We start from the raw sequence: 141981 nt of genomic DNA, 5'->3' as shown, positions 1-141981 counted from the left end.
AGCCCATGGCCCAGCCCAGCCTACCTGAGAACCCAGCCACAGTGGAAAAGTCTGAGCACACGACCCTCCTCCTGAAAACCTCTCACCAACCCCCTCAGGGCACAGCCCAAACTCCTCTGCAGCTCCCCAGGCGGGGAGTGACTGGTACCAGGTGGCAGCCGTCCTGCTGCCCCCTCCCCACCCTCTCTCTGCCTCACTTCTCTTGTCACGGGGAGGGCTGCACGTGCTGTTCCCTTTGCCTGGAACACTGTTCCCCAGCTCGTCATCTTTCTGGGTGCTTCTGGTTTCAGTTTAGACATCACCTCCTCCAAGAAGTCTTCCTGGGATTAGCCTTCTCTGGGCACCCACAGCCCCTGAGGATGCAACTTCCAGCCACTTGGTGCCCTGTGCATGCTCATTGCCTGTCCTCTGTTCTCTCTGCCTGAGCTCATGAGCAACATAAAGGCTGATGCTGTGTCTCACCTGCCCTGTGTCCCCAGCACAGGGCCTGGCACACGAGCACCTGGTGACCCTGTGTTGAAGGAATGAAAGACGGAACAAGTGAACGAAGGCTAAGAGCACCCCAAGCCTGAGAGGATCTCAACCCTGAGACAGCACAACCCCCCCAGGCCAGACCCTCCTATCTACGCCTACTCCAGCCAGAGCCTGGCCCACCTTGGGAGCTCCTTGGCTGCCCCAGCCAGCCCTGGCCCAGCCTGGCCCATTCAGCCCAGACCAGCACATTCTCGATTCTCTGCGCTTCCCTAGAACTCTAGCACCTGCCTCTCTCGCCGTGGCCTTGGCAAACACTCAGAGCCTGATCTGTCCCAGCTCTGTGTGCCAAGGAGCTGTGCCCACAGCTTCCAAGCAAGTCCCAGTGCCAGGAACTCCAATATGGGACAGAGACATCCCGGAAGTCACAACTGAGGCCATGCACTGGCCACCAAGGAATTTGGACTCCACATCTGCAGCAAGTGAATGATCACCCCTCTCCCCCCATTTACTAAGCAATCACTATGGGCCCAACCCTGTGCTAACAGGCCTGATTTCACTGAATCCTTGCAGCAACCCAAGGAGGGGAGTCGTACAGTCAGCCTCACTTTACAGATGGGAAACTGAGAGAAACTGAGGCTCCACGGCATGACCAAGGCATATAGGTGGGGACAGAGACGAGACTGGAATTCTCATCCCGAGCTGAACCAAACTGTCTGCGGTGGGCCTCCAAGCTGGTCCCAGAGATCCCCGCCTCCTGGTGTTCACACCCATGGGTAGCCCCCGCCTCCTGGTTTCACACCCATGGGTAGCCCCCGCCTCCTGGTGTTCACACCCATGGGTAGCCCCCGCCTCCTGGTGTTCACACCCATGGGTAGCCCCCGCCTCCTGGTGTTCACATCCCAGGGTAGCCCCTCCCACACACACTGCACCAGGGTTGCTCTGTGGGACCAAAAGAATAGGGCAGAAGCGATGGCTTGTTACTTCCAAGACTGTGGCTTCCCTCTGAGATTGTCTCTCTCTCTCTTTCTCTGGGAGCCTCCTGCCAACAGCCCCATGAGTGAGCCTAGAGTGGATCCCCTAGGCCCAGGCAAACCTTGAGATGACTGCGGCCCTAGCCAAGATATTGATTTCAATCTCAAGATGGACCCTGAGCCAGAATCACCCGGCCAAGCCACTTTCAGATTCTTGATCCTCAGACTGTGAAATAAATACTTATTGTTTAAGCCACACAATTTGGGGGCTATTTGTTACCCAGCAAGAGCTGATGCATGCACCGCCTCCCCTGGACTTCCCCTGTCCCCACATGCTCAGGATCCACATGATGCCATCTACACTGGCCACTTGTGTGGGAGAGCTTCCCCTCCCTACTCAGAAGCAGGCAGAGGGCTGGGAAAGGGGAATGGGCAGGGGAGGGGGAGACAAGGTATACACTCACGTCCAACCGCCAGCTGGATTTCTGCAGAGGCGTCACCCAACTCATTGACAGCCCGGCAGGTGTAGGTGCCAGCATCTCTCTCCTGAGCCACCGGGATCCGCAGCTTCCCAGAGCTGGAGCCCTCAGGGGCCAGGATCATTTCAAGACCCCCTGGACCAAAGAGGAAGAAGCATCAGGCCGGTGTCCCTGGTACCATGGAGGCCAGGGTGGGAGGTGGGAGCCTGACCCTTGGCTCCTGCGGCTGCACAAGGTTGGGGCCTGGGAGACGGTGGGTGGAGGCAGGTTTAAGCCCCAAGGTCAGGACCCCTGGGTCCAGTCCTGCAGGGGGCTTGGGCCTTCCCTCTGTTGAACAGGGTTGGGGCTAAACCAGGCCCTGCATGACAAGGCTCATCATCCAAGAACTCCATGTCTGGACCTCCCCGCTGGTGTCCACTCCTCCACCCCAGGTCCAGGCTGAGATCTGGGTCAGCTCTGGGAGGGCTCTGGGGAGCCCTGAGCCCGCCATCATTTTTCTTTTTCTTTTTTTTTTTTTTTTGAGACAGAGTCTTCCTCTGTTGCCTAGGCTGGAGTGCTGTGGCATGATCTTGGCTCACTGCAACCTCTACCTCCCAGGTTCATGCGATTATCCTACTTCAGCCTACCAAGTATCTGGGATTATAGGCACACACCACCACACTCAGCTAATTTTTTATATTTTTGGTAGAGACAGGGTTTCACCATGTTGGCCAGGCTGGTCTCGAACTCCTGACCTCAGGTGATCCGCCCACCTCGGGCTCCCAAAGTGTTGGGATTACAGGCATGAGTCACCACGCCTGGCCCCCCCGCCATTTTTCTTGCCTGACTTCTCCCCACCCCTGAGGCCTGATGGACACACCTGATTCTAACCGCCCTTTTAAATTTAATTTAATTTTTATTTTATTTATTGCAGTTAAATATGCATAACATAAGATTGACGATCTGAACCATTTTTAGGTGTGCAGCCAGCTCAGTGGCATCCAGTGCATTCACACTGTTGTGTGGCCATCACTGGCCTCCACAGAACTGTTTGCATCTCCCCAAACAGAAACTCCATACCTATTCAACACTAACTCCTGGTGTTCTCCTCTCCCCAGTCCCTGGCGAACACCACTCCATCTTTTCATCTCTATGAATTTGACGTCTCTAGGTAACTCACATAAGTGGAATCAGAGAGTATTTGTCTTTTTGTGTCTGGCTGATTTCACCTAGAATAGCGTCCACCTAGCAGGACATCCATGTAGCACGTGTCAGAATCTCCTTCCTTCTGAAGATGGAAGAATATTTCATGGTAAGGCCACTTTTTAAAGTGGGGCTCTAGGGCTGGGTTGACGGGGTTCTTGGCCAGAATATGCAGTGAGGAAGGAGTCCAGAAGCCTGTGCCACCCACTTGCTGGTGACCCTAAAAAAAACGCTCAACTCTGAGCTAATATCACCTGCCCTGCCTTTCTCAGAGTCAGGGTGAGGCTCTGACGAGGTCCCAGGCAGCTGCTGCAAGGAATGGGAGGGGACAGTATTGCTGACCCCAGTTGACCCTCAAGAGGGAGCCCAGCGTACTGCTCCCAGAAAGACCTAGTGCGACCCCAGCACCCGTCCGTCAAACTCCAGCCTGGCAGCAGGCACCGTGAAAACGCTCTGCCCATGACCTCAGGGCCTCAGGACAACCCTGTCATTATTGCTGTCATTTTCAGATAATCACATTATCGTCGGCACTATCACTAAGAATGCCAAGCACAGCACATGTGCCAGGCTTGTTCTAAAACCTTTGCACATATGGCCAGGCACAGTGGCTCACGCCTGCCATCCCAGCACTTTGGGAAGCCGAGGTGAGTGGGTCACCTGAGGTCAGGAGTTCCAGACTAGCCTGTCCAACATGGTAAAACCCCATCTCTACTAAAAATACAAAAATGAGCCAGGCCTGGTGGTACACGCCTATAATTCCAGCTACTCCAGAGGCTGAGGCACGAGAATCCCTTGAACCCAGGAGGTGGAGGCTGCAGTGAGCCGAGATTACACCACTGCACACCAGCCTGGGTGACAAAGTGAGACTCTTGTCTCAAAAAAATCAAACAATAAATAAAACAAAAACATAAAAAATAAAACCATATGTGCATATGAACTCATTTAATCTTCACGCAACCAACCTATCTTTGATTTTCCAGATAAGGAAACTGAGGCTCAGAGATGCCAAGTCACGTGCCCAGGGTCACCCAGGGAAGCCGGAATTCAAATCTGGGCCTGGCTCAGTGCTGCTCTGAATACCTACAAGAGCTGTGTCAACACAGGCTGGGGGTGAGGGTGGGGGAGCTGGAACCCACCAGCTCTGACAATGGCTGGGGGTCAGGGCGGCGGGGAGCAGAACCTGCCAGCTCTCCCCAGACTCCACATTCAGGACACCCCCACCTCCCCTCAACACCCTGCTTTCTGGAAAGCTGTTCCTTCAGGGCCCCTCCCCACCAACACACCTCGATACCAGATGACTCGGGGCAGGGGAACCCCAGATGCCTCACACACCAACACAGCCTCCTCCCCAACGGCCACCAGCACCACGGCATTTACAGCAGAGACTGACGGTGGGTCTGTGTGGGGAAGAGATGCAGAATTTGGGACCAACCTTCAAAGGTCATAAAGAAAGTCTTCCACGGCTTCAGGGAGCCCCCTCCCTCATCCCAACTCACCACACCGGCCTCCTTGCTGCCCCTGGAGCACCCCAGGTTCAATGCCCCCTCCCGGTCCCTCCACCTGTGACCCTATTCCCATAGTGACCCTAAGGCAAGGGTCACTGCCTCACAGAGGTCATGACCGAGTCCTGGGCATGACAGCCGCTTCTCCCTCGCCCCCAGCACACGTCCCTCCCTCGCACCAGGAGGCTCCCAGTTCTTTGCAGCACCTTCAGCATCGGGAAGCATCCCATTGGCCTGTGTGTGCCTTCTCCTTAGAATATAAGCTCCACCCAGACAGGGACCATGTGTTCATTGCCGTGTCCCCGGTGCGTGACAGGTAAATGCTCCATAAATACTGATGGATGGGAGGGAGGGAGGAGGGAGGGAAGGAGGCCCTTCTCCTGTAAGGTGATGCTTGTGGCCTGGGTACCTGTGTAGTAGAGGGTGACCGTCTCCTGGTCAGTGCCAACCTCATTAGTCGCCTGGCAGCTGTAATTCCCAGCATCCTCTGGGGCTACCCCCTGAATAATCAGGGTTCCTTGTGCGTCCACATGGATTCTAGAATCATGCCATAGAAACACATCAGGTCACAAAAGGGGTTGCTCCACAATCATCATTAATAACAAATTCACTATCAATGCCACTAGCGATGACCATTCTGTACCGTTGGCTTGCTCTAGGCCTGTGCTAAGCACTTTATGTAAATTTAATTCTCGAGGCTCAGAAAGGTAAGATGACTTGCCCAAGGTCACACAGCCTGAATGGTGGGGGGTGGGATTTGGGGGCGGGATTTGGGCGTAGGTCGGCACAGCCTGAATGGTGGGGACGGGATTCAGGCACAGGTCCACACAGCCTGAATGGTGGGGGCGGGATTTGGGCGCAGGTCCATACAGCCTGAATGGTGGGGCGGGATTTGGGCGCAGGTCTGCACAACCTGAGCTCCTGAGCGCTGATCCCACACTGTGGCATTCTTATGTTTCCAAAGTGATCTCACTCTGGAGTCTCAAATGATCCCAGGAGCAAGAAAGGCAAATTCTGTTCCCCATTTACAGGTAGGAAGGCCAAGGCCCAGAGAGGTCCCCTGGGAGTCCTGTCCACCTGCTGTGAGTCCCTGAGATTTGTGTCCTGGGCCCCTCACCTGCTGTCCTCTTGTAGGGCTTGGCTCTCACGGCTCCAGGAGATGTGGGGTGTGGGATACCCAGAGGCTGAGCAGCTGACCTTCACCTCCACACCTTGGGAGAAGTGCTGGGAGCTGGTGTGGATGCTGACCTGTGGGGCCTCTGTGACCCAAAAAGTGGATAGGCGAGGATGAGCCCATCAGAGCAGCCGTGCCATCCCAGGCACCCCGCCCCGGGCTCTTCCCCTCCCATAGTCACAGATGGGCAAGACAGAGAAAGCAAAGACCCCAGAGGGCTTCAATCCCCCGGGTGTGGCTTCTCTGGGAATTGGGTAGACCAGGCGGCCCCTGAGCACATCCCCAGGCCACATGGAGGCTGATTTTCCAACAATCCCGGCCCGGAGCCCTGTGCTCCTAGAACGTCCACTCCAGGCTGAGCGCTCTGGGGAGCCTTAGGGAGATGTCAGGCAGCTGCCAGGGCTGGGGATGGCTCCTGTCTTCAGTGATCTTGAGGTTGACCCCAAGGCCTGCCCTACTATTGGCCACAAGCTTAGATTCTAACCTGGCCATTTGGAAACTAAGAACAACAGGCTGGTCAGACTCAAAAGAGCTCACAGGCCCGCACATCCAGAAACAGCAACCACAGCCCTCCCACACTGGAGGCAGACACAGCTGGTGGATTCCCTCCTTCCTGCAGAGCCTAGACACAGCCTCAGAATCCTGCCCAACACACTCTGGCAGCCACTCAAGAGCCGCTGGCACAAGAGAGAATGCTTGTTCAACATGCTTGTTTTTACACTTGGGGAGGAGGCTCTGTCCAGATTCTGGGTTCTTAAAACTCCCAGATGGGTGCTCTTGGCACTGCCTCCTCCACCCCCATCTAGTCAGTGCTGCCCGATCTCTGCCAAATACACCTGACCTCTGAGCTTCCCCAAGGTTCCAGTATTCAGTCCCCGCCCTACCTATTGGGCAGGGTGCAGTGGGGAGTGGGGAACAATGGAGGGGCTCGATGGCACGGAAAAAGGACAAGACACAATTGAAATTGGCTTGGTGTACAGCAGTAGAAATTTAAGTTAGATATTAGGAGGAACTTCCCAGCAGTGAGAGCCATTAGACTTTGGCTAGGAGGCTACAGTATTCTCTCTCCCTGAAAGTTCAAAAAACATTGAAAAGGCTGCTATTGCCTGCCAGAGACAATGTCTGAGCAGAGGGAAGGACTCACGGCTTCTGGGGTAAACACCAGGTCACATGTTGAACTAGGGGAACAGCAGCAGCAGGATGAGCCTCACCTCGCACCAGGAGCCAGACGGATGCCTTTGTGACCCCATTGGCGTTGCTGGCCACACACTGGTACCTCCCGCCGTCTGTGGGGATGATGCCACTGATCTCCAGGGACAGGTCAGCCAGCTGGGCAACTCGGCCCGTCGAGGCCGGCAGGACTCGCCAGTCCCGGACCCACGTCAGGTTGTAGGGGGCCTCGCCTAGGACCCGGCAGGATAGGACGGCAGTCTCCCCTGGGGACACGGTCACGTTGGGAGCAGGGACTAGCTGCGGCAGGGGGTCTGCAGGGACATGAGCACAGGAGGAACCAAGGAGCTGAGGCAAGGGAGGGGGTCATCGTGCAAGCCCTGGTGCTGCCCAGAACCCCACCCTGAGGTGCAGGCCCACCCGAACCAGATCATTCAGGACACGTCAGCTAGCAGCATAGGGTGACCAGCATCTGCTCACCATCCGGCATCACCCCCGTGGGAGGTCACTTCTCCCACCACCATTATACACCTGCCAGGGGCTGCACGGTACACGCCTGCTCTCCAAAATACAGCCAGTGCAATGTGCAACAAGCTGGACACCCATCTTCATGCCTCCGAGCTGAAGATGCCACGCTGAGGAATAAAGCCTTGGAAGCCTCCAGCCAGAGGAAGAGAGTAATGTGTTCAAAACGATTCTCTGTACCAACAGCAGGGCTATTTATAGCAGCCAAATATGCCCCCAAGGAGGAAAGCGCTAAGCAAACTGCTATCTGGATAGCAAAAAGCCACAAGAAGTGGCAAGATCAGAGACTGCTGAACATAGAAAAAAACCTAAAAGGGAGTAAATCAAATGGCAGAATGGAGGGATTACAAGTTATTTTGATCTTCTCTTGGGTTGTTTATATTTTTCCAGCTTTCCTACAAAGAGCATGTGTAGTTTCTGGCTGTCTATGTAGAGTGGCTGATCTTTCCACGCTTACGGGTTCCTTTTTTTCTCTACAAAGCAGCTTGCGTTCGTAATTTTTCAAATAAAGCCAATTTCATTTGGAGACAGTCTGTGGTGTATCCAACCTCCCCAGCTCGATGGCGCCATCCTGGCCGGGACTTGGAGGCACGAAGGTTGTCCCGACCACGAGATGGATGGCGGCCCCTGAAAGCCGAGCCCCGAGAAGTCAGAGTTGGGATCAAAGCTGGGCAGGGCAGGAAGACCCAAGCCGGGTCCTCAGCCTTCCTCCAGCGGAGACCCACAGGCCGTTTCTGGGTGAGACAGCCCCACATGAGGGGCAGCAGGCAGGTGGCAGCCTGGGCAGCCAGACCCGGGATGACGAATTGTCCCAGCAGCTGGCTGGAGACTCGCCTGGAGGAAATCCTAGGGGGAAGAACCCAAGGAGAGGGTAAGGAAGGGGTACATGGAGGGGCCCCAAGGGACAGACCTGTGACAACAATCTGGGCCTTTGCTCGCCCGGTCCCAGCCCTGCTGACGGCTGTGCACTCGTACGTGCCCTCCTCGGCCTTGGAGGCCCGCAGGATCTCCCAGCTGCTGTTTCCCGACTCCCTGCAAACAGGGAACAGTGGGAGACGCACAATCACACTGACCCCCACTCAGGGTCCCCCCCGACTTCAGTCCCCTGAATCCTGCCCAAACGGGAGACCCCAATTCCTCTGTGAGATGCGGTAAGAAGACGCACACAGCCAAGCACATGGAAATTCCATGACATGTTGTGTGACTTGGAGTCAGGCCCTTCCTCTCTCTGAGTCCTGGGCTCCCATCCTTCCTGCCCTGACGCATGGGTTGAGTTTTCCAGGAGCTGAGGAAGGCCCCCGGCTCCTTCACCAGCTGATGGCCCAGCAGTGGTGGGAGTCTCGGAAAAACTCTTCTCCATCCCTGGCTGCACTGGAAGTCCCAGGCTGGGCTGCCCAGGAGGATAATGACAGAGACCAAGGTCTCTCTCCTGCCACCCACTCCCCTGAGATCCCTCCAGGGCCTCAGCAGCCAGGAGCCCTGTGGCTGGGGACAATCAGCTGCCGTGGGCCACTCACTGAAAGTGCCTCTCTTCGCCCAGCCTGGCTTCACCTCGCCGCAGCTGCAGCCGGAAGGGAAGGGCGCTGTGCACCGAGCAGGAGACCAGCAGGGGCTGGTGCAGGTAGCCATGGATCCTGGGGGCCATGCTGACGAGGGGAGCGCCTGTAGGCGGGGACCAGGACTCAGAATGTCTCCACACCGCCCCTTTGCCACACCCAGTGACACAGAGACCTGTAGGGATGCACCAGCAGCCAGGAGGCCAGGATTCAACCCCTGGCTCCCCTGGTCACCACTCTAAGCTCAGTTTTCACCTCTGCAAAATGGGGTGATCATGGTAGCATCCTCGTCCTGTTGTCCTGAGGAGCTGGTGAGAAGTGGTACGTGGGGAACTCATGGCACAATGCGTGTGGCATCACCAGCTCCCCTAGGCACAGCTCCTGGGGCTTTTGTGGTTTATTAGACTATTCAATTCAAGGTTGGCCAGCCTGGACCAGGCCCTTCCACTACACTGTCTCAACTGTATGAAATCTGATGAAATGCTACCAACTAGGATTAGGCTCCCCAGGGGTATGGGTGGGTTTGTGCAATTGCTTCTCCGCCTAGAACATCAGTTTTATCGAAATTTGTTAGAAAGAAGCCTTTTCATTTAAAAATGAGCCCACCAGTCCAGGCGCGATGGCTCACACCTGTAATCCCAGCATTTTGGGAGGCGGAGGTGGGCAGATCATGAGGTCAGGAGTTCAAGACCAGCCTGGCCAACATGGTGAAACCCTGTCTCTACTAAAAATACAAAACTTAGCTGGGCGTGGTGTCGCGTTCCTGTAATCCCAGCTACTCAGGAGGCTGAGGCAGGAGAATTGCTTGAACTGGGATCCAGGAGGCGGAGACTGCAGTGAGCCAAGATCACACCACTACACTCCAGCCTGGGCTACAGAGCGAGACTCCATCTCAAAAAAAAAAAAAAAAAAACACAGCTAGAGGATGGGTATAAATGCAAAATTCACACACATTTTTGAGATAAAACCAGAGACTTCAGTAAAATCTCATAGCTTGTAATGAGCCCCATGGGACCCCTCCCTGGCCCGAGCCTGGTCTTGGAGTGACACAGTCTCTTCCCTTGGCTATTGGAATTACTTCAATGGAGAAGTCTGAGAAACTGCCCCGCTGGGTCAGCCATGGCCCATCAGAGCTGGGTGCCCCCTGGCAAGGGCTCAACCTTTGTGTCACCGTCTCCCCATCCCCGCCAGCAGAGGAGCCCAGCAGAGATGCTCCGGGAATGAGACAATGCACTAGACCTCCTCGGAGCCCAGGCTGGGGATGGGAAGGCGGCGGTGACATCATGCTCCAGGCTCCCTGCCACATCTGTCCCGGGGGGGAGGGGTGTCTGACCATCCAGCCACGTCCTCGGCTGTGTGCAAAGCAGTCGCCACTCACCCACGCACCCTGGGAGCCTCTGCCAAGCCAGTCTGGGCTCCCCATTTCCATGAGCTAAATGGGACCGCAGGCCCACCCTCATCTCTCCAAACCCAGAGCCACCTGCTACAAGGCGAAATTCCAGCCTCCCAGACCTGGAGGGCGGGGAAGGAAGCAAAAATCCAAACCAAATCCCTTCCCCAACTTTAATCTAGAGCTGAGATAGAGAACAAAAGCCAGAGCTAAACTCCAAACTCTTGGATCCATCTGAAAGAACAGGGGAAAGAAAATAGAGGCTGTTATTCCCTCTGCTGAAATTCCTTCCTGAAAGTTCCTTCTCAAGGCTGCAAAGGCCAAGGGAAGAGAGGCCCCGGAACCACAGTAGGGGAGTGGAAGCTGGGAGGCTGGAAAGAAGAGGTCTCCAGTTCTCCTGCCCAGCCCTGCCTTGCCCCACCCAGGTCCTCAAAGTCCTCCACCAACCATGGGCACTGTAGGCACGATGGGCACCGTGGCCAGCCTCAAGAGCTGGCCCTTCTTCCCCTCCCTGCATCCTTATTTGAAGTGGACAGAGGAGGATGCCTCTCATTGAGATCCCCCACAAAGAAGTACTAGAATGTTAATGACATCCACCTTTGTAAGCTCCCCTCGGGCCACCTCCAGGTGAGGGAGACAGTGGGCAGGAGAAAGGCAATGAAGCCAGCAAGGAAGCCAGATGGCCAGTGGCCGTAGACATCCCTGTTAGGACCAGGGGCAGACCTGAAAGGCCAAAGATCCACCCTTCTCCCTGGGAGCTTCCAGCCTGAACGGTGAGACCTCAGGGACACACAGGAAACCAGCAAAAAGCCACACATACGGGAACCAACAGACCATGGCCAAAGATTGGAGGACAAAGTGACCTGTTCCTGCAATGATGTAACGGTAACAGCAGCTGCCACACTGGAGGGCCCTTGCCCACAAATGGATACATTCTGAGTGCAGCCTCTGAGGACCCCAATGCTGTCTTGTTGTGTGCATTAGCTTGGGCACCCCCAGGGCAGCCCTGTGAGCTGGGTGGGCTCAGTTTCCTTATCTATGAAGTGGGGACACACCTCTAAAAAGCTGTAAGCATCAGTGAGCTAGCACATGGCAGGAGCTTGGCCCAGGACTGCCCCATGGAAAGTGTCCAAATGGTGACTCGGATGATTGTGATTATGACAGTGATTGTGATTATGGAAGAGCAAAAGTCCATGTCTGCCCTGCCCACTGCTGTGTCTACAGTGCCTAGCACCATGACTGGTACATAGCAGATACTCAAAATGAATGCTGAATAGATGGATGGGTGGGTGGACAGGTGGGTGGACGAATGGGTGGATAGATGGATAAATAGATGGATAGATAGGTGAATTAATAGTGAATGGGTGGGTAGATGGATGGGTGAGTGGATGAATGAATGGATAGATGGATGGGTGGGTGGATGCATGAATGGGTAGATGGATGGGTAAGCAAATGGGTGATGAGTGCATGGGTGAATGGACAGATGGGTAGGTGGGTGGATGCATGAATGGGTGAGTGGATGGATGCATGAATGGGTAAGTGGATGGATGCATGAATGGGTAGATGGATGGGTGAGTGAGCGGGTGGGTGGATGGATGAATAGGTGAGTCAATGGATGCATGATTGGGTGGGTGGATGAGTGCATGAATGGGTGGGTAGATGGATGGGTGAGTGAATGGGTGGGTGGATGGATGAATAGGTGAGTCAATGCATGCATGAATGGATGGGTGGATGAGTGGATGAATGGGTGGGTAGATGGATAGGTGAGTGAATGGGTGGGTGGATGGGTGAGTGAATGGGTGGGTGGATGGATGAATAGGTGAGTCAATGGATGCATGAATGGGTGGGTGGATGAGTGGATGAATGAGTGGGTAGATGGATGGGTGAGTGGATGGGTGGGTGCATGAGTATGAGTGGATGAATGGGTGGGTGGATGGGTGGGTGAGTGAATGGGTCAGTGGATGAATGAATGGGTGGATGGATGGATGAATGGGTAGATGGATGAATGGATAGTTGACTTGATGACTTTGTTCTAAATCCTTGAGCTGAGAGCCACATCTGAGCATCTTAGTATTTAACATAATGCCTTATAGGGAATAGCTGTCCATAGAAGCTTAATGAACAAACACTTTCTAATCTAATTTAATCTAATCCAGTCAGGGAAGGCTCCAGGATGAAATGGGACTCTGAATGAGCCAGGGGCCTGGGAGACAAAAGAGCCAACCACTCACCTGGGGCCACCCCACTGTAGGACACTCCAGAGACACGAAGGAGGGGGTTTCCCTCATGGTCCTTGCCCTTCACCTTGAGGTAAAAGCGCTCCTTGGGGGTGTGGAAGGGCGGCCCGCCCCACAGCTGATGGGTGGAGCCATTGGAGAGGGGCTTCGTGGGCAGAGTCAGGAGGGGCTTCCCTGAGCTTTGTGCCAGCTCCACCGAGTCTAGGCGGCCGGGTGCCTTCAGGCCCGTGGAATTGATCACCAGGGAGATGGGGACTCCTGCAGAGAGAAGGTGAAGAACAAAGTGCTGGCGTCAGTGTCTGCCTCTGTGATCCCCCTCAAGTAGGGGCCCTCGAACCACACCCCAGGGGTCCTGCTTGCCTGGCCCTTCCTGGTCCCTCCTTCCCTACCTACCCTGGTGCTGACCAACGCTGGGGGTGGGATAGGTAGATAGGGACCTTGCTACTGTCCGTGGTGCTGAAACACCACAGTCGTCCAACCACGGCTTCCCAATGGCTGCATCCCCTCTGACTGCACTGAGTTGGAGTCCCATGGAGTAGAACTGTCCCCCACCCCATTAACTCTGGTGTGGGCCATAATCAGACAGGCTTCAGGGAATGGCCTCAGATAAAGCAAACACCAAGTTTGGGGACTCCAACTTCTGACCAGACTCTCCCCGTGTTCAGGTTTTCTTTGGTTTTCTTTACTGTCTTGACGGAAATGTGGTACTTTTCACACTATCCCAGAAGAGGAAGAACTGGACTCCAATTTCATAATGTCTTTTTAAATTTTCTGTCATCCAGGCTGGAGTGCAGTAGTGCAATCACAGCTCACTGCAGCCTCAAACTCTTGGGCTCAAGCAATACTCCCACCTCAGCCTCCCAAGTAGCTGAGACTACAGGTATGCACCACTATACGTGGCTAATTTTTTAAATTTTGTAGAGATGGGGTCTTGCTGTGTTGCCCAGGCTGGTCTTGAACTCCTGGCCTCAAGCAATCCTCCTACCTTGGCCTCCCAAATGTTTCTCTTCAAAAAAAATTATCTTGGCCTGGCATGGTGGCTCATGACTGTAATCCCAGCACTTTGGGAGGCTGAGGCAGGCAGATCACCTGAGGTCAGGAGTTCAAGACCAAACTGGCCAACATGGCAAAACCCTGTCTCTACTAAAAATACAAAAATTAGCCAGGTGTGTAGCGCGCACCTATAATCCCAGCTGCTCGGGAGGCTGAAGCAAGAGAATTGCTTGAATCCAGGAGGCAGAGGTTACAGTGAGCAGAGATCGCACCACTGCACTCCAGCTTGGGTGACAAAGTGAGACTCCATCTCAAAAAAAAATTGTCTTGGATATACATCTTTATCAAGAGCAGAAACCCAACAGGGTCACCTGTGGCCTCCTGCACCCACTTCCACTGGGGACAGGCCAGTTTTCAGTCCCCGCGCCATCACTACACATAGGATATCTTAGCTCTCCTGGCTTAACAGTAGAATCAAAGTTTCCCTGCTTCTTCCCTTTCTGCTATCGGCAAAACAAACAAACTGAGCAAGCAGCCCCTTTTCACTTTCAAGATGTGACTCCTGGTCCTGGCAGGAAAACCGGCAAGGGCTGACAAGAATAACAAACATTAGAGCAGACAGACTCGAAAGAAAGCACTAAAGGTCTGGCTTGCACCATTTTTGGTCACTGTTCAGGGTCCAGAGTCAGCCTGACCTGATCCAGGCTTCTCCCAGGAGGAGCTGAGCTGAGCTGGTCCCTGCAAAAGTCTCCAAATGGCCCCATGGCAGGGACTATATTTTCCCAACTATAAATTGAGACCTTTGATCTGGCCACCAGATGGTATTTTCTGGCGTGGAGCTCAGGCAGCCCGCACCAGAAACCTGCCTCGGTGCCCAGGCTTCTCCCAGCGGAACCATAGCGGGCATGCAGGCATCCTCGGACCCTGGTGGGTGGCTTCGAATTAGATGCCTGTGCCTGCACCCTCAATATCCCCCCCAGGCTCCTCCAACCTTCCTCAGTCTTGGGACACCCAAATGTCCCCCAGGACATTCCTTCCTTTGGAGTAAGGCACTGCTCTCCTTTTTGGTAAGCCATCAACTCACTGGCATGTGTTCTTTCATTGAACTAGCCTGCTGTTCACTGGAAAACTGAAGAAGTAGGACTCTAGGCAGATATGTTTTGACAAAAAGAAAGAAGAAGGTGTGAACTCAATAATAAAGGGCACAGTGTAAGTGTCCTCCAGGACACTGACTTTGGAGGCAGGGAGGATGTTCTAAAGGTAAATGTCACAATGTCACTTGGGCCGGGGCTAGTGGAAAGAATGCTGGCCTGGAAGCTCAGTTTACATCGCTGTGGTCTAGGAGCACAGTCCCACTTGGCCTCCTGCAGGGTCCCTTTCACAGTCACGCACAGCCAAGCATTCCCCCCACACCTCCCCCCTACTTCCCAAAGCCAAACCCCAGGTCTTCAGAGGCAGCTCAGCACTGTCTGTAGGGTCGGGGTACTGTACCTTGCAACGGCCACTCGAGGGTGTGGTTGAGGTCCAGCAAGGGCTGAGTGGAGAAGCCGGCTCGGAAGTCAATGTTGCTGACGCCTGTGATCCTCACTGAATGGCGGCCGCTGCTATAGACCTAGCGCAGGCCCAGGTCTCACATCACCAGAGGATGGGACCCCAGCACTCCAGCTTAGGACAGGAGGTGACCAACCTGACCCAGCCCTGCATCAGCAGCTGGAATCCTCCTGCTTTTGTAGACACATGGGCAACTTACCTGCTCCCAAGGGGCCCAGCACGATGCTCCCCAAATGAAGGAGCTGAAGCCCCAGCTTACAACCCAAACCTGAGCAGCCCTCTTGAGGCTGTGTTGCCCCTCAGCTCGCCTCAGCCCCTGCAGGCCCTGTCTGTTCCCCTGAATGTCTAACTCCCTGCCTTGCCCTCCCCATTGGCATTACAGCTCTTGGCTCAGAGGTGCTCAGAGTTTGAAAGGCAGGAGGTGGTACTGCCACTTTACCTGCAGCACCTAGCACAGTGCCTGCAGAAGGTGCTCAATAAATGTTTGCCTGGTCAGCAGGAGCCCCCACTCTTCCAGGGCAGCAGCCTGCCCATCCCAGGATGCTCTGTTGGGAGCCAAACTGGCCCGCAGTCCTTGGCTCCCAGCACCTTGTAGATTATAGCAGGGCCCTCCTCTTCCTGCCAGCCCTGCCCCACTGAGCCCTCCCACCAAAGTTGCTGTTGCTTCTTTTACACATTCTTCACAGCTTGGTTATGCACCTCTGAACCCTGAAGTCATTTCTCCAAGTCCTTCTTAAATGTTCCCAAACTAACCCCAAACCACTCTATTTCTTCCTACTGGTACAAGGCAAAATGCCCTTTCTCTGTCCTTGATCCTTTACTTCTATTGATACGACCACATCACCACCCACACTCTAGCCATCAGCTTCCCGAGGCCACAGGCTCCCCAGGGCAAGCAGGAGGAAGATGGTTCCAGCCCAGTAAAGCTAGTCGACCTTTCTCCTGCAACCCAGTGCCCCTACCTTGATGGACCACAGCCCCGGATGCTCAGGCTTAAAGGCTACGACCTTGGCCGAGTCAGGGATGTTGAGAAGCACGTTGAGGCCCTCGTCCTCCTGCAGGATCCTCCCTGTGGAAGCCCCAAGGGCTGCTCAGTCCCTAACCCTTTCCTGGGGGTGGCAGGAGCCCCGCATGTCTCCAGCAATCCACAGTACACCAAACACTAGCCTCAGTCTTCCCGGAACTGACAAGGGGTCTTGGTGGTCCTCAGCCACTGCCTCACTCCACGCTCCACCCTCAGGGATCCTCAGGGGCAGACTGTGTGCCCGGCCTCTAGACCTGGGTGCTCATGACATCCTCAGAACACCATGGGGTCAGGTGACCATGTCTGAATCACACTGCCCCTGACTCTGTTGACCTTGATGAGCACTCAGCACCTGGAACCCCAGCTTCCCATCTGTACGATATGCTACAAGTTCTCACCACCATGAGAATCCACTGGGGTACCATGGAAAAGACTTCGGGAGAGCCTCACGACACAGGGACCGCCATTACTTTAATTCCCATCACCGGTTGCTATGGCCCTCCTGCTTCCTCGCACACCATGGGCGCCCTCTCTCCACTTCGTGTCCCCCCCACCCCATATTTCCCTATTCCTGGAGCCTCATGTCTGAAGCCCTGTCACCCTTGGTCTCTTTCTTTGTCCCATCCTGGGCTTCCACCTCAGTCTTGGGGCCAAAGAGGAGGCCAACCCCGGGGTGGTCCATACCCAGCGGATCTTGGACTTCAATCTCAGGCCCTGGCCCACTCAATGAGATGGTGACCTCCTTCAGGCTGGGGTCAAAGGGGAGTCTCCATGTGTGCTCCCCCTCCTCCTCGTGGTCTGTGGACAGCAGGTGCACCTTGGAGGCCTGGATCGCTGACTCCACCCACTTCAGCACCTGGAGGCAAGTATGAGGAGCTGATGCCGGCAGGTGCCCACAATGTCTTCCCCCTCCCATGGATTTTAGGCAGCATACAAACTTTCCAGGTCGCCCAAGGCCACCCCACTCCTCCATGTCCAACACCAGGCCCAATTCACACATTGTGACCCTCCTGGCTTCCATAGGCTCCAAGCTGTGAAGCCTGAATTGAGGCATTCGGAGGACTCAGCACAGAGGGAAGGAGCAAGGGTGTGTCCCTCTACTGGGAAGACTCTTCCCCACTTCTCCACCTGGCCTCCTTCCACAGCACCCACACTTCCTCCAGGAAGCCCTCTTGGTGCCTCTTACACACAATGAACCCTGGAGATCTGGAAACTCCCCCAGACCCATGTAGTTCATGACTGATTATCCCAGGGGCCTCCAACTGTGCTCCCACCAGGGCACCACGTTCCCTAAGCAGGACTGAGAGGCACTGCTGCAAAGACTTCAGGTCTCTTTCCCAGTCCACAGAAGTGAGGAATTGCTGGATGGATTTTTGCAATATTGAGGAAACCTAAATCCTTGGTTTCTATAATTGATTATTCATTCTAAAGTCTTACATCTTTTGGACAAGTGCCACTGAGAATCAGATAAAAGGTAAGGACCCTTTGCCTGGGATATCATCCTATCCCTTAGGTACACATTTAGGGTATGACTTTAGGAGGTTCCCAAACTCCCTCAGAGATACTCCCCCTACCACAAACTGAGCACAAACTTATTTAGTTTCTCCAAATCCTGACCATGGCCTTCAAGACCCTAGGTTCTATGGTCCTAGGCACCTATGCCAACCCAAGGTCACTGTGCCACTGCCTCCCCCTGCCTGCTACACTGGACCCCACCCCTCCCGCAGGCAGCCCCCACCCATACATGCCGTGCTCTTTGCAGGAATGCCCTGCCTCCTCATCGACCATCTCCTTGCTATACTTCAGCTCACTGCTTGAAGAGCCCTCTCTAATCCTGAAAAGGCTCTGTTCCCTGATACATACTATTTTGCAGCAATCTGCACTCCAGTCATTCACATTTATTGGATTTGGGCTTCTCATCCTTACTGGCCTGGGATCTCTGTGGGGGCAGAGACCCTCTGCTGTGCCCATGTGTGTCTCAGCCCTGAGCTCACTGCCAGGCACAGAGTGAGTGCTCAGGAGGCACCTGCTGGCTGTGTGAGTTCAGTAGGACATGCATCTCCTGGGCAGAGCTATCAGGCTGACCTCAAGTCCACCTCTCAGGCACCTCACTCCATACCCCTCCTCTCCCCAGCTCACACCTCCTCCTTTGCAATAGCCAAGTCACCTAGATTCCAGCAAGGAAACCAAGACAGAGGGAGAGGAAGGGAGCCCCTTCAAGTCTGGACCTTCTCTTTCCAGGCCAAGTTATCTCAAAGAGCGGCCATCCTGTGCAAACCCTAAAACTGAAAGACAGTGAGCTCAACCATAAAATCGGTACCACAACCACAGAGAGAAAAGAATATCTCCAAGTGAATTCCGAACCCGGCGGTTCAACTATCCTTTCTCAGTAGGAGGACAACAAGAACTGCAAAAAAAAAAAAAAAAAAAACTTTAGTGAGTGGATTTTATTTGGAAGAACTATCAGCATTGTGATTTTGAACCCATTTTATATATCTTGTTGGATAAAGCAAATAAGTAAAGATGTCAATATTTTCAGAATCAAGATTTTTTTCTTATAAACAAATGTAAGAGACAGCTGCAAGTATCAAATCAAATGAGCTAAGTAAAAGATCTACAAAGTGAAATTTGAATTGGAAATATCAGTATAAGTTCTCCAGATAGAGATAGATGATAAATTGATAGGTAGGTAGATAGGCAGGTAGGTAGGTAGGTAGGTAGGTAGGTAGGTAGGTAGATAGATAGATAGATAGATAGATAGATAGATAGATAGAGCAATTGATCCAGAAGCAATGATGGCCCAAAGTTTCAATATCAATGATCACCACCAGTACCTAGATCTTGGTTTCTAAATACCATTCCCCACGAGGGTTCCTTGGAGAAGTGGCTAATTCCAGGTCTGGGGCAGGCAATTTATAAGGTGAGCCTGGGATGATGGGTTATTCCATAAAACAAAGAAGTTCCCAAAGACAAATAGGGACATATCAAAAGGACATAGGAACCAGCTTGAAGGAGCTCCCACTGACTAAATTTGGGACAACTTGAGCCCAAAAGAGAATAATAACTGTGCTCAATTGAAACACATTGAATAATATAATCCATGTGCACATAATGCTACTCAAAAAAGAGAAAGCAAAATTCAAAACAGTAAAGCCTCCCCTGCCACCACTGAAGTGACTCCTTAATCGAAGAGAAAGAACTAAGTGTGATTCCGTGCCTTTTCGACAGAAATTGTACTTCAGAGAAACCAAATCATCCGTCACTTTTGATGCATAAAAGTTCTTCTTCTTGGAAGAATGCCCACTCATAAATGTGGGAGGAATGATGCAGTTAGGTAATCATCATTTTGCAACCCCTAATGAAATATCATTTCAGGCAAGAGTCCTCAGTGGATGCTAAAACTGTTAGATGGAAGGTTGATGGGAACTAGATGTCCGCACAGAGCGAGAACATTACCCACTTGAGTCATAAAGGCAAAAACGCGGCCCAACCATATAGAGAGCTGGCTGTCGCCGCCCTCACCCAGTCATCAAACTTATCATTGGTAATAGTAGGATGCTCAGACCCTATTTGCCTCCCGGTGTGATACAACAGAAGACACACTCAGCACCAACTAGGAAATACTCCTGCCAAAAAGTTCAGCCTTCATCAAATCACACCTTTGGACTTATGCAGTTTGGGGGAAACATAGGGGATAAAAAAAAAAAAAAGTGAATGCCACCACGAGGAAATAATCAGAAGAATCCAGAACATGGGACAGGGTACAAATCCATGCCTCTTGAACAGCTTAGTGTCATAAAAAAAGAGCTGATGGCTTCAGACCAAAGAGGACTTAATAGACATAACAACCAAAGGAAATGCACAGCCCTTGATGAAATCCTGATTTGACGAAAACTGTGATCAAAGACAGTTTGAAGACAGTTAGGGAAACCTGAACATGGGCTATGTATAGAATGATACTAGGAAACTCATTAATTTTATTAGACGATACTGCGGGTTATGTTGAAGACTATGTTTTTTCAGAAATCCACGCTGAATTATTTATAGATAAGGTGTCATGATTCAGCAAAAAGTATAAAGAGATAGATAAAGCAAGTCGAGCAGAAATGTTAACAATTGTTGAATCTAGTTGGTAGGTGTGTTCTTTTTACTTTTCTGCATCTTGGAAATTCTTCATAGTAATTTTTTATTAAAGTAAAGTCATTTAAAAATAACAAGTATGCGACCGGGCACTGTGGCTCATGCCTATAATCCCAGCACTTTGGGAGGCCGAGGCAGGCGGATCACCTTAGGTCACAAGTTTGAGACTAGCCTGGCCAACACAGTGAAACTCCATCTCTACTAAAAATACAAAAATTAGCCGGGTGTGGTGGCAGGCGCCCGTAATCCCAGCTACTCGGGAGGCTGAGGCAGGGGAATTGCTTGAACCCAGGAGGCAGGGTTTGCAGTGAGCTGAGATCATGCCACTGCATTCCAGCCTGGGTGACAAGAGCGAAACTCCATCACAAACAAACAAACAAACAAAAATCAAGTATGCAAGTATGCTGTGACTTTAATATACACCTGAACAATCACAGTGGTATACTGTTGCTTGCCAACTCCAAGCTAATGGAAACGCTTCCTGGAAAGCTGAAGAAGAAAGGCAAAGCCACATTCAGCCCCAAGTAGAAAAAGTTCTGTGATTGATTAGCAATGTCTGCCATGAATATGGGTTTTGAAAGTGGTGTCTTGCATGCTATTTATTGGTCATTCTTGCTCTAAATCATAGTCCTTCAGCTCTGCTTACCATGTGATCTTCTACAAAAAGGGAAAGGAATCCAAAGAATTGGAAAATGAGGTTTTTTGTTTTTTTTTTTTCAGACTGAGCTAGAAGATATGTGCCTAGAAGTTTATGGCTAGATTTCAACTATCACTTGACAAGAATTCTGTATTCTGAAAATGCATCTGTTTTTATAATTGGAGCTACTTCATTGTTGCGTCTTGCCTAGCTTTCTAAGTAATGTGTCTCTTGAAAAGGTCCCACCTGTCTTAGCCAAGGAATGAGGACAAGGTTCTTCGTCCATGTGGGGGTGGACAGAAGGGAGCAGTGGCTGAGGACTCCCAGCTGGAGAGGCCCACAGAAGCCCGCCGAACATGTGAGGCAACTCCTCCAACAGCAAAGAAGCAGGTCCGTTACCACCGTCCCCTTCCCCCGGGCCAGGCCTTGTCAGGGGTCAGGAGGGAAGCATCACTGAGCAAAGCACCAGTCGACAATTACCCAGAGGAGTGACACCCGCTACTGTGTTGTAACTGCTGTTACAAGCTTGTTCTAGGATGTTCTGATGGAGGGAAGATCCTCGGCAATTCAGACTACTGAACCACAGAGAGGGCTGGGACACAAGGCAGAAAGCCAGTGACCCACACACAGGATGGCCTGCCCTGTAAGCATATCCCCACTTGGGAGTTGGGGGGCTGACCCTCTTGCCCACAGCAGGGCCAGACCCCCCTGTAGGGCCAGGCCTGGGGACATTGCCTTCTAGACCTGTGGTGCCCCCAGGGCTCCAGTGCAGAGAGCCTTCATTAAGCCAGCTCAATGTTTATCTGGTGAAGGCAATGGCTTCCAGATGTTAGAGGGGCTGGGGGACCAGCGAGCCTGCGATGCACTGGGGCTCATCTCTGTCACCGATGGGGAAGGAACGAAAAATCTGGCACTGCTCCCCCAGCCAGATGGCTGCTGCTCGACCCTTCGCAGCAGATAAATCATCCCTGAGGATCCTCCCAGAACACTTGACAGCCAGGGCGGCTGAGGAAGCAGGGAAGGAAAGCCAGGGGGCGAATGGGCCCCCGAGGCACAGATGAGAAAACAGAGGATGGGGCTGTGGGTCCTGGGCCCTATGCCAGGAGGCTCACCGTGAAGTGACAGAGAGAGAACCCTAGTCAGGGGGTTTTGCCCCTTGCCAGCTGGGCACCCTGGGCACTCGCCCTAGCAGAGAATCTTTTTCAGAGAGAGTTCCTAGTCTTCAGGGGGCGTTGATGGAACTGAGGGACATATCCTGGGCTCCACATTGAAGCACAGGGGGGTGGGATGGCATTTAGCCATCATGAACTCTTACCAAGGGCTTCCTCTCACCCTGGCTACCATCTCACCGGGTAGGGGCTCTCGTTAACCCAACTGCACACAAGAAGAAAGTGTGGCCCAGAGAGGTTGAGGACTGTGCTGGCAGTCACCCTGCAGGTAAGTGGCAGGGCTGTGAGGTCTGAAGCCAGGCCTCTTGCCCCGGAGTCCAAACCCTAACCACCTCCCCCTGGGAGGGGTCCAGGATGAGGTCATCTCTGGGCCCCTGCTGATGAATTTAATCAGAGCCACCTGGTCAGACGCTCCCCCAGCAGCTCCCCCTCACCCCCCCAACTTCCGCCCACCCTTACTGTCTTAGAAGGACACCTTTCTCCTAGCAGATGCACAGAACATGGGGAATTCACCCTTTGTGCCTGCTGGTGCTGAACATGGGAAGGCTCCCAGCCCCCAGAACCGGCCGTGCTGGAACGTGTGAGTTGTGGGGTGGGGGATGCAGAGGAGAGCAAGAGGCCCAGTGCTCTCCCAGGAAAAAAAGACAGAGGGGCTTTCCCAGGCACGGGGGAGCTGCAGGACAGGCAAGTTTGCCCAGCTCTGCTGGTCCCACCCCCACCACTGTCGGGGCTAGTGACAGTGCGTTGAGCTGTGTCTGCCGGGGAACTTGGGGTAGGCTGCTCTGGCACAGCAGGTGCTTGGACTTATCTAAGTCTTAATCAAAAATGCACACCTTTGGGGCAGGTTCAAGGGGCCACGTTGCCTGCCCTGACATGATCCCCTGTCTGTTTAAGGATTGTAAAAGCTCCAAATTTCCCCTACCAGGGAGAGATCCTCACCTTCCTTTAGTTACCCTGCAACCCCAAGGGGTGATCCAGGTACTAGTGAGGCCAACTTCACAATTGAAAAAAAGTGAAATGCTCCAAAGCAGTAAGCCCTAGCTGTGACTGATGTCCAACTCTGCACCAGCACTCAGAGCTGCACTTGGCCCGGGGCAGGAGCTCGGCAAACAAGGGGAAGAGAATGCATGACGCCTCTTGGGCTGCACTGGATGCACTCTGAAGAGGTAAAAGGATTAATGACACACGCATAGTTTGGAGCCTTTTGCAACTTCTGGGGAGTTCTCCCAGCTGGAGGCCCCTTGGCTAGGGTGAAGGCACCGTTCATCTCTCCTGGGAGGGCGACCGCAGCCCTGGCTGCCCAGCCACCTTCCCAGGCTTGTCAAATGTCTGGGAACATCTGGAAGAGGCTATGTCCAAGGCATTAAGCTAAAGAACAACAGAGCTCCATGCCCAGGAAAGAGAGGATTCCAGGCCCCTACTTAGAGGTAGCCAATTCTGGCCACTGGTGGTCCTACTGAGTCAGACACATGCTGCCCGGCCAGACTCTCGCAGCAGAAAGCTGGCACCACAGCTGGGAGTAGTGGACTTGCGCAGGTTCCCAGCCTCAAGGAAGAGGCTTAGGACAGCCCAGCCTCACACCTGGGCGAGTGGCCCCCATCAACCTGCCCAGCTGCCCTGTGTCTGATTTGCCCCTGGCAGGAACCAAGTTCCCATGCAATTGGCCAGATAGTTCTCCCCAAAAGCAAGAACCAACCCATCCTTCCACTGTGAAATGCCTCCCACCCTTGCTTGGGTGACTCGGTGTGAGGGTAGGCTGACATGCCAAAAAATGAAGCCTAAAGTGTCGCAGAGAACCATAAACGCCATCTGTCAACAGGGAGTTAAGGCACGCTAATCTAAACGCACTCCTGGAGATAGCTCTCTGCAGCTCGTAAATATACACATACAAAACCCTCTCCCAGAGGCAACAAAGCAGGACTGGCTCAAGGCCATGGCCAGCCTCAGACACCCTGCATCTCTCTCCTTCCTCTTACCAGGGACTTGAGCACGAGGGACCCTGTCCATTCACCAGCTATTTAGCCAGCACCTGCTCTGAGCTGGGAAATGTAAAGTGCTGGGAAGGCTGCGGCCATCGGGACTCACGGCCCAGCCCCTGGAAACTTCACGGCCTAGTGACATTTAATAATCGCACAGTTATAAAGTTATGATTATGCAAAGTAGCACAGGGAGCTGGGAGGGGCACACAAGGAGACCTAACCTTTTTTTTTAAGACAGAGTTTCGCTCTTGTTGCCCAGGCTGGAGTGCAATGGCGCGATCTTGGCTCACCACAACCTCCGCCTCCCAGGTTCAAGCAATAGGAGACTTAATATTGAAAGGAAATCAAGGAGGGTCTCCATGAGGAGGTGCGCTTAAGCCAAGACTAGGAAGGTGAGAAGGAGCCAGGAGAGGAGGAGCTCGAAGAACGGGCCGCACCAGCAAAGGCCCCTGGCGAGGAGGAGCGTAGGACATTGGAGAGATAGCAGAGAAGCCAGCAGGGCAGCAAGTTTGGGCAAGGGGATACCAGGGGGACCATAAAGGCAGAGGGGTCAGATAAGGGGCTGGACATTCTCCAGGGGACAAGCGGGAGGGACCTGGTGGTGAGATGTGCCTGTGCGGGATCCAGTGGTGTGTGGGAGCCACTTGTGTAGGCTCCGGAAAGCTGAGTGTCAGCGTCACTTCCCAACTCTGACTTGGAATCAGCCGAGGTGGGAGAGCATTTACACCACGGAAATGGGTGTGTTTGTCCTTTCCGGAGAGAGCGCTGTTAATCATTTCCCAGCTGGCCCCTGAAAGGACCCTGTGCTCCTTGGAGGGGATGGGAGTGTGGGGTGGAGGGAAAGCAGGGACAGCCCTGAACAGGATGATACCATGGAGCCCTGAGAGGAGGAAGGACAGAGCCCTGACCAGGAGCAAAGCTGGGTGGCAGATGCCTGCGGAGCACTGGGCTCTGAGAGAACGCAGATCCCGGCACTGTAGGCCGCACAGCAAGCCAGGCCCTCCCTGCCCAGTGCCCAGCACCACTGCCTGAACCTGAGAGCTCCTGTGTTCCTCCACCCACCGCAGGTTCCCTGACTCTGGGGAGACACTCAGAAGATGCCCCATACCCACATTTCTGCCATAGTCTCTGGGGCCACCTTGTCAGCCTGGACCAACTGCTGAACCCAGGCCATCCAAGGGGCTGCGTCAAGCCTCAGCCTCTTTACCTGCACAATTTTGCCTGGAAACACGGAAGCACCTGCCTTTGGGACAGGTGGAAGGGTTTGGCGAGATGAGATGATGTGGTGGCGCCTGAGCACAGCACGTCCTGTGCCTGCCACAGGTGTGCACCCAGTGCTGCTCAGCTATATAGATGTCCCTGCATCTCTGGATGATTGACTGTCATTCAACCACCTGGAGCCACAGGGATGGCCAATGTTCTCACCGTGCCCGAGTGATGGGCTCCGGGATGGTGCCCCCTCCCGGTGCTCACCTCTGTCACTTGCTGCTTGTCCAGGTGGAACACCTGCCCAGAGCTGGTGGCAGCGATCTCCTCATAAGCCAGGTAGCCAGGATGGGTGCGGTCACCACAGTCCCCCGTCAGCACAAAGACCACCTGGAAGATGGACGTGCAGCCTGCTCTCGACTTCCCTGGCCGGCTGCTTCAGGGGTGAGCAGCAGGACCTCGACCAGGGTGGAGTGACCTGGAGTGGGCCCTCTCCTCTGTCTGTCACATGTATAGAATGACATATGACACATGAATAGAAGGGAAAACAGAAGTGCCCATCTCATGGGGATCAGGAGCTGATGCAGGACAAGTGCTCAGCACAGGGCCAGGAAAACAGTAGGTGCTCCATATCGGGAACTGCTATTAAATCAACAATAAAGACGAGCGTGGAAGTCGACTCATCTCAGAGTGGCCCCTGGAGGCTGCAGACTTAGAAGAACCTTGAAGAACCCAAGCAAGTTCTAGACATGGTGGCAGAGAAGCAGTCCCGGCCCTGTGGATCTTGCCCAAGGATGCCAAAGAGCAGGCTCTTCTCCCTCCCTCGATCAGGTCCCCTCTCCCAGCCCTCACTGCAAAAGCCAGAAGCAAGGGATCCGACAGGTTTTCCAAACCCTGAGACAATGGCAAAGGGGACATGAACGGCAGAGAACAGGAGCAGAGGCGATGCCAGGAGGAAGATGGGTTGCCTAGACTTTGATGGGGGTGAAAGGAGTAGGTGGTGTGGTCTCCAACAGAAACAAGCTGCGCCAGGGAAGTGTGAGCCCTGGCCCGGGCCTACAGCATGAGAGCACACTCACACTTCCTGGGCCAACTTGGTTCCGAGGCTCTGGCCACGCATGGCAGAGGCTGGACCCAAGGCTGTGGAAGAGAAGTGCCCAGCTCTGCTCTCCAGGAGGTGGCTCCGGTGGTGAGAGAGACCCCAGCTTCCTCGGGACCCCCGGAGGACCCCAACTGGGCCCCCACAGCCGGCTCACCCACCTGTGATTGTTTGACCTGCAGGAGCCGCAGCAGCTCTTCCTTCTTGTGATAGTCTTTGGCGCGGGCATCCGAAAAGACGTAGATGAAGGATCCGGGGTTGGCAACCTCCACGGCAGCCTTAATGGCCCCCACACTCATCTCCGGGCAGTCACCACCTCCCTGGAGGGCAGAAGCATGTCAGCAGCTGCCACCTGCCTCCTCCAGATGGGACCCACCCAGGGATATCTCCAAAACCACTGGGCATGGGGAGTCACCTTGAACTGTCACCTCCTGCCCACCCAGTCACTTTCTTCCCGGAGACATGATATAACATCCAACCTGCTTTAACTGTAGATAAGCAGCATCATTCATCCATTCATTCATTCATCCATGCAAGAGTGACAGGGCTCACCCCCACGGAATCTGGCATGGAGGGCAGTCACTACACCAATAAGCCCAGCACCGTGACGAGTACTTCGAGTGGGCAAGGATGCAGGGGGCAATGGGAGCAGCTAACAGATGGCCTAAGGAAGCCACACATTCGCCCAGGAGGAGGGAGAGGTGGAGGCTGGGCAAGAGGGAATCACTCGAAGCTATCTCCCCAAACCCTCTTGTGGGACACAGACTGGGAAGAGTGGGACAGAGGGTCAGGGGCTGCCCACCTGCACGTAGAGTTCTCTCAGCTCCCTCTGAAACACTGTGGGGTCCGCCGTGAGGGTCACTGGGCCAATATCTGTGGAGAAGAGAGAGGGACGCCCAGATGGGCTGGGACTCCTAGACACACAGCCCGGTGGGGTGGTTTGTCGGCGACACGAGGATGGATGTTCAGAGGAGCTGAGGCTGGCACACAAGACGGGGAGAGATCAGGGAGCAGCTCCCGGAGCTGCAGGATCAGACCAGAAAACAAGGTCACACCACTCTGCCCCATGCCCAGCACCAAAGCAGGACCCGAGCTCCAGGGAAGCAGAGGTGAGGCAGAGGGCAAGCCCCAGCTCCTCCCTCCGGACAACAGCTCCCAACCTTTGGTGACCAAGACTCTCCTAAGAACCCCCACCTCCAACATCCCACCGGCTGCCAGTCAGTGGAGAAAGAATTCTGGGAAGACAAAGAAACAAGAAGCAAACAAACAATCCATTCCGGGACACACAGCAACTCTCCAACACCAGCTGCTCAACAAAAGAAAAACCTTCCAGAAACCCCATCTATGTATGAGCTCATTTTAAAAAGAACAGCAATAAAAATGACAAAGATTGACTGCACTCAAGGTTGGCAAGGATATGGAGCAACTGGAACTTTCATTCATTGCTGGTGGGAACACAAAATGGTTTAACCACTTTGGGCGACAATGGAAGTTTCTAAAACGTTACACGTGCACCTACCATGGGGTCCAGCCATTCCACACCTAGGTATGTCCCCAAGAGAAATGAAAACATATGTTCACACAAAGGCTTGTACTCAAAGGTTCATAGCAGCTGTATTCACAATAGTCCAACACTGGACACAAGCCAGATGTCCATCATCTGGTGGAGAGATAAACAAACTGGTAAATTCACAGAACCAGGTTGTCCTCAGCAATAAGACAGGACAACTACTGATATAGGCAACAACAGGGGCACCTCCCACACGAGAGAAGCCAGACACAAAACAGCACACACAGTATGGTTCCATTTATAGTAAGTTCTGGAACAGTCAAAATTAATCTAAGGTGAAGAAAAACAGAACAGAGGTTGCCTGAGGAGCTTGACTTGGAAGGAACTGTCTGAGACAGAAACATTCTATATTGTGATAGGAATGTGGGATCCTCAGTGTATCATTTGTCAAAAGTGTGCAGCTAAGATCGGAGCATTTCAATGTATGTAAATTTACCCCATAAGCAAAGCACTAGAACAAATGATCGTCACTGAGTGGGGGTTGGGGGTGGGAGGAGGTACAGACGAGACGAGAATGACGGGGCTGTTTAATATTTGGCAATGCTGGGTGATGGGTACATGGAGATTCATTATTATCTTCTACTTATGTTGTATATGTTTGAAATGTTCACTAACAAAGAGTTTTTTTAAAAAAAAAAATAGCAGTAATGGAGATCCACGCCAACATAAGACAACACTACCAGTGCTGGACAGCAGGGCTGGCATTCCGGGGAGCCTTGAGGATAAGCACATAGTGGGGATTGTGTAAGGTTGTGTGGACATCAGGTTTCTTAGGAAAATATTTGAGTCCTCAGTGCACTCTATGTATTTTATTTTACTTATTTATTTATTGAGAAAGAGTCTCGCTCTGTCTCCCAGGCTGGAGTGCAGTGGCATGATCTCGGCTCACTGCAACCTCCACCTCCCAGGTTCAAGCGATTCTCTTGCCTCAGCCCCCTGAGTAGCTGGGACCATAGTCATGTGCCACCACACCCAGCAAATTTTTGTATTTTTAGTAGAGACGGGGTTTCGCCATGTTGGCCAGGCTGGTCTTGAATTCCTGACCTCAAGTGATCCACCCACCTCAGCCTCCCAAAGTGCTGGGATTACAGGTGAGAGCCACTGTGCCCAGCCTCAGTGAACTCTAATAACAGACTATTTTTAGTTCAGGAATTCTAAATTCCAGTTGCTGTAAACAAACTTTCATTCTCAGTAACCAGTTGGCAGAGCTCAGTCTTTCTTAGAAAGGAAAGCCTGTAGAATTATCCAGCATGCCTCACAATGATCGAGGATGAGCTGACACCAGCTTCCCCCGTGGCCCCGGCCCCTCTGCTCTGTGTTTATCCGTCTCGTCCCACCCTGTCCTCCCTCACCTGCCCTGGCCATCCCCACCACGTCCTTTCCTCTGAACTACACAGTAACGAATTCAGCCCAACTGCAGCAGCTCAGTCCTCAGCCTTGGAGCTCAGCCAGATCTGATTGGAACCCTTCCTTTCTCCTTTTTGGGCTATGGGGACTCTCAGACAGAGCTCACTTCACTGCCCCAAGCCTCAGTTTCTTCATCTGTAGAACGAGACATGTAACAACGCCATTTCTCCTGACCAAGAACCATCACTGTGAGAATTCAGTGAAGCCAGGTAGCTAAACCCCTGGCACGGAGCTTAGCACGCAGCTTGGCATGGAGCAAAGGCTCAGCAAATGGGAAGAGGCACTGCTAACGTGAGCGTGCCCTTGGCCAGGCTCCAGCAGGTGTTCTCACACAGTGCAGTCAAAGACAGTGTTGCTTCAATATGAGGTCCTCAAATTCTACTTTGACTAAGAGGAGCAATCATTTCACCCAGTGCTGGTTATTTCATTGTTAGGTAATCACCCATATTCATTGTGAAAAGAAATTAACATGACATGAATGATAATGACAGTTACTAAATACCTTGTAAGTGCCAGGCTATGTCCTGAGATGCTTCCTGTGTATCAGCTCACTGAATTCCTTCTAGCACCTGGTAGGTCCAAGTCTTTTTTTTTTTTTTTTTTTTGAGATGGAATCTTGCTCTGTCACCCAGGCTGGAGCACAGTGGTGCAATCTCGGCTCACTGCAGCCTCCGCCTCCTGGGTTCAGGTGATTCTCCTGCCCCAGCCTAGTAGCTGGGATTACAGGTGCCTGCCACCACACCCGGCTAATTTTTGTATTTTTAGTAGAGACGGGGTTTTGCCATGTTGGCCAGGCCAGTCTCAAACTCCTGACCTCAGGTGATCCGCCCGCCTCAGCCTCCCAAAGTGCTGCGATTACAGCAGGCATGAGCCACTGCGCCAGGCCTTTTTTTTTTGAGACGGAGTCTCACTCCATCACCCAGGCTGGAGTGCAGTGGCACGATCCTGGCTCACTGCAACCTCCAGTTCCCAGGCTCAAGTAATTCTTGTGCCTCAGTCTTCCAAGTAGCTGGGATTACAGAGGTGTACCGCCATGCCGGGCTAATGTTTTTGTATTTCTAGTAGAGACAGGGTTTCACCATGTTGGCCAGACTGGTCTCAAACTCTTGGCCTCATGTGATCCACTTGCCTCGGCCTCCCAAAGTGCTGGCGTCCAAGTCTTACCCACATTTTTACAGAGGAGAACGTGGAAGCCCAGAGATGTAACTTGTCCAATGACACACAGCCAATAAGTGGCAGTGCTGGGATATGAGCCCAGGTCCGGACGACCTCAAGAACAGAGCTCTTCTTAACTCCTGCTCTCAGGGAACTAGACATAGAAATTCCTGACAGGCAAAACAAAGCAAAACAAAAAAGGGAAGGGGCACAACTGCCTGTATTTTTTTTTTTTTTTTTGAGACAGAGTCTTGCTCTGTCACCCAGGTTGGAGTACAGTGGCACAATCTCTGCTCACTGCAACCTCTGCCTCCCGAGTTCAAGCCATTCTCCTGCCTCAGCCTCCTGAGTAGCTGGGATTACAGGCGCCTATCACCATGCCCGGCTAATTTTGTATTTTTAGTAGAAACAGAGTTTCACCATGTTGGCCAGGATGGTTTCGATCTCCTGACCTCGTGATCTGCCTGCCTTGGGCTCCCAAAGTGCTGGGATTACAGGCATGAGCCACCGCGCCTGGCCAACTGCCTGTATTTCTACCAACCAGAGATAATAATTTTCATTTTTGTATATAACCTTTAATTTTTATATTCATATATTTAAATGTATAAATACATCTTACAAAAATACATACTATTTTAAGCAGAATTTTTATTGAAGTATAAATAACATACTATTTCTAACCTGATTCTTTTCACTGAACAAGTAAGCATGAGCAAATTTTCAGAAAGTTACTCAGTCAAACATCATTTTAATAGGAAGGATCTCCTGGACCAGAGAGCCCTGGAAAGGATTTTAAGGTTGGCCTCTGTCTCAGTTTCCTATTGCTTCTGTGACAAATTACTAGAAACTTCATGCCTTAAAACAACACACAGGCCGGGCGCAGTGGCTCACGCCTGTAATCCCAGCACTTTGGGAGGCCGAGGCAGGAGGATCACAAGGTCAGGAGATCGAGACCATCCTGGCTAACATGGTGAAACCCTGTCTCTACTAAAAATACAAAAAAATTAGCCGGGCATGGTGGTGGGCGCCTGTAGTCCCAGCTACTCGGGAGGCTGAGGCAGGAGAATGGCGTGAACCCGGGAGGGAGAGCTTGCAGTGAGCCGAGATCGCGCACCACTGCACCCAGCCTGGGTGACAGAGCGAGACTCCGTCTCAAAAAAAAAAACCAAAAAAAAAAAAAACACACACACACACAGCTATGGAAGTCAGCAGTCCTAAATCCAAGTGTCAGCAGGGCTGCATTCCTCCTGGGGGTTTTAGGGGAGGATCAGTTTCCCTGCCTTTTCCAGCTGCTAGAGGCCTTAGATCATGGCTCCTTCCTCCATCTTCAAAGCAGCAGTAGGGCGTCTGTCTCTCTCCTGTGCTGCTGTCGTCACAGCTCCCTCTCTGACTCCAAGCTTCCTGCCTCCCTCTTATGAGGACCCTTGTGATTATAAAGGGCTCACCTGGATATTCCAGGACAATCTCCCTTCTCAAGAGCCATGACTTTGTCACACCTGCAAAGTCCCTTTCACCATGGCAGGTCACACATTTGCAGGTTCTGTGCATTAGGACAGGCACATCTTTGGGAAGATATCATTCTACCCTACCACGGCTTTCACCATTTGGTCTTCAGCAAGAATCAACTTCAGAAAACTCAATTTGACCACAACCTATGTGCCAAACATAACAATGTTGAGGGCCGGGCGCGGTGGCTCACGCCTGTAATATCAGCACTCTGGGAGGCCCAGGCAGGCGGATGAATTGAGGTCAGGAGTTTGAGACCAGCCTGGCCAACATGGTGAAACCTCGTCTCTACTAAAAACACAAAACTTAGCTGGGCGTGGTGGCACATGCTTGTAATCCCAGCTACTCAAAAGGCTGAGGCAGGAGAGTTGCTTGAACCTGGGAGGCAGAGGTTGCAGGAAACCGAGATTGTGACACCGCACTCCAGCCTGGGTGATAGAGCGAGACTCCATCTCAAAAAAAACAAAACAACAATGTTGAGGAGGAAGAGATCTGAAGACCCCCACCTTTTTAAAGATGTGGAAACTGAGGCCCCAAGAGAAGACAGCCCCTCCATGTCAGTGGGGAAGATCTGGGGCAAGAGTTGACTGGATACATCATGCATGCAGTGACCCTGTCTCTGTCCTTCACCACGGCAGGTGGCTCATGCCTGTAATCCCAGCACTTTGGGAGGCCGAGGTGGGTGGATCACAAGGTCAGGAGTTCGAGACCATCAGCCTGACCAACATGGTGAAACCCTGTCTCTACTAAAAATACAAAAATTAGCTGGGCCTGGTGACGCATGCCTGTAATCCCAGCTACTCGGGAGGCTGAGACAGGAGAATCACTTGAACCCAGGAGGTGGAGGTTGCAGGAGCCAGGATCACGCCATTGCACTCCAGCCTCAGCCTGAGCAACAGAGTGAGACTCCGTCTCAAAAGAAAATAGGGTCTCAGGCTGGGTGAGGTGTGGCTCACGCCTGTAATCCCAGCACTTTGGGAAGCCGAGGCGGGTGGATCACCTGAGGTTGGGAGCTCAAGACCAGCCTGACCAACATGGAGAAACCCCGTCTCTACTAAAATACAAAATTAGCCGGGTGTGGTGGTGCATGCCTGTAATCCCAGCTACTTGGGAGGCTGAGTCAGAAGAATCGCTTGAACCCAGGAGGCAGAGGTTGCAGTGAGCCGAGATCGTGCCATTGTACTCCAACCTGGGCAACAAAAGTGAAACTCCGTCCAAAAAAAAAAAAAAGAAAAGAAAATAGGGTCTCATTCTGCAGTCCCAGGAAGGACATGAATTTTGGAAGAATACTTTTCAACGTTGTACAATGTCCAGATCCACAAACGTTTCATTCCAATGCCTGTTCCCTTTGCCACTGACTATACTGCCTCCAAAAACAATGATGGCGGCCGGGCGCAGTGGCTCATGCCTGTAATCCCAGCACTTTGGGAGGCCGAGACGGGCAGATCACGAGGTCAGGAGATCAAGACCAACCTGGCTAACACGGTGAAACCCCGTCTCTACTACAAATACAAAAAATTAGCCGGGCGTGGTGGCGGGCGCCTGTACTCCCAGCTACTCGGGAGGCTGAGGCAGGAGAATGGCGTGAACCTGGGAGGCGGAGCTTGCAGTGAGCTGAGATCGCGCCACTGCACTCCACCCTGAGTGACAGAGCGAGACTCCGTCTCAAAAAAACAAACAAACAAACAAACAAAAATGATGATAGTGGTGGTGGTGATGATGATGATGGTGGTGGTGGTGGTGGTGATGATGATGGTAGTGGTGGTGATGTTGGTGATGGTGGTGGTGGTGATGATGATGGTGGTGGTGATGATGATGATGATGGTGGTGGTGATGATGATGATGGTGGTGGTGGTGGTGGTGATGATGGTGATGGTGGTGGTGATGATGATGATGATGGTGGTGGTGATGATGATGGTGGTGGTGATGATGATGGTGGTGGTGGTGGTGGTGATGATGATGGTGGTGGTGGTGGTGGTGATGATAATGATGGTGGTGGTGGTGGTGATGATGATGGTGGTGGTGGTGGTGGTGGTGGTGATGATGGTGATGGTGGTGGTGATAATGATGGTGGTGGTGGTGGTGGTGATGATGATGATGGTGATGGTGGTGGTGATGATGATGGTGGTGGTGGTGGTGGTGATGATGATGATGATCGTGGTGGTGGTGGTGGTGGTGATGATGATGGTGGTGGTGATGATGATGGTGGTGGTGGTGGTGGTGGTGATGATGGTGATGGTGGTGGTGGTGGTGGTGATGATGGTGGTGATGATGATGGTGGTGGTGATGTTGATGGTGGTAATGGTGATGTTACCATTGTTTTGATGTTTACTAAGCACCAAGTTTTGTTCTAAGCATTTGACATGCATTTGCTCATAAAAGCCTTACAACAACCTATGAGGTCTACTATTATCCTCATTTTATAGATGAGAAAATGGAGGCTCAGGGAAGTAAAGTGAGCTGCCCAAGGAATTACAACCAGGAAGCAGTAGAAATGAGAGTCCAGTCTAGGTCAGTCTGACCCCATTTGCAAGCTGTCAACCACCCATGAAGCTGTAGACACTCAGAACTCATTCCCCAGACCCTTGTCCTGTGCCTGCAGAGGGAGGGAGGTTCATGACTGAGGGTGGGCACTTGCCAAACAGCTGGGCAGATGTGGCGTGCAGTCCCTCCGAGTAGGCCCGCTGGCTGCAGGGATGATTAAACCCATGACCTTGGCTCCACTCAAGCCCTCTTCCAGCATGTGAACCCCAGAAGCCTGGCCTGGAACCACCAAGCCACAGGCGGGGTTTTTTCCACTGGGCAAGAGGAGGGTGTGGGGCCAGCCCCATGAACTGTCTCAGACATGTGAGGAGCACGCATGGGTGGAACGGCCTAACCCCTCACCCACGTGGTGCCCCACCTCCTCGCCCAGCTTCATGTGTCCCGGTGGACACGGTCAAGGCTGCAGTCAGGCACTCAGAACCCAGTCTCAGAAATATCTCAGGCCGAGGCCTCTTCCTGGGGCCTGTCTTGCCCCTGCTTCTCTCTCCAAGTGGGGCTGGAATTTTGGAGCCAGCCCTGGATCCACATATCCCCCTCCTCCAGCTGCAGTGACCCCAGGTAGGTCCCGCGCTCAGCCACCACCATCGTCAAACCACCTCCCCTCCCCAAGACTCAGCTATCCCATCTCTAAAGGGCAGGGGTTGGAGAAAGTGATGTCAAGCCTGCTAGAATTCAGACAGCCCCTGAGCCCGTCTGGGCAAACGTGATTCCCTCAAAGACACCCTCAAGGGACAGACACAATGGCACAAGAGCCAACTGGGTGGGTGGTTCTGCCCAAAGAGCCAAATGGCTCCAGAACCTTTATCTGCCTCCTCTTCAGTGTCCAGGAGTCCAGCAAGCAACTCTCCTCGGGGCCTCCTCCCCAGGGCCTCTCCCTGAACACCCAGTGATGGAGCCCAGCTCCACCCTGAGTGTCCCTGTCAACTCCACCTGCTAATGTTCAATCAAGGAGATATTTCTGCCAACCTCACAGCCATTGTTTCTGCTGTTCCCTCTGCCTGGAGTGCTGTTCCCCGTCCTGCTCTGACCCTCCCCCACCCACCCAGCTTCTCTCCACCTCAGCTTCAATGTCACTCCCTCAGGAATGTCATTGTGGGCAGCCACAGCTGTGATGAGATGCCTAGGAACTTGGCTATTCACCATGGGCCTTTCTGGCTGGACTGCAGGTGCCAAGGCAAGCCAGCACCCTGCCTGGCCCCCAGGGGCCCCTTGAGAATTGAAGATGGAGTAAGTGATTAATGGGTGCAGGGGGATCCCCAGGAACCAGACCAGGTCAGGCTGTACAGGCTGACCTGACACACCCAGCCACCCACCCCTGCCCCTCCAGGGACCTCCTGCCCTCAGACCCATGGCTTCCTCACCTTTCTGGTCCTCCCCCTGCAGGCACCCTGGGCCATCTCTTTCTAGCACCCCTCCCCTGCACAGTTCCTCACCTGGAAAGCCCTTTGATGAGGTGTTATTTGGCCCAGCCAGGCCACTCCCCGCCAACCCGTCAGGCACCCTGGGAATGACAGGACATGCCTAGTCCAGCTCACACCTCACAGGCCGCTCAGACCTCCAGGCCTCCAGGCCTCCAAGGAGGGACGTGCCCAGGGCCAGGTTAAGAGAGTGAATTTTCCCCTCAGAAGAAGGACTGATGGTTTCTATTTCATGAGGCAAGGCTGGTTAATAGCAATGTCACGGCCGGGCGTGGTGGCTCACGCCTGTAATCCCAGCACTTTGGGAAGCCGAGGCAGGGGGATCACTTGAGGTCAGGAGTTCGTGACCAGTCTGGCCAACATAGTGAAACTCCATCTCTACTAAAAACACAAAAATTAGCCAGGCATGGTGGCAAGCACCTGTAATCCCAGCTACTAAGGAGGCTGAGGCAGGAGAATCGCTTGAACCCAGGAAGCAGGGGTTGCAATGAGACAATATCGTGCCACTGCACTCCAGCCTAGGTGACAGAGCAAGACTCCATCTCAAAAATAAATTAAAAAATAAAAATAGCAATGTCACTCAGGGTGACAATAAAAATCACAGGTACACACACACAACCCGGAACATGCAACCAGAGTCCCAGCCGTTCCAGCTCCCAGGCAAGTGTGTGGCCCAAACACATCTGCTCTGCCCACCTGCATCCTCACCTCTGACCGGCGAAAGCCACTTCCTCCCTTGGGAAAGATGATGGAGCCGCAGGAGCCCCAGAGACACCCAGGGAGAAACTCCAGAAGACTGGAAGGCCACCAATGATCAACGAATGCTGATTAAGGCAGGACACCATCTCCCACCTAGGAAACTAGCAAAAAAAACAAGGAAAAAATGGCAGAATGATGTCCCGGATGCTGGCGGGGGTGTGGGGAAACACAGTCTCATCTTCCGTGGGTCCAGGTGCAAGATGGCTCAGTGCGTTTGAGGGCAGTTGGATGGTGTCTTTCCAAATGGAAAATGCTCCTATACTTTAACAAAGCAATTTTATCTCTGGGAATCTATTCTGTAGATATGTTTGCAAATATGTGTGTGTTTATTTTGAAGAAACTGAAAGCAGCCTATTTTCCACAGTAGGGGGATGGGTGGGTAAATTAGGCTAATTCCTCCAATGGCATCTTATAGAGTCATTAAAAACAATGGGGAGGATCTCTGTTTCCTGACAGGAAGAGATATTCATGCCATATTATGTGGGGGGAAGAAAGCAAGTTGTAAAATGCTTTACATACTATAATTTTTTAACGTTGGTGTGTCTAACACGAGTGAATGTATACACATACATGCACACAAGATCTGGAAGGACACCAGAGTGTTAAAAGTGTTTTCACCTCTTGAGAGTAGTAGTAGAATATTTTACAAGCATGTATTAATTTTGCGATTCTTGAAGGGAATGGATTATTAACTGAAAAAGCTAAACCCTGATGGTAAAACTTGACAAAAAATACAAAGGAAAAACACCACTTACTGATTGCACACATGAAATGGAAAAAGGCAAAACCTCTAAGCAAAATGCTGGAAACTATCATCCAGCTGTATATTAAAGAATAATCCACCGTGACCAAACAGGACTTATGCAAGAAATGCAAAAATAGTTGAAAATTAACGCATTGGCCAGGCGCGGTGGCTCACACCTGCAATCCCAGTACTTTGGGAGGCTGAGGCGGGCAGATCACCTGAGGTCAGGAGTTCGAGACCAGCCTAGCCAACATATAGTGAAACCCTGTCTCTACTAAAAGATACAAAAATTAGCTGGGCATGGTGGTGCACACCTGTAGTCCCAGCTACTTGGGAAGCTGAGACAGAAGAATTGCTTGAACCAGGGAGGTGGAAGCTGCAGTGAGTCAAGATCACACCACTGCACTCCGGCCTGGGCGACAGAGTGAGACTCCGTCTCTCAAAAAAAAAAAAAAAAAAAAAAAAAAAAAAAAAAATTAATGTATCACATTAATAGGTCAACAGGAGAAGGATCTTATAAACATTGCAACAAAGCAGAAAATCACTTGCTAAAATTCAACACCCATCCCTGTTTGGATTTTTTGTTTTGTTTTTGCTTCTTCTTGTTTTTTGAGTTTATTTTTTTTTTAGTAAAATTAGGAATGAATGCATCTTCTTTCACTTGATGACAAAAACTCAAACCAAGAATCAACATCATACAATGAATGAGTGGTGCAAAATCAAAAGCAAGACAAGATGGCCGGGCGCGGAGGCGCACGCCTGTAATCCCAGCACTTTGGGAGGCCGAGGCAGGCGAATCACCTGAGGTCAGGAGTTTGGGACCAGCCTGGCCAACATGGTGCAACCCTGTCTCTACTAAAAATACGAAAATTAGCTGGGCGTGGTGGTGCATGCCTATAATACCAGCTACTCAGGAGGCTGAGGTGAGAGAATCGCTTGAGCCTGGGGGATGGAGGTTGCAGTGAGCTGAGACTGCATCACTGCACTCCAGCCTGGGCAAGAGAGTGAGACTCAGTCTCAAAAAAAAAAAAAAAAAGCAAGACAAGATAACTGCAGCCATCACCATTATGTGGTATTGTTCTGACAGTTTTCGCTGATAAATAATACAAAACACTTAAAACGTGAAATATTTGATTGGAAAAGAAGCGACAGTATTATAATTTGGACAAGCTGTGGCTCTCAACCTAGAAAACTGAAGACATTAACAAAAAATTAGAAGTAGTTAAAAAAAACTTTAGTAAAAGAAGCTGGAAAGAAAATTAATATATGAAATGAATTCCTTTCCAACATACTAGCAATACTCATTTGTAAAAAATGTAATGGAAAAAAATCCTGGGCAAAATAGTAACAAAACCCAAACTATCTTAAGATAATCTTTAAAAAAAAAAAAAGGGTGGAACCTATGAGAAAAAAAACCTGAATCTTTACAAAAAAAAAAAAAAACTATGAATCTTTACTAAAAGAGATAAATGTGAACAGAACAAGAGGCATGTCTGATGGATGAGAACAATAGAGTTTTTTGAAAATGATAACTCTTTCCCAAAATCAAGATTTAACACAATTCCAAGAAAAATCACAGTAGAAAAAAATTTTTGGAAGTTGACAAGTTTTTCTACATGTCATCTAAAAGATAAAATTCTCAAGAAGCTTTTGCAAATGAAGAATATGAATAAAAAGAAGATGCTCGGCCAGGCGCAGTGGTTCAGGCCTGTAATCCCAGCACTTTGGGAGGCCAAGGTGGGTGGACCGCTTGAGCCCAGGAGTTCAAGACCAACCTGGGCAATATGGCAAGACCCTGTCTCTACCAAATATGTATACACACACAAAAATTAGCCAGGCGTGGTGGCATGTGCCTGTGGTCCCAGCTACTCTGGGGGTGAAGTGGGAGGATCACCTGAGCTTGGGGAGATGGAGGCTGCAGTGAGCCATGATCGAGCCACTGCCATCCAGCCTGGGCAACAGAATGAGACCCTCTCTCAAAGTTTAAAAGAAGAAGAAGAAGAGGCCAGGCATGGTGACTCACACCTGTAATCCCAGGACTTTGGGAGGCCAAGGCAGGAGGATCCTTTGAGGTCAGGAGTTCAAGACCAGCCTGGCCAACATAGTGAAACCCCATCTCTACTAAAAATACAAAAATTAGCTAGGCGTGGTGGCACACATCTGTAATCCCAGCTACTAAGAAGGCTGAGGCAGGAGAATTCCTTAAACCCAGGAGGTGGAGGTTGCAGTGAGCCAAGATTGCGCCACTGTATTCCAGCCTGGGTGACAGGGTGAGAGTCCATCTCAAAAAAACAAAAAAAAAAATTTATTTTTTTTTAAAAAGAAGAAGAAGCTGAAGAAGGTGTTGGCCTAAGTAATTTTGGAAATGAATGGAGTCTGTTAAGACTAAAAGCAAAAGAACTGTATTCTAGTTAATAAAGCTGTTTCCCATGGGGGTCCTACTCAACAATTCTGAAACCACTTTAAATGTATACTGGAACTAAACAGTAAAGTAAAGGGATGGTGGGTGGCAGGGGACAGGTTTCTGACTGTTAGACGTGGAGGTTCTAGATAAGGAACAGGAAGAGGTTTGACTCTCCATATACCTAATACATCTAATCCAATATCGAATATAAATTAGAGTTGAAGATATCAGCATGAACTCATGTTTAGCTTAATATAGACACGGATGATTACATATAAAACTATTTATAGATACAAGTACAAACACAGGTTATATATACAACATACATCTCCTTGCCCTGTCAGCTAAGGGAGGTTTTAGAAGTAACGGCACCTCAGTACCAACAAACTCACTTAGCACGGATATCCTGGTTTCCAATCACAGGAACCAGGGCTCCTTGGAGAAATAGCGAATTCAAGGACTGAGGCAGGAAATACCTAAGATGAGCCTGGAGCCTCTACCAGTGCCAGAAAGTAGGAATGTGGAAAAACAAAAACAAAAACAAAAAACACACGTGCACAACAAGAGGGGTGTCCAAGGGACACAGAAACCAACTGAACAAGCTCCCGATGACCACAGTCAGAAACATTTGAGGAGCAAAATAAAGTGGTTTAGGATCATAACACAAAGTATAAAATAGCTAGCCATGATTCTATGCTGATGTAGATAAGTGATTGAATTAATTAATAAATGGAGCAGAAGAGACAACTCTCATGCAGAATAATTCCAAATAATCCATGTAGATAGATACTCCCCCACCAAGGACGTGGATCATGGCTCCCCGCTTTTTAAACGTGGGCTGCACACAGTGACTCTCTTCCAGAGAGCCCAGTATGGAAAGAGAGAGGGGGAAAAGAGTAACTCTATAGTGGAGAAATCTGAAAAATACTACCCGAGTCAGGCAATCAAGCTTAACATCAACAGCGTTCCATCACTGTGATAGCGTGTGCTCTTGATATGAGACGATGAGAATGGTATTTTAATGCTGGGTCTTCCTCCCAAAACATTACCCAGTCTAACTGGAAAAAAACATTAGGCAAATAATGACTGAGGGAAAAGAGCTGACCAGTATTCCTCAAAACTGTCAATTTCACCAAAACGAAAGTAAGCCTGAGAAACTCACAACCTGAGGAGCTGAAGAAGACACAATTAATGTACCCTGGATGGGATCCTGGAGCAGAAAAAGGGCATTAAAGAAAAACTGAGGAAGGCCGGGCGCCGTGGCTCATGTATGTAATTCCCCTGCTTTGGGAGGCAGAGGCAGGAAGATCACTTGAGGCCAGGAGTTTGACATCGGCCTAGGCAACATAGCAAGACCCCATCTCTACAAAAAATTAGCCAGGTGTGGTTGTGTGCACCTGTAGTCCCAGCTACTCAGAAGGCTGATGTTATTAACATCTTACATTACTATGCTACATTTATCACAACTAATAAATAAATATTGATACATAATTATTAACCCAAGCCCACACTTTATTGAGATTTTCTGTTTTTCTTTTTGTTGTTGTTGTTTTCTTTTTGAGACAGGGTCTTGCTCTGTCACCCAGGCTGCAGGGCAGTGGCACAATCATAGCTCCCTGCAATCTTGACCTCCTGGGCTCAAGCAATCCTCACACCTCAGCCTCTCAAAGTACTGGAATTACAAGTGTGAGCCACTGAGCCCAGCCTACCAATTTTTAAAATTTCAAGTTGAAGAATTAAATGTGAAGAGACGAAAATAAAACAAAACACACACATACACAAACCCTAGAAAATCTGCCTAACTGGTTTTGTGATAGGAAAAAAAAAAAAACAAAACCTTTATAAGCACCTAAGTGAAGAAATCACAAAGAAAAAAAAAACAATAGATTTCTCTATATAAACATTTAAAACTTCAAAACTTCTAAGAATTACAAATACTAAAAGACAAGCAACCAGGAAAAATACTAAGTACACTTAAAAAAAAAAAAGAAACAGTTAGGGCCAAGCATGGTAGCTCATGCCTGTAATCCCAGCATTTTGGGAGGCTGAGGTGAGTGGATCACTTGAGGTCAGGAGTTTAAGACCAGCCTGGCCAACATGGTGAAACCCTGTCTCTACTAAAAATACAAAAATTAGCCGGACGTTGTGGCACGCATCTGTAGTCCCAGCTTCTCAGGAGGCTGAGGCAGGAGAATCACTTGAACCTGGGAGGTGGAGGTTGCAGTGAGCAGAGATCACGCCACTGCACTCCAGCCTGGGCAACAGAGCAAGACTCCATCTCAAAAAACAAACAAACAAACAACAACAAAAAAAAACAGATAACATCATCAACATAAGGTCCTCATTCCAACTAAAAATAAAAGCACTAAAACTCCCATGAAAAAATTTGCAAAGAAACTGACAGTTTACAAAATAAGAAATTCATACCAAAAATATCTAGTGAACGCTTGAAAGACATATTGAACCTCACTAGCAATTGAAACAAGAAGATATCATTTTCCATTTCTGAATTACAAAAGAAAGGTTTTTATATTAATTTCCAGTGTTGGGGGTGGCTGTGCTGAAACGGGCCCCTGAAACGGTTCTGGTGGAAGTTCAATCCCCTGAAACATTCTGGAAAACAACCTGAAGAGTCGTCCCCCCAACTCAGTGTGTTAAAAATGGCCTAGAATTCCACTTCGAGGAACTTAAGCCTACGTAAAAACCAATCAAAGATGCAGACAAAGATTTTTACAAGAGAGTTTCTTAGTAACATTTTAATATAGAAAAACTGAAAACAACCTAAATTTTAGCACTAGATCTTGGTTTCTACTACTAATTTCAAAAAAAAAAAAAAAAAGGAACCAGGGCTCTTTTGCAATGATTAGCAAATTTCTAACTTTTCTACTCTGGGAACATACAACTTTTTAATTTAGAAACTGTAAAATTTCCAAAGCACGGATCTTAGTTTGTCTCCAAGCAGGAACAGTCCAGAACCGCCACAATTTGCCCCGCACCCACCTCTTGGGGTTTAGGAGAGGGGCTTCCTTTAAGAAAACCCTCCCCATGTGCAGCTCTGGGAGCTGGAACAAACAGCTACAACCCGTTTCTCAAGTTCCTCTTCCACCAAAGGGGATTCTATTTGCTGATTCAAAAGGCACAGCCAGGCCTAAATCACAGCTCCAAACTGCTGCTCAGAAGCCCTCGGTGGCTGTTCCCAGCCCATAGAAAGAAAAGGAAATCCAAGTCCGCCAAGGCATCAATCAGCCCTGCAGTTACGGCTGTGTCCAATCTTGCCCTTCCCCACTTTCCTGCTCCACTCCTCCCATGCACACCCAGCTCCCACACACACCTGTCCCTCCACATCAGCCCTCCTGTCCATCCCCTGGTCCTTACCCAGCCAGCTCCACATGCCCCAGGGAGTCCTCTCTCCCTGCTGTGTTCCCAGCACCTGGCATCTGCCAGGCAAACGGCCAAAACCCAGTAAACATTCATTGATGTTCTTCAGGCCCTACTCACAGGCTGCTTCCTCAGGGGGGGTCTTTAGCCCCCTTCCTTGCTTACTGGCCCATGGCCAGGAGTTGGCACCTGAGCCAGCACATGTCACTTTCTACTCCCCACCTGGCCTGTCCCAGAGGGCTACCAGCCCCATGGAATGAACCCTGCCCCTTTACACTGTGAGCCTCCCTGGGCTCTACACAGATCAAGGACTCCATGATGCTGAAGTTTCCCCGACGTCTGAACCTGGGGGTGTCACTCGGAAGCTAATTTGGGGAACCAGGATGGAGAACTGGATTTTTGTTTCATAGGGGATGGAGTGAGGGGGCTGAGCCTGGTGAAGGCTGGAGAACTGCCTGCCAGCTCAGTGCCCAGAGAGGAGAGGGAAGAGCAGGGGTGGGAGGTGGGCCTCCTGAGGCTCGTGGCCACAAATGGGGCAGCGAGGACAGCCTCAGGAACCCTCGTCTGGGCTTCAGGACATGACATCTGGCTCTGAAAGGCTGCTATCCTGCTGGGCCACTGGAGCCACATATTTCAGAGACAAATGTGGGTTATGATTCAGGAATGACGCCACCCTGGCAGGTGGCCTTGGGAAAGTCTCATCAGTGTCCTGAGCCTCAGTTTCTCCAACTGTAAGATAAAGGGGTAGATTCAACGATCTCTAAGCTCCTTCAGTGTGATGTCTTCGGAAGCCCCAGAACAATTCAGAAAGTGGGTGAGAGAGCTGGGGAGATGGAGGGTGACCTGTGTTCCCGCTCAAGTGTCAGAACACACTTCACAGCCCACATCCTCACAACCCCCAGCTTGGTTGCCCCCTGACTCCAAGATGGAAGCTGTCCCTCTGATGTTCCTAGAAATCTTTGTCTAGAGCCTTGGCTTCTGAGCTTAGAGCTGCAGAACCCTGTGGTGCCCAGAACTCCTGGAAGCAGAGGGGCCTCCAAGCCCCTAGACCACAAACTCAGCCTGAAGCCTACGTAGAACTATGTCTTCCCACCGTTTCGTCCATTTTCTAAGAACCTGTAATGGTATTGTGATTAATAAATGCAAATCCCTCTGCAAGGACTTGCTGGCTCATACAGCCAATGGCCACTGTCTATTTCCTCAGCATAAGAACACTCTGCAGTACAATTTAGCAAGGAATCTGTGCGTGTGTGTGTGTGTGTGTGTGTGTGTGTGTGTGTGTGTGTGTGTGTGTTTTATTTGGGGAGGGTTGTTTGTCTGTTTTTTGCTTTATAAAGCTATCCTTGACAGAGGGGTGAATGATAGAGAGATGTGATAAAGCAAAATATGACTCAGAGGCTCTCGGTGGGCATAGGCGGTTCTATGTACGTTTCTCCCCATTTTACTGTAAGTTTGAAATTTTCCATTAAAAAACGCTGGGGAGGCTGTGTGCAGTGGCTCATGCTTGTAATTTCAGCACTTTGGGAGGCCTAAGTGGGAGGATCACTGAGGCCAGGAGTTTGAGACTAGCCTGGGCAATACAGAGAGACTCCATGTCTATAAAAAATTTAAAAATCAGCCAGGCATGGTGGCGTATGCTTGTAGTCCCAGCTACTTGGGAGGCTGAGGCAGGAGGATCACCTGAGCCCAGGAGTTTGAGGCTGCAGGGAGCTGTGATCACGCCACTGCACTCCAGCCTGGGTGACAGAGCCAGACCTTGTCTCAGAAAAAAAGAAGTGTGGAAAGCAGTCCTGCTTCTCGCGGCTGGGAACCTGCAGCTCACTCAGCAACCGCTGTCCCTGGGACTCTCTACAGTGGAGCGCCCAGGGACCCTTTCAAGGGCGCCCCTAACACTGAGCTGCAAGGAAGGGGGTTAAAGGGGAAGCAGAGGTGCAGCGTGCAGGGAAGGAGTTAGGGCGGAACTCAGCTGTGAGAACACAGCAGGTGGAGGCCACGGGGCCAGCACACGAGAGGCGCTGCGTTTCCCCAGGGAACACAGGCGAGGGGACAAGACCAGCAAGGGTGAGTCCGCTCCCCACTGCAGGGTCCGTGGTGGACCCCATTTCGTCTCAAGGCCTGCTTCTGGGAGCTGTTCCGGTCTCCAAGCCTATGCTGGGAGCGAATTCTAAGAATTGGCCAAAGGAAAAGCCCTGCGAAGGCTCATAGCGTCCCAAGTCCTCGAGAGGAATGCCTCATTTCAACATCTCAGCAAGTCTGGGAGGCCATCCTCACCATTTCATGGGTGGGGCCGGTAAGGCGCGGGAAGGTGAGGTCACTTGCTGAAGTCTCACAACGGCGCGGGAGAGCAGGGAGAGCAGGTTCCTTGAGCGAGGGAATGTTCCAGGGGGGTGGGAGGGAAGGGACAGCTGCAAGGACTGCCCAGGTGCCCAGGGTACCCGCAGCGCGGATATGCCGAGAAGGCGCGCCCGCCAAGCCGCGGCGCAGCCCACGACGTCCAGGTGCGTTCGGGGCCAACTGAGGGGGTCGGGCAGGTGAGAGCACCTCGAAGGGGGCGCCCGGCGGGCGGGGGTGCGGGGGCGCTACCTGGGTCGCGGAAGGGCACCAGCGCGTAGTTGGCGATGGCCTGGCTGCGGCGGCTCAGACTGCGTTCCAGAATGCGCGAGGCGCCATCTATCACCTGCATCAGTTCGTCCCACATGGAGCCGGTGACGTCGAAGACGAAGGCCAGGGTGGCGTGCCCCGTGGTGGGGGGCATTACCGTCCCGGGCGCCCCAGCCACTGCCACTGCCGCAGAGACCGCGGTCAGCAGCCGCAGGAGCGGCGCCCCGGGCATCATGCTGAGCGCGGCTCTGGCTGCGGATGCTGCGGTGGAGGCGCAGGTCGGAGCTAGCCGGCCGCCCCGGTGCACACGGCGGCTGCAGGCAGTGCCTTCCTCCGTCGGGCCGCGGCCAGTGCGCGAGGGATAGGGGCGAGCGGCGGGTCCGCCTGCTGGGCGCCCGAGGCGGGTCCTAGAGCCCACCCCGTTCAGGGTCACGGCCCGCCTCCTCCCCTCCCCCAACCGTGACTCAAACTTTCCCAGCCCCACTGTTCGCCCGTCCAGATCCGAGGTTAGGGGAGGACGCGGGGCGGAAGGCAGAAAGGAGCTGGGGCCCCGGCCAGGGCAGCGAGGGATGGGGACGCGCAGGATGCAGTGGACACCTGCGCCTCCCGCCGATGGCGCGCCGGGGGCGGGAGACAGGGAGGGGGAGGCGCAACGGCCCCAGTCTCCCTCCAGCCCCAACTCCCCCCACCCCTGCCTGGCCAAAGCGGACCCTGGCTTCTGCAGCTCCCTCCACCCAGTGCTGTGACAAATCCCCCCACCCCCGCCCCCCAACACACACACAAACTCTGCCATGCGTTTTCCTTCTGCCAGGTGGGCTCTGTGCTTCCCGGTTATTGCAAGCACTACTGCTATTATAATCAACAAGAAGTCTTGTTGTTAACCATGTTCTAAGCATTTTCAGTTATTTGCTTGAAGACTGGCTGCAACCCTAGAATGAAATACTAACCCTAAACCCATTTTACAGAGGAGCAAACTGAGGCTCAGAGAGGTGAAGGCATTTGCTCCAGGTCACTCAATTATCAAACAATGAAGACAAGATCAGAGGCCAGATCTAGAAAGACTCCAAAGGCCCAGGGCTCTGCTGCCTCCCTTGTGTTAAAAGACATTGTCACATGGTCACCTGGTGACTCCAGAGGATGAGGGCTATCCTCCTGCCCATCCACCTCCCCAGCCCCATGGGCTGCATGTGTGGATGCTGCATCCCACATGAGGTGCTGCATCCCACGAGAGGTGCTGCCTGGGACTGGGTTCAGCCTCCTGCTGCGCAGCAGATCCAGATGGGCTCAGGCACAGCTGCTTATCTCAGGCTGTGCTCTGGGGACCTGTTTCCAGGCCTCTCTCCCTGCTGGCCTATAAGCCCCTTGAGGGCACGGCTAGGCCTTGGTCTACACTGGATGAGCCCCTAGTTCCCAGCCCATATCCAAGCACATGGTGGGGAGTCAATAATGTTGTCTAAATAAATAAACAGCAGCTTTTGTGGATATGCCTGGTTTTGAGTCATGTGCGAGAAGGTAGCTAATCTCTTCAATCCCTCCTCCGAGAACACCATGCTCCCAGAGACATGGCTGAGGGCTCTAGGTCTGTGAGTGATGGCGGGGGGGCTTTCTTGAGCCCCTGTCCCTGCAGAGTCCTCAGCCAGGAAGCCACCCCTCCGCCACGCTCTTCCTTCCCTCTTCGGTCTCAGCTCAGACCCCACCTCTGAGGCTGCTTCTGAACCCTTGCCCTGCAACCCACATTTCTCTGAGCCCTGTCCTGGCTCTGACCACACCGTACGGCCCATGTCATGTCTGTGGCCCTGCCTCTCCCACTCTGGCTGTGAGTTCTATGGCAGAGATCCTGTGCCTGGCACATGCTAGGTGCCCAAGGAAGGTCTGCCACCTGAATGGGGCAGCAGGCATCAGAGAAGCTTGGCAGCTGGGCATTGGCCACAGTGGGAGGTAGCACACATCCGCAGGGACTCTGTTCTAGCCCAGAGCTGGGGTCCGAGGGAAATGGTCTCCCACGGAGCTACCAGTCTCGTGGAATATAGTGCCACCAGGTGCCCAGACCCAGCAAGGGAGTGGAACTTGCAGCCAAGTTCACAGGAAGTTGAGTCACCTGCACTTCTTAATGCTGGCTCTTTAAATCTCCCTGGGCTAAGTCTGTGATTACCCCCAGAGTCTGGGCAGGGCTGGGCCAGCTGTTGGAGAGAGAGAGGTCCCAGCTGTGGGAAGGCAAAAGCCAACAGGAGCCAGGAACCAGGCAGGACTCATAAATGGTGACATTTCAGGCACAGTGCAGGGAACATTTGGGGACAAAGGTCCTTCGGTCATTCACACCACAAACATCTGCTGAGCCTAAGCTGTGGTCAGGCACTCTGCTAGGCAGCGAGAGCAGCAGCGGGGGGTGGGGGGATGAAGATGCAGAAGACATGCTTCCCACTCTGGGGAGAAGAGACATGTAAACAAATAATTCTAAGTCAATGAGGTAAGTGCTAATAGAGGAATTACCAAGCACTCTGGGAACTCAGAGGAAGGAGTGACTGAGCCTAAGAGGTCAGAGGAGGCCACAGAATGAGCCTGAGAAGTCTTAAAGAACAAGCAGGGAAGGGTATTTGAGGAGCAGGAACAGCATGTGCGAAGGCAGGGAGATCTGAGACACCCACCGACAGGTAGCCCTATGTAACCAGCCAGGGGATGGCAAGCTGAGAACAAAGACCAGATCACAAAGGACCTCTGGTATCTTGCAAATGCACTTGGGGTTTTTCTGAGGACATTGGGGAGCTATTGAAGAATGCAGGCCAGGAAGCCATCTGATTTGATGTGCATTTCAGACAGGTCACAGCAGAGAAGTTTGGAGGGTGGACCTTGTAGATGCCAGGAAGCCACAAATCTACCCATCAAGGATGTAAGGGCAAAGCTGGCCCCAAAGAAAAAAAGCAAGATACCTTTCCCGGAGCTGGTCACCGGGGGCAAAAGGAATCATGGGTTTCGGTCCTGAAACAGCCTGGCTACCTGGAGCAAAGCCCTCCCCTCCCGGGAGCTTGGTCTCTTCATTCGTAAAATGATTCTGAGACGGAAGGGAGGCTAACAAGATAACCTCTGATGTTTCTTGCAGCCTTACCACTCTGGAACCACCACCCTGGTCCCTCAGAGACAGAGGAAGGATGCGAGGGGAAGTCCAGGCTCATCTTGGCACTGCTTCCCCCAACTGCCAGGGAAGAGAGGCTTGAGCAGGCACCTGTCATCTGTCTGCCATAGCTCCATCAAAGAGTAATGTCTGGCCTGACCCCAGTGCCCGTCCAGGATGATTGGAGGTGCTGCCCCAAGCACCATCCTCTCCGAGTGCTCGGGGCTTCCCAAGAATGTAACTATGGTCGCGTAGCAAAAGTGAGCAAGGCTGCAGTGCAGCAGCCCAGAGAAAACACAACTGAACCTCATCAATCAATTTCCATCCCACCACCTTGACTTGACTGCAGGCTGCCTGGGAACCCCACACTTCTCCTCTCCTTCCAGAAGAAGCGGTCTCAGCGGAGTTGTTTCCTAACATAGCACATTTGTTGCAGACAGCTACAGAGAGCAAAAATATGCTATGAGCCATCCACTTAAAGGAAACAGGCACGGGTATTGCTCAACCTGCCGAGTTCAGCCCTGGCTCATGAACTCAGTTCCATGCACTGCGTCTGCACTGGAGATCCATGTGCAGAGGGGCCAGATCAAAACCCTGAATCTGAATACGTGGTCAGTGCACGAGAAATGACTTCTCCCTACCAATCGCCCTTCCTTACTCTTCCCTATTCCCTGCTCCCTAAATGCCTTCTAGTCTTGGCCGCATTAAATCTGTGATTCTAGGCTGGGCGTGGTGGCTCACGCCTGCAATCCTAGCACTTTGGGAGGCCGAGATGGGCAGACCAGCTGAGGTCAGGAGTTTGAGACCAACCTGGCCAACATGGTGAAACTCCGTCTCTACTAAAAATACAAAAATTGAGGAAGGAGAATCGCTTGAACCCGGGAGACAGAGGTTGCAGTGAGCCGAAATCACACCATTGCACTGCAGCCTGGGCAATAAGAGCGAAACTCCGTCTCAAAAATAAATAAAGAAATAAAAGCTGAATCACAACATCTTCCTCTGAAGTGTTGTTGTGATGTTAAAAATGAGATAATACCTCTCCCTCTCCCTCTCCCTCTCCCCACGGTCTCCCTCTCTTTCCACGGTCTCCCTCTGATACCGAGCTGAAGCTGGACTGTACAGTTGCCATCTCGGCTCACTGCAACCTCCCTGCCTGATTCTCCTGCCTCAGCCTGCCGAGTGCCTGCGATTACAGGCGCACGCCGCCACGCCTGACTGGTTTTCGTATTTTTTTGGTGGAGACGGGGTTTCGCTGTGTTGGCTGGGCTGGTCTCCAGCTCCTAACCGCGAGTGATCCGCCAGCCTCGGCCTCCCGAGGTGCCGGGATTGCAGATGGAGTCTGGTTCACTCAGTGCTCAGTGGTGCCCAGGCTGGAGTGCAGTGGCGTGATCTCGGCTCGCTACAACCTCCACCTCCCAGCCGCCTGCCTTGGCCTCCCAAAGTGCCGAGAGTGCAGCCTCTGCCCAGCCGCCACCCCGTCTGGGAAGTGAGGAGCCTCTCTGCCTGCCCGCCCATCGTCTGGGACGTGAGGAGCCCCTCTGCCTGGCTGCCCAGTCTGGAAAGTGAGGAGCGTCTCTGCCCGGCCGCCATCCCATCTAGGAAGTGAGGAGCGCCTCTTCCCGGCCGCCGTCCCATCTAGGAAGTGAGGAGCGTCTCTGCCCGGCCGCCCATCGTCTGCGATGTGGGGAGCGCCTCTGCCCCGCCGCCCCGTCTGGGATGTGAGGAGCGCCTCTACCCGGCCACGACCCCGTCTGGGAGGTGAGGAGGGTCTCTGCCCGGCCGCCCCGTCTGAGAAGTGAGGAGACCCTCTGCCTGGCAACCGCCCCGTCTGAGAAGTGAGGAGCCCCTCCGCCCGGCAGCCGCCCCGTCTGAGAAGTGAGGAGCCCCTCTGCCCGGCAGCTACCCCGTCTGGGAAGTGAGGAGCGTCTCTGCCCGGCCGCCCATCGTCTGAGATGTGGGGAGCACCTCTGCCCTGCCGCCCCGTCCGGGATGTGAGGAGCGTCTCTGCCCGGCCGCCCCGTCTGAGAAGTGAGGAGACCCTCTGCCTGGCAACCGCCCCGTCTGAGAAGTGAGGAGCCCCTCCGCCCGGCAGCCGCCCCGTCTGAGAAGTGAGGAGCCCCTCTGCCCGGCAGCTACCCCGTCTGGGAAGTGAGGAGCGTCTCCGCCCGGCAGCCACCCCGTCCGGGAGGGAGGTGGGGGTCAGCCCCCGCCAGGCCAGCCACCCCGTCCAGGAGGGACGTTGGAGGCTCAGCCCCCCGCCCGGCCAGCCGCCCCAGCCGGGAGGGAGGTGGGGGGGTCAGCCCCCCGCCCGGCCAGCCACCCCGTCCGGGAGGTGAGGGGCGCCTCTGCCCGGCCGCCCCTACTGGGAAATGAGGAGCCCCTCTGCCCGGCCACCAACCCGTCTGGGAGGTGTACCCAACAGCTCATTGAGAACAGGCCATGATGACAATGGCGGTCTTGTGGAATAGAAAGGGGGGGAAAGGTGGGGAAAAGATTGAGAAATCGGATGGTTGCCGTGTCTGTGTAGAAAGAGGTAGACATGGGAGACTTTCCATTTTGTTCTGTACTAAGAAAAATTCTTCTGCCTTGGGATCCTGTTGATCTGTGACCTTACCCCCAACCCTGTGCTCTCTGAAACATGTGCTGTATCCACTCAGGGTTAAATGGATTAAGGGCGGTGCAAGATGTGCTTTGTTAAACAGATGCTTGAAGGCAGCATGCTCGTTAAGAGCCATCACCATTCCCTAATCTCAAGCACCCAGGGACACAAACACTGCGGAAGGCCGCAGGGTCCTCCGCCTAGGAAAACCAGAGACCTTTGTTCACTTGTTTATCTGCTGACCTTCCCTCCACTATTGTCCTGTGACCCTGCCAAATCCCCCTCTGCGAGAAACACCCAAGAATGATCTATAAAAATAAATAAATAAATAAATACAAAAATTAGCCAGGCATGGTGGCAGGCATCCATAATCCCAGCTTCTTGGGAGGCTGAGGCAGGAGAATTGCTTGAACCTGGAAGACGGAGGTTGCAGTGAGCCAAGATCGCACCACTGTACTCCAGCCTGGGTGACAAAGCGAGACTCTGTCTCAAAAAATAAAAATAAATAAATCTGCAATTCTAACATCCCCCACTTACTTCATCCCACCCCAGCCCTCATCCTCAGGGAATCTTCTCTGTTCCTCTGAGAGAGTAAAAATACTAAGGGTGGAGAGGATTGGCCAGAGCCTCAAGGAAGGCCAGACCCCGTACTGACCCCCTCCTCAGGTGCTCCCTCAGCAACCTCTAACGTCAACATCTCCTCTTCATGGAACAGATGAGACAACTGAGGCTCCGAGAGGTGAAGTCCTGTGTCTGGGCTGGGCTGTGTGTTGGCGTGTGCCTTCCCACAAATCCTGTGACCCACCCCACCACTCCATGCTGCCCCAGAAACATGGGGCAATGATTTGTACAGGAATCCCAGCAAGCAGAGCTTCTTCTAGAACTAACCAGGAGCTCGGTGTCTTCCTCAGACACTCATAGTCCTCTCGAGCAATTCCCCAGGCTGGACTCTGACTCAAGCTTCAGACATTAAGCACCTTTGAAAGGCTGGAAAGTCACAGTCTACTCATATGTCACCAGAAGGCCTGGGCAAAAAAAGGAGGTAGAGAAATAACCCCAGGAATGAAGCAGGGGTTCTGCCCTCCCAGGGCCTGAGAATTAAAAACTGTTTCAAATCCTTGTTTCGTTCCTCTAGGAAAAATTAAAGAATTAAGCGGGGGCCTGGAAAACAAGGCTAGCAGGAAGTCGGAGGAACTGACAAACAACGGGGAAGATGAAGCTACCGAGGATGGGCTGCAGGAGCCAAGAAGTTAGAATCCGCAAGCCTGTGCCGAGTGCTCCAGTCAGCCAGCATTAGATGATTTACTGCTGAATCCAGCCCCTCTATGGACCAGCCTCCAAGTCACATGGACCGTAAGGAATGGTTTGAGACCATCCCAAGAAATATTTGGGCAGCTCAAGAGATGCAGAAACTGTTGCCCATCCCCATGTTTCAAGAACAAACAAGTAAAAGCTAAACCAGGGCCAAGCGCTCTGAGACTCGCTCCCCGCCACCCAGCCCTAGCCCAGTGTCCCCTGGACAGGGCTCATGCCCTGCTGAGCCCCTGAAGCTGAAGTCAGGGGAGAAGGAGCCCGCCTCATTGGCAGGGGTCGTTCCTCACTGTTCGGGCAGTAAACTAAGCCTTCTTGTCATTTATGGCTATTTTGTCACCTTTATCATTGTCATCAGTGGCTGGCAAGAATATCCATGTGAGTTGAAGTTACTGTCTGTCCTTTTATTCTTCTGTCCTCTTTCTCTATCTCATAATTAAAAATTCCATTTAACTGTTTTGTGTATTTTGGCAGACACTGTTGGCTTCCTATCCTAAATTCTTCCCTACCTTCTTCCAGGAAAGCCTGGCTTTCCCTCTGGCTTTCTGGTTCAGGTGACTATTCTTCCTCCACACAACTTGAGGAAGGGTAACCCTTTTCTCTCCCCAAAGGAAACCCTGATGGACTAGGTCACCCTGTAATCCCATTCCCCTTGCCAGTGACTGGGCTGGGAATGGGCATTTGATGCAATTTTGGCCAATGGGCCATGAAAGAGTGTGTACTCATGTGTCTTCAAGAGACACAAAAGAACCAGGTCAGAGGACTTCTACTGCCTGGAAGTCTTGAAGTCTTATTCCAAAGCAACAGTAATTAAGACAGCATGGGAAAGGCAAGAGGAAAGACAAATAAGTCAATAGAACAGGACAGAGTCCAGAAATAGATCTATACATAGATAACCAATTGACTTTTTTTTTTAATTTTTGTGGGTACATAGTAGGTGTATATATTTATGGGGTACATGAGATGTTTTGATACAAGCATGCAATACGTAATAATCACATCATGGAAAATGGAGTATCCATCCCCTCAAGCTTCAAGCATTTATCTTTCGTGTTACAAACAATCCAATTATACTTTTAGTTATTTTTGAATATACAGCTATCATTGACTACAGCCACCCTGTTGTGCTATCAAATACTACAGCCAATTGATTTTTTTTTTTTTTTGAGATGGAGTCTCACTCTGTTGCCCAGGCTGGAGTGCAGTGGCATGATTGCAGCTCATTGCAACCTCTGCTTCCAGGGTTCAAGTGATTCTCCTGCCTCAGCCTCCTGAGTAGCCGGGATTACAGGTTCCTGCCACCATGCCCAGCTAATTTTGTATTTTTTGTGGAGACAGGGTTTCACCACGTTGGCCAGGCTGGTCTTGAACTCCTAACCTCAGGTGATCCACCCACCTCAGCCTCCCAAAGTGCTGCAATTACAAGCGTGAGCCACCGTGCCTGGCCCAGCCAATTGATTTTTGAGGAAAGTGCCAAGGAGGAAAGGAAAGTCTTTTTCAACGAATGGTGTTGAATATCTGTATGGTAAAACAATGAACCTGGATCCCTGCCTCACACCAGACACAAAGACTAATTGCAGATGATTTACAGGCCTCCATGGAAAAGTGAAACTAGAAGGCATCTAGGAAAAAAAAAAAAAAAGACACGAGGAAGAAAGAAAGTGGAGCCCCTCTTCTTCCACTTAATGATGTGATGTCTGCATAGGAGGGGAGGAACTGTACAGCCATCCTGGAACCATGAGGACACAGCCCATGGACAGCATGGAAAGAGAAACGAGCTTCAGAGTTGCCCTCCGTGTGGCTTTCTTGCTATGTGAAATGATGCATTTTCCTTCATTGTTAAGCTAACTGCATTGCATTCTCCATTACTTGCAGCCAAAAGCATTCCCACTGAGACATGCCTGTCCTTTTGTTTTTCCCTCCTATGGTGTAGAGTTTTGCATAACTATTTATGTTCAGGCAATAAACACAAAACCATGAACATTGACCTTCATGCAGAATTTAAGGATTGCTAAACTTTTTTCTGTACCTAGATTTCTCCTGTGTTGATTTTGGAATCCAACTCCTGGGGCAGGCGCTGAGGCACCCTGAGGAAAGGGCTGTGATTGTCCAGTGCCAAAAGTGACCCACAAAGCAAAGTGTCTCCAAAGGACAGAGACCACAATTGACTCATTCTCATTCATACCCTTGAACCCAAGTACAGCATCTGGAACACAGCAGGAGCTCAATAAATAAGTGTTGTATGAATGGATGGATAGAACAAGAAAAGTCCAAGCCCTTTCATTCATTGTATTATAAGCTTGCAAGCTTAATTAATACAATTAAAATACATAAGCAATATCTTAGTTTCTTTAATAATTCCCCTTAATTTACACGCTCTCTTTATTTGAGTAAGTTCCCCAGGTGTTTGAAGAATGTTATTAGAATTGGACAGTCCCTGTGTTGGAGACAGGGCCATTGAAGCTGGTATTTCTTCTCCCTTCCCTTCCTTCCTCCCTCCCTTCCTTTCTTTTTTTTTTTCTCCAAGACGGGGTCTTGTTCTGTCCCCAGGGTGGAGTGCTGTTGCATGATCATGGCTCACTGCAGCCTCAACCTCCTAGGCTTAAGCGATCCTCCTGCCTCAGCCTCCTAAGTAGCTGGGACACACCACCATGCCTAGCTTTTTTTTTGTTTTTTTTTGTTGTTGTTTTTGTTGTTGTTGTTGTTTGATACAGGGTCTGTATTAGTCTGTTCTCACACTGCTAATAAAGATATACCCAAGACTGGGTGATTTATACAGGAAAGAAGTTTAGTGGACTCACAGTTCCACATGGCTGGGGAAGCCTCAAAATCATGATGGAAGGCAAAGGAGAAGCAAAGGTACGTCTTACATGGTGGCAGGAAAGAGAGCTTGGTGCAGGGGAACTCCCATTTATAAAATCATGAGATCTTGGCCAGGCGTGGTGGCTCATGCATGTATTCTCAGCACTTTGGGAGGCTGAGGTGGGCAGATCACCTGAGGTCTGGAGTTCAAGACCAACCTGGCCAATGTGGTAAAACCCCAAGTCTATTAAAAATACAAAAATTAGCCAGGCGTGGTGGCAGGTGCCTGTAATCCCAGCTACTTGGGAGGCTGAGGCAGGAGAATCACTTGAACCTGGGAGGCAGAGGTTGCGGTGAGCTAAGCTGAGATGGTGCCACTGCACTCCAGCCTGGGTGACAGAGTGAAACTCTGTCTCAAAAATAAGTAAATAGATAAATAAATAAATAAAACCATTAGATCTCATGAGACTTATTCACTACCATGTGAACAGTATGGGGTAACCACCCCTATGATTCAATTACCTCCCACCAGGTCCCTCCCACAACATGTGGGAATTATGGGAGCTACAATTCACGATGAGATTTGGATGGGGACATAGCCAAACCATATCAGGGTCTCACTATATTGCCCAGGCTTTTCTTGTACTCCTGGGCTCAAGCATCCTCCTGCTTTTGCCTCCCAAAGTGGTGGGATTATAGATGTGAGCCACTGTGCCTGGCCAAAGCAGGCATTTCTATACAGCCTGACCTCCTCCCAAATCAGGACCCCTCCTGTCACAGCCACGGTCCCCCTCCACCTACATTTCCACCATTAGCACCATTTCCTCTGTATTAAACAGCAAAGATGGAGAGATTTGCCCCAGAAGCCCCTGTGATACTGCACTGGGCTCAGACAAGACATCCCTTCCCTTTTCCCATCAGCACATTAGCTGGGGCTGTTCAACAGATAAGTTCTTGTCAACCAGAAGATTCTGAAAGCTGTCTTCGAGGGAGTAGAAGGGAAGCATGACAGCCAAGAAAAATCATTTCAAAGCACTTAAAGATGCCAGGTCAAGAGAGAGGGCACTGGAAATGAAAGATGGTGCAGCCGCTGCGCAAAACAATTTGGCGGTTCATCAAAAAAATTAAACGTGGAATTATTATATGACCCAGCAATTCCACCACTAGGTATATAGCCAAAAGCATCGAAAACAGGTGTTCAAACAAAAATGTGTACAACAGTGTTCATAGCAACACTATTCACAATAGCCAAAAGGCGGAAACAACCCAAATGTCCATTAACGAACAAAGGGATAAATAAAATGTAGTAGTAACCATACAACAGAATATGATTCAGCAATAAAAAGGAATGATGTACTGATCCATGCTACAACATGGATGAACCTTTAAAACATTATGCTAAATACAATAAGCCAGATGTAAAAGGCCACATATTTTATGATTCAATTTATCATATTTATCATAAAATCACATATTTTATGATTCCAGAATCATATAATGGAATCTGGAAGAACCCAGAATAGACAATTCCACAAAGACAGAAAACAGTTTAGTGGTTGCTAGGGGATGGGGATAGGAGAGATAAGGAGTGACTGCTAAATGGGTACAGGGTTTCTTCTTGGGGTGATGAAATGTTCTGGAACTAGATAGTGGTAATAACCACAAGACATCGTGAATGTACTCAATGCTGCTGAACTGTACACTTTAAAATAATTAAAATGATGAATTTTATGTTATGTGTATTTCATCTTTTTTTTTTTTTTTTTAAGACAGGGTCTCACTCTGTCACCCAGGTTAGAGTGCAGTGTCACGATCATGGTTCACTGCAGGCTCAAACTCCTGGGCTCAAGTGATCCTCCCACTTCAACCTCTTGAGTAGCTGGGACTACAGGAATGCACCACCATGCTCGGCTAATTTTTTTGTTTTGTTTTGTTTTTATGAGACAGAGTTTCAGCCTGTCACCCAGGCTGGAGGGCAGTGGCACAATCACAGCTTACAGCAGCCTCCATCTACCAGGCTCAAGTGATTCTCTTGCCTCAGCCTCCTAAGTAGCTGGGACTACAGGCATGCACCATCACGCCTGGCTAATTTTTGTATTTTTAGTAGAGATGGAGTTTCGCCATGTTGGCCAGGCTGGTCTTGGACTCCTGACCTAAAATGATCCATCCACCTCAGCCCCCCAAAGTGCTGGGATTACAAGCATGAGCCACTGCACCCAGCCTCAGCTAATTAAAAAAAAAAAAAATTGTAAAGACAGGTATCTCACTATATTGCCCAAGCTGGTCTTGAACTCCTGGTCTGAAACGATCCCCCTGCCTCAGCCTCCCAAAGCACTGGGATTATAATTATCACGTTAAAAAAACAGTATGGCTGCCTGGGAAGGGTGGCTAGAAAACCAGAGTAAGGGGATCTCAAAGGACCAGGGGACCTGGGGAGGCCAGCTGGGGCCACCCTCTGCGTTTAAGTGAGGCTGAGCCCAGCTCCTGCAGTGGGAGTGATAGATTCTGGCCCAGGCCAGAGCTCTCTTACCTCCTTGGACTCCTCCCCACTCGTCTCCTTTAAGTACCTGTCAATTCAATTTAGCCTTGTGAAGTCTCCACTAAGGAATCCACAGTGTCACCAAGATGATGTCAATCAAGGAAAAAGATCAATCCTAACTATTGGGCCATGACAGTTGACCTTTGATGAAAGCAGAGAATTGCAAAAGGAATCAGATTAAAGATGTTTAATTAATGGTGTCTGGAGCTGCTTCCCAAGAAACGCCATTTGGAAAATCTGAAGGAGAGAAATGTTCCCCAGCCCAGACAGCAAGCCATGACCTTCTTATAGCCTGAAGAGGAGCTGCTTGCCAAGGGCCAAGATTTATGGGGTGGACTCCGTTCGCAAAGGAGATGTAATCACATCTCGCTTGACATTTAGTGGAAACAGGCCTACATCCCAGGAACGAAAGCATCAAGAACAAAGTGGTTAGTGGCTGCTGCACAGACACATACAACATATACATTTGTCTTGAGTTTGAGCCACCCAAACATCGAGTTTGGGAATGCCCCTGCTTATGAGGCTGAGTGGAATGCAGAACTTGCCTGCTACTGCAGATGCTAAGATGCCAGCTAGTCGCTTTCCCATCCTCTCCTGCAGCTGAGGCAGGGGCTTGTCATAATCGCTGCCCACCAAATACACTCGAGCTGGCCTTTGGATTTGGAACCAGAGACACAAAGAAGCTGGTGGCCCCTTAGTGGCAGCAGCAGCAAAACTTCCTGGCGTGGTAGGGGTAGTTGAGTGAGCCACAGCCTCTAGTCGTCAGACTAGGGCTCCGATGCCTTCAAGGGCTTGTTTCCGCCTCGGTAGCGCCAAGCAGAATTCTGTAGCTCACCTGTGAGCACTTAATAGTGCTGCTTAAATCAGCAACAGTTGGCTTCTGTTGCCTGCAATTAAGAACACAGTTCCCAGGTGCACTAGCTCAGGCCTGTAATCTCAGCACTTTCGGAGGTGGAAGCGGGCGGATCACTGGAGCCCGGAAATTTGAGACAAGCTTGGGCAGCATGGCGAAACCCCATCGCTACAAAAAATACAAAAATTAGCCGCTGGTGGTGGCGCAGGCCTGTAGTCCCAGCTACTCAGGGGCTGAGATGGGAGAATTGCCTGAGCCCGGGATGTCGAGGTTGCAGTGAGTTGAGACTGCACTCCAGCCTGGGTGACAAAACAAGACCCTATCTCAAAAAAAAAGAAAAAAAGCGTCTCATTCTTTCTGGTACTGGCTTCCAACAAACCCCTGCTGGAGTAGTCATGTGACCCAACCTGAACCAATCATAGTGTCTCATCCCTCCAGTTACAGTGATTGGTCTAAAGTTGGGCATGTGACCCACACAGAGCCAATCAATATCTTTCCCTGGGATGTTCCTACTGTGGAAGAATCCCTTTCCTTCTGGGGTCATGGAACTCAAAGACTATAAAACGGGGAGAGGGGGGCGGCGTGGGGGCCAGCAGCTATGTTCCCCACCCTCAGGGAGGAGATCATCTGCAGTAGGAGAGAGTGAAGCCAACAGAGACAGGAAGACAGAGAGAGGAAGAGAAGCCTGGTATACTTTGAGTCCCCGCTCCCACCATACTTTCTGTAGTATGATTATGCAAATCTATAAGTTCCTTTTTTTTTTTTTTTTTGAGACAAGGTCTCCCTCTGTCACCACCCAGGCTGGAGTACAGTGGTGCAGTGAAGGCTCACTGCAGGCCGGGCGCGGTGGCTCACATCTGTAATCCCAGCACTTTGGGAGGCCGAGGCGGGCGGATCACTTGAGGTCATGATTTCGAGACCAACCTGGCCGACATGGACAAACCCCGTCTCTACTAAAAATACAAAAAATTAACCGGGCATGGTGGTGGGCATCTGTAATCCCAGCTACTCAGGAAGCTGAGGCAGGAAAATCACTTGAGCCCAGGGGAGGCAGAGGTTGCAGTGAGCCAAGATCGTGCCATTGCACTGCAGCCTGGACAACAGAGCGAGACACCATCACAAAGAAAAAAAAAAAATGGTTCACTGCAGCCTTGAGCTCCTGGGCTCAAGCAATTCTCCCACCTTGGCCTCCTGAGTACCTGGGACCACATACACACCACCACGCCCAGCTAATTTTTTTTTTTTATTTTTTATTTTGTAGAGTTGGTGGGGGGGGGGGGGTGTCTCACTGTGTTGCCCAGGCTGGTCTCGAATTCCTGGCCTCAAGTGATCCACCCGCCTCGACCTCCCAAGGTGCTGGAATTACAGGCATAAGCCACTGCACTTGGCCCTGTAAATTCCCTTTTCTTGCTTAGGCTCATTTGGATTGGATTTTTGCCATTTGTAACAAAAGTCCTAAGTAACGGAGGTGGAGAAATGTTGCTTTATTCAGGACATGGCCTCATGGGCCTTTCTCTTGAGATGACAGCTGACTTACAGTTAAACGAAACGAAGTCCCTGGGAACAAAAACATCTTTGGCAGAGCAGAGGCCAACATCACTCAGCCAGCAAACATTAACTGAACATCTCCCCTTAGTAGTGGTCCTGGCCTAAGCCCTTGCACCATATGAAAAATAATCTGGCATCAAGCAAATGTTCAGTAATTGCTGGGTACAACAAGCTATGATTAGCATTGGTGCTAACAGTTCGTTTCCATTTACAGGTCAGGCACAAGGGGATGGAAAGGGTGGGTTCAAGATTTGGGATGGGTTTTGGCCCCTTTTTTTTCCAAACATCTCTAAGGCCCCACCCCAAGTTCTTCCTCCTAGCTCTGTGAACTTCAAGAAGGGAAAGATGTATTTTTGTGTTGTTTTTTTGTTTTGAGACAGAGTTTCGCTCTTGTCACCCAGGCTAGAGTTCAATGATGCAATCTCAGCTCACTGCAACCTCCGCCTCCCCGGTTCAAGTGATTCTCCTGCCTCAGCCTCCCAGTAGCTGGGATTACACGCGCCCACCATCACGCCCAGCTAATTTTTGTATTTTTAGTAGAGACAGGGTTTCACCATGTTGGCCAGGCTGGTCTCGAACTCCTGACCTCAGGTGATCCACCCGCCTCAGCCTCCCAAAGTGCTGGGATTACAGCTGTGAGCCACCGTGCCCGGCCATATTTTTTGATGTAACTAGAAAACTGTGCTCACTGAGGGAGTTGGTAATCTGCTCTTGGAGAAAGCAATCCACTTTAAATACAGTGCTTTAATAATTAAAGAGTTCCCTGAATTCCAGCTTGTAACATTCTTGCCAAATCTCCCCTCCTGGCTTGGGGAGCTCAAATCTGTACCTTCTGGGACTGGAATGAGAGAAAGACTAACCCCCCACCCCCTTACCCCCACCCAAAGCTTCTGCAGGATATTCCTCAAATCAACACATTGAGCATGATGGCTTGGCCTCCGTCTGACCTTGAGGCCTCACTCAGTGAGGCATAATAGCCAAAAGAAACACAAGTGAGACTCAAAGGCATCAGAGTTAAGTAGTTCCCTACCGAAGACTCTTGGAGTCTTAGCAAAGGCAGGATCACACCTCAAAAGCACCCGCTCAACCTCCCAAAAACCCCCTGTCAACACGTCTCCCCGCAATGCCTGTCGTCCTTACAGCTGCTCCTCTAAATTCTCTTCTCTTGCTTCAGCTCTCCTCTCCCTTCCAAATCTGTGATTTCCCCAGCCAGGCGCGGTGGCTCATACCTATAATCTTAGCACTTTGGGAGGCTGAGGTGGGAGGATCACATGAGGCCAGGAGTTTAAAACCACCCTGAACAACATAGTGAGACCCTGTTTCTACAAAAAAATTTAAAAATCAGCTAGGCATAGTGGTGTGCACCTGTGGTCCCAGCTACTTGGGAGGCTGAGGTGGGAGGATTGCTTAAGTCCAGGAGTTCAAGATTATGGTGAGCCATGATCATACCATTGCATTCCAGCCTGGGTGACAGAGCAAGATCCTGTCTCTAAAAAAATAAATAAATCAAGTATAATTGTCTCCTTCTAATGGTAATGAGCTGTTTTTAAAATGCAAATAAATGTAGCCCCTTTAGACCCCTCCCTAACTTCTCCACCCATTACCTCCTTCAGCCCACAAAGCTTCAAAGAAAACAACAAAATGTTCATTAGGAGATCAGGAGGAAAAGGCAATGATTACCCAGACTGCAGCCAGCCCTCATCAAAAAACAAAGCAGGCTGGGCGCGGTGGCCCTGTAATCCCAACGCTTTGGGAGGCCAAGGCGGGTGGATCACCTGAGGTCAGGGGCTCGAGACCAGCCTGGCCAACATAGTGAAACCCCGTCTCTACTACAAATACAAAAATTAGCTGGGTGTGGTGGCGTGCACCTGTACTCCCAGCTACTCAGGAGGCTGAGGCAGGAGAATCACTTGAACCTGGGAGACGGAGGTTGCAGTGAGCCAAGATCGCACCACTGCACTCTAGCCTGAGTGACAGAGTAAGTCTCCACCTCAAAAATAAAACAAACAAAAAACAACAGAAAAACAAAGTGTACATGTGTTTGGATATACGTAGGTGATGCCTGAAACTCAAGCATTGGAGCAAGAGGACTGGCAAGATTCAAACCAATGTGTGTCTCTCTCCCAAGATGGTGCAGTTAATGACCCCAGTGTTGCCATGAAGACCCAGCACAATGCTCTGACTCAGACTACTGGGTGACCAAGTCATCTTGTCCTTCAGAAGTAGCATTTTGTCCTCTACTTGACCAATTTCTGCATATGGTGGCTCAACTTCTCTCAGTAGATTGATAAAACTAGTAGAGAGAAAATCAGCAAGGAAACAGAATGACCTTACCATCAACCACCTGTATCTTGCTGACATTTAGAGAATACTCCACCCAACAATATCAGAATACACATTCTTTTTTATTGCAACTGGAACAGTCACCAAGATAGAACAAATCCTGGGTCATAACAAATCTTAAGAAATTCAAAAGAATTAAGATATATAAAGTATGTTCTTCGACTATCATGGAATTAGACTATAAATCAATAAGGAAAATAAAATACAGTATCAAAATATTCACGATGCAGGTAAGGCAGGGTTTGGGGAAAATTTATAGCATTAAAAGCTCGCGTTAGAAAAGAAGAAGCCTCAAATCAATCTAACCTTCCACTTTAATAAACTAAAGAAACACAAAATATAAACCTGAAGGAAGGAAATAAAGAGCTGAAATCAATAATGTAGAAATTAGAAAAAATTGATGAAACCAAAAGCTGGTTCTTTGAAAAGATCATTAAAATTGATAAACTTCCAGAAAGACTGACAGAGAAAAAGAGAAAAATTATCAATACCAGGAATGAAAGAAGGCATAAAACTACAGGCCCCACAGACATTAAAAGGACAATAAGGGAACAGTCTGAACAACTATGAACATACACCCAACAGGTTAGATGAAATGGATAAATTCCTCCAAAACTATGAAGTACCAAAACTCTCCCAAGATGAAACAGATCATCTGAATTATACTATAACTACTAAACAAATTGGATTTGTGGCCAGGCACAATGGCTCACACCTGTAATCTTAGCACTTTGGGAGGCCAAAGTGGTCAGATTGTTTGAGGTCAGGAATTCGAGACCAGCCTTGGCAACATGGTGAAACCCTGTCTCTACAAAAAATACAAAAAAATTAACTGGGTGCAGTGGCATGCACCTGTAGTCCCAGCTACTCAGGAGGCTGAAGTGGGAGGATCACCTGAGTCCAGGGAGATCGAGACTGCAGTGAGCCATGATGGTGCCACTGTACTCCAGCCTGAGCAACAGAGTGAGACCTGTCTCAAAAAAGAAAGAAGGGGAAGGGGAAGGGAAGAGGAAGGGAGGGAGGGAAGGAGGGAGGGAAGAAGGGAGGAACAAGAGAGAAAAGGAATTGAATTTGTAAAACTTTTTAAAAAGGAAGGTTTCATGCCAAGATGGATTATTGCTGAATTATACCAAATGTTTAAAGAAAAAAAAAATCAATTCTACTCAATAAAGGAGAAGGGAACACTTTCTAACTCATTTTGACACCAAAACTAAAGACCTATAATAAGCAAAAACTACAAACCAATATTTCAGATGAACATAGATGCAAAAATCCTCAACAAAACCTGAGCAAATCAAAATCAAGTTCAGAAACACATAAAAAGAATACTACCCAAGACTAAGTAGGGCTTTTCCCAGGAATGAAAGACTAGCTCAATTTTCAAAAACAATCGATGTGTAATTCACCATATGAACAGCCTGAAGAAGAAAACCATACAATCATATCAATTGATTCAGAGAAAGCATTTGACAAAATTCAATATCCATTCATGAAAAAACTCTCAGCAAATAAGAAAGGAATGGAATTTACTTAATTTGATAAATGGCATCTACAAAAAAAAAAAAAAAAACCCACAAAACTACAGCTAACATCATACCTGCTGGTGAGAGAACACTTTCCCCCTAAAATTGGGAACAAGACAAGGATGTCTACACTCCCCACTCCTATTTAACATTATACAGGATGTTCTATTCAGCTCAGTAAGGCAAGAAAAATAAAAGGCATATAGATTGAAAAGGAAGAAGTAAAACTGTTCATGTTTTCAGGTGAATGATTATCAGGATAGAAAATTCCAGTGAATTTACCCCTCAAAAATCTCACAGCTAATAAGTGAGTTTAGCAAGTGGCAGGATCAAGGTCAACATGCAAAAATTAATCTTATTTATATACACTAGTAAGGAACCATTGGAAATCAAAAATTTTTAAATAATATAATTATTAATTATATTATTATATTAATTATATTAATAATATAATTAATAATTTATTATAATTATAATTTATAATTTACAATCGCTCCCCAAAATAAAATATTAGGTATAAATCTAACAAACTGTATACAGGATTCATGTGCTGAAAACTAATACAAATGCTGATGAAAGCGAGCAAAGAAACCTAAAGAAATGGAAATACATACTCGTGTATGGATTGGAAAGCTAAACACAGTAATTGATCTGTAGACTTAATGCAATTCCAGTGAAAATTGCAGCAGGTTTTTTTGAAGTTATAAACAAGCTGATTCTGAAATTTATACTGAAGTGGCAAAAGAAATACCCAAGACAATTTTGAAAAATGAAAACGAAGTGGGAGGAATTTCACTACTGAATTATAAGACTTACTGTACAGCAGCAGTTATTAAGACAGTGTGATATTGGCAAAGGGATGCATAGATCAGTGGAACAGAATCGGAAGTCCAGAAATAGACCACACAATTATGGCCAATTGATTTTTTTTTTTTTTTTTTAGATGGAGTCTCACTCTGTTGCCAGGCTGGAGTGCAGTGGCGCGATCTTGGCTCACTGCAACCTCTGCCTCCTGGGTTCAAGTGATTCTCCTGCCTCAGCCTCCCGAGTAGCTGGGACTACAGACGTGCGCCACCACACCCAGCTAATTTTTTGTATTTTTTAGTAGAAACGGGGTTTCACCGTGTTGGCCAGACTGGTCTCTAACTCCTGACCACCCGCCTCCGCCTCCCAAAGTGTGGGATTACAGGCGTGAGCCACCGCACCCGGCCTGGCCAATTGATTTTTGATAAAGGTGCGAAGGCAATTCTGTGGAGACAGGATAATCTTTCCCACATATGGCCTTAGAACAATTGGACGTCCGTATGCAAAAGAAAAAACAAATAATAATAAACAAAAAATGAACCTTGACCTAAACCTCACACCTTATACAAACATTAATTCAAAATAAGTCATAGGTCTAAATAGAAAAAACATAAAACTCTCAAACTTTTTTTTTTTTTTTGAGATGCAGTCTCGCTCTGTCGCCCAGGCTGGAGTGCAGTGGCACGATCTCGGCTCACTGCAAGCTCCGCCTCCCGGGTTCACGCCATTCTCCTGCCTCAGCCTCCCGAGTAGCTGGGACTACAGGCACCTGCCACCACGCCCGGCTAATTTTTTGTGTTTTTAGTAGAGACGGGGTTTCACCGTGTTAGCCAGAATGGTCTCGATCTCCTGACCTCGTGATCCGCCCGCCCGAGTCTCCCAAAGTTCTGGGATTATAGGCATGAGCCACCACGCCTGGACAAAACTTTCAAACTTTTAGAAGAAGCGCAGGAGAACGAATATTCACCACCTGAGGATAGGCAAAGAGTTCTTACACATGACACCAAAAGCACAGTCTATGACAGGAAAACTTGAGAAGTTGACTTTATCAAAATTCATAATGTGGCCTGGCATGGTGACTCAACGCCTGTAATCCCAACACTTTGGGAGGCCAAGGCAGGTGGATCACCTGAGGTCAGGAGTTTGAGACCAACCTGACCAATATGGTGAAACCCTGTCTCTACTAAAAGTACACATTTAGCCAGGCATGGTGGCACGCACCTGTAATCTTAGCTACTCGGGAGGCTGAGGCAAGAGAATCGCTTGTACATGGGAGGTGGAGGTTGCAGTGAATCAAGATCGTGCCATGGCACTCCAGCCTGGGCAACAAGAGCAAAACTCCGTCTCAAAAAAAAAAAAAAAAAAAGAAAAGAAAAAAGAAATTTATTTCTCACAGTTCTGGGGACTGAGAAGTTCAGTATCAAGGTGCCAGCATCTTGTAAGAGCCTTCATGGTGTGTCATCCCATGGCAGAAGGTGGAAGGGCAAGTGAGCGTGAGAAAGAAAGTACCCGCTCCTCAAAGTCTGCCTTTTTAAAATTTTTTTGAGACAGGGTCTCACTCTGTCACCCAGGCTGGAGTGCAGTGGTTTGATCTCGGCTCACTGCAACCTCTGCCTCCCAGGTTCAAGTGATTATCCCACCTCAGCCTCCTGAGTAGCTGGGATTACAGGCATGTGCTACCACACCTGGCTAATTTTTGTATTTCTTGGTAGAGACGGGGTTTCACCATGCTGGCCAGGCTGGTCTCTAACTCCTGACTTCAAGTGATCTGTCTGCCTCAGCCTCCCGGAGTGCTGGGATTACAGGTGTGAGCCACCGTACCCAACCAAGGCATTAACCCTCTCATGAGGGCAGAACTGTCATGGCCTAATCACTTCCTAAAGCACCAGCTCATAATACCGCCACAATGGCAATTACATTTCAAACAGGTGTTTTGGAGGAACATTCACGGAAGTAACACTCAAGCTTCATTGGAATAAAAAGGCTTTTTCTTCTGTTTTTTGGTATGGATTTGTTAAACATTTCAAGCTCATACTGTTGGATATAATTTAATCTTGTTCTTCATAGTTGAAGAGCACTCACTCATAGCATTAAGGTGCAAAGTATATTATTTTTTATAATTATCAACTTAATACACACATACACAAAGGATTAGGGAACAGGCCGGGTGTGATGGCATGTGACTGTAGTCTCAGCTACTTGGGAGGCTGACATGGGAGGATCACCTAAGGCCAGGAGTTTGAGACTGCAGTGAGCTATGATCACACCACTGTACTCCAGCCTGGATAAAAGAGTAAGGCCCTGTTTCAAAAAAAAGAAAAGAAAAAAAAGAGAGATTAGGGAAAAGAAGCTGTTCAGAGTCACCAGCTGGTGCTTCCACTGGGTCTCAGCCTGGTCTTGTTGACTCAGAGGTCAGGACATGGTGCTGGTGACATGCTACCCCTATGGACAGCAGGGACCGGGGCTCTGGGAGTGGCTATGTGTCCTCCAAGCTGGTGCTCCCTGGAGAGGCTGCTCCTACTTGTAAGGAAACAGAGGAGCACATTGCAAAACCTTTCATTTCACTTGATGGGAAACATCATTTTATCATCCTTCTCTGTCACCTGCACCTTTCTAACCTCTCAGTTTTTCTCTGGCACTGAGCAAAAGCTTAGCCCACTTTGTGCTGGGGATTGAGCTGGGGAATTTCCAAGTAGTGATTCTAGTGACAGTGATTGCATACAGCAGGGCTCTATTTGATGTAAACTCATCACAGGCCCTGGGGCTCCAGTTTTCCTATTTATCTGGCTATATAGGTCCTCGTGGCTCCAGAAAAAGCAGGGGCAAGGGCCAGACCAATTCTTTTTTTTTTTTTTTTTTTTTTTTGAGATAAAGTCTCACTCTGTCACTCAGGCTGGAGTACAGTGGTGCGATCTCAGCTCACTGCAACCTCCGCCTCCCAGGTTTAAGGGATTTCTGGCTAAATTTTGTATTTTTAATAGCGACAGGATTTCACCATATTGGCCAGGCTGGTCTCGAACTCCTTACCTCAAGTGATCCACGCGCCTCAGCCTCCCAAGGGAGGAATTACAGGCGTGCGCCACTGCGCCCGGGCCAGGTGCCCCAGAGATAGCTCCCTGGGCGGTTGTGGGGGGCCCCTTGGGGTTGGTGGGACAGAGGCCATGTTGGCAGTGGGGAGCCTCCCTCTGCTATTGACTAGTTCATGACAGGCTCCTGTTTCAAGGTATTTTCCTCTCTGAAATTTTGGACTTGGACCCAGACCTTGAGTGCAGCCTCACCCATGGCCCAAGTGGCAAGAAATAAAAGCTGATAGCCAAATCGATGGACCAAAATGAAGGGGCAACAACTTTGGGGTGGAGAGAATTGGATAATATCAATGACATTCACTGTTTTCACATAGGAAAGGCCCTCAGACAGATCATCTGAGCATCACACAGATGCTCCCCAGCAGCCCTATGAGAAATGTGCTTCTATTATCCCCACTTTAAAGAGGAGGAAACTGAAGCTCCGAGAAGTTCAGATTCAGTCTATCTCCAAACCCAACTGCTGGTGGGGATGGAGCCAGCACTGGAACCCAGAGAAGGAACCTTAACTGCCAGTCATGCTGGATGAGATGAGAAACTTTGGGACAAGAGGTCCCTTTGCCCCAAATTTAATTTACAGCCAGATGGGTATGGCAACCACAGTAGCTTCAAGACATTTGAAAACCAGCCAAGAGCACCAAAGAGAGCTGGCTTTCTCCAGCCCCACCTGCCCGTCATATCCCAGGCCTCCCTAGGTCCCCCACTGGCCAATCAGAGTCCCTCTTATGGGGGAAACCCTTTCTCCAGCCCTGTCGCAAGACTTGTTAGGAGCATGAGGATGGGGCCGAGGTCTCGGGGGTCTCAGGGCTTATGGGAGTGGTTCATCACCTTCCTTTACTTCTGGGAGAGCCCCTGGCAGGGAGAGGCCAGAAGTCAGCCAAGGACACCTGCTGCCCTGCGGCCACTGGGGCTGGGTGGTTCCGAGGAGCCACGGATCTGACTTGTGCTTGCACCAGGAAGGTGGCTTCTCCTCACGCGAGGGCTCAGCCCTGTGGCCTCGTGGAAAATTTCAGATTCTGGGAAGTGCTGGTTCTAGGTGACCCAAGGGAGAGGACATCAGGCCAAAGGTGATGCGTCACGGTGGTGGTCACAGTTTGGGGTCCAGTTAGCCTCAAATCCCCTCTGCCTTTTTTTTTTTTTTTTTGAGACAGAGTCTCACTCTGTCGCCCAGGCTGGAGTGCGGTGGTGTGATCTCAGCTCACTGCAACCTCCACCTCCCAGGTTCAAGCAATTCCCTGCCTCAGCCTCCTGAGTAGCTGGGATTACAGGCACCTGCCACCACGCCCGGCTAATTTTTGTATTTTTAGTAGAGACAGTGTTTCACCATGTTGGCCAGGCTGGTCTCAAACTCCTGACCTCAGGATCCACCCACCTCGGCCTCCCAAAGTGCTGGGATTACAGGCGTGAGCTACCATGCCTGGCCCCCTCTCTGCCATTTATCAGCTGTGTGACCCCAGGCAAGTCAGTGAGCCTCTCGGAGGCTGTTTCCTCATCTGGAACTGGGGACAACTGTAGCTACCTCATGGGGCATAAGAGGAACAGCACACAGGAGCAGTGGTGGCAGAGCCACGGGCCAGGAGGGGCTGAGAGCCGGTCGTGAGCATAGCAGTGACCACAATGGTGGCAGCAGCAGCATGCAAGCCATGGGTCCAGGTACCATCTGCCAGGTAACGCGGTGCACAGGGAGTCCCACGGGTAACCCCACCTGCAGTTCTGGGTGTGCCCGGGCTGGGAGGGGTGCCTGAGACCCTGCCTACCCACACTTGCCATTTCCATTCCTGTGCCCTGGGGACCCCTCCCTGGGGCACACCCCGTCCTGCCCCCAGACTCAGCACCCCCAACCTTTGCCCACAGTGCTTATCTGAGTGGCCACCCCCCTGGGAATGGGGCCCTGGGGCACTCTTGGGATCCAGTGCCCCCAGTGCTTGGCAGGCTGTGGGAGGGACCTCCTTCGTGGGCCCAGACCCCCGCCCCTGCCTCAGTCTCCCTGCCTCCCCCAACCCACCTCCGAGCTGCTTCTCCCTCCAGACACGGGGCCCGCACTGACGGATCTCAGTGGGGCATGCGCCTTCCCCTGCAGACCTCGCCTCCCCACGCGACAGGCATCTGGGAGGGACCAGGGCAATAAGCCGCTACCGGATCTGAACTCAACAGAAGCAGTCTCCCCCAACTCCCTGTGTCTGACCAAAGACAATGTCGTCGGAGCCTGGAAGCCCCCCACGAACTGTCAGACTGGAAGAGCCCCTTCACCCTGGGCCTCAGCGACCTCGTCTGTAAAATGTGGGCTGGTAATACCAGCACCGGCCTCAAGGGGCGCTGCTGCAAGGATTAAATGCGATAATGCGGGTGAACCCAGCACAGGGCAAGCACTCCGCTTCCGTTGCTATGATCTGGCTCGTCCCTGTTATCACTTTGTTAGTCATTAAAATGGGCGGAGTTACAGAGAACAGCCGTTTCGCGGGGCTTCCCAAGAAGCTCAGAAAGGCGGACCTCGGTGCTGTGTGCTCAGAGCGCCCAGGCCTGTACCAGTCAGCATCAATTCTTAAAAGGTGACCTCGTGCCTCTTCTTTCTGTGCGGAGTCATCCACTGGAAAAATCTACTGTCTCATTGCCATGGAGGCACCTGCCGTTAACTCCTTTGCATTCCTCTCTTCCCCTGTGTGTCGATTTCCTGCAGTCCTTCCTCTGCACCTACTGTACACTGCCTGGAATGCCCTTGCCTCTCCTCCTTGCCCACGTACATCCTGCCATCCTTTAAGGGTAGCTCAAGTTTCCCCTTGTCCAGGGAAGCCCCTGGGGACCGAGGTAGGGAGAATAGCCCAATCCCCGCCCCATACTGCGTCACTGGCCTGGCACTGCCCATCTGTGGCTGGTGTCCATAACCTTCCTGTGTGTGCTACTGCTGTTGCTTTTTTTTTTTTGGACAGAGTCTCACTCTCTGTCACCCAGGCTGGAGTGCAGTGGCACTATCACGGCTCACTGCAGCCTCGACCTTACTATGCCCAAGCAATTCTCTCATCTCAGCCTCCTGAGTAGCTGGGACTGCAGGTGAGTGCCGCCATGCCTGGCTAATTTTTTTGTATTTTGTAGAGATGGGGTTTTGCCATGTTGCCCAGGCTTGTCTCGAACTCCTGGCCTCAAGTGATCCACCCGCCTCAGCCTCCCAAAGTGCAGGAATTGCAGGCATGAGCCACCGCCCCCGGCCTTCCTTCTTGAACCAGGCTACGCATTCATCGCAGGCTGTGGCAGAAGCCTGGCACTGTGGCTGCCCAGCATATACACTCCAGGCTCTCGTTCGTCCCTGTGGAAATCGATGAAGGATTCTGGTTAGCTTTAGGCTTCTGCCTAGAAATCACTTAAGCAGCATCCAGCTTGTATTAGTTGATCCGATGGATGAGCATGGGGGTAGAATCCGAATCTCAGGGTTCCCTCTGATTCTCTTCCCGTGACTGGGAGCTCCCTTTGTTTTTTGTTTTTTGTTTTTTTTGAGATGGAGTCTCGTTCTGTCACCTGGGCTGGAGTACAGTGGTGTGATCTCGGCCCACTGCAACCTCCACCTCCTGGGTTCAAGCGGTTCTCCTGCCTCAGCCTCCCGACTACCTGGGATTACAGGCACACGCCACCATGCCCAGCTAATTTTTGTATTTTTGGTACAGGTGGAGTTTCACCATGTTGGCCAGGCTGGTCTCGAACTCCTGGCTTCAAGTGATCTCCCCGTCTCAGCCGCCTCCCAAAGTGCTGGGATTATAGGCGTGAGCCACTGCATCTGACCTGGGAGCTCCCTTTCTCCCTCCTTCCAGGCCAGCACTTGCACCTTCCCCTGCAGGTCCCAGCTCGGGCCCCTGGCATTGCACAGATCTGCCCCTTCTAAGGCAGGAAGGCCTCTTGATGCCCAACATAGGAATTGGGTCTTCAGAATCCTCATAGAATAAAGTGGGCCCTCCACAATATCACAAAGACTTCCCCTCACCTCTGGGGGCAACCAACAGTCCAGTGACTAAAACGGGACCTACTCTCAGTCACCTGACAATGATACTAAAGGGACTCTTCCCACCCTTCTCCCTGACTGTCTGAAAAAAGCTTGTTTTATTCTTTATCATATTTTTTTATCCCCAAGATCTGCTCATGTGGATGGCTTATTTCAGGTTTCTGGGAGGAAGGGAGCAATTTCTGAGGAAGGAAATTGTAGAGACAAGAAAAGGTCTGGTCCCCAAGTCTTGAAACCCCTGGCAGAATCCTTCCTGAGTCCAACCCTAGGCCAGCCTGCCCAGTCCCCTTCCTGTGGTTACCCAGTGAAAACCCAACTGGCCCGATCCTCAGGGGCTGCCCTGGGCTCGCCAATAACCTAGAGCCTTTAGGTCCCTAGTGCTTCTGCAAAAGAAAGTCTTTCCCACAGGAGTCCCTCTGGCTGGGACCCTCAGTCCCCTGAGCCCTTGAAGGAGGAGGGCATATTGGGACAGGAAGAGGGAAAAGGCAGAAGACAGGTGGGAAAGGCATGAGCAAGCAGTAGTTACACCAGCACGTGGCACTGTACAGTTGTTTATTAAGTCACTTTGGCAAACATTGAGAGTTTAGATGCAAACATTTGCAGGTGGCATCAGGTCATTGAAAGCGACCCAGCAGATCACTGGGTACATTAGGGAGAATATAAATTGGGCTGTTGAAACAGAGACTCAGGATGGCTTAATCAAGATAAATGTGTGTCTCTCTTCCTCCTAAGAGCTCCAGTGTAAATGGTCCAAAGCTGGTGTGGCAGCTCCACGGGGTCAAAGACCCAGTTCTAGGAAGGCTTGTTTCAGAGTCCTCCATCCAGTCAGCAGGAAGAGGGAAAAGAGGGAAAGTTATGCTCATTGTTCTCATCCTATTGGATAGAACTGGGTCACATGGCCACACTCAGCCACAAGGGAGGCTGGGAAATGTAGTCCTTTGTTCCACATGGCCCTGTGCCCAGCTAAAAAGAGATAAGGGGAAGAAGTAGAAAGCTTTTCCATACCTACACAAGCTCATTTTGCCTAAGCTCAGGGAGCCTTCCCAGGCCCTTCCCATGCCCACTGTCCTGAACCAGTTCCTCCAGACCAATGAACCTGGAGGGTAAGTTTCTGCCTCTGTACTCCCTGGGCAGGAAGACGGCAGGGAGGAGGGGGCTACTGTAGGGCAGGGATCCACATTGCATTCCCACTCCCAGCCCGACTCCCTACTCTTCTCCTTGTCATCTCCTCCCTATGCCTGGGGATGCCCTGAGCTGGGCTTTGGGGAGTATGATTTAGAGAGATACTTTCTAATATGCAGATGTGAGTTTGGGGCTTGGCAGCGTCGGTGGGGACAGGGTGGAAGGCCCGAGGTGGGGAGAAATGGGACGTCTAGGATGGTCCCTCTAGGAGGACTCACCCGTGCTATCACACCCAGGGAATAGCAGCCAATCTGAGCCATCCTGATAAAGCAGGTGGCCAGGTCTGTGCCTCTACTGAGCTTCAGCCCACAGTAAGCCATCCAGTGCAGGCTGGGCCAGGGGGTGAGTCAGCACAGGCTTTAGCCTGACCCAGAGCAGAGCAAGGGGCCATGACCCATCATGTGCCCTCAGCAACACCATTTCTGAACCGTGGTCCCTGTAGGCACCACGCCCAAGGCTGCTGGAAAAGACCTGAGCTTCCTCCACCAACAGCTCACCCCCGTTCAAGCTCACCCTCTGCTGGAAACATTGCCCCAGCTGCCCTCACAACGGCCTTCTGAACCAGAGCTTGGTATTTCCAAAGACAGGCGCCCGTGCACAGATTTACTTTCAGTGCTTCGGTGGAAACAGCACATTGTGTGGGTATGTAAATTACCTCCGATCTCTGCCTCAGGGACAGTCCCCAAGTGTGTGAAACAGTCTAGTCAGGAATCAGCCCTCCAGAGGGTGTCACATTAGCATTTTAAATATGTACTTTTATTAAAACCTACATCACAGATTTTATCCACACAAAGGATGTTAGAAGTCCCTTTTCACAGAAGTGTAATGTGGTGAAGACACATGCTTGGCTACAAAGATTTTCGGAGCTCAGCACTGTGCACCACAAGGGAAGAGCAGCAGCCTGGTGCTTCAGGACTGTGCTCAGGGGCAGGGCCCCTGGGGTCCTGGGGCCCCCACCCCCTGGATGGACAGGTACAGGTGCCTGCCTGTCTTTGTACTTACTTGCCAGTGAATATCTGGACTTCTGGCAGAATTTGATCTAATACCTGCCTTCATTGCATCATTCCACCTGTGGCGAGGTTGTAGGGCAGGGGCTGTCCAGCCATCACCTGCCTCTCATTGAGGGTCCATGGGGTTTTTGTTTGTTTGTTTTGAGACGGAGTCTCGCTCTGTCGCCAGGCTGGAGTTCAGTGGCGCGATCTCGGCTCACTGCAAGCTCCGCCTCCCGGGTTCACGCCATTCTCCTGCCTCAGCCTCCCACAGGCACCTGCCACCACGCCCGGCTAATTTTTTGTAGTTTTAGTAGAGACGGGCTTTCACCATGTTAGCCAGGATGGTCTCAATCTTCTGACCTCATGATCCGCCCGACTCGGCCTCCCAAAGTGCTGGGATTACAGGCGTGAGCCACCGCGCCCGGCCAAGGGTCCATGTTTTTACCAGGAAACCCTGTCTGTTAGAACACATGCCCAGCGTCAAGTGGTAGAGCCTGGCTGGGAACCAGGTCAGATTCCACAACCTGTGGCCCCAACCACCGTCCCACACTGCCTTTCCATGCTGCCTTTGGAACCCTCTTGAGGGTCTGGGGAGTTCTGGCATCTTTACTCTAGGACCCGCCAGAGCAACGCACAATGCTGGATGCCCAGCGTGGCCACAGAGGGTGACATCGCTGCATCCACTTCTCAACGGTTGCTTCAACCCCAAAGCGGAAGTCACGTTGGGCCTCCAGCTTTGCTTGGAAGGTGGTGGCGATCTGATGATTCCTTTCACTCTGAAACATGTCTGAAACGTGGCCTGTGTTTGCAGGTGGTGGTTCATTCTAACATGGGCTGCTTGATCTTATCAATCTACACGCTTCATGCGTCTTTCAAGAGGTTTTGGCCAAGAGCAATGAATTCTAACTGACAGTTATGTTCCTGAGTCCGTGCTGGCTTTTGTTGCTCTCTGAATTCGTGTTCCTTTAACAAGCTATGAAAGTGAAAACCACCACCTCCTCTGATCCCCCTCTCCCCAACATGGCAGGGCCCATGCATACTGAGCAAACACGGGGTTACTTGACCAGAGGGGGAAGAGGAGGGCTCTCCTCTATCCCAGGCTCCAGGCCAAGGGTGACTCGGGGGAGGGCAGCCACACAGACTGCCACCTCTCGGGGTGCCTGCTGGGAGCTTGCACAAGAGCTACTCATCTCCCCACCTTCCCTCCCGACGCAACCCTCCATGTGGTCAGCAACCAATCTCTAGGCCCCCTGCGCCTGGCCCATCACAGGTGCAAAAGTCAGATGAGGTGAATGAATCATTTGCCTGAATCCCTGAGCCAATGGAGGTAGGGACCCAACCGGACATGCTGCAGCACACACACCTCCCAGGAGTCCTCAAAGTGTGATTCACAGACCCGCAGCAGCAGCGCAGCCAGGAACTTGTTAGGAACTCAGATTCCCAGGCCCCTGCCCAGACCCTCCTAATCAGAAACTCGGCAGCTGGGCTGGCAAGCTGGGTTTGAAGCAGCCTCCAATCCAGGTGATTCTGAGACACACTTGACTTTGAGAGCCACTGATCTAGGCCAATGGTTTTCAGACATTTTTAAAGCAGCAGCCGCCCTCTCCAGATGAAACAGGCAGGTCAGGGGATGTCGTGGGTGAGGCAATGGGCGGGGCCTCACACCGCTCAACTCTAGGCCTCGCAGAAACACTCCTGCAGATTTTTCTGGTTTAAAAGTATACTCAAGGTTCTCACTTTGCACATTCTTTCTCTCTCTCTTTTTTTTTTTTTTTGAGATGGAGTCTCGCTCTTGTCACCCAGGCTGGAGTGCAATGGTGTGGTCTCAGCCCACTCCAATCTCCGCCTCCCGGGTTCAAGTGATTCTCCTGCCTCAGGCTCCCATGTAGGTGGGATTACAGGCGCCTGCCACCACAGCCAGCTAATTTTTGTATTTTAGTAGAGATGGGGTTTCACCATGTTGGCCAGGCTGGTCTCGAACTCCAGACCTCAGGTGATCCGCCCAACTCAGCCTCCCAAAGTGCTGGGATTATAGGCATGAGCCACAGCACCCGGCCTACACATTCTTTCTCTTCAGGAAACTGGGAAGACAACACCCAAAGCCAGAGAAAGGGTGTCACAAAGGGAAGAAACCTAAAACGAAACGGAGAAGAATGGAAACAGACAAAGCAACAGGCCCACACAGGGAGGCGAGGACAAGTCCAGGAAGCGTGTTTAATTGGCGTGACATGGACGACATACAGCAGGAGCTCGGGGAGGCTGGGGCATGCTACACGGCCCCTGTCCACCCCTGGGCCTCGCCCTGACCCTGGCCCCAGAGACACACACCAGCAGGTTCAGACAGGACGGCACCCCAAAAAGAGACTCAAAGGGGGCTGGGGAGGCAAGCTGGAAAGGAAATAACCACAACCAGAAGACACTGCCTTTTGTTTGTTTGTTTTTGCAAGCGTTACACCAATTTCTCTCCCAGGTGGCAGGCTCCGGGTGGGAGGCAGCAGCAGTCCAAACCGCTACCCTTGGGCACCGGCCTCCACTTCTGTGAGGGGCTTTGATGACGACACTCACATTTGGGTCTCACCAGGCCCCTGCGAGGCAGGCCCAGCAGAGGCTCTTGCTCCCATCCAAGGGATGGGGAAATTGAGACCCAATGAGCAGAACTGACTTGCGCAAAGTCCTGAAGGAAGCCAGCCACCGAGTCAGGCTGGGAGTGAGGTGGGCCTCCCTGGGGCCGGGGGCCACTGCAGGAACAGGGACAACAGGGAATGTGCAGACTGGGGAGGGCAACTCGGGGCTACCCCATCCTGGAGAAGGGGCAGAGCCTGAGCCTGGATGCTAAGATGCCAAGACAGAAGATGGGACCAGCTGTTTATTCAACAAAAGCCTTTTATTCATTCAAAAATTAACCATTGGGTTTATTTCGCAGATATTAAAAAAAAAAAAAAGAGGGGGGCAAGGCTTCCCATCACAGTGCCCTTAAGTTAATTCACTTGCTATCCAGGGATGGCCTAGCAGAGGGGTGTCTGGGAAACGCTGCCAGAAATGTGGTGGTCCAGGGCCTCTGAGGACTCACAGCCCCCTCCTCGCCTCCCCGCTCCGGCCTCCCTCCGGACCACCCGTCCCGTGGGGTTGCAGCCCCCAGGTGCGTTGGCGGCTTACCACCACCAGGGGGCGCGCCGCGCTTCCTTGGCTCCCTTAAAATTAAATGCTGAAACCGCGCTGGGAACAGGGTGACTTTCCGCCTGGCGGGTGGGCAATGGAGGCTTTTTCCAGAGACAGCCTGCCTCTCCAGGAAGGGATCCCAGGCATCCCGACCTCCCCACCAACCCCCTCTGAAAAGACACAAAGTTCCTGAAACCCCAGGTGCACTTGTCTAGGAAACGGGCTGTCAAACTGAAAAGCATTTCAGGGGAAGAGATGTCAGTACAGAGGGTGACACGTACGCTTGTCTTGATGTTATTTTAAACGTGGCCTGCTTAGATCATGGAAAATCGGAACATTCTCCTAAGTCACCATCAACACAAAGTGAGGAGCATACGCTACGAGGAAGAGGACAGGCTGTGGCCGACTGGCCGCCTGGGGCTGGTGCCTGCCCTGGCCCCAGTGCGAGGCTCTGCAGAGGGACTATGGGCGTGCCCTCTGCATCAGAGCATCTGAAGCGAGCCGCATTGGGTGGCAAACGCCGCTGTGGAGAGGCGCACGGGCTGCTCAGGAGGCACCTGGCTCGGGATTCTGCGGCATCACTGCAGCCAGAGGCCTGGGGAGAGGAGGGGGCAGAGATCGGTCCCTGCCAGGCAAACTCTAGTGAAAATGGCCAGTGTCCAGCACCCCACCAGGGCCGGGAAGGGCGGCCCTTCCGGCAGCTCTGGGCTGGCTCAGGGTGTGGGCCCACCGGCATGCTGGGCTGCGGTCTGCAAGGATACCGTCTGCTAAGGCCAGAAGCCACACCTGTGGCTTCAAACCAAAAGGCCAAAGGGCAGGACGATGGAGGAAGGCCGGACACACCGAAGGGGTCCACATGCTTAAGCCCAGACACCCTCAGCCACAGGTCAGGTTGTACAACAGTGTCAGTCCCATTGGACCAGAGAGGCAAATCGAGCCTCAGGCAGAGGCCAAAGAAAAGTAATTTGACCTGGGAAAGACCTCCCTCATCCTCTCAGCCCCAAGTCACCATGTTCGTTCCCTGCCCCAGACCCCAGGTCAGAGCCCAGCTGAGAAACTTCAGCCATTGGTGCTGAGTCCCAGGTAACCCGGGCCAGCAGCTGAGCAGGGAGCCGACTGGCAGGGGCCTCAAAGAATCCGCCCTTCAAAGTGGCCTGTGAAGGTGGAACCACTGACCCCATCCCTGCAGGATGTTGGTGGGGGAGGGGGGGTTACTGTGGGGCCAGCGTGCAGTCCTAGGGGGCTGCCAATGAATGCCTCAGTGGGGAGGCTGGGGTTGGCTGAATGCTCCAGCCAAGGGGAACAGCCACGCAGCCCCACACGGCAACGTCACTCCAGCGGAGGCCTTCCTCGGGCTGGAGGCCTGTTTGCTGAGGGTGGGAACCAAAGACCAAAGTGTCCCCTCTAAAACATGGGCTGATGGGCTGTTGACTCTGCAAAGCAGCAGCAAGAATTCTAGACCCAGGCCTGGCCCTGACAGTCTGGGAAGCGGCTTCTCACCTCAAGCCTTCCCTGGGCAAGGACTCCTTCTGGGTCCCAAAGAGCGCTCAAGGGTCTGGGGGGGACCAGGAAATGCTGTGGGAAGGGACAAGGTGTGCCACATGACACATTCATCTGCTGGAACTGACCCCACACACCAGCAGCCACGCAATAGGGGCTGTGCTGTGACTCAGACAGTCCCTCGGGCTGCTGGGGTCAAGCAAACTTAACCACAGCATCACCAGCCACAGGAAAATGAACCCCAGGCCTAGAATGACATGATGTCGGCATGGAAAAGGGCCTTCAAGACCAACCAGCCTGGGCCTCCTCACTCTGCAGATGGGACAACTGAGACCCAGAGAGGGCAGGAGGCTGCCCACAATCAAAGAGCAAAGGCCGGACCCTGGGCTCCTACCTCTGGTCCAGGGTGGCCTCGCATTCCTGGTGATGGTCCTGGGGCCGCACCTGCCTCAGTGGCAGGCACAGCTGGAAGCCTCCGTGAAGACATGTGGGCCGCAGCCCCAGGTGTAGGGACTACCTTGATGGGATTGCCTGGAACTCTTCTCTCCTTCCCTCCCTCCCAGCCTTTGAGCCAAGAGAAGGCCAGGGAAGGACACCATGCAGTTTACTGGAAAAAGCAGATAGGAAGGAGGGAAGGCAGAGCGGGAGAGAGTCATGAACTATCTTGAAATCCCCTCCCCAGCCCAAGGAGGCGGGGGTCCCCTTGATTTCTGCTAACTTACTTCAAAGACCACCTCTCCTGACTCTGCCTGGGTACCCAGTGCCCCTTCTTCTGGCTCCCAGCCTTAAGCGCTCTGTTTTCCATGCTGCGGCAAACACCAAAGCAAGAGTTGAGAAACCTAAAGATGTCCCCTGTTCATCCTCGGAAAAAATGTTACGGACCCAGAGGAGAACAAGGATGCGGGGACAGAGGCAGCAGGGAAAAGGGGTTTGGCAGGAGGCATTCGGGCTGGAGGGAACAGTGCATTAGCCATTTAGGAATTTCCACCTCTCCCCTCTCCAAAAATCAAGCACAGTATCTGAAAAAAAAAAAATTTTTTTTGGCTTCTTGGCCGCTGCAGGCCACCATCCTCCCAAGTTGGCATGGGCAGGTGGGTCAGGGCGTGCACATGTAAACGGTGGGCCCGCAGCCCTGGGAGCTGAGGACACACCAGGCAGCAGCAACAGTTAACAACCAATAAATTAAAGATATCAATTATATATGTATATAAAAAAAAACCTCACTTTCCCCACAAAAAGCACAATACTGTTATCACAAAAAAAAAATCATCATCCTCATAATTAATCATCCTAGCCACGCAGGTGGTTTTGCTGCCAAAAGATGGGACGACAAATAACGTTGACCAGGCAGAACCCCTAGACACCCTCGGCCCACCCACAGCCTCTCCGGCTGCCGAAGGACGAGGGACGAGGGCAAGGCAGAGTTCTCTGAGGTCCCCAGGCCTTCACCCCATCTGTCAGTCTGTGTCTTCTAGGACAGAAGGTAGTTGTTTTTTTTTTTCTTTTAAAACGTCTGTTCAAAATAAAAAACAAAAGCACACGCGCAAGAGAGCGGGAGGAACGGAGGCTGCCTGCGAGGCAGCCAAGTCCTTGGTTTATGCAGAGGGCTGTAGCCTTTTCCGTTTCGTGTTGTCGTTTTCCGGACAAGCAGAGGTTGCTGGCAATTGGAGCCGGTGGCTTCAGGCAGGGGATGGGTGCAGGACAGGGGAGAGGAGAGCCGGGGCCTCCCGGGTCAAGGGCAGCCGGCTGTGTGTGGATGCGGAAGAAGGCTGGGTGGACGCACGGGGTTGGTGTCAGGGCTGAGGTGGCCTCATGGCACAGAAGGAGGTGAGTGGTTCCCAGGCATCTGGAAGACACGAGGAGGCAAGATGGGTTAAGATCCAGCCACAGCGGATAGGGGTTAAGGTCTGGCCACGGAGGATAGGCACAGAGAGCTGGCAGGAAGGTCGACAGACGGCAAGCTGGCATTCTATGTCAGAAGTCCTAAAAATGTGCATAACCTCTGAGGCACCCTTTGGGTTCTTTGTTTTTTTTTTTTGAGTTGGAGTCTTGCTCTGTCACCTGGGCTGCAGTGCAGTGGCATAATCTTGGCTCACTGCAACCTCCACCTCTTGGGTTCAAGCGATTCTCCTGCCTTAGCCTCCCAAGTAGCTGGGATTACAGGCGCCCGCCACCACGCCTGGCTAATTTTTTTTTGTATTTTTTAGTAGAGACAGGGTTTCACCATCTTGGCCAGGCTGGTCTCGAACTCCTGACCTCATGACAGACCCGCCTCGGCCTCCCAAAGTGCTGGGATTACAGGCGTGAGCCACCGTGCCCAGCCTATATTTATCCTTAATAAATAAATGTTTACCACTGCACCATCTGTAATAGCAGAAAACAGAAAACAAAAATGGAAGCAGAGAAAACAATCTAAGTGTCCAGTATCAAAGGAGTGGTGGGATACATTAGGACACACCCACAGGATAAAACAGTTTACAAACCATTAAAAACAACACATAGAACAGTCAATAAACACATGAAAAGATGCCCAACATCCCTAGTCATTAGGGAAACACACATCAAAGCCACAGGGAGGGCCAGGAGCGGTGGGTCAAACCTGTAAATCTAGCACTTTGGGAGGCCGAGGCAGGAGGATCACTTGAGGCCAGGAGTTCAAGACCAGCTTGGCCAACACAGTGAAACCCAGTCTCTACCAAAAATACAAAAATTAGCCAGGTGTGGCGGCACACACCTATAATTCCAGCTGCTTGGGAGGCTCAGGCAGGAGAATGACTTGAACCTGGGAGGCAGAGGTTGCAGTGAGCCGAGATTGCATCACTGCACTCCAGCCTGGGAGACAGAGTGGGACCCTGTCTCAAAAAACAAAAACCACAACAACAACAAAAAACCACAGTGAGGCAACCACTTCACACCCACTAGGATGGCTACCTTTTTTTTTTTTCATGGAAAATAACAAGCGTTGGCAAGGATGTGGGAAACTGGAACCTCTGTCCTTTGCTGGTGGGAATGCAAAATGCTGTCACTAGTTTGGAGATCATCTTGGTGGTTCCTCAAAAAGTTAAACATAGAGTTAACCATATGACCCAGCAACTCCACTCCTAGGTATATACCCAAAGAACCAAAAATCCATACTCAGGCCAGGTGAGGTGGCTCACGTCTGTAATCCCAACCCTTTAGGAAGCCAAGGTAGGCAGATCACCTGAGTTCAAGAGTTCAAGACTAGCCTGGCCAACATGGTGAAACCCCATCTCTACTAAAAATACAAAAATTAGCTGGGCGTGGTGGTATGTGCCTGTAATCCCAGCTACTCAGGAGACTGAGGCAGGAGAATCGCTTGAATCCAGGAGGCAGAGATTGCAGTGAGCCAAGATCACGCCATTGCACTCCAGCCTGGGCAAAAAGAGTGAGACTCCACCTCAAAAAAATAAATACATAAAAAATAAACAAAATTAAAAAGTTTTTTTTTTTTTTGAGATAAAATCTCACTTTATCACCCAGGCTGGAGTGCAGTGGTGCAATCTCAGCTTACTGCAGCAGCCTCAACCTCCCCGGTTCAAGCAATCCTCCTGCCTCAGCACCCCTAAGTAGCTGGGACTACAGGCACCCGCCACCACACCCAGCTAATTTTTGTATTTTTGGTAGAGACAGGGTTTCACCATATTGCCCAGGCTGGTCTTGAACTCTTTGGCTCAAGTGATCCACACACCTCGACCTCCCAAAGTGCTGGGATTACAGGCGTCAGCCACTGCACATGGTCTAAATAAATTTAAGAGACCTATCAACCTATTACAATGGGTAGACTTTATTCTGATTCTGATTTCAGTAAACAAAGTTAAAAAAAAAAGGTAAGATAACAGGAAACTAGAATAGCAACTAGAGATCAGAGGATATTAAGGAATTATTGATTGCTTTTGCTTTATGAATTTTTCAAAGAATCTTTATCTTTTAGAAATACATTTTGAAATGGATTAAGTATGATGATGTCTTGAATTTGCTTCAAAATCACAAGAGTGGGGGTGGGAGGGGGAGGGCACAGATGGTACAAGATTGGCAGGGAACTGGGGATTCGGAAGCTGAGTGATGAGTACAAAACATTACACATTTTTTTTTTTTTTTTTTTTTAAAGAGACAGAGTCTTACACTGTCACCTAGGCAGGAGTGTAGTGGTACAATCCTAGTTCACTGTAGCCTTTAACTCCCGGGCTCAAGCGATCCTCCTGCTTCAGCTTCCTGAGTAGCTGGGACTACAGGCATGTGCCACCACACCTGGCTAATTTTTGTATTTTTTGTAGAGACAGAGTCTCTCTATGTTGCCTAGGCTGGACTCAAACTTCTGGCCTAAAGCAGTTCTCCCACTTCGGCCTCCCAAAGCACTGGGATGATAGGTGTGAGTGACCACATGCGCCCACCCAGCATTACACTATTCTCTCTGCCACTGTGTATGAATGTTTCCATAACAGATAATTTGTTTTGTTTTGTTTTTCAGACAGAGTCTCACTCTGTCACCCAGGCTGGAGTGCAGTGGAGTGATTTTGGCTCACTGCAACCTCCGCCTCCCAGGTTCAAGCGATTCTCCTGCCTCGGCCTCCCAAATAGCTGGGATTACAGGTGCCCGCCACCACACCTGGCTGATTTTTGTATTTTTTGTAGAGACGGGGTTTCACCATGTTGCCCAGGCTGGTCTTGAACTCCTAACCTCAAGTGATCCACTTGCCTCAGCCTCCCAAAGTGCTGGGGTTACAGGCATGAGCCACTGCGCCTGGCCCATAATAGATAACTTTTTAATTCCTTCCCCAAATTCCCAACAACCTGAGTGTCTAACACTGTGGAACTGGTTAAATTATGGCCCAGCCATGCGATGGAGCATTATGCAGCTATGAAAAATGATGGCTCAACATTTAATGATGTGGAAAATAAGCCTCATCTCAGTTTCTGAATAAGTCAGTGACTTACATCACTGCAAGTGATCTAGGAATTATGAGCTATCAGGAACCTGAGGAGGCAAATAAATCACTAAAATGATAGAACACAAATTGGATATAATTACTACCGCGTAGGCACAAGGAACAGCCCTATAGAAGAAAGAAGGCCATTTCCCAGCAGAGCTAATAGAAAGGGGGATCATATCATGTGAGGGCTCTTGTCACTTTGACAAGCTTGTCATGGAAATAATATGACATGGTGATTTGCAAAAGAGGACTGTGAAAAATTAGACAACGGATCAGCATTCACCATGGGACATGTCAAGGTACACGTCAAACATTTCTATGATGGAAATATTGGCCAGGCGCGATGGCCCACGCCTGTAATCCCAGCACTTTGAGAGGCCAAGGCGGGTGGATCACAAGGTCAGGAGCTCGAGACCAGCCTGTCCAACATGCTGAAACCCCACCTCTACTAAAAGTACAAAAATTAGCCAGGCGTGGTGGCAAGCACCTGTAATCCCAGCTACTTGGGAGGCTGAGGCATGAGAATTGTCTGAACCCAGGAGGCAGAGGTTGCAGTGAGCTAAGATCACGCCACTGCACTCCAGCCTGGGAGACTCCATCTTGGAAAAAAAAAAAAAAAGAAATATTAATAACAGTGATAGTTCCTTTATAAATTGGTTTTAATTATATATTTCTGTGTGACTCAGTTTACTGAGTGTTAAGTTTTGTAAGTGTTCAATTCTTTTAAAATCACTGTGGACACTAAAATGTTCACTGTGATTATATCTGAGTCATACATAGGGGTTTTTTTAAAATAAACTTTTTAATTGAGGTTTTCTCATTAAACATATTTTCAATGTCTCTTCAATGAAAAAGGATTTCTTGTGAAAAATAATAATAATAATAACAGACGCTTCAAAACAGTGTAGGCCTGGCCAGGCATGGTGGCTCACGCCTGCAGTTCCAGCACTTTGGGAGGCTGAGGTGGGTGGATCACCTGAGGTCAGGAGTTCGAGACCAGCCTAGCCAAGATGGTGAAACCCCATCTTTACTAAAAATAGAAAAATTAGCCAGGCGCCATGGTGGCAGGTGCCTATAGTCCCAGCTACTCGGGAAGCTGAGGCAGGAGAATTGTTTGAACCCAGGAGGCAGAGGCTGCAGTGAGCCGAGATCATGTCACTGCACTCCAGCCTAGGTGATGGAGTGAGACCCTGTCTTAAAAAAAAAAAAAAAAAGAAAGAAACGAAAAAACAGTGTAGACCTCCTAAACAAAATGCCAACAAATCAAATTTTATGATACATAAAAAAATAACACATCACAGCAAAGTGGAGTTTATTCTAAGAATGCAAGGTGACTTAGCATTCAAAAACCAATCTATGGCTGGGTGCAGTGGCTCACACCTGTAATCTCAGCACTTTGGGAGGCCGAGGTAGGAGGATCACTTGAGGTCAAGAGTTCGAGACCAGCCTGGGCAACATAGTGAGACTCTATCTCTACACTACAGAGAAAAAACAAAACAAAACAAACAAACAAAAAAAAACACTTTTTAAAAAAATTAACCAGATATGGTGGCAAATGTCTGTAGTCCCAGCTACTTGGAAAGCTGAGGGCTGAGGTGGGAGGCTCGTCTGAGTCTGGGAGGTTGAGGCTGCAGTGATCCATGACCTGGTGGCTGGGTAACAGAGTGAGACCCAGTCGCAGAAAAAAAAAAGAAAGAAAAAGAAAAAGTGATGGATATCACTTCCAAGATTATGCTATAAAAAGACAGTGGCTTTCATCCTGGTTCTCTTTCTCTCCTTCTCTCTTGGAAAGCTCTGAGGGAAGCCAGCAGCCATATTGTGAGGCAGCCCTGTGCAGGTGTCTACATGGCAAGGGAACAAGGCTGCCAAACCACATGAGTGAGCTTGGAAGCAGGTCATCACCAGCCAAACCTTCAGATGAGACCACAGCCCTGGCCAATGGCTGACAAGTATCCCAATTTTCCCGGGACTGAGAAGTTTCCTAGAACATGGAACTTGCACTGCTAAATCCAGGATAGACCCGGGCAAACCCTATTGACAGCTGAACTGCATACTCCTGAGAGTCCTTGAGCCAGAAGCACCCAGCTTAACTGTGCCAAATTCCTAATGTTTGTTCTTAAGCTGCTATTTGTGGTAATGTAATATGTAGCAATGGATAACTAACCTAGCATGTCACAAATGAGCACATTAAAATGGGTGATACACTTATAACAAGGCATTCAACGTCACTGCTTATCAGAGAAATGCAAAGTAAACTTAGAACAAGTTATTACTCCATACTCACAAAAATGGCTAAAATTTGAAAAGACAGAAAATACCCAGTGTTGGCAAGGATGTGGAGCAACTGGAACTCTCACACACTACTAGTGGGACCGCAAAACAGCACAACCACTTTGGAAACTGTTTTCTAGTAACTACCAAAGCTAAATATTACACACATCCTATGTCCCAGCAATTCTACCCTTACATATATGCCAACAGCTGGCATCCACTGGTTCACCAGGACGTGGACAAGAACGCTGATCTCTGGACAAGACCTTGGACGCTATTCACACCCACTCCCCGCAGACTACATCGAACACTCCACAAAGAAGAGGCAGGAAAAAAGGGGAGAAGGGAGGAGAGGAGAAGGAAAGAAGGGAGACAGCTCTCTACCAGCAACAGGGGCCTCTGCCAGGCATGCTATCATTCTCTGACAGCTAGGAGCTTAGTTAGGTCTTCGACCGGCTGCTCAGAGAGGGGATAAGAAATTGCTCTCCCAGGCCCCTGGCCCTGGTTGGGAACTGATTTTCAAAGTGTCTTCCACCCAGGACAATTCTTTTCTTTTTTTTTTTTTTTTTTTTCTTTTTGAGATGGAGTCTCACTCTGTTACCCAGGCTGGAGTGCAGTGGTGCGATCTCGGCTCACTGCAACCTCCACCTCCTGGGTTCAAGTGGTTCTCCTGCCTCAGCTTCCCAAGTAGCTGAGACTAGGTGCGCACCACCACGCCAGCCTGATTTTTGTATTTTTAGTAGAGACGGGGTTTCACCATGTTGGTCAGGCTGGTCTTGAACTCCTGACCTGGTGATCCACCTGCTTCAGCTTCCCAAAGTGCTGGGATTACAGGCGTGAGCCATCGCGCCCAGAAAAATTCTGTTCAAGCAAACTCGCAGGCTGATCTGGGTCTATAAAAATGATCAAAACAGAGGAGCTCTGACCAATTTGAAGGCCCCCCTTCCAGCCTCCTCCCAGCTATGTCCCTGCTAGGCTGACCCCAACACCCCCAGAGACCCAGGTAATTACCTGCCAACCCTAGGTGTCCTGCTGCTGGGTTTTCACCCCTGACCCATCCCAGACCCACCCCAGGCCCCAAGTCTGCACTCACCCAGCTCCAGCCCAGGACTATACCAGCCCGTCGTAGAGGGACAGCGCCTGCACAATGGATGGGTCTGCCTTGGACCCCTCCTGGAACTCCTGCAGGGTCAGCTTCCCGTCGGCATTCTGTGAGCAGAGAGAGGCGGCTGAGGGTGCAGGGCCTCCCAGGAGAGGGCTCTAGACAAGCCCAGCCCAGGGCCGGTCCCAAGAGCCCTTCCAAGGTTAGATCAGGAGGGAGGCAACATGGCTCAGGGCCTACAAGCAGCCAGCACCAGACAGACCTCGGCACTCATGGCAGGGTGGCCTTGGGCCGTGGCCCACCTCTCTGGGCATGTTTCTTCACCTGGGGATGGAGGGTAATTACCTGGCTTTCTCCAGGCACTCGGGTGACAGCTCTGTGCTTGACCAACTGGAAGCGCCCTGTAACTCCACACATGTCATGGTTAATGCTATTAATCCCCATCAATGTGAGTAACTGACAAGGCTGAGAGCCTCGTGCAGTTCTCTGGGGTCGCTCTTGGAAGGGCATTTAAACTGCCCCTGGAGCAGCCCACACTGGACCCTGGGAGACCCGGCAGGGGGCTGGACATGGCTCAGAAAGAGGAATTTTAGTGGGTCTCTCGGGGAGGGGATGTTTGGGCCAGAATCCCTTCCCCGGAGCATCTCTCAAGGAAGCCGGTGGACCACAAGGAAAAGGCCACGGAGAGCACCTACTCAATCTCGGGTATCCAGAGAGGGTAAGTGCCGAAAACAGCGCCGATGAGCACACCCGAGCCGTGCTCAGGGATCGCTCGCTGCGTACATGACATACGCCAAGCTCGGCGCGACCCTCAGTGCATGGAACCCTCACGGCCAAGCCAAGAGGAGGGTGCTGCTCTCATCCCCATTTTACCAGTGAGGAAGCTGAGGCTCCATCACCTACCCAGGCCCCAGGGCTGGGAAACGGGGAAGTCAGATTCACACCCCAGTCAATGTGACTACAGGGTCTGTGCTGTTTCCCAAAATGAGGGAAGTGCAGACAGGGGGACAGTAAGGAATGTGCGGCCTTGGCCTTAAGCCACGTGGACGCACACCACGAGAAACTTATTATTCCGTGCTCCACACTCTGTGGATAAATCTTTTGATCATTACCAAGACGCCAGCTGGGTCTGAGGCCAGCACGTCTCTACCACTCCTCTAACATGGGCTAATCTCCCTTTTTTAATTAAGAAAGTACAGGCCTCAGGTCAAAGCTTTTAGGGCAAACAGCTGTCTCCAGCCAGAATCTAATAAGCAGCCCTGCGTTACAGGAATTTCTATGATTGACTGATCGATTGATTGATTGAGACAGGGTCCCACTCTGTCACCCAGGCTGGAGTGCAATGGCACCATCACGGCTCACAGCAGACTTGGTTTCTCAGGCTCCAGCCATCCTCCCACTTCAGCCTCCCAAGTAGCTGGGACCACAGGTGCACACCACCACACCCAGCTAATTTTTGTATTTTTTGTAGAGACGGGGTTTCATCACGTTGCCCAGGCTGGTCTCAAACTCCTGAGCTCAAGTGATCCACTCGCCTTGGCCTCCCAAAGTGCTGGGATGACAGGTGTGAGCCACCGCACCTGACCATTTTATGTTATTTTGCTGAAGGCACGTAACACCTGGATTTCCCTAACGTCATTATTTCAAATTTACATTTAAGTTATTTTAGTTTTAAGTAAGTTTGATTTAAAGAAGGATTCCTTATTTTTTTGGAGTCCCTTTTTTTAGGCTTTTATTTTAGGCTCAAGGATACATGTGCAGGTTTGTTATATAGGTAAATCCCGTGTTGTGGGGGTTTGCTGTACAGACTATTTTCTCACTCAAGTGATAAGCATAGTACCTGATAATAGGTGGGTTTCGATCCTCACCCTCCTCTCACCCTCCACCCTCAAGTAGGCTCCAGTGTCTATGGTTCCTTTTTTTTTTTTTTTTTTTTCTTTTGAGACAGTCTCACTCTTATTGCCCAGGCTGGAGTGCAGTGGTGTGATCTCGGCTCACTGCAACCTCTGCCTCCCAGGTTCAAGCAATTCTCCTCCCTCAGCCTCCCAAGTAGCTGGGATTACAGGCATGTGCCATCATGCCTGGCTAATTTTTTTTTTTTTTTTTTTTTGAGACTGCGTCTCACTCTGTTGCCCAGGCTGGAGTGCAATGGCGCGATCTCCACTCACTGCAACTGCTGCCTCCCGGATTTTTTTTTTTTTTTAGTACAGAAAGGGATTCACCATGTTGGCCAGGCTGGTCTCGAACTCCTGACCTCAGGTGATTCACCCGCCTCGGCCTCCCAAAATGCTGGGATTACAGGTGTGAGCCACCACACCTGACTTTGGTTCCCTTTAAAGAAGGGTTTCTTGGCCAGGCGTGGTGGCTCATGCCTATAATCCCAGCACTCTGGGAGGCCGAGGCTGGTGGATCACGAAGTCAGGAGATTGAGACCATCCTGGCTAACACGGTAAAATCCCGTCTCTACTAAAAATACAAAAAATTAGCCAGGTGTGGTGGCATGCGCCTGTAGTCCCAGCTACTCGGAAGGCTGAGGCAGGAGAGTTGCATGAACCCAGGAGGCAGAGCTTGCAGTGAGCCGAGATCGCGCCCGCCACTGCACTCCAGCCTAGGCGACAGGGCGAAGACTCTGTTTCAAAAAAAAAAGAGAAGGGTTTCTTAACCTTGGCCTGTGGATAGAAGTCAGCAGGTCTATGAACTTGGGGGAAAAAAATCAGCCTTTTTTTACGAACCTCTAACTGAAATGTAGCTTTTCCTTTAATGGAAACCTAGGTGACGGTCCCCAACAGGACCTGCAGTACCTGTGATCTGTCGACAGTAGGGATCACAGGTATTTTCATAACACACCCCAGTTGCTGCAGATATTACAGCTCGCAATTTCGGGGGTTGCTGGACCCACCACTACATCTTAGTGAATGCGTTAAGAAAGCAGCTCACAGAATGCTACATCACAGATTCTTTTTTAAAAATACTCTGACAGCTGTTTTCTAAAATAATCAGCTTCCTTTTTGATCTTACGGATTTTATTTTATGCGCTTAAAGCCATTATGCTGAGAAGTCTGTAGGCTTCTCCAGAATGCCAAAGGGGTCCATGGCAAACAAAAAAAAAAGGCTAAGGACTTTGGTTGATTAAAGAAAACATGCTGAGCAAACTGACTTAAGATTCTGGACATTGGATGGGGCTAGCTGCTGAGCAGGGATAGGACACCATGCCGCCTGCCGTGAGCCATGGAGGGGGTTGGCAGGAAAGCCAGGCCCAGGTTCCAGAGACTCCAATTCCTGCCCCCGACACCTTGCCTCCCTGGTCCAGGACCAGCCCCGCCCCCCAACCTCACCTTATCCATCATGGCAAAGATCCGGTCCACCCTCTTCTCGGGAGTGTTCTCCTCCTCTGGGAGCTCCACGGTATTCCCCTGCAGGGACGGACAAGGCGGGGGTGGGCCCTGGCACTCTGGGCTTTGGGCTCTTGGCCACGCATTTGCCCCCCAGACCTGGCAGTTTCCAGATGAGGGCCACCCCCCTCTTCTTTCCCCTCCCCATCCCTGCCATTGTGCCCTGGAACATCCCACACCCCAGCCCCACTATCTACCAGCTTGTGCCTGCCTGCCTAGGCAGAGATATACAGAACGGCTCAGCCAGTGACCCCTGCTTCCACCCTGGGCAGGAGCATGGCTGCACAAGTGCTCTCTCTCTGTCTCTCAGTCACTGGCTTTGCCCCTCCTGCCACCCCTAAGCACACGAGACCCGGCTTCTCACCACCATCTGGTAAATGGCATCCACAATGTCCAGCATCTCATTCCTGGTGATGTAGCCATCATTGTCCAAGTCGTAGAGCTTGAAGGCCCCTGTAAGCAAGCAGCAGTGCTGAGTGATCCTGGGCTGGGGCAGTGGGGAGGGGTCTTCAACTCGCCCCTCCTCTCTGCACCCCAACATGAAGTCAGCGACCGGATGGCCCATTCCTCATCAGGTCAACTAATATTTACATCAGGATAGACAGGGACAGACACACACACACACACACACACCATTGCAACTAGGGTTAAAAAAAATAAGGCTGGGCATGGTGGCTCACACCTGTAATCCCAGGACTTTGGGAGGCTGAGGTGAGCAGACTGCTTGAGCCCAGGAGTTTGAGACCAGCCTGGACAACATGGCAAAACCCCGTCTCTAAAAAATACAAAAATTAGCCAGGCATGGTGGTGGTGCCTGTAGTTCCAGCTACTTGGGAGGTTGAGGTGGGAGGATGGCTTGAGCCCAGGAGGCGAAGGTTGCAATAAGCCGAGATCAAGCCACTGCACTCCAGCCTGGGTGACAGAGCAAGTCTCTCTCCCTCTCTCTCTCTCTCTCTCTCTACATATATATATATATATATATATACACGCATATATATATACACATACATATATATGTATATATATTTATATATACATAATTTATATTTATGTGTATATTTATTTATTTATTTATTTATTTATAAATTAAAAATAACAGGGCCAGGCACAGTGACTCACCCCTATAATCCCAGCACTTTGGGAGGCCGAGGCGGGCAGATCACCTGAGGTCAGGAGTTCGAGAACAGCCTGGCCAACATGATGAAACCCCTTCTCTACTAATACAAAAATTAGCCAGGTGTGGTGGCAGGCGCCTGTAGTTCCAGCTACTTGGGAGGAGGTGGGAGGATGACTTGAGCCCAGGAGGCGAAGGTTGCAATAAGCCGAGATCGAACTACTGCACTCTAGCCTGGGTGACAGAGCAAGACTCTCTCTCTCTCTCTCTCTCTCTCTCTATAATATTATATATATATCAAATATTATATATATATTAAAAATAACAGGGCCAGGCACAGTGGCTCACACCTGTAATTCCAGCACTTTGGAAGGCCAAGGTGGGCGGATCATCTGAGGTCAGGAGTTCGAGACCAGCCTGGCCAACATGGCGAAACCCCATTTCTACTAAAAATACAAAAATTAGCCAGGTGTGGTGGCACATGCCTGTAATCCCAGCTACTTGGGAGGCTGAGGCAGGAGAATTGCTTGAACCCAGGAGGCAGAGATTGTAGTGGGCCGAGATTGTGCCACTGCACTCCAGCCTGAGCAACAGAGCGAGACTCTGTCTATAAATAAATAAATAAATAAATAAAATAAAGGGATGGGGCATTGGGCTGCCAGGACCGAGGTCTCAGTGGCTGGAGCTGAGTGCGTGGGAGAGCCCGGGGCCTGGGATGTTACCCAGAGGAGCACCCCTCTCCTTCCCCCCACTCCAGCCCCCACCTCCTCCCCACAGTCCACTCTGCTCCCACAATTATGGTGTGGCCTGCTACAGTCAACATTAGAAAATAAAATAGTGCATTGAGAGGAGGAGCTTTTGCATAAATAAAATTCTCTTTTATTTCTTAAAAAAAAAAAAAAAGAAAGAAAGAAAAAGAAAAAGAAACTGCAGGGTCTTCTCGCTGCCGATGGACTGAAGTGTGAAAGTCTTACCGAGCAGGGAGCTCTGGCCAGCTGGTTTCCATCTTCCCTCCTCTCCACGCACCCTGCGTTCCTGCTAATGCCGCCGGGGGCCTGCACAGCTTCCCCTTCCAACTCCCTCTCAGCCTCCCTCCACTGGGCCTCGCACACGCGGGCCCCCTGCCTGGAGCCCTTAACGCCCCCGCCCCAGCTCCTCTCATCCCCAGCTCTGCGCCTACCAGGCAGGTCCTCTCCTGCTCACAACTCCCTCTCTCCTCCTCGCCTGCAGTTTCCTGAGGTTTTTTTTTTAAATCCTGCTGCCACTCTAGACTGATCGCCCTGAGAGCAGGGACCCATCTATCTTAACCCCCAGTGGATCCCTGGTACCAACACGTGGCTGCATTCAGTCGTTATTTGGTCAATGAATGAGTAAGTGAATGAGTGAAAGCAAGAATCAGAGCAATGGCTATGAAAGAGGTGGGTCCGGCACTGAACCTGGGTCTTGGGTCCCCACCGACCCTCCTGCGGCCCAGGTCTGCACCTGCCCGAGTGCAGCCAAGGCTCCTGCCAGCCTCTGCCCCCAGCCCTCCCTGTCCACCTGCCTCAGCGAGCTCCTTCCTGCTGCCGGTGCCTCCAGGAAACCCTCCCACCTGGAAGCACAGATGTCTGCGCTGCTCTCTGAACCCTGGACAGTCAGCCTGGCCTAGTTACGTGGCCGTGTGAGGGCCACCCGCCCAGGGCCCAGGCCTGCCCTCTGCAGACGCAGCTGGGACGCCATCTGTGGTCACTGCAGTGGGTGTCTGGCACCCCTGCCTGGTGAGGGCCGAGGGCTGCCTCCCTCTGACCTGGGCCCTCCAGCTGCTGCCACACAGGGCCAAGGGGGCAGGACTTACACCGTAGCTTCTCATCCAGGGTTCCCCGCGAGGTCACCGACAGCGCCTGGATGAACTCGGAGAACTCAATTCGCCCGTCCTGACAGGAGAGAGAGGGGATTGCCTCGGTCAGTGCCGGCCAGGCCACCGGGTCAGGCTGAACCTCGGGACGGGCGAGGGGCAGTCGCAGGCTCCAGACACTGTGGCCAATGGACACTCAGGTGGAGAGGGCAGGCTCGAAGGAATGGGGGGCGAGAGGCAAGGAGAGGGTGGGGAGCAGAGGCTGGGGGACTGTGTAGGGGGTTAGAAGTGGGAGAGGCCAGGAGGGAGGCACAGGAAGAAGGGCTGAGGCTGAACGGAGAGGCTTACTCCACTCTTGATGGGAGAAGGTGCCAGAAGCACCAATGCCTGAGCTCCTCTCAGCAACAGCCTGGAAGCCCCTCGGCCTAGAGCTGTGGGCTCATGGGCTTTTGCAGAGGGAAGGCCGCTGCAGGTTGTTTAATTCCACCTCTTATTTGCAAATGAAGAAACCGAGGCCCAAGAAGGGAAGAGCCCTTCCCAGGGTCAGGAATGTGACTCCCAGCCTGGGGGAACCTGGGAGAAGCTGGGGATGGGATAGAATAGAAACCTCCATGGTGCCAGCAGCAGGGGGTACAGAGACAAGTGGCAGTAAATCCAAGCTCAAATGCTACTGCAGGACAGAATCAGGGTCATCGCAGATAACCCAACAGCTATCCGTGCAGCCACTGCCCGGAGGTGACACAAGCTACCACATGGTAAGTCTTGAAAACATGATGCTCGGTGGAAAAAGCCAGGAACAAAAGATCCTATAGCTTACGATTCTCAGAGCCTCAGTTTCCTGACCTACAAAATGGGTATTAAAATACCCAGCTCCCAGGTGCTTGTAAGACCTCATTAAAAATAATCCATGTATGGCCGGGCAAGGTGGCTTACACCTGAAATCCCAGCACTTTGGGAGACCAAGGTGGGTGGATCATCTGAGGTCAGGAGTTCAAGACCAGCCTGGGCAATACGGTGAAACCCCATCTCTACTAAAAATACAAAAATTAGCCGGGTGTGGTGACGGCGCCTGTAATCCCAGCTTGTCAGGAGGCTGAGGCAGGGGAATTGCTTGAATCTGGGAGGCAGAGGTTGCAGTGAATCGAGACTGCACCACTGCACTCCAGCCTGGGCAACAGAGCAAGACTCTGTCTCAAAAAAAAAAAATCCATGTAAAGAGCTTACACATAGTAAATGTTCAGGAAATATTGGTTATTATTATTAATCCTGTTATTATCATAGGATGTATTTGCATTTTATGCTTGTAAGAGAAGTGTCAGGGTGTACATGTGTATACATGCATGTGTGTGCACTGTATACATACGCATATGTGTATATATCTCTCTGTGTGTACACGTGTGTGCACCTGCAAGTCCACGCATTGTGTGCATATGTGTGCATTTTTGTGCACTGTATGAATATACATGTGTGTTCACGTGTGTGGCTGCATCTCCATGTGTGTGTGGCTGCATCTCCATGTATGTGTGCCCACATGTGTGCATGGTATTCGCCTGCATGTGCACATACACGTCTGTGTGAGAGCTTGGATGTGCATGTCAGTACATGTGTGGGTGTACATATGTGTGCACACATGTGCATGCATTTGGATGCATCTGTATTTATTGTGTGTCTGCATGTGTACATGTGCATGCACTTATGTGCGACTATGTATCTGTGCATGTCAGTATGCCCTCGTGTGTGTGTTCCTTCTCTAGAAGGGAACATCGGCAGGAGAGAGTGGGTGTGGAGACGCTGCGGGTACCCACAGGAGCTGAGCCAGCTGCCGCAGGCCCCATCAATCCCCAGCTCACCTTGTTTTCGTCAAAGACGTTGAAAACAAATGTGGCAAACTTGGTGGGGTCTCCGAAGGGGAAGAATTGCTTGTAGATCTTCTGGAAGCCTGCCGCATCCAGCTGCCCACTGGGGCAGTCCTTGATGAAGCCTTTGTACCTGGAGGCAGCAGACCGGGCCAGAGAGGGTAAAGGAGATGCCAACATCAACCACCCACCACCAACATCACCTGCCCGGGGCCCAGGAAAGCTGTGGCTCCTTGTTCAAAGAGATGGTGCCCCATGGGGCCATGGACTTGATAGGCACAGGCGCAGTCCCACCTCTGCCTCTCACTAGCAGTGTGACCTTGGATACAGACTTCACCTCTCCTAGCCTCGTCTGCCTAAGGGGGTTACGAAGTGACATAGGAATTAACCCAGATACTGCACACAGAGTGAGCACTTGGCCACCCAGCCCTGTGCTCCACCCAAGGGGGCTAAAACAAGAGTCACATGAATGGCCTCCCCGAAGCCGCATGCCTGCACAAGACCCTCCCACCTCCCCACCTTCTCTGCTGAGCCCCTCCTGGCATCAGGCTGGGTGGGCTGCTGCTGGTGCTGGTGGGTAGACCACCATATGGAGCCAGCAGGTGGCTCCTCCCACATGCCCACACCCTGCCCCTCAGTCTCTGTTCCCAGGGAACTGGGTAAACAGCATGGGGGGATCCTGGCTGTTCCAACTGGACTTGTCCACCCTGCAGTCCCAGTGCCCAGCACAAAACCCTCCAGATCCCTACGCGGCTGACGCCGGAATGGCTTTGCACTCCCAATCCCAGGACAGATCTCTGCCATTCACTGCCTGTACAGCCTCAAGCAAACGCCCTCGCCTGTCTGAGCCTCAGTTTCCTCATCCATAACAAGGGATGGTTCTCATACCCCTCTTGTTGGTATCAGGGGACATGGTACACGTAACCACAGGGCTCAGCACAAAAATGAGTCAAGAGTGTGATCTTTAGAACTGTGAACTTAAATATGTGTTGTTCTAAACCAATTCACAAACTGGCTCCTGTAGGCAGTTTAACCACCCCTCCCGCCCCAGCCCCAGGAGGACACGCACTCCTCGGAGGACGATTCCTTCCACATCGGGAAGCCAGAGAGAGCGGTCATCTATCACCAACACCAGCTATTAGCTTTGCAGGGCCTGACGCGACTGGGAACTCTGCACACCTTATTCTCCCAGGATGCCCCTAATGGCCCTGAGAAGGTACTATGAGGAAGCCTTTTTTTTTTTTTTTTTTTTTGAGACAGAGTCTCACTCTGTTGCCCAGGCTGGAGTGCAGTGGCAGGATCACAGCTCACTGCAACCTCCACCTCCTGGGTTCAAGCAATTCTCCTGCCTCAGCCTCCCGAGTAGCTGGGATTACAGGCATGTACCACCACACCCAGCTAATTTTTGTATTTTTAGTAGAGACAGGGTTTTGCCATGTTGGCCAGGCTGGTGTCGAACCCCTGACCTCAGGAGATCTGCCTGCCTCAGCCTCCCAAAGTGCTGGGATTACAGGCGTGAGCCACAGTGCCCAGCCGAGGAAGCCCATTTTACAGATGAAGAAACAGGCTCAGAGAGAGGAAGACATTTGCAAGTCCTCGAAGCCCAGACTACAGCTGAGGTGGGATCGAAGGTGAATGCTGAAGAGGCCGATGCTCAGAGAAGCCAGATAACCGAAGACTTTCACACCGTCCCACTGTCCCCCATTCTAATGTGATCCACACAAAGCCTCCACCCTCCCCTCAAACATCAGAGAGGGTTATGGGAGTACCGTGCATGGTGCGCGCGGCACTGTGATCAGGGTCCATACAGAGAGGACGCACATGGAAAAGCCACCGTCCCCCTCCCCAATGAAGAGGAATCTAAGGGACTGGAATGGATCCTGGGCACATGTGAAGGGACATGTGGGGCACCCAGGGGTGGCACCCTGAAAATTCTGTGGCCTGGAAGGTGAAGCTCAGGCACCCAGCCTCCTGCCAGTACTGTGGCTGCTGCTGCCGGAGTGAGGGCGGTTGAGGGGAGGAGGAGGATGGGGGAGGGCAGAGAAGAGGGAGCAGGATGTGGGAGGGAGGGCAGTTCTTCTTGAGTCAGATCACAGCGGGCACATGACCGTCCCAGCAGTGCCCACAGCAAGCAGGAGGTTGTGAATAGGCCAGCCCTCTGCACCTTTCCCTGTCCCCATCCCAGAACACCTTGAAGGGCGCTAGAGGCCCAGGGAGGTAGGTCCTGGCTCAGGAACCACGGGCCTTTGTAACAGCCCATGATAGCAGCCCAAACCCGGGCACTGTGCTGAGAGGGTGGTTCCCTCGGCAGGTCGGCCCAACCATCCCATTTCACAGATGCAGGCACTGAGGCACAGAGAGATCAGGAGATTCATCCACAGCAACGTGTGAGACTCGGAGCCCGCCCTGCCTCTCCTGTCCTCTGCCCTGCCGGCCAGTGTGCGACCCCAGCATCCGTCCCTCCCGTGCATGTGATGTCCGCAGGCCCACCCAGAATCCCTGCAGCCTGGCAGGACTCTCAGGGTCTACTGGCCTCTGCTCAGCCCTGAGGTCTGTTCTGAGCCCCTGCTTGGATTGGCCAAGCAAGAAGGAAGCAAAGCACACGGATCTCAAGTCCCTTCCCAGAGCAGGAGGAAGGAACACAGCCACCCCTGTCCTGGCTCTTAAACCTGCCTTCTCCCTGCTTCTTTTGAGTTTCTTCTGTTTCAGCCTGGCCCACGACTCCAGACTCCCAGGCCAGGATGGGCCCCTGGGCAGGGGAGGGAACATGCCTGGCACCAGGACTTAATGACCCATGTGGGGGCACACCCAGCTGTCACCAGACATCTCTGGATGTCAGATGGTTACTTCTTCGTGCAAACCTTCTAACTTATCCACAATGACTTTGTGTTATTTGAGTGATTCTAAAAGGTTATTAAAAACAATAAAGACAAAACAAAAGGCACCCAAAGGCGTCCCTGCAGATGGCTCACAGGGGCTGCTCTGAGGAGATGGGGGCTGTGCACAGCACCAGCAGTGAGCAGCTGTGGAAGGCTGGCAGTGAAGGTCTTTGCAGAGGGAAACCGGCTTCAGTGGGGAGCCTTTGGGGGCCTATCCGGTTACCCCTGCAGAGGTTATCACTGTGGGGCCCCAGCTCCCTTCCGTGCCATTAGCAGGGGCCCCAAGAAGCCCCCCACGAGGTGATGCCCATGAGAGGGTGCCCAGCCTGATGTTCCAGCTTCCTCCTGCCAAACCCCATACTCCACACCCAGACTTCAGACAGGCTCCTCTGAGCCCTCTTCTCACTTGGCCTCGACCTGTCCCCTGGCCCCTCCCCTGCTCTTCGGCCTGCCTGGCCCAGCTGTAGCCAGAATCCCCACCCCCACGATATCTGATCAAGTGCCTCCTCCCCAATTCACTTCACCTGTGAGTCCTCATCCCGCCTCCAGCATCAGCCTGCCCAGTCAGTTCAGCAGGAATCCCCTGCCCTGGAGGCCTCCTCTTAGTTTCCATCTGCTGACCCCTCACCCTGTTCATTGGCTGTGAAGCCTCACTTCCTTGCATTTGGAGTTGATTCCCCTCTCTCTCCCAGGTTGTGATAGTTCTGACACCTATTGCAAGAGTCCCCAGTGAAGCCTTCCTGACCATTTTAAGAAGCGTCAGAATATCGCTTTCTTTAACATGGGCCTACCTACTCTCCCGCCAGGCCCCAGCTTAGATGCTGCTGCTTTCAGGAAGTCGGCCCAGCCCCAGGTCTGAGGCCTCCGGGCCTCCTCTGTGCCCCTGCCCGCTTGCCTGTCCCAGCAGAGCCTGGACCACGCTATACCATATGTGCCTCCAGGCCAGTCCCCCACCGGAATGTAGGCCCCCTGACACCACTGTGCCCTGATGACCTGCATGAGGCCTGGCGTGTAACACGGTCCTGGGGCATGTTTGTCCGGTGAGGTGAATGAATAAACACACAAATTGCCAGGCAGGGGCAGAGGGAGCAAGAGCCCAGCTGGTGTCCGGCTCCTTCTTCCTGAGCCCCATGGAACAGGGACCTCCAGAGACCCTGGCTGAGACCTAAGAGCTCAGTTAGAAAACCACTGAGGCGTGGCCAGGCATGGTGGCTCACGCCTGTAATTCCAGCACTTTGGGAGGCAGAGGTGGGCAGATCATTTGAGGTCAGGAATTTGAGACCAGCCTGGCCAACATGGTGAAACCCTGTCTCTACTATACATACAAAATTAGCACGTGCCTCGTGTCTCTAATCCCAGCTACTCAGGAGGCTGAGGTAGGAGAATCACTTGAACCCAGGAGTCAGAGGCTGCAGTGAGCCGAGATCACGCCACTGCACTCCAGCTTGGGCAATAAAGTGAGACTCCATCTCAAAAAGAAAAGAAAAGAAAAGAAAAGAAAATCAGTGGGCCGGGTGTGGTGACTCACACCTGTAATCCCAGCACTTTGGGAGGCTGAGACGGGCGGATCACAAGGTCAGGAGATGGAGACCATCCTGGCTGACACGATGAAACCCCGTCTCTACTAAAAATACAAAAAAATTAGCCGGGCGTGGTGGCAGGCGCCTGTAAGTCCCAGCTACTCGGGAGGCTGAGGCAGGAGAATGGTGTGAACCCAGGAGGCGGAGCTTGCAGTGAGCCGAGATCACGCCACTGCACTCCAGCCTGGGGGACAGAGCGAGACTCCGTCTCAAAAGAAAAGAAAAGAAAGAAAAGAAAACCAGTGATGTGCTCCCACCCTCTGTGTATGGAGAAGACTGGCCCAGAGAGGGAGAGAGACAGGCCGAAAGTCACACAGCAAGTCACCAGCAGAAACAGGGCTCAGACTCAGGGCTCCTGCCTCCCAGGCTCCCCGCCTCACCCGCCCCTCCAGCAAGCCAGGCTGCACCGCCCCCGTGTAAGCGCATGGGTAAAGCGACTGCTACCCAAACATTACGTAACCCCCTGCTCATCATCAGAAGGTGGAGGAGGGAGCTTGCCTCAACTGGAGCAGAGAGACGGGATGGGGGGGTCTGAACCTTCCCAGCCACCCCAGCCACCCCCAGGCCTCTACCACCCTGCAAATCACAGCTGTGAGGCTGGGATTTCACACCATGGTCCCAGCCTGACGTGCCACCCATCTGCCACCGGCTGGCTGAGTCAGGACCCCCTGAAGCAGCTGCACACTCCCTCTTGCAGTGGACACCCGAGTGAGCTGCTGGCTTATGATGAAGATCATGCCCAAGAATTTTGTCCCCAGGATGCCTGAGAGATGTGACTCCATCCCCCACCCCTGGTCCAGGGTCAGGTTCCCACAGGCCCGGACCTCCTCCCTCCCCTCCTGCCAGTCCCTCCCTCTCTCCTTCAGACACGCTGCCGCCAGACCTGCTCTGGTGCTGGGACACGGGCCTGTGCCCCTGGCCTGGCACTAACCTGTTGTGCTGGGGGAGGACCCTGAGCAAACCCCTTCCCCACAATGCTCCTCGGTTTCCCTGTGAGTAAAGTAAGTGGCTCATACTAGATCAGGGTTTCCCCACCCTGGCACTCCTGGCATTCGGGGCCAGGTCACTGTCATGGAGGCCTGTCCTGTGCATAGAAGACATTTAGCAGCATCTCCAGCCTCTGCCAGACAGATGCCAGTAGCACCCCCTCCCCAAGTTAGGACAACCTCAAGTGTCTCCAGACATTGCCAAATATCCCCTCGGGGGCAGAACCACCCAGGTTGAGAACCACTGGACCAGATGGTCTCTGGGGACCCCCACAAGCTCAGGGGATCCGCCATAAGCATCTGTGATTCTAACGGCTATTCAGGAGATCTGAGAGGCAGGCACACGGCCGTGTGCTTTCCAGGAACGATTCTGCCCCATCGTCCCAACATCCAGAAGGTGAGGCCAATCCCGCCCACTTTACCAGTGGAGAAACTGAGGTTTCTGGAGGTGAAGGCCCCTCCTGGCTCAGGGCGTCCATGTGGATGTCTTCCACATGGTCTGCCCTTCCCCCTCCTCCCCACCTGCCTGACTCCGCTCACCGCTTCCTTCTCAGCACCAGAGCATCTCCCTGAGAGAAGCCTCTCTGACCACCCCAGGCCGGGTCATGCTCCAGGACACACTCCCAGCACCCCATCCCCCAGCTGGGCCTTGGTGGCACCTCAAGCAGCTGTGCCTCGGGAATGATTTGAGTGACTTGTGCAGTGACAGGCCACGGGCTGTTAAGGCAGGAGCCCTATCTTCTAGTTCACCTCCAAACCTGCACCGCCCACTCCTGTGCCTGGCAAACATAGTAGTCACTCAGTTAATGTCAGACTCACACAGCTAGCCAACGAGGTGGCCAGGACCAGAGCCCATACTCCAGAATGGGAGCTGCCTCTGTGCTCGGTACCAGGAAGGGGAGAGAGGGACCGGCTCTCCTGGCCCTGCCCACCTCTCTGACAGCCAGGTGGAAGCCGAAAGTCCTCCGTGGACCTGATTTCTTCCACATCTTCTGCTTGATTCCAGACCCACAGTGGAAGGGACAGGAGTCCCAGCATCATTGCTGGCTCAGGCCAGGCCAGGGTGGAGGAGTAGAGATGGCACCAGGAACAACCCGTTATCCTGAGTCTCCCTGCAGACTGGCGACTCAAGGTGCTCAGCATGGTCAGGGGTTCAGGGCAGGATCTCAGAGTCCAGCCCCAGCATCTCCAGGCTCCAGAGGATGGATGGCTCTGGGGGTCCACCATGCAGGCCCCCAATTTCAGACAAGTGCTTCATGTGTGCAGGAGAAAGGGGTGGCAGAGGGGTCCCTATGATTATCATTATGATTGTGAATCTCCGTGATTATTTTCACTGGTGGCATTGAGCATGCAGGAACTCTGTAATATAAAACAGGAGGCCGGGTCAGGTGGCTCACACCTGGAATCCCAGCACTTTGGGAGGCCGAAGCAGGAGGATCACTTGAGCCCAGAAGTTTGAGACCAGCCCGGGCAACATAGCAAGACCCCATCTCTCTACAAAAAAAAAAAAAAAAAATTAGTGGAGCCGGGCACAGTGGCTTGTGTTTGTCCTCCTAGCTGTTTGGGAGGCTGAAGGAGGAGGGTCCCTTGAGCCCAAAAGTTTGAGGTTGCAGTGAGCTATGATCACACCATTACACTCCAGCCTGGGCAACAAAGCCAGACCCTGTCTCAAAAAAAAAAAAAAAGAAAAGAAAAGAAAAAGAAAAAGGTGTTGAATTTTTTTTCTTTTTAAGTTTAAGAAACTGAAAAAGAAGGGCTCAAGCTTCAGTCCTGGCTTGATCCTGCCCCACTCTTGACCTGTGTGTAACCTGGGGCAGGTGACAGTTCCCCTCAGAGTCTCGGTTTCCTCATCTGTGAGGTGAGAGCCAACCTTACACCCTCCTTTCAGACCCCTGAGTGGGCCTGGACAAATGAGCTGAGATTGTTAACACCACAGGACGTCCTGAGCACTGGCCATGCCCCAAGCCCTGATCTACGACCTCCGCAAATGCCAGAGCCAGTGGCCAGGGACAGCCTAACCCCCGTTACCTCGTCCCACCAGCTGTCCCAAGAGGAAGGTTCCACAATACCCTCCCGAGTCCCCATCTGGCCCCATGGGAAGTCCTTCCCTTTCTTTCTTTTTTTTTTCTAAGACTGAGTCTCGCTCTGTCACCCAGGCTGAAGTACAGGGGCACGATCTATGCTCACTGCAACTTCCGCTTCCCAGGTTCAAGCAATTCTCCTGCCTCAGCCTCCCGAGTAGCTGGGACTACAGGTGCGTGCCACCATGCCCAGCTAAGTTTTGTATTTTTAGTAGAGACGGGGTTTCATCATGTTGGCCAGACTGGTCTTGAACTCCTGACCTCATGATCTGGCCGCCTCAACCTCCCAAAATGCTGGGATTACAGGTGTGAGCCACCGCGCCCTGCCGGGAAGTCCTTCCTAATACCCAGTCTCCTAGTACATGGGCAGGGACGTACCAAGACCCCTCACTGCCCCTCCCCACCCAGTAACTCAGCCCGAGATGTTTATACAGAGGCCACACCTCACACAACCTTGTTTGTGAACAGGGTCTTAACTCTCTGGGGTCCAGAGACCCCTTTGGGGATTAGAGAAGAGCCATGGTGCCAGGCCTCAGAGGCAGGCCCAGGCTGTGAAGAACGGGGCCTGCGATCCCCAGCCACGGGAAGCCGAGGTTTCTGATATGGTTGACTGTGTTTGGGAACCAGCTCCACGAGACAGGGTAGAGATGAGAAAAGAAAATCCTAGATTCAACAACGGCGTTCTTACACTTCTTTAAAAGGGCAGGGGAGAAAAGAAATCTCATTTCATAAAAATCCTGAAAGCTGACTGCCACTTGCAAAACAGTTCCCACTCCAGCGCTGGGTCTCCTCCCACACCTCCCACCTTCTCTTCCCCAACACGGCGCCAGGCTGGGTGAATGCCCTCGTCCACCAGGAGACTCCAAGCACCTCGCCCCCCTCAGTCCCTGATGCCCCCCCGCAACCGGCACTGGCCTGGCATAGAGTAGGTGCTCAGTAAAGATGTACTGAATGAATCAGTGAACAAATGAATCAATGATTGAATGCTCCCAGGACACACGGGTCCAACTCCAGTTTGGCCTCTAGTTCTCTGAGGGCCTGAGCAAGCCCCCGCACTGCCAGGCCTCAGTCTCCCAAAAGCCCCGGTCCTCTAGGACTTCCCCAGAATTTGCCACTCTCAGCTCCTGCAGACTCATGTCCTCTGGGATCCTGCTGGGAGGCCAGCCCTGCATCTCCTGCCACGCTGATGATACTGCGGCAGCTGCTCTCTGCAGTGCAAAAGGTGGGACAGAGACTGCTAGACGGATAAATCATAAAGCATTACCCCAAGCTGCAATCAGCCAGGCGCAGCGGGGATGGGCGCAGCGGCAGCCTCGGCAAATTATTCTCCCATTATCTCTTCAAACAACTCTCTCCAGTGGCATGCCCCTCCCCACACTCCCTGGAGACCTGGAGGAGGGTCCCAAACAGCCATGAGATGGTTCGTCTTCCTTTCCCTTCCCCTCAGTAGCCTCCGGTTTTACAGGTTTCCCAGAGCAAGAAAGCAAGAAGCCAGCGGGTCTGAGCCCCAATATTCGGGACCACGGAGGCAGAGCGAGCTGGACCCAGACTCCACACACACACACAGAGCTGTGTGACCTGGGCAAGGGTCTCCACCCTTCTGAGCCTCAGTCTCTTCATCTGTGAAATGGGGCCGCTCCTCGTATTCTCCGCACGGCACCGTTTCATCAGCACTGTGCCTGCCCGCAGGAAAGCCCCCAGTGTGTTGCTGAGAGGCTGTCTCCGCGCCCACTCTGCATGGCGCGGCCCAGAATCAACAGCTGGCCGTGTTGATGCGAGGACAGCATTCCTCCGGCTTCCACCCACTACTTTTGCTGTCATATTGCTAGGATATTTGGTTATTATAAAAGTAATAAAAGCCATTGTAGAGTCAGGCGCAGTGGCTCATGCCCATAATCCCAGCACTTTGGGAGGCCGAGGTGGGCATTTCCTGAGGTCAGGAGTTTGAGACCAGCCTGGCCAACGTGAAACCCCCGTCTCTACTAAAAATACAAAAATTAGCCAGGCGTGGTGGTGGGTGCCTGTAATCCCAGCTACTCGGGAGGCTGAGGCAGGAGAATCATTTGAACCCAGGAGGCAGAGTTGCAGTGAGCCAAGATTGCACCACTGCACTCCAGCCTGGGCAACCGAGCGAGACTGTCTCAAAAAAAAAAATAGTTGCAGAAAAGTTGGAAAATAGGACACATAATCCACCAGAGGACACCCGCCCCCCCACCCCCACCTCACACACCCACGACCAGCCTCAGCCTGCATCCATCCCATCTTTCTTCTCTGCCTACATTTTTTCCATCATGGACTGGTACCCGATGACAGTGTGTACCCTGCTGTCCCCACTCAGGATAACGCCCTCATCACTTTCCAGGTGATTACAGAGCTCACAGTCACCTTTAGAGGCCTGGGATCTGCCATTTCTTAAGCAGCCCTCATTGTGGTTCCTGATCTTCCACAACGGTGAATTGGGCTCAAGTGAGCAGGAACTAAGATAAAAGAACAAGGGATGGGGAAGCGGGGGATACCGGGCTGGCTGCAGACCCGGAAGCTGGCTGTGGACACCAATGCTGGCTCTACCTCTCAAAGCCTCCAGCTTCCTCCCTCTGCCAAATACAGACAACGGCACCAGCAGCTCAGAGCTGGGAGGCACCGAGGAGCTGGCACCGTGGGATGCCCAGTGCGGAGCCTGGTGCAGGGTGAGCATGCCCAGTTGGCCTGGCCCGGGCCTCCTATTGCTGTGCCCTGGCCTGTGCTCTCCTGGGGACTTGGGACCTGACCGGCACTGGAGCCCGAGTTCTAGTCCAGGCTCTGCTTCTACTGACTTTGCGGCCCAGGACAAATCACAGAATCACTTAAGACCCTGTATGGCAGCTGCTATATGTCAGCACAAACCCAGATGACCCTAGATTGTACAGGAGAGACAGGGACCTCCTCTCTGAGCAGCTGACTGGGGTGAAGGTATGACTATTGAGACAGAACGAGCCATGCCGAGACTGGAGGCCACAGTCTCCTTAGCAAAAGGAACAGCAGGGGCAGAGGCTGTGAGGTGGGATGAGCTCGGCACAGGTGAGGGACAGCAAGTGTGGCCAGTGCACGGTGACCCAGGGGAAAAGTTGAGGTCAGAGACCTCAGGGAGCCCTGTGGGCCAGGCAAGGTGCTAGGGCTTTATTCTAAGTGCAGTGGGAAATCACAGAGGGGCTGTCCCATTTTCCAAAGCTCTAGCAGAGGCTGTACGGGGCCAAGAACAGCAGAGCCAGCATAGGCAGGCAGCAGCCCAGTGAGGCCGAGGCTGTGGCACCACTGCAGACCAGGGGCTCGGACCCGTGTGGCCAGGGGCTGGGATCAGATTCAGGATCTGCTGTCTGGGGGAGGCAGGCTGGCTGGGCTGAGGAGCTGGACATGAGGCAAGGGAACAAGAGGGCTAGTAACATGTGTGCAGAGACAAGGGGAGCCCCACACACGTGATGAACAAAAAGAGACAGGAGGCTGTCGAAGCCACTTCCTCAGCTGAAGCTGACCCGGCGCTTCTCAGGTGGGAGAGGAAAACCATGTCCACTGTGGCCCGCTGCTCCCTGAATGTCCCTCCCTCCTACTGCCGCTCCCACCCCGGACGGCTGGACCCTTCACTGCCTGTTGCCCTGAAAGCCTGGGCTCAGGAATCCTGCGTTTTCCCAAGAGAGAGGCAGGCACGGGTGGAGTCTCTGGCTGTCGGGTGTCCTGAGAGTTGTTCAGGACAAGAACGGGGCCGGGCGCGGTGGCTCACACATGTAATCCCAGCACTTTGGGAGGCTGAGGTGAGCAGATCATCTGAGGTCAGGAGTTTGAGACCAGCCTGGCCAACATGGTGAAACCACCACCTCTACTAAAAATACAAAAATTAGCTGGGCATGGTGGCGGGGGCCTGTAATCCCAACTACTCGAGAAGCTGAGGCAAGAGAATCACTTGAACCCAGGGGGTAGAGATTGCAGTGAGCTGAGATCGTGCCACTGCACTCCAGCCTGGGTGACCAAGTGAGACTCCATCTCAGAAAAAAAAAAAAAAAGAAAGAAAAGAAAAAGAACAAGAACGGGTGCCAGCGGGAGGCCACGGTGAGAAAGGGCCCTCTGAAAACGGACCAGGGTGTTTGGGATGCAGGTGCTCACCTCATTTGCCTTCTGTGCAAAGGACAGAGGGGACAGTGGGCCTGGCGAATCCAGCCCGTGAGTAGGCAGGCTCGTGGTTAACCAGTGAGGTTTAAGACAATCAAGGAATAGCAACCTGGTTTATTTTGTATAGTAACAGCAGTTCCCCTGGCTCCCAGAGCACAGAGCAACATACTCTGTGATCCATTACTGATGTCTGCCATGGGCACAGGAGGGCAGAGTGTCACTGTCTAACCATCCCTGGTCTAGCGTCGCCCTGAGGGGATGGGACCATTGTAGAATACAACAGTGAAGTGGGTAGTGGGCTGACCTAGGAGAGCCAGAGAAAGGCATTGGTTCAACCATCTCCTAGCCTTCAAGGTACTGCCAAAATGAACCATAGGATATTTACTTGAGACACACAGAAGTTTTCTCTGCCAGAAGGCAGAGAAAAGACCACCTATTTTCTTATCTTTTTTTTTTTTTTAAGACAGGGTCTCACTCTGTCACCTAAGCTGGAGTACAGTGGCACAATCATAGCTCACTGCAGCCTTGACCTCTGGGGCCCAAGCGATCTTCCCATCTCAGCCAAGTAGCTGGGACCATAGGCATGTGTCACCATGTCCAGCTTTTTTTTTTTTTTTTCCTTTGTAGAGACGAGATCACCTTACGTGCCCAGGCTGGTCTCAAACTCCTGGGCTCAAATGATCCTCTGCCTTGGCCTCCCAAATTGCTGGGATTACACGTGTGGGCCACCGTGCCCAGGCTTTCTTTTTTTTTTTTTTTTCTAAGAGACGAGGTCTCACTGTATTGCCTGCAGCAGGGCAATCATAGCTCACTGCAGCCTCGACCTCCTGGGCTCAAGCCATCCTCCCACCTCAGCCTCCTGAGTAGCTGGGACTATAGGTGCATCCCTAAAGCAGGTTGCTTTTTTCTTTATAAGCTCTTTAGGGGAAGTGCCCCCACAATGAGGACCGGGCCTCACACAGCTGAGGGTCCCTGTTTTGCTGCGGGAGCCTCCACACCGCCCCCTCAGGCCAGCCTCCTTGGCTCCGTGCTGGTCCTTTAATTCGCCAGGCTCGTGTCCCCCTCCCAGCCCTTGTCCTTGCTGTTTTCTACGCCTGGGTGGATATGACCCAAGTTCCACCACCGAGTCCTTATTTTCTAGGTTGCAGCTCAAATGTCAGAATTCCAGAGCAGCCTCGCCTGACCTCTCCCTCCTAACGAGGCCCCCACCTTGCCGTGCTCTCATCTTCGTTTCCCCACATGACATTTCTCAGCCCAGTGACCCCGCTTTGTACTCATGTGTATGTCGGGGCCTGGGGTTTTGTCCAGTTCTCGGTGTCTCCCCAGGGCGTGGGACGGTGCCTGGCACAGGGAGCACGCTCTATTGATGCTTGATGAGTAAACAAAAGTCACTCACCCCCCTGGGCCTCAGTTTCCTCATCCGCCTAATGCGGAGAAAGTCCTCAATCTCAGGGCTGTTCTTTGGGTTCCACGGATGATGTCAGGACCATGATTACTACGGTTACTGACACCAGCAGAGAGAATGTTTCCTAGATTCTGTTCCAAACGTCTTATGTGAATTAGCACATTTATTCTTCACACTACTCCTAGAAAGTTTTACTATTATCACCCTCCTTTTCCAGATGGGGAAACTGAGGTCCTAAAAAGTCTAGTCATTTGTCCAAGGTCACTCAGCCAGGAAGTGGGCAAGTCAGGATTCAAGCCCAGAGCCGGGCGCAGTGGCTCGCACCTGCCGTCTCAGCTACTCGGGAGGCTGAGTCAGGAGGATTGCTTGAGGCCAGAAGCTCAAGCTTGGGCAATATGGTGAGGCCCCAGCTCTACAAAAAAATTTTTTAAATAACTAGCCAGCCATGGTGGTAAATGCCTGTAGTCCCAGCTAATCAGGAGGCTGAGTCAGGAGGATCACTTGAGCCCAGGAGGCCAAGGCTGCAGTGAACTTTGGCTCACTGCCAAACCACACTCCAGCCTGGGCGACAGGGCAACACCCTGTCTCTGAAAAAATAATATTAATAATAATTTAAATATATGTAATCCCAGCACTTTGGGAGGCTGAGGAGGGCGATCACTTGAGCTCAGGAGTTCAAGACCAGCCTGGCCAACATGGTGAAACCCCGTCTGTCCTAAAAAAATACAAAAATATTAGCCAGGCATGGTGGTGTGCACCTGTAATCCCAGCTACTTGGGAGGCTGAGGCAGGAGATTCGCATGAACCCGGGAGGCAGACGTTGCAATGAGCTGAGATTGCGCCACTGCACTCTGGCCTGGGCAACAGGGCGAGACTCTGTCTCAAAAAAATTAAAGAAAAAAAATTTTTTAAATAAAAATTAAAAGGATTCAGCCTGCCCAGTTCTGGAGCCCAAGATCCCAGCCACTCTGCCGTCTGCAGCTCTAGGAGAAGGCCCAGGTGTGGGAAGGGGAGGACGCTGGGGGAACTCAGGCAGGTCTCAGTGTCTTCATCTATGATATGCTGAGGTGCCATGATGGGGTCGTCTCCTCTGGGTCATTGTGAGAATGAAATGAACGAGGCTGTGTCTTGGAACCTGGCTGGCTCACGGCGGTGCTTGGGAAGCATCCCCATCTCTCAAACACAAACCTCGTCCTCTTCGCTGCCCTGGAAGAGGCCCAGGCAGACAGCTCCTGGTGTCCCCTCCTTAGCCCCCAGTCCCCTGAGACCCCTGGGGAGGTGCCTTGGTCATGAGCAGCCACAATCGGGGCCAGGGCAATGGACGTGGGGGACAGCTGCTCACGTCTGTCCCTTACCGGCCACCCAGCAACTCTAGCCACTGCCCTCCCCTGCCCTGGCCCTCCTTGGGAGATGCTGAGCTTTCTCATGGTCCCCCGAAGACTCCTTGCTGCCCACTCATTCATCCCTCATTCACATATTCACACTGGAGACTCGGCACGGTGGCTTACACCTGTAATCCCAGCATTTTGGGAGGCCAAGGCTTGAGCCCAGGAGTTCAAGACCAGCCTGGCCAACATGGCAAAACCCCGTCTCTACAAATAGAAAAATTAGCCAGGTGTCAGGTGGATGTCTGTAGTTCCAGTTACTTGAGAGGCTGAGGCAGGGGAATCACTGTAATTGAGCTGAGATGGCACCACTGTACTCCAGCCTGAGCAACAGAGCAGAGAGACTCTGTCTCAAGAAAAAAAAAAAAATATACACACACACACACACACATATATATGTATGTGTATATACACACACACACACACACACACACACACACACACACACACACATATTTACCCTGGAGGCAAGAGCTCAGCTTCTGGAGTCTCGATGCCTATGGTTCATCCCAACCCTGCCACCTCCCAACTGGACTTTCTCTGAACCTCAGTTTCCTCATCTGCCATGTGGAATGATGAGCTCTGTTAACCCCTAGTACCGCTCCCAGAAGTCAATGGCAGGCCACGTGCAGTGGCTCACTCCTGTAATCCCAGCACTTTGGGAGGCTGAGGTGGGTGGATCACTTGAGGTCAGGAGCTCAAGACCAGCCTGGCCAAGATGGTGAAACCCTGTCTCTACTAAAAATATAAAAATTAGCGGGGCATGGTGGCACACACCTGTAGTCCCAGCTACTCGGGAGGCAGAGACAAGAGAATCGCTTGACTCTGGGAGGCGGAGGTTGCAGTGAGCTGAGATCATGCCACTGCACTCTAGCCTGGATGGCAGAGCGAGAGACTCCAACTCAAAAAAAAAAAAAAAAACATGGATTTGAAGCACCAAGGGCGATGCCTGTTGGGGGCCAAGCACCCACCGTGGCCAGGCCCTAGGGACACAACATGGACAAGGCCAAGCTAGCCAGCCCTCAGAGCGCCGACAGGATGCAGAGAGGGACAAAATGCTTACCTGCTGCCCAGTAAGTCATCGGCTGTCCCAGGGAGGCACAGGGCAGTGGGAACCCCGACAGAGGCCTGGGGGGTTTCAGTGGGCGGGGGGGAGGGGCGAGGAGGTAACAGCCCAGCAGGCAGCGGGAGCAGCCTGGGCAAACATCAGGAAGCCCCCGAGACAAAGGTGAGTTCAAGGAACAAACAGCAGTTCAGGCTGGCCAGAGGGTAAAGGGCAAAGGCCAACGGGCAGGGGACGCCAGACTTCAGGGGTCAACAGGGCCAGACTGAACCAGGCCTCGTAAGCACATAACCATGTCAAGGGTGAGGACTTCACCCTGAGGTCTGGGGGGGGGTGGCAGACGCCTGGCATGGTCAGGTTTTTGTTCAGCAAAGACCCCTCTGGCTGGCATGTGCGAAGGCAGGGAGAACATGTACGGATGGGGAATCTAGGGAGGCTTCATGGCGGAGGCGACTTGGGCTGAGCCTTGGGAGGGGCAGAGTTCAGATGGCCCAGGAAGGAAGGCGGGCATTCCAGGAAGCAGAGCCACATGGGTGAAGACCTAGAAGGAGGGTGTTTCTAGGGCACTCACCTGGGGAAGTGCAGAAGTGGAAAGTGAGGGCGGAAACTCAATCCCAGGATGGGGCACCTCCCAGCAAGGGCTCAGCAGAGCCAGGTGGGCCAGCATAGTCCTGCCCCATCTGCAGCTTGGACTTGAGGCAGGGAGGTGTAGGGAGTGGCCCTGGAGGCTCCTGGGGGTGCCCGGCCCTGCCAGACTTGACTGGAAAGTCTCCAAGCTCATTGCCTCGTGTCCCTACGTGCCACCCCTGCAGCTCAGCCACCTTACATGGTGAGCCTCCTGTCTGCTCCACATTCCACAAAGACGGACAATACACCGCCCTCCTCCCCCAGGCCCAGCCCTGGCACTGCTCATCCATTACAGGCCCCACTCATCCCTCACTGCCGCTTTTCCATTTGCTCCATGACGTACGGCCTTGGAATCCTTATCACGGCCCTCCAGGCAGCTACGACAGATTGATTAGAGCTGGCATCCAAGAGCAAACCCATTTGCCATCCCTGATCCAATCGAATCGATCATTCTATAGAAGGGGCGATGGAGCCCCAGCAAGGGGAAAGGACCTCTCAAGGTCATAGAAGGACTTTCTTATCCAAACCCTTCTCTTTGGTGAGCAGGGCCTGGAATCAACCCTTCAGGCCTTGGTGGTCCCTAAAGATGCAACTCAAAGCAAGGACCACCAACAAACACCCCAGCGCCACCCCCAACCCAGTTCCACTGAAACCACGTCAGTCCTGCAAGGACAAGGGCCACTGAACAAAGGCTGTCTGGACCCCACGCTCAGGGGCCCCTCCACATGCCCCCATCCTGGGCAGCTGGACTGCTGTCCCCATCAGCCCACAGCCCACAAAGCCCACAGCCGCAGCCCCTCCACGGTTTGAGAAAAAGCAGCTACTCACCACTGCTGGACCTCCTTCTCGGTAACTGCAAGAGAAAGCAGAAAAGTAGGCTTTTAGCTCAGGGAAGGTGTCCCGGGAGATGGGCAGACATTCGCTGGGGGGCCTCCCCTCCAGCCCTCCCCTCCCCACGGCTATGTCCCCGGGCACCGGCCTGCTCTGGATGAGAAAATGCTCCCTTGGTGAGCAGTCCTAGCCAGGGGCTCTGTACCCGCCACCCCAGCAGGGGACACTGGCCCCACCCCTTCCCGGTGCCCACGTGCTACCTGCCACTGCCACTGCCGCTGCTGGGAGAGCCCCCAGGAACACCCTGTGGCACTCAAGGGTTTGCTTCTCCCACAGCCCTTGCTCCCAGGCCAACATCTAAGACTTACTCGTTGCCATCTCTCAATCCCTGGGGACGGGATGTCAGGGAAGGCCCTGGCTTCCCCAGGCACTCGGCTGCCCCGCCTATGTGGGGGGGAGGGGGGAGCTAGGCTGAAAAGGGGCAGCTCTCAGCAGAAGGGTGGACCACCCTCCCTGTCAGCCTGTCCCTGCAGCCCCTCTCCGTGGTCAGCCCGGGCTCTTTCACTGGCAACACATGAACAGAGCCGTGAAGCAAAAGCTGAAAGAGGCTACAGAGAGCGGCTGAGCCTGGAGCCAAGCCCACATACCCATTCTTTACTGAGCCATGAAACAAACAAAAATGCTTTTTCTGAAAAGTACAGAATCGTTTCAAGTTGGAACCAAATCAATGTTCTCTCTAAAGTCACCGAACAAGAACATCAAACCACCACCAAGGCCACCCTCGCTCCCTGCCTGTGTGAGCGCGGGACGGCTCCTCCTGCACTCCCTGCCTTGGGCGCCTCATCCATAAAGTGGGCATCATATTATCAGCACCTGCCACACAGACCTGTTGTGGGGACTCACTCATAAAGGCATGGAAGCTACTGGATCCCTGGGGATGTCAGACACCTGGAAAGGCCACGCCTGGCGTCAAAGAATGGAATTTTCCAAGAGAAAGTTTTGGCAAAGGGTACGGCGTAGAGCCCTCAAATGTGCTCAATACTGGTTTGTGGAATGAATGAATGAATGAATGAATGAATGAATGAACACATGAACAGACAGGAAAGGGGTGTCAGGTGGAGGTCAGATGAGTAAAGGAACTAGAATCTACTCCCAGGGAAGTGGGAAGGAAGCCCAAAGAGGTGTCTCTGAATTGTTTGTGCCTGACCAGACTTGAGGAAGCCACTTTTCAAAAACCACTCAAAGCAAGCTCGCAACAGCTGCCAAATACCAAGAGCCTGCCGCAAGCCCGAATCTGCGCCCAGGGCGGGCCTCTGTGCTTTAGCTCAACGGCTCTTATGACAGCATGGAGGGAGGATGGCACGACTCTGCCTCAGCTCCAAATGTGGAAACTGAGGCACAAAGAGATCAGGAAGTGGCAAGGCAAGGGTCTGACCTTAGGTCTGTGGCTCAGAACCAGGCAGCCAGATTCCTGGGCAGGCCAGATGCCTCCATCCCAGTGCTGGTCAGCACTCTCCTCCCACAAGCCCAAATCAGAGATGGAGGAAGAGACCTGTCTGCAAGCAGGCCTCAGATAAAAAGAGAGGAGGCAGGTCAGGCACGGTGGCTCACGCCTGTAATCCCAGCACTTTGGGAGGCCGAGGCAGGCAGATCACAAGGTCAGGAGATCGAGACCATCCTGGTTAAAGCGGTGAAACCCCATCTCTACTAAAAACACAAAAAATTAGCCAGGCATGGTGGCACGCTCCTGTAGTCCCAGCTACTCTAGAGGCTGAGGCAGGAGAATCGCTTGAACCTGGGAGGCGGAGGTTGCAGTAAGCCAAGATCACACCATTGCACTCCAGCCTGGGTGACAGAGTGAGGCTGTGTCTCAAAAAAAAAAGAGAAAGAGAGAGAGAGAAGGCAACAGCGGGAGATGCTCATTACCCAGAAACACCGGGCCTGGAGTCAAAGAAAGCAATTTTCTGAGATAAAGTTTTGGCAAAGGGTATGGGGCAGGAACGGGTTCAGGATTCGGCATGGGGGTGGAGAGGGAAGGTGTCCTTGGTCTGATCCAGGCTGGCTGCCTGGGCCTGCCCCCACACCCGCTGTGATGGCAGCTGGGGCTGTGGGGCGGATGCTGAAAGCCCAAACCTGGAGACACAGTCGACCCATCACGGTACCGCCAGGAGCTCAGGGCCACAGGTGCTAAAGCCAGACCAGACCGCCTGGGTTCAAATCCGGCCCCACAGGGCACTGTGTGTCCTTCGGCAAATTGCTTCCCCTGACTAAGCCTCAGTTTTCTCATCTGTGAAATGGGATTGTTGGGAAAATTGAAGTGCTTGCCGCTCCTCAGCTTCACAAAAACCCCACAGGGAGGTGTGACCCCGTTTTCCCAATGAGGAATTGAAGTTCCGACGGGTCTGCTTATTTGTCTGAGATCACCTGAGGTCCCTTTGCCAGGAAACAGCAGAGCTGGGACGGTGCCCTTAGAGATTAGGATGGAGGCCCAATTGGATACAACTCCTTGAATCTGCATGACCTTGTATGACCTTGGCAAGGGGTGGCAGCATTCGACACAAACAGCAGGAGCTGGGTGGCATGGCCACTGTCTCAGGCGGGCCTCACAGTGCCAGAGCGGGGCTTCCCTGGACCCCCAGCTCAGAAGTCCCACTCTCCCTTGACACCCCCCACCCATGTCTCCCAGCAGCCTTCCCCCAGGGCTCTGCCTCAGCCTCCGCGTCCTTCCTCACCCCCAACTACACTCCCAGGATGCAGCAGGGAGGTGGGAGAAGGGCATATAACTAGGGCTCCCCCCATTGGAAAGGTCCCCCCACAGAACCCTGGGTGATCAGCAGGCAGCCGAGCCCCAGGGAACCGGAGCTAGGGTGGGGGAGATAAGTCCTGCCCATGCTTTAAGCAGCGAATTGACCTTTCAGAAACAGTTGAGGCTGGCAGGTATCCCCTGGCACCCAGCCAGGGCCCAGCAATCCTAACTGCTTCGCTGCCTGGGGCCTTGGAGGGCCTTTTTTTTTTTTTTTTTTTTTTTTTTTTCTGGAGACAAAGTCTTGCTCTGTCACCCAGGCTGGAGTGCAGTGGCACTATCTTGGCTCACTGCAACCTCCACCTCCTGGGTTCAAGTGATCCTCGTGTGCCTCAGCCTCCCAAGTAGCTGGAACTACAGGCATACACCACCACAGCCAGCTAATTTTTGTATTTTTAGTAGAGACAGGGTTTCACATGTTGGCCAGGCTGGTCTCAAGCTCCTGATCTCAAGTGATACGTCTGCCTTGGCCTCCCAAAGTGCTGAGATGACAGGTGTGAGCCACCACGCCCAGCCACGGAAGGTCTTGAAGGACAGCATGCAGGACCCATATCTCTGGGGTCCTGGCCACCTGCCCCCAGCCCTCCCGCCAGCCAGGGAGCTCTGGCATGGGTCAGGCTGTCCTTTGTCCAAACCCCAGCCCCCTGCTGAGCAGCTACCACCCCAACCTGGAGAGGAAGCTGAGCCGGGGGGGAGGCGACCAGAGGAACGTGCCCATCCTCAGCCTGGGTTTGCCCATCACCAAGGCCTGTGTTCTCAACCATTGTGTCTGGGTTCCCAGAAGCTCAACTCTTCCAAGATCACCTTTGAGATCTTTCTCTGTCCAGTGTCCAGTGATTCACTCAGGATTTTTCTTGAAATCATCTCAATTTGCTTTTACTTACCTGCTTAATCTAGCTTCAGCCTAAGCAATAATATCCATAAAGTTACCAGTGACTGTGCTGGTCATACCTTTTCTAATACACAATAAAAAATATAACAAATTAAAAAAAAAGCCACCGTCCTTGATCAAACCTGCCCTGCCTTCAATCGTGAAATAGCCCAATATCATGTACCCCTTAATTTGATGCAGTGGAAGGGCACGTTATCCGTGGAGGTCTCCCGCCAAAAATAATTAACCTGAGTCTAACCACAAGGACATAATCAGACAAATCCAGGCTGTGGGACATTCTACAAGACCACTGACCAGGACACTTCAAGTCACGGCCAGGAAAGGCAAAGCAAGTCGGAGGATTGTTCCAGAAAAAAAGAGTCTAAACAGACGAGGCAACCAAATGTAACTCAAGATGCCTGGATCGGGTCCAGATCAGCAGGAAAAAACAGTTATCATGGCTGTCACTGGGCCAGCTGGGAAGCCACTGCACTGTGGACTGGTAATTAGGTGCTGCCATGGGGATGAGGTGGGGGTGGTAACAGCACTGAGGCTAATGCCCTTTTTCTTTTTTTTTTTTTTGAGGAGTCTCCCTCTGTCACCCAGGCTGGGGCTAGAGTGCAATGGTTGATCTGGGCTCACTGCAACCTCCGCCTCCAGGGTTGAAGCAATTCTCCTGCCTCAGCCTCCCAAGTAGCTAAGATTACAGGCACCTGCTACCACGCCTGGCTAATTTTTGTAGTTTTGGTAGAGACGGGGTTTCATCATGCTGGCCAGGCTGGTCCCGAACTCCTGACCTCAAGTGTTCCATCCACCTCGGCCTCCCAAAGTGCTGGGGTTACAGGCGTGAGACACCGCGCCTAGCTTTGGAGATATGCTCTGAGCTATTCAGGGGTGAGGGTCAAGACGCCTGCAGCCTCTTGTGACATGGTTTAGAAATATACACACTCACGTATGTAGAAAGAGAGAGGACAGATGCAGCAGAGCCGGGGACTCGAGGACACAGAGGCATCCCTGCACCACCACATCAATGTTCCTCTTGATTTTTCAAAATAAAAAGTTGAGGGAAATGTTTGTCCTCTTCACCCCGTAACCACTGTGCCTGCCTCCCCTCCCTACTGCACAATGCCAGGAGGGCTGGGGGGTCCTGCCCAAGGTCCTGTGCCCCCAGCAGTTCCCGCCAAGACAGGCACTGGGAGGGAGGGAGATGGGGGACAATTTGGGGGTTCAGCTTCCCTTTGCCTCAGCCTCCACCCAGATGCCAGAGTGACCTTCCCAGGCTCTGGTTCCCAGCCCGGCCCATTTTCCCCCTCCTCCCAGAGCCTCCAACCGCATGTGAAATTAACAGGGCCTCCGCCTCTGCCTCCCTCGGTGGGTCTGGGCTCTGGGCTCTGGGTTCAGGGCTCAGGGTTCAGGGCAGGGTAGGAACGCAGGCAGTCCTTGCACAGCTTGTTCCCTGGGTCACTGGCCCGCATCCTGACCCCACTGGAGTTCCTCTGACCGTTCCAGCCTCCAGGCCTTTGTGCTCTGCCAGGAACACTTCCTCACCTCACACGTTCCACCCAGGGAACCCCCATCCATCTTTCAAAGCCTAGCTGCGCCCGAGCGCGGTGGCTCATGCCTGTAATCCCAACACTTTGGGAGGGCAAGGTGGGCGGATTACTCGAGGCCAGGAGTTCGAGACCAGCCTGGCCAACATGGTGAAACCCTGTCTCTACTAAAAATACAAAAATTAGCCGGGTGTGGTGGCGCGTGCCTATAATCCCAGCTACCACGGAGGCTGAAGCATGAGAATTGCTGGAATCCAGGAGGCAGAGGTTGTAGTGAGCTGAGATCACCACTGTACTCCAGCCTGGGTGACAGAGACTGTCTCAAAAAAAAAAAAAAAAACAAAGCCCAGCTGGGATGGCCCTCTTCTAGGAGGCCCTCCCGACCCTGCCTTGGCCCCTTGGGAAGCCCCCTTCACATGAGGTCTGTCTTCCCATGGGTTCCACGACAGAGGGCCAACGGGGGTCTGACCAAGGGGGCACAGGCTGGGCTTGGGGGAGCAGTGGTGAAGTACAGTGGTCCAGAGAGGGCCTTGGCCAGCCCAGCGAGCACTTCAGGCCAGGGCTCCCTCTGATCTGTGGTCTTGGATGAGTGACCCCGCATCTCTGAGCCTTGGTTTGCTCATCTGTAAAATGGGACTCAGGCATCTAGCAGGAAGAGGAGGGACTGGTGCTCGGCCCAGTGTCCAGCACCCAGCAAGTGCGAGATAGAAGCACTTCTTTCCCTCATTTTCCTAGCTGGACACTAAGACTGCAGAGGCCAGGACACTTCTCCCGGCCCATCCTAGTGTCACCCTCAGAGCCCGGCCCAGCACCCTGCACACAGGGGACAGAGAAAAACACCTGCTGATTCCTCCTTCGTCATCCAGCCACTGGGCTGGGTTTAGAACACATCCTCAAACGTGTTTCTCATGCACTGACCTTCACAATTTCATCTGGCTTTGGCCAATTTTTAAAACAAACTCTCTCCATCACACTCTGCCTCCAGGCCTGCAGGCCCAGGCTCGTACCAAAACCAGGATTTAAAACTGGCAATGGGCCATGCTCTCCATGGGGCCAGACAGGGGAAAGCTCTGGGGTGTCATCCTGTCAGGGCCACTCGAAGGCTGGGTGATTCCAAACAAGTTTCTTAACCCCTCTGAACCTCCAAGTCCTCACCTGTAGGATGGGGTATAAACTCCTACCAGGCAGAGCCATTGTCAAGGTTGTTGAGGAGTGGATGGAGAAGTCAGAGCCGACACAGGGCCCTGGGAGAGGGGGTGCTGGGCATCCACTGTACTCCCCTTCACTGACCCCCAGAGAGCCAGAGCTGCAGAAGGGGAGGGCAGCTGCAGGCTCAGAGCAGAGAGTGGGTCCTAGCCTTCGCCGCACCCCCATGCCCACAGACTCCAGGCTCGTACCCCACAGCCAGGAAGCACCCGCGGTGCCCACAGCCTCCTTTCCACCCCGGCAGCGCTCCTGAGCTCCCCAGCTCCTCTACTCCAGCTCCTCCTCCCTTCCACACAGCCCTTGTCTGCCAGGAATGAACACGAGAGCCAGTCCCAGGAGCCCAGGAGGATGTTAAGTCTGATTTTGATTTCCCTAAAGCAAAACACCTCTCTCCTGATTGAAGCTCAGCTCAAACATGGTGGGAAAAAAAGGCAGGGGCTGGCAGCCCCCTCCCGGCGCTGGCTTCAGCTAGAGGCGTGGAGGGCAGAAGGCCAGCCAATCCAGCCTCTTCCGCCGTCCCTCCTTGGGCGGACCTGGCCCTGGATCCATCTCCAGGGATGAGGGCTGCCCGAGTGTCTCTGTACCTGGCCCCAGCCCTCCACCACAGCTGAAGGAAAACCACACCAGCAAGGGGGCCTTTGGGTTTGAGCAGCACAAGAATAGAAGGCAGGGCCTTTGGGCCTGGCCACGAGTGACCCATCTTACTAAATCAGACAGTCCCCTCGGTCCTGACACCTTTGATCACTGACTGTCCTCCTTCCAGAAGCGCAGCTGGCCTCAGAAGCTCCTCCCAGGCCCACGCCTCTCCTGTGCTCAATCTCCCAGCACCAGGGCTCCTCCAAGCGCCCAGCTCACACGCTCTCCGGGGGCGGCTCTGCTCCCTGCGCCCCTCACTCCCAGTCTCCTCCCAGCTGGCCCCTCCTGCAGTTCAGCTCCCCCACCCCCGTCCAAGCTCCTCACCGATGGCCCAGAGGCCCCTCAGGCTCCACGTGGCCCAAAGGGATCCCCCGGGCCTCTTCCCAGGTCCCCATCCAGAGTCTTCCTACAGGCAGTCCTGCACCAACTGCAGACAAGTCCCATCCAACCTGGCTGCCTCAAAAATACGAGAATGCCCCCACTGTCCAGGGCTGGCCGGACGTCGCCCCCACACCATCCCAGCTGCTGTGCCGGCCTCTTCTCAGCCCCCACCCCATCCCACTCTCCCATCCAGTCCCCACCTGCAGCTGCCAGCATCCCTAATGTGGTCACATTCCTCCCCTCCTAGAACCCTCCTCCAGAGCCTCAGTGCGTCTCCAGCCTCTCCAGCCTCACCCCTGCCCCTCCTCACAGCACCCCGCAGCTGTGTTCTCCCTGCAGTACCTGAGAAGCCCCCTCGGTACCATCTCCTGAGAATAGGGTGCTCTGCCCCAAGCCCTCCCTGGGCAGCAACAGCACAGCTAAGTCAGAGCGGAGGGAGTGCACCGCTGGCCGCACACACCCTCCTGCCCCCACACCGGGCCCACCCCTGGGGAGAGGCAGTTCCTCAAAGCGAAGACGGTGGTGGTCTCTTGTGGGACCTGGACTCCAGGGATCTGCCACTCCGTTGCTGTGTGACCGGTTTTTTCCCCAGCTTGGGTTTCGGTTTCCCCATCTGTGAAAGAGGACATTAGTAGCTGTGCCAACCATGGAGTACCGCATACTGGGAGGTGGGGAGGACAGAAAAGAGAGTGAAACACCTGTGGGGTTCCCACTGAGGTCCTGCTACACTCGAGGGCTGGGAAGCAGCCACCTGCTGCTCCAATCCTCCAGGTGCCCCAAGCACACAAGGCCTCAGATCACTCCCCCCACCCACTGCAGCACCGGCTCCTGGGGGAGCACCTCCCTGGAGTCACACAGCAGCATCAGGTGATTTCAGAAGGCCCCGGGGATATATGCGGGTGTTCCTGGATGGGCAGGGAGTCCTGGCTGCCCACCTTTGCTCCTGACCCAATGTGTGAACGTGGCCACGCACCCTCCCCTCTCTGTCCCACGAAAGAGGTCAACTCCTGAGACCTCCAGGCCCCCCAGCTCCCACGCTCCACAAAGTGACCTTCAGGCAACAAGTAAATGAGGGGCTGGAGCGCCTCATTTCCCACGGACGACAGGCCCCGTGTCCAGGAAGAGCAGCCTCCGAGAGGGCTGGAGTGAGGACAGGAAGGTGGGCACAGGCTCTGGGCCAGACAACATGGCCGGGCCCCAGACTCATTAACCCTCGACCTTGGACAAGGGCGGCAGCCTCTTCTCTAAAATGGAGTGCTCGGCGGCACTGCCTCCAAGCTCAGAGTAACGTGACAGCAGACGCAGGAGCTGCCTGGCACGAGGCAGTCAGCATGATCATCACTGCTGTTGTACTTATTACTCGATGCCCCTGCCAGGGTGAGAAGAGAGACCACCCCGCACTCCCAATCCCATAGCTGTCTGCCACCACTGCCTGGCTAAAGGGCGGCTGGGCCCCAGCACCAGGCCTGAGCTGCCCCAGAAAGGAGGCCTGGCCTGCTGCCCAGAGCTCCCGGGCACTCCTGGCTGAGCAAAGCTGCTGCAGGAGCCCCTCTCCCTGACCCACTTGCCGCGCGTTCCCCAGCCCTTCTGCCCTCCAGCCCCCCATCACATGTCCCCACTGTGGGAGTGGTGTCCCAGCCTCCTTGGCAGTCACTGTCTCCACCCCAGTTCGCTGAGTGCCAGCCAGGACTGGTCCAGCACTGGGCTGGGGCACACAGCGGCCGGCAGGAAAGGTGAGCGGGCCCCGTCTGCTCTGCTCGCTGCCCCTTCCAAGCAGGCTGCCCGCCAGGGCCATCAGACCGCCATGTGCAGTGGTGAGCAGATGTGACGGCCGCTGTCGCCATCGGGTGCTGACTGCGGTCTGCCCAGCACCAGCCTGAACCCTCATTTCATTAGCGTCTCACACAGCCCAGGGGGCCATGGGCTGTTGCTGTATCTGTCTCAGGATGAGGCACCTGGGCTCATCGGGGTAGCCCCATGCCCACGGCCATCCAGCTGACCAGGCTCTGACCACCCCCTACCGGCCCCCACCTCCCTTCCTTACATCCCCACGGTGGCCTCGCCTCCATGTAAGAGATGCCAGAGCCTCCAGGCTGGCGGGAGGAAGGCTGAGCACTCGAATCAGGGGGTATTTCACCTGTTGGGGGATCTCCCAGCCTGTCTTCAGGAATGGCGAGTAGATGGAGTCCCTGGCCCCGGAGGGCAGACTCAGGCCAGGGCCAGGTAACCTTCAGCCCCAGCTCCCGGGAGCTGCTCTTCACCACTCTGCACCCAGGCCTGGCTCTCCTGCCCGAGGCCCTCTAAAGCCAGGCTCTCGGCTTGGGACACACAGTCCAGCAGGGATCACCCAGGGCCATTGCACAGATGGGTCTACCTACTATCCAGTCGCCACGTGGCCTGGGTCAGCGTGCTCCCTGCCCCGCTGTCAGGGGCCAACGAGAGGATACAGGTCACAAGCACCGAGCCCAGCACATGGTGGGCACCCTGGAGATGCTGTGCTGATGAGGAGTCGTGGGGTCTGAATAAAAGTCAGAGGGCCAGGCCTTGGGGCAGACACCAAGATGGGAAGCTGTTGCCGCTCCCGCAGGGAGTGGAGCCAGGAGAGAGGCTGCTTAGAGCCGCTCAGATTCAAAATCAAAGCCCCGTTTCCCTCTCAGCCCCTCGGGATCCTCCCCAAGGCCCTGTGCTGACAGGCGGGGGTCCCTGCCAGCCCACTTCCAAGAAACTGCGGTTTCACAGAGAGGCAAAGCACTCGACCAAGATCACGCAGTCAGGGGTGGAGGAGTGGAGATGGAGGCCAGGTTTACTGACTCCAGAGTCCAGGCTCAGGAAGGCTTTAGCTGGGAGATATCATCCCCAAGGATGATCCTGCCCACCTCCCGCACGCTCTCAAAGAGTTACTGAATCTGTGGCATCTCTGACGCCCCAACAAAGTGCCGTTGGTGCTGGCAGGCAAAGGTCCTCAGTATCTGCTGATCTGTTAACTTGCTTTGACTGGCTGAGTGACCCAGATCAAGTCGCACCGACATAGGTTCAAATCCTGGCTCTACCACGTTCCAGTTGTGTGACATTGGACAGGTCGGTTAACCTCCCTTGGTTTTCTCACCAGAAAACTAAGGGCTATAAAACCTACCATAGTTACATACGTAGAAAATAGATGGAAAGAAACCAGTTGAAAATGTACACAGTGGCCTCAGAGAAGCTGTATGAGAAATGGTTTTGTTCTGTCTCTGTGAGTGCCTGCTTTTGTCCAATTTGGACCTTCCCCAATGGCTGGGTGCTCCATGGGGCAGCATCTATGTCTGCCTAAGTTGCAGCCAAATAGTAGCATCTGGCACATAGTAGGTGCTCAATGTATGTGTGTTCTCACAGAATGCATGTTCTTGTTTTAGGTGGGTAAGTTGAAAAGTAGACAGGGCTACTTTTATTTTCTAAAACCCAAAGTTATTCCTGGCTAGTAAAGGAACTTGTTCCAATGACCACACATATTCTCTCTCTCTCTCTCTCTCTCTTGCATAAACATACAAGGACTGCCCCCTGGCTCAAGCCATCTTTCCTGCCAGACTCAGCTCAGGATCTTCCAAAAGGAAGTGAGCCACATCTTCTGCCTTTCTGCCTCTTTGGGGCCTTCAAGACCTTGGGAATATATATATATACATATATATATATTTTTTTTTTTTTGAGTTGGAGTCTATCTTCTAGCTCTGTCACCCAGGCTGGAGTGCAGTGGCACAATCTCAGGTCATTGCAACCTCCACCTTCTGGGTTTAAGCAGGTTCAAGCAATTCTCCTGCCTCAGCTTCCTGAGTAGCTGGGATTATAGGCACGCGCCACCACACCCGGCTAATTTTTGTATTTTTCGTAGAGACGGGGTTTCACCATGTTGACTAGACTGGTCTCGAACTACTGACCTCAAGTGATCCGCCCACCCCAGCCTCTCAAAGTCCTGGGATTACAGGCGTGAGCCACCATGGCCGGCCAAGACCCTGGGGAAATCTTGGGTGTGTGGAGTTTTCTCAAGATTCCTGGTGGGGACCCTCTCAAACATTTCAGAGCCGACCCCGGCACTCAGGGATTCGGATCAGTCCCATTCCACAAGCATTTCCCAAACACTGCCGAGGTCAGACATGGTGGAAGGCACTGAGGCAACTGACCTACTCAATAGAAAGGGCCTTTGTCTAAACTGACTCATTCTTTAGCCCCTGTAGACAAGTGACCTTGGGTAACTAAATTCACCTCTCTGAGCCTCAGTTTCCTTAGCTGTAAAATGGGAATAGTGGTGGTCACAATACCTTTCTTGCAGGGTGGTTAAAGGAACAAACAGGATTTTCACCCTTTCCTTCATCCAGCAATTAATTTCTGAGCACTCTCAATGGGTCAGAACCTGAGCCAGGCTCCAGGGACACAGCAATGGTTCCTGTCCTCTGAGTCCCTGATACAACAGGGGAGACACACCCTGTTAGCACACACCCACACAGCTGTCTATCTGTCATAATAAGAAAGGAAAGCTCAGCTGGGTGCAGTGGCTCATGCATGTAATCCCAGCACTTTGGGAGACCAAGACGGGCGGATCACCAGAGGTCAGGAGTTTGAGACCAGCCTGGCCAACATGGCAAAACCCCGTGTCTATTACAAATACAAAAATAAGCTAGGCATGGTGGCAGGCACCTGTAATTCCAGTTACTCGGGAGGCTGAAACAGGAGAATCGCTTGAACCCAGGAGGCAGAAGTTGCAGCAAGCCAAGATTGCACCACTGCACTCCAGCCTGGGCAACAAAGTGAGATCCCCGTCTCAAAAAAAAAAAAACAAAGGAAAGAGGCTGGGCGCGGTGGCTCATGCCTGTAATCCCAGCACTTTGGGAGGCCAAGGAGGCGGGTGAATCAACTGAGGTCGGGAGTTCGAGACCAGCCTGACCAACATGGAGAAACCCCGTCTCTACTAAAAATATAAAATTAGGTCATGGTGGCACATGCCTGTAATCCCAGCTACTCGGGAGGCTGAGGCAGGAGAATCACTTGAACCCAGGAGGCGGAGGTTGCAGTGAGCCAAGATCGAGCCATTGCATTCCAGCCTGGGCAATAAGAGCGAAACCCCGTCTCAAAAAAAAAAAAAAGGAAAGTTCAGGGTTAATGAAATGTGAAGCAGGAACCCAACCTAGCCTAGGGGGTCAGGCGTGCTCCCTGAGGAAAGGGCTGATGTGCAGGCCTCAGCCAGGCAAAGAAGAAGAAGCAGAGCTTTCCAGGAGAGGCTGCAGGTCCAAGGCTCAGAGGCCATCCAGAGCCTGGTGAGTTCAGGAACCAGAAGAAGCCACATCACACTAGAACAAAACCTTATCCAGAGGCAGCGTGGCGTGGTCCAGGCGGAGAGAACACAGCAAGTATCCCAAAATGTTAACAATTGCCACTACTATTAATACAGGTGTCACAGCACCCAAAGACAAGACCAGATGGCCAGGGCCAATAACGGGGGCACCCCGCAGGGGCAGAAACTGCAAGAAGCCGAGCAGGCCGCCACCCCCCATCTCCCCACTTTGGATCATGTGGCATCTGCCTCCCCTACCCTAGTCCCCACATTCCTGCTTCAGTCCTAGCCCTCCAGGGACCCACACCCCAGCCCCTGGAAGGGGTGGGAGACACAAAGCTGGCCTCCATCACAGCTCAGGCAGAAGCCAAATTGTTCACAGAAGCCACATGGTCACACCTAATGTCACAGCCGGTAGAGCAGGGAGCCCTCTGGATGGAAGCACTGTGAGGCTCCCAAGATGCAACAGAGGCGAGAGGTGAAGAGAGACCCCAGGGAAGGTGCGAGGCCCTCCACACAGGGATAGATGGAGATGGCTTTGGCAGGGACGCAGAGACTGGGCGATGGCGGCACCAGGGGTGGAAACAGCATCGGCCACCGCCAGCACCTCCCCTCCCAGAATGCAGTGGATCTGCTTCCGAAACACCGAGGTCTGGCCCCTGAGCTGCACCAGGGCAGAACGGCTCCTGCAGGGACCACAGGAGGTTTTAGGACATGTGTTCCAGGGCAACCGGCTGGGAGGGGTGGCGAGGGCTGCTGCTGGAGCCCAGGCAGAGGCAGCCCTGGCCAGCAGCAGGCAGCAGCCCTGACTCCGGCTCTGGCCCTTTAAGAGCAGAGGGTGGAGGCTCAGCCCTGACCTGCCCTCCTGGAGGAGGCACAGAGTGACTCATCAGGGTCCTTGTCACGGTGCTCAGAGAGCAGGAGGACCCAGGGATGGTGGCGACGGGGCACAGAGAGGCACAGACGCGGACACATCAGCCTGGCCAGAGCTCGCTGTAGGCCGGACCCTGACCTTTACTGGGATACCTGCCAGTGCCTCCCTGGGCAGGGCCCCCCGTCTCCCAGGTGTGCCCTGTGGCCTCACATTGCTCCCCTGCTTTCCGAGACACTCCTCCTAGCGGAGCCCTTGCCCTGCTGGGTCAGCCAACAGCTCTGAGGGACCAACCCACTGCCCGTGCACCCACCCCGCCTCTCCAGGTACCTCCTAAAGCAGGGGCCATCAGCAACCCCACTCCACAACCAGGAAACCGCAGCTTGGAGAGGCCAAGGGACTTCCACGGATCTGCTTCTGGCCACATAAGCTCACCTCTGAGCTGCTCAATCGCTCGTCAGTGCCCCTCGTGCTTGGAGCCAGGCTGAGCACAGCACAGGCCCTCCTGCCATCAGGGCCCTCCCGCCATCAGCACCCTTACGGCCACAGGCCCTCTATGCTGCAGTCACCGTGCAATTTCATGTCCCCAGAGTTGCCAAACCTTGACACCTCCTTGGGACCCTCTCAGGGCTTCCATCCAGAGGGCTCCCTGCTCTACTGGCTGTGACATTAGATGTGACCGTGTGGCTTCTGTGACCAATTTGGCTTCTGCCTGAGCTGTGATGGAGACCAGCTCTGTGTCTCCCACCCCTTCCTGGGGCTGGGGGTTTGGGAGCCCTGGAAGGTGAGGACTGACCTGGAACTTGCTGTTCCTGCTGCCTGAAGCACTCTCATCGTCCCCCACACAAACCCTCCCCGCAAACTTCTCATCTCCCTCAAGCAGTACTATCAAATTCAGCAAACAAAAATACAGATACCCTGTTAAGTTCAAATATCAGATAAACAGCAAATCATTTTTCAGTATGTCTGGCAACCCTAGCCCCGGGTCTCAACTACAATATTACCTCCTCCAGGAAGCCCTCCCAGATGCACCCCAGACCAGGGAGATTCCCAGTCCATTGTGCACAGCCCTGTCTTGACACTTATCCCAGCCTGACATCTGCCTCCCCGCCAAACTGTGAATGCCAGCAGGGCCAGAAATCCAGCCAGCCAGTCTGCCCTGTGTCCCCAGCATCCGCAGGGCCTAACACGAGGCAGCTGTTCCATAAACATTCTCTAAATCAAGGAGTGAGGGCTGGCAAGGTGGCCCAGGAACCCGTTTGGCCACACATGCCCCCCACAGGACCCAGGGCCTCCCCTCTGCTCCCTGCTGGCCGGGCCTCCTTCCTTGAGATGCACCTAGATCTCTTCTCAAGGCCGTCCCCAGCTCCACAGAACCTGAGCTGGGGAATCATGGCCGGGGCACCTAGGCAGGCTCCGCTCAGCGATTTTGACAGCTGCTCTTCATTTTAATTGAGATCATGTTCCGCTCAGGCGCAGCAAAGGCCTCATCACGGGAAGCCTGAAGACAACAATGGCCCGGCAAGGCTGTGTGGGCTGCTGGGCGCGCAGGGGGTGGTGGGGCCACTGGCCGAGGGGCAAGAACCCGGCCAGTGCGGGCTTTGAGCTCTCAAGCTCCTCCTCTGCCCAGCACACACACCATATATTTTTGAACAGAAGGAAAGCATTCGCTGTTTCCCCCACAGTGCCAAAAATAGCCCCAGCTCCTGCCTTTGAACAGGAATCTTTCGGTTCCTACAAAGAGGCAGGAGCAGGGCCGGGAGGAGGGGCCTTGCTGGGTGGCTGGCGGCTTGGACCCCTCCTCAACTCCCCAGCCCCAGCAGGTGAGAAGGGTCTGGGGTCCTCACGAGGCCTGGCCAGCTGGGGCCCAGCCTCCCCACACCCCACTTCTCAGGATCCCCCAGCCACGGAGGAAAACCCCCCTCCCCCAGCCCAGGAGGTAGGAGAGGGCTGGACAGAAACAGAAAGCAAAGCCCAAGATGGATAAGAAGGAACTTCGTTCATTCATTGGCTTGCTCGTTTATGTACTTGTTTTCTCATTCATTCCAACAATATGCGCAGGCTCTGTTCTAGGAGCAGGGGCTACTCCGCCAGCCACGCAACAAGACGCAGTCATGCAATAAGATGCAGTCGGTCCTCACAGCTCCCAGCTGAATCAAGGGGGACGGTGAAACATGTCGTCACCACCAGGACTGAGGAGGAGGCCGGGCCCAAGGACATCCCCCCTGGAAGTAGCCGCTGGGCTTTGATGCGAGTGTGGACGAGGATGGGTCCCACCCATGGCCAGTGGGAGGAAGCAGAGGGCTGGGTCCGATGAATAGGTGCCTGCCTCTGGGATGGCCGGGTGCGGTGGCTTACACCTGTAACCCCAGCCCTTTTTTTTTTTTTTGAGACGGAGTCTCGGAGTCTCATTCTGTCGCCCAGGCTGGACTGCAGTGGCGCAATCTCAGCTCACTGAATCCCAGCACTTTGGGAGGCCGAGACAGGCGGATCAAGGTCAGGAGATCAAGACCACCCTGACCAACATGGCGAAAACCTGTCTCTACTAAAATACAAAAAAAAAAAAATTAGCCAGGTGTGGTGGTGCACGCCTGTAATCCCAGCTACTCGGGAGGCTGAGGTAAGAGAATCACTTGAACCTGGGAGGCAGACATTGCAGTGAGCCGAGATTGCACCATTGCACTCCAGCCTGGGTGACAGAGCGAGACTCTGTCTCAAAACAAAAAAGAAAAAGAAAAAAAGAAAGAAAAGGTGCCTCTGGGCTGCCCTAGCACGCTGCATGCCTCCCTCATCCAACCTAGCAAAAAGTCTGCAAGAGGCGTTGTCTTCCTGTTTTATAGGTGAAGGCACGGGGATGCATCAGGAGGGATTAAAAGCCTGGGATAAGCCGTGCCAGGCCCTGTCACCAATGTTTTCGCATGAATCCCATCCACAATCCTAGGAGGCATCTGCCCACTTCACAGATGAAGTCTGAGGGCTCGGTGGGAAAGGCCAGACCAAGGTCCCAGAACTAACCAGTAGAGGACTTGGGATTTGAATCCAGGCCCGTGGGTCCCTGAGAGGAGCCCCGGACACCAGACCACCAGAAAAGACATCTTGGCTCAGCATCCCTCTCCCAGTTCTGCAGAGATTCAGAGAAGGAAGTGGTCACAGGGCTAGAAGTGGAGAGCAAAGGATTTGAACCCAGCTCTGTTTGGTTCCAAGTCTAGGGCTCTTTCTGTTTCCCATAGTAGAAGAAAGAAAAGAAAAGATGCCGGGCGCGGTGGCTCACACCTGTAATCCCAGCACTTTGGGAGGCCGAGGCGGGCGGATAATGAGGTCAGGAGATCGAGACCATCCTGGCTAACATAGTGAAACCCCATCTCTGCTAAAAAGCACAAAAAATTAGCAGGGTGTGGTGGCGGGCGCCTGTAGTCCCAGCTACTCGGGAGGCTGAGGCCAGAGAATGGCGTGAACCCGGGAGGCAGAGCTTGCAGTGGGCCGAGATTGTGCCACTGCACTCCAGCCTGGGCAACAGAGCGAGACTCTGTCTCAAAAAAAAAAAAGAAAGAAAAGAAAAGAAGGAGGGAAGGAAAAAGGAAAGGAGAAAAGAAAAGGAAGGAAGGAGAAAGAGAAAGAAGGAAGAGAAAGAGAGAAAGAAGGAAGGAAGGGAGAGAGAGAAAAAAAGAAAGGAAGAAAGAGAGAGAGAAAGAAAGAAAAAAAGAAAGAAAGAAAGAAAGAAAGAAAGAAAGAAAGAAAGAAAGAAAGAAAGAAAGAAAGAGATAAAGAGGCCACTTTCCATCCCCAAAGGCTAGGGCTGTGGGGGAGCCGAGGTGGCCATGGCCCCACAGCTGGAGAGAGAGAAAGGCACACTGAACCCACTTCCCTGCTGAAAACTCAAGCCTGAAATAAAAAGGCAGAGTGCTATTTCTGCCTTGGGTTAAACATTCCTCAAAGCCACATTCCTCCTGCCCTCCCCCTGCTCCCCTGCCAGGAAATCCAGAGCACAGTGGCCTGGATACCTCACCAGCTTCCTGGGGCCCTCTCGGTGGCTCAGAAGTGCCAAAGCCAGCAACTGCCCTGCACCCCTCCTGGGCAAGGAGCTCCTCCCGGGCAAGGAGCTCCTCCCCCCAGCCGCATGGTCAGGGCACCCGGAGCTGAGAAATGGTGACATGGCATCTCACAGAGAGTGGAACAGATGGGGAGACTGCGGCCCTGAGAGGGGCAGCCAGAGGCCACGGCAAGCCAGGCTGGAACCAGGACCCAACTCTCAACTCCCTGGCTGTCCCCCTTCCCCGACAGACTGTAGGTCAGGAGCACAGACAGGTCCTGTCCTGGTCACCAGGGAGAGCAAACCACAGCACTGCAGGGAAAAACTCTTCGGAAGGATCCCAGCCTTCTGCAGAGGTGAGGACACCCCGGGCCACACACCCCACAGACACCAAAGACCACAAGATGTGGCCCAGACCTCAAGGAGCTAAAAGTCACGGGGGTCCCCTTGGTCACCATGCCCCCAAAACCCACACTGCACCCGTGAGGACTTGGTCTCTTTCTCTGTTGGACAGATACCTCTGAAGGCACCTGGGCTGAGCCAGGCACAGGGCAGGGCAGGATGGCCAGGGGCACTCCGTCCTCACCACCTTGTCCGTGACAAGGCTTCCCAGGAGCAGGGGTGGTGCCAGCACCGTAAGATGGGGGTATGTTGCTCCTAAGTTCCCAGGGTGGGAGGATGACCATTGAGATCAGCCCAGCGCCCACACACAGTCAGCACCTGCTGAGCCTCCACTGGGGTGGGTGGAGGCTGAGGAAGCCTTTGAGGCCAGGGCACAGCTGCGCCACACACTCCTATCAGCGCCTCTCCTCCTGCCGCCTTTCCACAAGGCCTCAACTCTGCCTCCTTCCTGGAGGAAGGCAAGGCGGAGGCTGCCCCAAATCTCCTGCAGGAGGCAGAACCTCTGGAACCAGCGGGAAGGATCCTATCCGCCACCAACCTCACACCCAGCCCAGGAGTCCAGGATGCCTGGCCAGTGTCTGATGCTCCAGCAGCGGCTTGGATGCTCCCAGGGACGGGGCACTCCCTCCCCTTGGCAGGGAACTCCAAGGTTTTGAGGCTCACAGAGACGGTGGGAGGCAGGCGCCTGGTGGGAAGGGCGTGGCTCTGGCCACATAAAGATCTAAGCCTGAACCCCGATTGGCCATCGACTGGCTGGCTGGGGGGACTTGGGTGTGTCCCTGAACTTGCCTGGGCCTCCCTTTCTTCATCTGCAAAATGGGTATAAAGGTCCCTACTCCCAGGGCTTTGGGAAGAGGGCAGCACTCAGCACTCCTGGTCCCGAGTGCCCACTGGGTAAACGGTGGTCGTCATTGCTGTCATCTCCCCCCAACCACAATACTCCCCTACTGCCTCGGGGAGTGGCAGCTTATCACCTGGTTCCAGACCTGGCAGCTGAGCTCCCAGCCTTTGGCGCGGCTCCCGGCCTGTCTGTGCCTCCCTCCCCAGCGTCCCCCACCCCCAGGCACACCTACATTTACAACCTGTACAGAGCTGCCCTCACACACCACCACACGCGTGCGCACAGGCGTGCCCGGCTCACCCACTCCTGACACAAGCCATGACCCCGTCACTCACGCTCGGAGCGTGCCCACGTGAATCGGGACTTGCCCACGTGCCCCGCAGCACCCACCCTGCCTGCAACACCCACACCAGGCACCCAGGCCCGCTCACACTCACCTGCACACCTCCGTGGCGGCTCCCTGGCACCTCCACCAAGCAGGGGCCCCTCACCGAGGCCCAGGGCTTCAGTGTGCGGACTCCAGGCTGAGAGGGGATGGGGATCAGATCCCAGTGGCACCACTCTCCAGCCGTGGGACCATGAGCCAGCTCTCATCCACTCTGAGCCTCCATTTCCTTATCTGTAAAAAGGGGACCCCACAGGGCTCCTGGGTGGAGTTGGTGAGGAACACACGTGAACACCAAGGACAGGCCTGGGTCACACGGAACATGCCTAATACCAGATTCTCACCGCAGAGACAGCCCCTGACCGTCCCATGCTGCAGCTCGCAGATCCTCCACCACCACCAGGAGCAAAAGGAGTGCCGAGATGAGCCACCAAGTTCAACGTCTGTTATTCCTAACCCCGCACACGGCTCTGTGTAGTAGAAGTCCCTTATCCCCAACCCCCAGATAAGAAAACTAAGGTATCGAGAGGCTAAGAACCATGCCTGAGGCTGAGAAGATCCAAGGGCCTGGGTCTTGAACACCAGAGCCCAAGCACACTCCGTCCCTGGGGCCCTGACGTACCTTCCCCACTGGGTCTCACTATCTGGCAATTTGAACATTGTACAGAAAGGGAAACTGAGTCCCAGAGGGAACTAGTGACTCCAAAGCCACTGTCCAGGCCATGATGGTCCTGGGACTGAAGCCTAGGCAGGCTGCTGTCCATCCTCTGAGCCCCTGGGTGCACAGGAGCCTAAAAGCCAGCCTGCCACAACCCTTCTCCCTCTCCAACTCACCAAGCCAGGAGCCAGACACAGAACAATCCGGCCACCAACCCAGCCGGGCCACCACAGAGGCCCTCCATGTTTGCCACTCGCTCCCAATTCAGCGGAGAGCCTGTGACAGCTCACTCTGTGACTGCCCAGGGGAGTGGCCAAGAACAGCTGTCCCTGATACGGCCGGTCCAGAAGCCTCCTTCCTGGGAGAGCATTTACTGAGCACGTACTACGTGCAGATCCCTGTGCAAACATCCCTGTCTCATGCGCAAGGGACCTCAGAGCTCAGAGACGTAAGGAGCTGGCCAGGATCGCCCAGCCAGGAAACAGCAGAACTGACCTTCAAGCCCTCAGCACCTGCTGTTCTGCCCTTGGTCAGAATATGACCCCAATCTCAAGTTACCTAGAAACACTGCAAGGTAATCTCTGACACTCTCTGCCCTGCAAAATAGATCATACACAGAATGTGAAAATTGATTCATCTTGTTATGACCATAATGATGATGTGCTTTTTAATTTATATTGGCTTTTTTTCTTACCAGAGTGCTAGAGATATCTGGGGCAAGATGAACCCCAGCAGAAGACCTCAGTGAAGAAGTCAAGACATCCCTAGGCCAGGCGTGGTGGCTCACACCTGTAATCCCAGCACTTTGGGAGGCCAAGGTGGGTGGACCACTTGAGGCTAGGAGTTTGAGACCAACCTGGCCAAAATGGCAAGACCCCATCTCCACTAAAAATACAAAAATTAGCCAGATGTGGTGGTGCATGTTCTAATACGAGCTACTCAGGAGGCTGAGGCAGGAGAACAGCTTGAACCCGGGAGGTGGCGATTATAGTGAGCTGAGATCGCGCCACTGCGCTCTAGCCTGGGTGACGGAAGTGAGATTCCATCTCGATAGATAGATAGATAGATAGATAGATAGATAGATAGATAGATAGATAAAAAGAAGGCAAGACATCCCTATCTGAACCCCAACAGCCAACTCACCTTGGCACAGTGGGAGGTGCCCTGACAGGAACAAAGCAGTTCCTGCCACATATTTGCTGTGTGACCTTGGGGAAGATGCTTCACCTTTCTGGCGCTTAATTTGCCTACTTGTAAAATGAGGGCATTGAACTACTTGGCCCCAAGAGTCTCCTCCAGCTGAAAGATTCTAGGATTCTATTTCATAGTAATCAAAGAAATAAACATTGACACAGTGAGCCACCTCTTTTCCTCCCCATAAAATTGGCAAGAATTAAGGAAAACAGTAATACCCAGTGCTGGCAAGAATGCAGAGAAATAGGCTCTCTCTCATCTACTTTTGCTGAAAATGTAAACTGGAACAGCCTTTCTGGAGAGCAATTCAACAATTTTTAATCAAAAGCCTTTCAAAACATCCCCAGCCTTTTAACTCCATAACCCCGTTCTGGGTTCTTATCTTCAAGAAAAGATAAGTGCAAAGATTTAGTGCAAAGACATTCATGCAAAGATGTGGTACAAAGATGTTCATCACAGTATTTTTAATATGGGAGGAGGAAGCTAACTGTCCAATGACAGATTAAATAAAATATGTTCTGTCCATATGATGCACCATGAAAAAAAATCATGCTCTAAAAGCATAGTTCATGATACGGGCAAACATTCAGAACGGTCAGGTTTTTTTAAGTCAGAAAATAAAAAGTAGATAATCCCAAATTTACAAGGTAATGAAAACTATGAGGCCAGGGACAGCGGCTCATGCCTGTAATCCCAGCACTTTGGGAGGCCAAGGTGAGTGAATCACCTGAGGTCAGGAGTTCGAGACCAGCCTGACCAATATGGTGAAACCCCATCTCTACTAAAAATACAAAAATTAGCTGGGAGTGGTGGCGGATGCCTGTAATCCCCTACTCGGGAGGCTGAGACAGGAGATTTGCTTGAACCCGGGAGGTGGAGGTTGCAGTAAGCCAAGATCGTGCCACCGTACTCCAGCCTGGGTGACAGAGTGAGACTCTGTCTCAAAAAAAAAAAAAGAGGAGGGAAGGGGAGGGAAGGGGAGGGGAGGGCAGGAGAGGGGAAAGAGGGGAGGGGAGGGCAGGAGAGGGGAAAGAAGGGAGGGGAGGGGAAGGGAGGGGAGAGGAGGGGAGAGGAGGGGAGGGGAGAGGAGGGGAGGGGAGAGGAGGAGAGGGGAGAGGAGGGGAGGGGAGGGGAGGGGAGAGGAGGGGAGGAGAGAGGAGGGGAGGGGAGAGGACGGGAGGGGAGGGGAGAGGAGGGGAGGAGAGAGGAGGGGAGGGGAGAGGACGGGAGGGGAGGGGAGGGGAAAGAAGGGAGGGGAGGGGAAGGGAGGGGAGAGGAGGGGAGGGGAGGGGAGGGGAGGAGAGAGGAGGGAAATCAAGTCCTACTGAGTCTTCCTCCTAAATATATCTGGAATCTGTCTTTCATGTCATCCCCACTGATACTCCAGTTCATCACCATGATCACCTTCGGTCTCATTACCACCCCTCTTCCCCGCCAGTCCATTCCGGGACTGCAGCCAACAACAATTTTTCTAAACCCAAATCTAATGTGTCTCTATCACCTCCCTTCCACAGCTCCCTACGGATCTCGAATAATGTCCAAATTCCTTCCTGTGGCCTCTCAGAGGGTGACACGGGCCCGGCCCACTCGACAGGACACCCCCCCCCCAACTGCCCACGCCTTGCCCCAAAGGAGTTTAAGACAGGCCTTGGGAGCAGCAGGAGCTGGGTCCGATCCCAAGGCCTCTGCCGGGGAAAAGGGCTTTCCCCTGACACGGGGTGATGGGAGAACTCTGCGGGGTGATGTAGGGAAGGGAGAAGCTGGGTCCCATTTAACCTGGAGCCCAAGGAGGCAGAAAGGGCAAAAAGAGCCTGTGAGGAGGAGGCTGGGCTCTGGGGCCTGGGTGAGTCCCTGCCATTCATCAGCTGCCCCTTCCCTCTCTGTACAAGGGGGTGGCCACAGGCCACCTGCCCTGGATGCGGAAGACTTGCACCCCAAGGACCAGCTGCTGCCAGGAAAGTTTTGAAAGGTTCCCCTCATGGCCAGGCGCAGCAGCTCATGCCTGTAATCCCATCACTTCGGGAGGCCGAGATGGGAGGAGATCGCTTGAGGCCAGGAGTTCGAGACTAGCCTGGCCAACATAGCGAGATCCCATCTCTATAGAAATAAAAATATAAATAAATAAAGGTTCCCCTCAGAACCAGGCACCAGGCTAAACCCTTCATATGCCCCGAATCCTCCTCAACACTGAGGCCTTCCAAAACTGCCCATTTTCCAGAGGCGGAAAGTGAAGCCGGTGAGAGGAGGTTTGCCCAAGGAAGGGGCCAGAACCGCAGAACTCGCCCCTGAGCCCTCCTTCCCTCCCAGGGACTCTCCTGCCAAACAACCCCTTTGTCTTTCTGGCCCGCTCCCCGGACTGCAAAGCTTCTCCTGTTTAGATCCACGGAGTTGGAAGGCAGTTCTGAAGGATGAGCAAACTGGTGCTCAGAGAGGCCAAGGGACTTCCCCAAGGTCACCAAGGCCGAGTGAGGACCCAGCCCCGCACCGCAGGGGATCGAGTCCTCTCCTAATAACACAGGTGATGTTTCTTGCCCAGATGCCCATCCCGATGCTGAGAGTCCACCTCAGTCTCTCCTGCTGCTGCTCTGCTCCACTGTCAGAGAAAGGAAAGGCCTCCTTGGTTCACGCCCACGCACACGGGATGTACAGGGACGGCCGAAGCCCCTCCCTTGCTTTGGTCCTTTCCTCTCCTTGTGGCTCACCCTGTGCCTGGCTGTGGGCCCTCCATGTCCCCACGCAGCCATCACACAACCCCCAGCTTTGTCCCAAGATGGTCTCCAGTGACTGCCTCCCGAAGGCAGCAGCTTGGCCCACCCTGGTTGAGCAGAGTCGGGTGGGGAGTGATGATCAGAGAATATTCCTCACCCTAGAGGAAGGGGCCCTCATGGGCCCCAGGACAGTCCACAACCAGAGACACCCAAGAACCCAACTGCTGACCCCAACCTGGAGCCAGGGACCCGTCCTCTGCTCGGGGTCACAGAGGCGTCAGCCATGGGCTCCTGCCCTCCACCTGCTCCTGTGTGCCGGCACCATTCTTGGCATCAGGGAAAAGGCAGAGGAGAGTCAAGGTTGGCAGGCAAGGTCAAGGCAGAGCCTGGGCTGACCAAAGGCAACAGGGAGGAGGTGGCCACCCCTGAGTCCCAGACCGAGGGTCCCTGAGAAGGGCCGGCAAACATCATGGGGAGAAGGAGAAGGAGAAGGGAGGAGGGCAGAGGTTCTGCCTCTTGGGCCTGGCTGGCTTGGGCCTGCAGTGGCCTCAGAAGCCTTTAAGGGGATGCAGCTCAGACCACCACAAATGGCTTGCACCCCCATGCTCGAGTTTTCAGATAACCCGGCTGCTTTCCTCCTGAGGCCAGGGATTCCATCTCTCTCGTCCACTCCTCTGTCTCCATGCCTGGCACACAGTGAGCACTTAATGAACAGGCCAGGGCAGCTTCACAATTCACAAGTGGGGCTGCGGAGGCCGCTACACGTAAGAGCAGGCCCCTGCTGGGATTCAGGCACAGCAGTCATAGATGTCACCTTCTGTGTGCCAGGCACAAAGACCAGAGTCAGCAAGATTCCTCTGTGGAGAGAAGAAATTTGCCCACAAAATACACATAAGCCCAGTTCAAGATGAAGCTGTATTGTATGGTCAAAATGATATATATTAAGGCCGGGTGCAGTGGCTCAGGCCTGTGATCCCAGAACTTTGGGAGGCCAAGGCAGGAGGATTGCTTGAGGCCAAGAGTTTGAGACCAGCCCAGGCAAAAGGGCAAGACCCTAACTCTACAAAAAAAATGTTTTTAATTAGCCAGGTGTGGTGTTGCACACCCATGGTCTCAGCTACTGGGGAGGCTGAGGCAGGAGGATTGCTTGGACCCAGGAGGTCAAGGTTTAAGTGAGCCATGATTGCACCATTGCACTCCAGTCAGGGCAACACAGCCAGACCCTGTCTCCAAAAAAAAAAAAAAAAGAAAGAAAGAAAGAAAATGAACAAATAAGCATTAATTACAATCACTGGCATTTACTGACCACATACCCCACGTCACATATCAGGCCCCACACTGCACATGAGTTACCCTGTTGACTTCTCACATCCTCTGAGTTCAGGTGCCATGAGCACACCTATTTTGCAGATGAGGAAACTGAGGCTCAGGTAGGTGAGAGGACCGGCCCATCCCACAGCCGGGACACACGGGGAGGCCAACAGCCTCACCAGCAGGTTGGAAGAGAGTGGGCCAGACCTGAAAGAAACTGGGCCGCCCACAATGCTGACTGCCACTGTCTAAGTCTTGGCTGCAGAGTGACCCTGTCCACCTCTCCCTAACCTGTTGCTGGTGGAAGGCTGAGGATTGGGTTAGGGTTTGAGCCGGGTGGAATCCCAGTGTGTCCAGTGAGGGGCACACTGCTGGGGCCTTTAGACACTCCTGCTTCCTCACACACACAGACCACCACAGACAGAGCCAGAGACGCCCACCAAGGACACTACCCAGCACCGACTCGGACGTGGACCCATGGCTCCCCTCTAGGCCCCCTTGGCACTGTGGCCAGCTATGCACGAGGTGGGCTAGGACCCCCAGCATACACTGGAACTGTGGTCTTCAATCGGGGCTCCCCAGGACCACCATCTGCAGCACAAACACGTGTCAAGGATGCAAATTCCTGGGCCCCAGCCAGACCTAAAGAACCGGAAATCCGGGAGGGCAGCCCAGGTACCTTCATGTTTATTAATCAACCAGGAGATTCTGACATTTGAGAGTCCTTCCTGGGGCGCTTCTCTTGACCCCATACACAGAATCCCCCAGAACAAAGAGCAGATGGCTCCACTCCCCATCAGAAGGAAGCCCATCTGGGGGCCGGAGAACAAGCTGGAGGCTTTCTCTGCTTGTCCTGTTGGGAGACTTTTCATTCTGTGAACCTACTAAAGGCCAACACATGGGGGGAACACAGCTGTGAGCTCCACACACAAGGGCCTGCACTAGGATGCTGACGTCAGCGCAGGAGGCAGACAGGAGGCCAATGAACCCACCGCCACCTCCAACGGCCCACCCCTAATAAGGGCTTCGACAGAGGAAAAGTACCCAGGCCAACTCTCTCTCTGCCCAAAACTGTTCCACGTCTCCAAAGGCCTTTAAAAATAGCCCAGCCCAGCACCACAAGGGCCAGTTCCTAACAAAGCTTTGTTGACTCAACTTCTCTCAAAGTTGACAGATCTGCCTGGAGGAGGGGGCCGGATGGGACTATCACCCCAGGCCCTTCCCATTTAGAATCCACCATCATGGGCTTCTAGCAAAAGCCAGAAAAAGACACCCAGCAGAGCTTTTTTTTTTTTTTTTTTTTTTTTTTGGAGACAGAGTTTCCCTCTTGGAGCAATCTCACCTCACCGCAACCTCCGCCTCCCAGGTTCAAGCGATTCTCCTGCCTCAGCCTCCCGAGCAGCTGGGATTACAGGCATGTGCCACCATGCCCAGCTAATTTTGTATTTTTAGTAGAGATGGGGGTTTCTCCATGTTGGTCAGGCTGGTCCACCCGCCTCGGCCTCCCAAAGTGCTGGGATTACAGGCGTGAGCCACTGTGCCTGGCCCAGAAGAGCTCTTGGCACGAGCTCTGAGGTCTCTCACTAGCCTTGGAGCAGGACAGACCGGAGTTCAAGTCCTGGCACTGCCTGGTCACTAGCTGTGGGATCATGGGAATGCCACTTTGCCCCTCTGAGCCTTAGTTTCCCCATCTGTAAATGGAGATCGTAGCAGCACCCAGCCTGGTAGAGCAGTTGTGGCAGAGTCGAGGTGCTAATGATGCCAAGAGCTTGGCACGTGACATGCTCAATGAGCAGGAAACCTGGCTTCACTCCCCTGTCCCACCATGATGGAGGCATCCCGTGCAGCCCATGCCCACCACTCCCGATGAAGCCCACTGTGTCCTCACCCTCCCCCGGCACAGGGACCCAGGAAGTCCACCTGCTGGCGGCTGTGGGCCACATCTGGACTTAGCTTGAAGGAGTCCCCAGCGAATCTCACAAAGCAGCAGCCAGACTGGAATGGGCCACCCACCTGCCCACCTTGGAGAGAGGGTGAGAACAGCCCCTGTGCCCAGGGGCTTCACCCCTTCCAGGTAGCAGCTCTTGGGATGTGAGCTCCATGCTGCAGGATTCCACAGGAGAAGAGCCAGCACCTCGCAGCAGACTAGCACCCGCTCAGGAAAGCCCCCTTTGTTCCAAGCATGAGGGGTGAGGGGCATGGAGCTGAAGCGTGGGCTTGGACAGACCTGCAGACGTGCCCAGAAGACCGATGGAGTTGGGGGAAGCGGGGAGCAGAGGTTGTGCAATGCACCACCAGGAGCTGCCTCCCCAGCCTCCATCAACACATGGGGCTGGCGGTCAAGCTGCTGCCTCCAGGGGTGGTGCAGAGGGCCTGGACCCACGCAGCTGCCGGGGAATGGGTTCTGAATTCCAACCCAAGCCCAGAGCCACTGTCCCCTTCCAAGTCAAACACCCAGGCAGAGGTCCTTCCAGACCCCGATGCTGAAGCCTTCCCTCTGGCAATCCCCTGGGTGGTCTGGACCCATTACCATTAACCCCTGGTATGCCAGGGCACCTCCGGAGAGGCTGCAGGGAAGGGGGAAGCCTGGTATGGAGAAACTAGGGCTGCAAGGGGACTGCAGAGTTGTGAAGTTAGGCAAGTGGAGGGAGACACAGTGAGACTGATCTGGAGACGTCCAGAAAGGACAGGCCATCCTCCTCCGGGCAGCCCGCGACAGCTAATGATCACACGCGGCCCAGATGGCCCGGGCTGTAGAAACCCATTTCCCGGTGTGGCAGACAGAGATGGGGCCAGGGAGAATCCAGCCTGTAAATGCTGCAACCCACAGGGTGCCGGGGACCCTTCACCGCCGTCACCGCACGACGAGCGCTGTGCCAAGTCTCGCCACCCCCCACACACGAACGGGGCCAGGGAGGGGGCGACAGGCCAATCTCGCAGCAGCGGCGGCGGCGGCATCGTGATGCATGAATCACCAGCCCCGCGCGCTCGTGCCAGTCGGCTCCGCGCAGCCGGGCGCCCCCTCCCGGGACCACCGCCCCACCCTGGCAACAGCCCCTGCCCGTTGGGACAGCTCTGCGGAGAGGGGGCCGCCAGGGGGCTGGGGCTGCCCCTCCGGACCTAGGGGTGGCGCCGCGCACGCCGACCGGCGCGCACTCCCCGGGCTGGGGGTGCCAGAACAATGGGGCCAGGCGAGGGGCAGGGGCGCGGCCCGGGAACCTCCGAGGGGTCCACAGCGGAGGCCGGGCGGGGAGGACGGAGCGGAGGCGGCAGCGCGGAGCGGGTAGCGCGCGGGTCCGGGGGGCGGGGGCGGTGGGTGTGGGGGTGACCGCGGGGCGCGGGCGGGGGGCTGGGAGCACTCACAGTAGGTCTTCCTGGTCAGCTCCTCCACAACTTCGGGCTTCAACTTGCTGTTGGATTTCCCCATCCTCGGCGGCCGCGGCCCCCGCCCCCCCGGGCCGGACCCGGTTGGGGCGCCCAGCAGGAGCGGCTGGGCCGGGCGGGCCGGGCCGGGGCCGCGCCTTTGTCTGCGGCGCCCGCGCTGCGCTGCGCGGCTGTCGGCGCCGGGGCGCCCGGGGCGTGGGGCGGCCGCTGGGCAGGCCCGGGCGGTCCGGGCGCCGCGGCGCGGGGCTGCCTGGGCTGGGCGCCGGCGCCGGCGCGGTGTGGCCGCGGTCGTCCCTGGTTACTGGGCTCCGCGGCACATGCTCGCTGCTGCCTCCCGCCTGCCGCCGCCCCTGCGCTCCCCGCCTCCCGCCTCCCCCCTCCCGCCCGCACCCGCGCGCCAGGGGTGGACCCGGAGCCGCCACTCAGCGCCCGGCGCCACCTCCCGCCCCGCACCCGCCTGGCCGCGGCCTCCGCCAGCTGGACCCCGGCCTCGCCAGCCCGCCGGAGGGGCGTCCCCTCGGCTCAACGCGGCCCCAGGGCGGGGCAGCCACCCCCGCCACCCCCGCCACCCCCTCCCCGAATCCAGCCCTGGCGCTCCGGCCCCCGCCGCGGCGGGGAGGGCCCGGAAGATCGGATGTGAATGAGGCCAAGTCCCGGCCCGGAGACATTC

At 52.9% G+C, this 141981-nt stretch overlaps 2 protein-coding genes across 2 annotated transcripts in view; both read right to left on the bottom strand.

Annotated features, from left to right (window-relative positions):
• HMCN2 (hemicentin 2) overlaps window positions 1-46266 on the bottom strand; it is a 170223-nt gene extending 123957 nt beyond the window's left edge. Inside the window, exons 1-15 of the mRNA XM_055351348.2 lie at window positions 45928-46266; window positions 27261-27331; window positions 26620-26778; window positions 25627-25749; window positions 16913-17084; window positions 16167-16273; window positions 15145-15265; window positions 12655-12918; window positions 8995-9139; window positions 8388-8509; window positions 6994-7266; window positions 5726-5867; window positions 5018-5145; window positions 4390-4503; window positions 1910-2059 (exon numbers count right to left, since the gene is read on the bottom strand). Coding sequence (XP_055207323.2) covers window positions 1910-2059; window positions 4390-4503; window positions 5018-5145; window positions 5726-5867; window positions 6994-7266; window positions 8388-8509; window positions 8995-9139; window positions 12655-12918; window positions 15145-15265; window positions 16167-16273; window positions 16913-17084; window positions 25627-25749; window positions 26620-26778; window positions 27261-27331; window positions 45928-46180 — 2344 coding nt within the window. The 5' untranslated portion in view covers window positions 46181-46266. The remainder of the gene's footprint in view (window positions 1-1909; window positions 2060-4389; window positions 4504-5017; window positions 5146-5725; window positions 5868-6993; window positions 7267-8387; window positions 8510-8994; window positions 9140-12654; window positions 12919-15144; window positions 15266-16166; window positions 16274-16912; window positions 17085-25626; window positions 25750-26619; window positions 26779-27260; window positions 27332-45927) is intronic.
• A 31220-nt stretch (window positions 46267-77486) lies between these two features.
• NCS1 (neuronal calcium sensor 1) lies at window positions 77487-141632 on the bottom strand. The gene is made up of 8 exons (XM_055351347.2): window positions 141291-141632; window positions 112776-112800; window positions 95796-95934; window positions 93946-94024; window positions 91362-91450; window positions 90941-91018; window positions 87597-87712; window positions 77487-81126 (listed from the first exon to the last, which is right to left on the bottom strand). Exons 1-7 carry the CDS (start codon window positions 141352-141354, stop codon window positions 87614-87616), a joined length of 573 nt encoding a protein of 190 aa, XP_055207322.1. The 5' UTR covers window positions 141355-141632; the 3' UTR covers window positions 77487-81126; window positions 87597-87613.
• Between the last annotated feature and the right edge of the window lie 349 nt (window positions 141633-141981).

Source organism: Gorilla gorilla, chromosome 13 (genome assembly GCF_029281585.2).
Source record: "Gorilla gorilla gorilla isolate KB3781 chromosome 13, NHGRI_mGorGor1-v2.1_pri, whole genome shotgun sequence".
In the NCBI taxonomy this organism is placed as follows: domain Eukaryota; kingdom Metazoa; phylum Chordata; class Mammalia; order Primates; family Hominidae; genus Gorilla; species Gorilla gorilla.
The sequence above is the reverse complement of the archived record's forward strand: the minus strand, read 5'-3'. Positions and strand labels throughout refer to the sequence as shown.

Excerpts from the sequence above, each read along its gene's own strand:
- NCS1 (XM_055351347.2), bottom strand. The coding sequence starts at position 141,354 with ATGGGGAAATCCAACAGCAAGTTGAAGCCCGAAGTTGTGGAGGAGCTG. Across the intron at positions 95,935-112,775 it reads GAGAAGGAGGTCCAGCAGTG|GTACAAAGGCTTCATCAAGG; the intron begins GTGAGTAGCTGC and ends TGCTGCCTCCAG. Across the intron at positions 91,451-93,945 it reads CCTGGATGAGAAGCTACGGT|GGGCCTTCAAGCTCTACGAC; the intron begins GTAAGTCCTGCC and ends GCTTGCTTACAG.